The sequence below is a fragment of the Chiloscyllium plagiosum genome, unplaced genomic scaffold, assembly GCF_037043375.1.
Source record: "Chiloscyllium plagiosum isolate Xiang-an unplaced genomic scaffold, Cpla_swu_hap1 HiC_scaffold_1, whole genome shotgun sequence".
NCBI lineage: Eukaryota > Metazoa > Chordata > Chondrichthyes > Orectolobiformes > Hemiscylliidae > Chiloscyllium > Chiloscyllium plagiosum.
This window is the reverse complement of record NW_028270139.1, coordinates 74654552-74780410: the sequence shown is the minus strand read 5'-3', so window position 1 is coordinate 74780410 and position 125859 is coordinate 74654552. Positions and strand designations below refer to the sequence as shown.

Below are 125859 nucleotides of genomic sequence, written 5' to 3'. Positions count from 1 at the left end.
GAAAAATATGTGCAACAGTCCCAATAAACAAACTTAAGTCCCTTAAGTGTGTAAATTCTTTAATACAAACAAAGGTTTACAGGTCAGAGTTAGAAGGGCAGAATGAGAGAAAGCCTAGCAGCCTGTTTCCACACAGCCCACTGCTGAACGAACTGAACAAGAAGAATTCAGCTTCCAGGACTGACCACTCCCCTTTCATTATACAGGTTACTTCTAAAACATGAAATCTGTGGCCTAAAGTCTCATCTGTTACGTATAAACATAAAGGCCTCCCAATACCCTTTTCAGCTTCTCCATACCAACTCTATTAAGAAGATGTTTCCACCAGTGGGGAATCTCAAACCAGGCATATAGGGAACTTTGTCTCCTAGAAGACTGTGAATGTTTGGAATTCTCTACCCCAGAATGTTGTGGAGGCAACATCACAAAGCATTTAAAGATTGATATTTTAAATATCCCAAAGTTGATGGCTGCGCTGAGTTGGCATGAATGAAGATTTTAGGCTTGAGGCAGATCAGCAATGGTCTTATTGAATGGTAGTGCGGGGTTGAGAGGCCAAATGCCAACTCCTGCTCCTAATTCTTGTATTCTGATGAAGTGCTGCATTTTGGAAATGCAAATCAGGGTAAGATGTATATACTTCATGGTAAGGCCATGGGGAATGTTGCTGAACAAAGAGACCTTGGAGTGCAAGTTTATAGTTCCTTGAAAGTAGAGTCATAGGTAGACAGGATAGTGAAGAAGGCATTTGGTATGCATGCCTTTATTGGTCAGTGCATTGAGTAAAGGAATTGGGAGGTCATGTTGCGGTTGTACAGGACATTGGTTCAGCTACTTTTGGAATACTGTGTGCAATTCTGGTCTCCCTGCTATTGGAAGAATGTTGTGAAACTTGAAAAGCTTCAGAAAAGATTCACAGGGATGTTGCCAGGGTTGGAGGGTTTGAGCTATAGGGAGAGGTTGAATACACTGAAGCTATTTTCCCTGGAGCGTCGAAGGCTGAGGGGTGACCTTATTGAGGTTTATAAAATCATGAAGAGCATGGATAAGGTGAAGAGCCAAGGTCTTTTTCCCAGGTTGGGGATGTCCAAAGCTAGAGGCGTTAGGTTTAAGGTGTGAGGGGAAAGATTTAAAAGGAAACCTAAGGGGCAACTTTTTCACACAGAGGATGGTGCATGAATGGAATGAGCTCCCAAAGGAAGTGGTGGAGGCTGGTGCAATTACAGCATTTGAAAGGCATCTGGATGGGTATATGAATAGGATGCGTTGAAAGGGATATGGGCCAAATGCTGGCAAATGGGGCTAGATTAAGTTAGGATATCTGATTGGCTTGGATAAGTTGGACCGAAGTGTCTGTTTCCGTGCTGTACAACTCTATGACTCTAATTTCGAAGAATTTTCAGTTGGAACAATAAATAAGCATAGGGAATTAATTAAACAGGAAGTAGAAAGGTTAACAATAAAGTAAATTCCAGTAAGAAAGTAAATGGGGAACTTAAAGTCAATAATTAGCCACTGTTTTCACTTTGTGCAATAATAAATGGAGTTCATCAGTCAAACACCCTTGCTATCATTGTCCTTTGGTACTGCATGGTACAAAATGATTCTCTTAGTTAGAAGAGTAAAGGATCTGCTGTTGCAAACATTATTTCTCCCTATCTTCAGCAAGAGTGAAAGCCCTTTCATATAACTATCAAAAGTTCTATGGAATGGAAAACTGAGTAGAGGACTAGATGTGAGTTTCTTCAAAATTTATCAGAGCTATGTTATAAAACTGGAGAGCAGAATTATGAAACAATTGGATGAATGAGTTACTGATGTGCCTATGGAATACTTTGGGATTCCCTTTTATGTTGGCAATCAGTCTGCTATTTCTGTACCCATTAGCATATGGCACTAGGATTCAATATGAGGTCTTACTTGGTAATTTTCTACCAGGCTCCCTAAATGCAATTGCACAACATCCCTCTTCCATCCTAAATCATTGATACCAATATGGACTACCATGTCTGGCTGTTCACACTCCTCAGAAGAATGTCCTGCACTTACTCTATGACCTCCTTCATCCTGGCACCAGTGAAGCAACATACCATCCTAGAGTTTTTTTTGTGGCCCACAGAAACCTTTGCTTGTTCCCCTAACGAATGAAACCCCTGTTACTATTGCTCCGCCTTTCTTCTTCCTCCCCCTCTGTATAGCCAAACCATTAGAACATAGAAAAGTACAGCACAGAACAGGCCCTTTGGCCCACGATGTTGTGCCGAGATTTAATCCTAATGTAAAATATAGTAACTTAATCTACACACCTCTCAATTCACTGCTATCCATGTGCATGTCTAGCAGTCGCTTAAATGTCCCCAATGACTCTGCTTCCACCACCTCAGCTGGCAACGCATTCCATGCATTCACAACTCTCTGCGTAAAGAACCTACTCTGACATTTCCTTTATACCTTCCTCCTAACATCTTCAAACTATGACTCCTCATACCAGTCAATCCTGCCCTGGGGAAACATCTCTGGCTAATGACTCTATCTATTCCTTTCATTATTTTGTACACCTCGATCAGGTCTCCTTTCTTCCTCCTTCTTTCCAGAGAGGAAAGTCCAAGCTTATTCAACCTTTCTTCATAAGGCAAGCCCTCAAGTCCAGGCAGCATCCTGGTAAACCTTCTTTGCACCATCTCCAAAGCCTCGGTATCTTTCCTATAGTAGGGCGACCAGAACAGGACACAATATTCCAAGTGTGGTCTCACTAGGAACTTGTAGAGCTGCAGCAAAACCTCGTGACTCTTAAACTTGATCCCCCTGTTAATGAAATCCAAAACACCATATGTTTTCTTAACATCCCTATCCACTTGGGTGGCAACTTTGAGGGATCTACGTACCTGCACACCCAGATCCCTCTGTTCCTCCACACTGCCAAGAATCCTGTCTTTAATCCTATATTCAGCATTCGAGTTTGACCTTCCAAAATGCATCACTTGGCATTTATCCAGGTTGAACTCCACCTGCCAATTCTCAGCCCAGCTCTGCATCCTGTCTATGTCACGTTGCAGCCTGCAGTAGCCCTCGATACAATCAATGACACCTCCAACCTTTGTGTCATCTACAAATTTACTAACCCACCCCTCAACGTCCTCATTCAAGTCATTTATTAAAAACTACAAAGAGCAGAGGCCCAAGTACAGGGCCCTGCGAGACCCCACTCAACATTGTCCACCAGGCAGAATACTTTCCATTTACAACCACTCTCTGCCTTCTGTCAGCCAGCAAATTCTGAATCCAGATAGCCAAATCTCCCTGTATCCCATACTTCCTGACTTTATGAATGAGCCTATCATGGGGAACCCTATCAAATACCTTGCTGAAGTCCAGATACACCACATCCACTGCTCGACCGTCGTCGACCTATATTGACACCTCCTCAAATAACTCAATAAGATTAGTTAGGCATGACCTGCCCTTCATAAAGCCATGTTGACTGCCTTTAATCACACTATGCTTTGCCAAATAGTCATAAATCCTATCCCTCAGAATTCTTTCCAAAACTTTGCTGACCACAGATGTAAAACAAAAGGGTAACTAGGGAGAGAATAGGGCCCCTAAAGATCAGCAAGGCAGCCTTTGTGTGGAGCCACAGAAAATGGGGGAGATACTAAATGAATATTTTGCATCAGTATTTACTGTGGAACAGGATATGGAAGATATAGACTGTAGGGAAATAGATGGTGACATCTTGCAAAATGTCCAAATTACAGAGAGGAAGTGCTGGATGTGTTGAAATGGTTAAAGGTGGATGAATCCCCAGAACCAGATCAGGTGTACCCGAGGACTCTGTGGGAAACTAGACAAGTGATTGCTGAGCCTCTTGCTGAGATATTTGTATCATTGATAGTCACAGGTGAGGTGCCGGAAGACTGGAGGTTGGCAAACGTGCCACTGTTTAAGAAGGGCAGTAAAGACAAGCCAGGGAACTATAGACCGGTGAACCTGACCTCAGTGGAATGTACATGTATTTGGAAAGGCAAGGACTGATTAGGGATAGTCAACATGGCTTTGTGTGTGGGAAATCATATCTCACAAACTTGATTGAGTTTTTCGAGTAAAAGATCTGGATTTTAAACTCAATCTCTGTTGCTTTGGTGCCTCATTGCACATTTGTGATTTGGACATGACGTAGAGGTGGTACTGGAGCTTTCAGAGCGCTGCTCCGTCAAACTCAAAAAGCTTGTGATTTCAAATAATCCTTTTGGACTACAACCTGATGTAGTGTGACTTCTGACCTTGTGTTTTGGTGACATTAGCAACAAAGAAAAACAGATAGGATGATCAATTTTCTGGGGGGAGCCCCACATTTTACAGTATATATTGGATAAATAGCATTGATTTAGTGATGACTTCGCACTCATTCATATTATCTTCTCCGTAGGGTGAGCTGGCACGTGACTGACTATTCCGTCCACACACTGGGATTTTTCCTGTTGACTTCTGTTGTAGCAACCGTCTGATAAACAAGCTCCAGGTAAGTGCCTTATAGCAGCGACTTCAAGGGTATGTTGTCTCATCAAAATGATATTTACTAAAATGTTTACACAAACTAATATGCGGTTCATATCACTGAAACTGATTTCAGGAGCAATTTCAATTCTGAGAGTTCGTTGTATCTCAGGAACGAGTAAGCGATGCACTGTAGTAATTGCATGCACCGAGGTTGCTAATATAGTGGGTAGCAGTTTTACGATTCGTTTACGCGGAGTTTAACGATTTGTCTGACGCATGCTCCTGTTGTTCTAAGGTCAGGCTGCTGAAATATATTGAAGTGGTCACGATTCAATTGTTTTAAAATAAATTAAAAACCTGTGAATATTCAGCAAGCCAGACAACACATTGGGAATCTGGAGTCAGAGGGTTACAGTATAGAAAGTCTTTGGCCCATCAAACCACCTAAGCCCCACCCCTCCCATTTTATGTCTCAGCACCCCTCTCCCCACCATTTCTGATGAAGGGCTTATGCCTGAAAGGTCAACTTTCCTATTCCTCAGATGCTACCTGACCTGTTGTGCTTTTCCAGTGCCATACTTTTGACCCATCGCCTTGTATGCCTTGGCATCGCAAGGCATATTTTCTGCCACTATCTCCCTTACAGACAGTGAGTTACAGATTCGTGCTGCCTTCTGAGTGAAAAACCTTTTTCTCACATCCGCTCAAAACCTCCCACCCCTTATTGTTAAACCTATGCCCCCTCATCATTGATTCCTCCACCAAGGGCAAATATTTCTTCCTATTTATGCCTCTTATAAGCCTTGAGCCTTCTCCATCATTCAATGTTCTATGTTCTATAAAATACAATCATGGTTGATCTTTCAGCTCAATACCCTAATCCCATCCTTCTCCCATATCTCCTGATCCCTTTAGTCATAAGATCTGTACCTAACCCCAATTTGAAAACACGTGGTGTTTTAGCCTCAATCACTTTCTGTTGTAGTGAATTCTACATACTCACCATTCTCTGTGTGAAGAAAGTTCTCCTCTCAGTCCTTTTGGAATGTCAAACACCCCTGAATATTGAGTTCACAGTCTATGTCTCCATAATAGATAGCAAGTTATATTCATTTATTTTTATTTGTGTCATCGACTCATCTATCTTGTTACAAATGATGCTTGCATTCCGATAAAGAGCACAAAGCTTGACTTGTGACATTATTACTTATTTTGGTTCCAATTTTTCTATTCCTTCCTGTCACACTTTGCTTATTGTGCACCTCTACACCGACCTGCACACCTGCCCTCTTTTTCTTTTAAATTTTTTAAACATCCCTTCAATTGAATCCTACCTGTCTACAATCCTAGTTATATAATTTGCCATGACACTGGTTCCACAATGGTTCAAATTAAGCCTGGCCTTACATAACAATAGTTTCCTTAATATTGGTGCTAGTGCCTCAAGAATGAGATTCCATTTCTCTCATACCAATCATTGAACCATGTATTTATCTCTCAAATGTATTTACCTGGTGCCAACTTGCTAATGCTAAGTGGCTTAGGTGGTAATCCAGAGATCATTTGCTTAGTGCTTCTGCCTTTCAGTTTAGCTGTGATGCACTTATAATGCCGAAGCAGAAGATATTTTCCTCAGTCTACCTAAGTTTTGGTACCTATTTGAACCACAACATCTGGATCCTTCCCCTTCTGCTCCAAGTTCCTCTCGAACTGAGAGGAGATGTTCTGAACCTCGGCAACAGGAAGGTAACACAGCCTTCAGAATGCTGTCTTTGCTGCAGGAGAATAGTATCTATTTCCCTAATTGTACTATCTCCAATTACTACTAGATTTACCTTATTCTGCCTACTTGACTGATATTCTGGACCACAATGCTGTGGTTAATTTGCTCAACCTCCCTGCAGTCTGTGCTCTTGCCCACCCCATGAGTAAGAACCTTGAATATGGGTGCTGGCTGAGACCCCTCCAAAGTCATTTGGATTCCCATACCTGCTCATTCACAGTCACACCCTATTATTCCCTAACCACGGCTGTGGCCTGTTTCCTTAAGGAAAGAGTGTGCAGGTAGTTCTCCCCATCCTGATGTGTTACGCTTCAAATCATCAACTCTGAGCCAAAGTTCCTCAAGCAGCCAATATTTGCTTCAGATGTAGAGACAGTGGAATGCACTGGTGTCTACCAGCTCCCATACCAGCTGTCATAGAGCTGTACCACACAGAAACAGATCCTTCAGTCCAACTTGTCCATGCCGACCAGATATCCCAAATAAATCTAGCCCCATGCCAGCATTTCGCCCATATCCCTATAAACCTTTCCTATTCATATACCCATCCAGATGCCGTTTAACTGTTGTAATGGTACCAGTTTCCACAACTTCCTCTGGCAGCTCATTCCATTTATGCACCACCCTCTGCATGAAAAAGAAATGGCCCTTAAGTCCCTTTTAAATCTTTCCTTAAACTGATACTCAACTATCCTGGGAAAAGACCTTGTCTATTCACTCTTTCCATGCCCTTCATAATTTTATAAACCTTTATAAGGTCACTCCTCAGCCGCCAATGTTCCAAGGAAAATAATTTCAGCCTATTGGGCCTCTCCCTATAGCTCAAACCCTCCAACCTTGGCAACATCCTTGTAAATCTTTATTGAAACCAGATCTAAAAGTTGAAGTTCTAAATTGCAGAAAGGTTAATTTTGATGGTATTAGGCAAGAACTTTCAAACACTAATTGGGGGCAGATGTTCGCAGGTAAAGGGATGGCTGGAAAATGGGAAGCCTTCAGAAATGAGATAACGAGAATCCAGGATGAAAGGAAAGGCTGGCTGAAAGGCTGGTAGGGAATGCTGGATGACTGAAGAAATTGAGGGTTTGGTTAAGAAAAAGAAGGAAGCTTATGTCAGGTATAGACAGTAGAGATCAAGTGAATCCTTAAAAGAGTATAAAGGCAGTAGGAGCATACTGTACTTAAGACAGAAATCAGGAGGGCTAAAAGGGGACATGGGATAACTTTGGCAAATAGAGTTAAGGAGAATCCGAAGGGCTTTTACAAATACATTAAGGACAAAAGGGTAACTAGGGAGAGAATAGGGCCCCTCAAAGATCAGCAAGGCGGCCTTTGTGTGGAGCCACAGGAGGTGGGGGAGATATTAAATGAATTTTTTGCCTCAGTGTTTATTGTGGAAAAGGACATGGAAGATATAGAATGTAGGGAAATAGATGGTGACATCTTGAAAAATGTCCATATTACAGAGGAGGAAGTGCTGGATGTCTTGAAACGCATAAAAGTGGATAAATCCCCAGGACCTGATCAAGTGTAGTCTAGAACTCTGTGGGAAGCTAGAGAAGTGATAGCTGGGCCTCTTGCTGAGATATTTGTATCATCAATAGTCACAGGTGAGGTGCCAGAAGACTGGAGGTTGGCTAATGTGGTGCCACTATTTAAGAAAGGTGGTAAGTATAAGCCAGGGAACTATAAACCAGTGAGCCTGACATCAGTAGTGAGCAAGTTGTTGGAAGGAATCCTGAGGGACAGGATGTATGTGTATTTGGAAAGGCAAGGGCTGATTAGGGATAGTTAACATGGCTTTGTGCTGGAGGAATCATGTCTCACAAACTTGATTGAGTGTTTTGAAGAAGTAACGAAGAGGATTGATGATGGTAGACGGTAGATACAGGGAGAACTAGCCATTTGGATACAGAACTGGCTTGAAGGTAGAAGACACAGGATGGTGGTGGAAGGTTGCTTTTCAGACTGGAGGCCTGTGATCAGTGGAGTACCACAAGGATCGATGCTGGGTCCTCTACTTTTTCTCATTTAAACAAATGATTTGGTTGTGAGCATAAGAGGCATAGTTAGTATGTTTGCAGATGACTCCAAAATTGGAGGTGTAGTGGATAACACAGAGGTTACCTCAGATTATAACAGAATCTTGGTCAGATGAGCCAATGCGCCGAGAAGTGGCAGCTGGAGTTTAATTTAGATAAATGCGAGGTGCTGCATTTTGGGAAAACAAATCTTAACAGGATTTATACACTTAATGGTAAGGTCCCAGGGAGTGTTGCCGAGCAAAGAGACCTTGGAGTGCAGGTTCATAGTACCTTGAAAGTGGAGTTGCAGGTAGATAGGATAGTGAAGAAAGCATTTGGTATGCTTTCCTTTGTTGGTCAGTTCATTGAGTATTGGAGTTGGGAGGTCATGTTGCAGCTGCACAGGACATTGGTTAGGTCTCTTTTGGAATACTGCATGAAATTCTGGTCTCCCTGCTATAGGAAGGATGTTGTGAAACTGGAAAGGCTTCATAAAGTCATCGAATCATAGAAATGTACAGCACGGAAACAGACCATTTGGTCCAACTCATGCATGTCGACCAGATATCCCACCTCAACCTAGTCCCACCTGCCAGCACCCAGCCCATGTCTCTCCAAACCCTTCCTATTCATAGACCCATCCAGATGCCTTTTAAATGCTACAATTGTACTAGCCTCCACCACCTCCTCTGGCAAATCATTCCATATATGTACCACCCTCTGCATGAAAAAGTTGCCCCTTAGGTCTCTTTTATATCTTTCCCCTCTCACCCTAAACTATGCCCGCTAGTTCTGGACTCCCCGACCTCAAGGAAAAGACTTTGTCTATTTATCTTATACATGCCCCTCATGATTTAATAAACCTCTATGAGGTCACCCCTCACCCTCTGACGCTCCAGGGAAAACAGCCTCAGCCTATTCAACCTCTCCCTATAGCTCAAATCCTGCAAACCTGGCAACATCCTTGTAAGTCTTTTCTGAACCCTTTCAAGTTTCACAACATCTTTCCGATAAGAAGGAGACCAGAATTGCACATAATATTCCAAAAGTGGCCTAACCAATGTCCTGTACGGCTGCAACATGACTCCCCAACTCCTGTACTCACTCCACTTTCAGGGAGACATGAACCTGCACTCCAAGGTCTCTTTTGTTCAGCAACACTCCCCAGGATCTTGCCACTAAGTGTATAAATCCTGCCCTGATTTGCCTTTCCAAAATGCAGCACCTCACATTTATCTAAATTAAACTCCATCTGCCACTCCTCAGTCCATTGGTCCATCTGATCAAGATCACGTTGTTCTCTGAGGTAACCTCCTTCGCTGTCCACTACATTTCCAATTTCGGTGCCATCTGCATATTTACTAACTATACCTCCTATGTTCATATCCAAATTGTTTCTATAAATGATGAATTGTAGCTGCACATATCGCATGCTCAACCAGCTGTACTTGATTTAATTAATTACTTTGCATGTTAACCATTTAAAAAATGAATTTCTTCAGCTGCAGTAACACCTCCTGATCTAAACCACTTGGTCAATCAAATATGTCGCAGGTGTTGCTATGGCATCACACTTTGGCTCTGACACGTCGAACCAAGTTGAAAGGGTTCTCTGCCTCTGGATTTTGTCTCCTGCCATCTGTGCCCTTCTCTCACAGTCCATTCTTCCTTTTATAAAATTGCAGCCCCTGATCTCTTGTACTGTTTGTAAGGTTACTGAACCCACTCTCTTGCGCTGTTTCTGAAGCACATGGTCCTCCTATCTTCCCCCCCTCTCACTCTTTCAGGTGCTGGTGACTGAGTCTGGGTCCTCCAGACTTGCACTCGTTTAGGTGCTGGTGATTGTCTCCAGATCATCACCTTACATCAAAATAATTCTGTGACTGTGCAAAGGTTTCATTCACTCCATGTAATCTTGGGAAATAATTCAATGTATAGGATACCACAAAAGCCAAAGGCCCTGTCTGGAGGGCTGACTAAACTAAACTGTTCCAGTCCAGCTACTATCTGATCTCTACCTGCAAAGTGGAAGATTGTTGTGTGTGCTGCCCACAAACAGCTGGATGAATCCAATCTGCTAAAATCCCATCAGATCTATTGTTAATCATCAGCAAAGTGTTGGAAGGTTTCATCAGCACTCGTTCAGAATTTTACAACTGCCTTCTGAATGCTGTGGTGTCTCTGCACCACATCGACAGCAGCAGTTCAAGAAGATGACTAAACACCATCATTGCAAGGGCATTTAGGGATGAGTGATCTTGGGCTTGCCAGAGATACACTCATCCCATAAACAAATAAAATCGATTGACATTGCTAGGTAAAGGTACATTGTTTGTGAAATTGGAAAGATTTGGAATAAAGTTTCTGAGAATAGACCTGAGGTGATTGAATGATATTTCATGTGTGACAGACTAAAGAAGCTTCTTTGGCTTTACACCATCATCCTTTTGTCACTTAATTCCTCCTGCCTTATATTAGATCAGAGAGCTTTCCTTTCAATCATTTCCTTCCTCTCCCATTCCATTTTCTGCCTCTTCACTTATTTAAAATCTCTTTGCCTGTGTACCTTTTACAAATTCTGATGAAAGGTACTCAATTTGAAACATGAACTCTGCTTGATCTTCACTGATATTTCCTGACCAGTTGAGTGTTTCTAGAAGTTTTTGATTTTAACATTTTTTAATGTTTTATGTGCTCCTTTCTTTCCGTTCATCACAGATTATACCATTTCACCAATCTGGAACAATGAGCCAGCCACACATGACTGAGGAATGGACAGGGAAAAAAACAATTGAGAAATATTTATCTGGAAAGACTTTGAAAGAGGAAATTTGGATGCCTTTGGGATCTTGTTCTCTTGAGTCAGTTAGTCAAAACTATGCACAAGTCAGAGAGCAAAGTAAGTTACCACGTTAGCAGTTAAATTGCAGGATTAATGAATGCAAACTGTAAAGCTATATTTTATTCAAATTCATTGTCTGTTATTGTAGAAACCATTGCAGATAAAATGCATAAATGTGTAAAAACATTTTGCAACCAGTGACACATGAACAAAGTGCCTTCACCTTGGTTGTAAATCAATGACAACAACAGATCTGCTCGCCTCTACCTTTGTGCTTATTTAACGGAGTCATCTTGTCAAAATATTTAAATGAATTTACTAAATGGGACAGTTTTCATTTGTGACCCATAAGATAGAGGAGAAGAATTATACAATTTAGCCTATTGAGTCTGCTTCACATTCAATCATGGCTGCCTTCTCCCCAGAACCTTTGATCTCCTTACTAATTAAGAACCTGTCTACGTCTGACTTAAATATACTCAGTGCCTTGGCCTCCACAGCCCTGTGCGGCAGTAAGTTCCACAGATTCATCAGCCTCTGGCTGAAGAAATTCCTCCTATTCACAGTCTGAAAGGGTAATCTATTCACTCTGAGGATGTGCCCTTGGGTCGTAGTCTCTTCTACTAGTGAAAACATCTTCGCTACGTCCACTCTATTCAGAGTCCTTAACCGCTCTTCATATGACAAGCCATTCATCCCCAACACCACTCTTGTTAACCTCCTCTGGATCCCCTTCAATGCTAGCACATCCCCCCTTACATATGGGGCTCACAGTATTCCAGATGCGGTCTGATCACAGCCTTTTACTGCATCAGCAGTACCTCACTGCTCTTATACCTCTCAAAATGAATGCAGACATTACATTTGCCTTTCTAACTGTCAAGTGATCTGTATGTTAAACTTAAGAAACTCCTGAACTCGGACACCCAATATCCCTTTATGCGTCAGATTTCCGAAGTCTTTCCTTGTTTAGAAAATAGTCTACCCCTTTATTCTTCCTACAAATGTGCATAACCTCACATGTTCCCATATTATGATCCATCTGCCACTTTTTTGCCCACTCTCCTAGGTTGCTCAAGTCCTTGAGCATCTTCCCTGCTTTTTCAGCACGACCTGTCTTTGTGTTATCTGCAAACTTAGCAACAATGCCCTCAGTTCCTTCATCAAGATTGTTATTGTACAAGGGTAGGCAATGGCCTAGTCGTATTATCGCTGGACTTTTAATCCAGAAACCCAAGTAATGTTCTGGGGACCTGGGTTTGAATTCTGTCTCGGCAAATGGTGGAATTTGAATTCAATAAATACCAGGAATTAAGAGTCTACTGATGACCATGAATCTATTGTTGATTGTGGGGGAAACCCCATCTGGATCACTAATGTTCTTCATTGAAGGAAACTGCCATCCTTACCTGGTCTGGCTTACATTTGACTCCAGACCCACAGCAATGTAGTTGACTCTTAACTGCCTGCTGGTATGGACAATAAATGCTGGCCTGGCCAACAAGGCCCTCAACTCATGAATGAACTTAACAAAAAAAGGTGAATACTGTGGTCCCAACCCTGACCCCTGCTGAACTCCACCAGTTATCCACCTTAAGACCTTTCAGCTTCCCCAGCACCTTCTCCTTAGTGATGGTCACTACACTTTCTTCTGCCCACTGATTCTCTTAAAGTGCTGGGATGTTGTCTTCCATTGTGAAAAATGATACAAAGTACCTATTCAGTTCCTCCGCCATTTCTTTATTCCCCATTACTAACTTCTCCAGCCTCATTTTCCAGCAGTCCAATGTCCACTGTTGCCTCTTCCTTTTTCATATATCTAACAGAACTCTTGCAATCTTCTTACCTACTCTTATATTTCATCTTCTCCTGCCCCTTATTTTTTGTTAGTTATCCTCTGATGGTTTCTAAAGACTTTCCACTAATTCTCACCACATTATATGCTTTTCTTCTTGCTTTTACACCATACTTAATTTGCTTTATCAGCCATGGTTGCCTCATCCTCCCCTTAGATTGTTTCTTCTTCCATGAGATAAATTTCAGTTGTGCCTCTGGAATTATCGCAAACGCCCCTGCCATTGCAGTTCCACCATCTTCTCTGCTAGGCTTTCCTTCCAATCAACTCTGGCCAGCTCCTCCTCAAGTCTTTGTAGTTACTTTATAGTAATACTGTGACATCTAATTCAATCTTCTCCCTCTCAAAAGGCAGGGTGATTGCCGTCAAATTTTGGCAACTGCCCCTCCAGAATTGCCTCTCCCCTAGTGGACTCTACCACAAGCTGCTCCAAAGAACCATTTCGTAAACATTCCACAAATTCCTTTTCTTGGGATCTGCTACAACCTGATTTCTCCCAGTCCACCTGCACATTGAAGCCCCCCAGGATTATTGTGCCTTTCGTGCAGACCTTTTCCAACTGATAATTTTCTCTCCCACATCCTGACTAAGGGACCTACACACAACTCCCACCAGGGTCTTTTTTCCCTTTGCAGTTCTTCAACTCTAGCCAAACAGAATCTACACTTTCCACCTCTATAATCACTTGTTTCTATCAATTTAATTTTATTTCTTACTAACAAGGCAACCCTATCCCCTCTTCCCATCTGCTTGTCCTTTACTATCCTTGGATATTTAGTTCCCAGCCCTAATCCCCTTGCAGCCACATCTCTGTGATACCCACAATATCAAACTCAACAATTTTAATCTGAGTTATACTTGTTCTGTGTACTGTGTGCCTTTAAGTAGAACACCCCCAGTCCAGCGTTGACTGCCTTGCTTCTCGTAGTTGTGCCCTTCTCTGCTATGCCTGAATTTAGATCCCTGACCCTTTCAAAACTTTCTCTTCTTTTACTTGTTCTGAAAAACTTTAATAACCTTTCCTGAGCCCTCCCCGCAACCTTAACTAGTTTAAAGTCCTTGTGACGTCAATTTACCTCAATTTGTGCCATCAGTTCGTCCACCTTACTCAGAATGCTTCTTGCATTAAGATACAAAGTCTTTCAGCTTGTTGTATTATCGAGTTTCCCAACTTTTACGGTTCCTTCTTACAATATGACATTCACACATCTGTACCGTCCTTTTAATTTTGGGAAACAGGCATCACCAAACTGCAATCCTACTTTCTCCTTTACCTTTGACTTTAAAAGGTTTCGTGCAGCTGGAGTCAATCTTCACTATTTAGCTGAAATCTCTGGTTATGTGATTCTCTAGGACTCTAGTCCAAGCCTGATTCAGATGTACTCTATCCCGTCAGAATAGCTCCCATTTAATACGTGAAAACTGGTGTGACCTTACAGTGAGAGCAGGATTCGGGGGGGCAGGGAGAGATGTGGAGTACCACGGTAAGAGTTGCTCAGCAATATGTCATAATAGCAATGATTTGGAGTTGTGACTCTGAGGCAGTAATTGTGACTGTGGAGTGAACACTGTACTGGGGCAGTACTGGGATTGGTGACAAGGCTCTATTACTTGTGTATGCATAAACCTTACACCCCAGGCACAATCGGACCTTTCAAAATAACTGTCGATGATACCATTGGCCATCCCTGGACTTTAGGATGCTTTGAATTTTCAGGTAGCTGCGATTCTAGATTTATTACAACTGTTATCATCTACCTCACTTTAGAATGTAACCGTACACTTCCATTCAAGATCTGAATATGACTGCTATTTGTTTCATATTATTCAGCAAGTTTGTACATTTCAGGGACAGATTTTAATCCTGTATGCTTGGTGAGCAGTAACTTCTGAGCTCAGAATTTGACCTTTTCATGCCAAGCTGATAATAACCTACAGGACTATGCACACAGATTAGGTACCCCCAGTGCTGTTTTTCCAGATGCCCATAGTTTTTCCAGCAAGTTGTGGCAGGTGAGATGGAGAATCCTTGCGCAAGTTCAAACTCACGGTATTGTCTGCAGCAGACATTCAGTTAAAGAAATGTAAATTTAACTGTTTTCTTCTCCTGCAGATGAAAAGTTAACTGCTATTTCAAGCCCCAAGCAGCTGTTAATTGACAAGGTGCTGGCCAGGCGCAGGTTTGATCAGCTTGTAAAGGAAAAGGAACATCGAGCACGAAGCAGGTCAGATGCACACAGTAATGTTTTTTAATATTACAGCCGTCTCATTACCTTCACAGCACAAGGATACAGTGGTTAGAAACATAACATACAATTTACTTTCCCCTTGATAATTAGTACCTAAACAACACTTTTCACATATCTTAAGCCATGATACCAGACATCAGAATACCCAAATCAGTAATGCAGGCTAAGGTAATGTGAGGTGATAAAGCTCAAGAGAGGTTTTGGGGAAATTCTTTGAAATACAAAATAGATGGGAAGGCAAAGGGATTTAGGGACACAGTTCCAAAGCTCAGGGTAATAAGCGATTCTTGTTTGCTGTTCAATGTAAAAAAACCATGTTGATCAGCAGGGTATGATAGGGTTCCAGTAGATACATTGAAGGCTGCTAAGACTGATCTGCACTTGGAACGTTTTGCAACAAGTAGAATGGGACATTGTGGATGATCGAGTTTTGGATGAGTTGCTTGCTCAAACCTTCCCCTCCTTGTATTTTCTCTCTGGCTCTGATAGTTACTCACTTTCAAAAGAGGCTGCATCATATTTTATTTAGTTGTACCAAGTACTGCAATCCTGAGTGAGCTTCTCCCAGGATTCCAAGTCATATTAAAACTCTTAAATGAAGCCATTAAAGTGTGTTTGTAGTATTTAATATGACTGTCAGAGTACAGCCAGACTCACCCAGCCCAAAGAAGATTTGCTTTGGTAACTGTGTGTCAAGCATCGAGCTACATGACCAATCAACTCAGTTATGATGAGTGAGTGTTGTGTGGATGCATCACATGGCAGCTTGGATAAGCATATGGGTCTGATGTTTTGTTCTGCTATCTGATCTTTAATTAGAGCTCCCTCAGTGTCACTAATGTGTTTGAAATTCTTGGTATGGCGTTGGTGCATTATCCAAGTCTTGCATGCTTAGTGCAAAGCAAGTGACAGTTCCCAAATGCAAGATATAGAGTCTTAGAGATGTACAGCATGGAACCAGACCCTTCGGTCCAACTTGTCCATGCTGACCAGATATCCTAACTAATCTAGTCCCATTTGCCAACACTTGGCCCATATCCCTCCAAACCCTTCCTATTCATATACCCATCCAGATGCCTTTTAAATATTGCTATTGTGCTAGCCTCCACCACTTCCTCTGGCAGCTCATTCCATACACAAGTAACCCCTGTGCCCTTCAGGTCTCTTTTATATCTTTCCCCTCTCACTCTAAACTTATGCCCTCTAGTTCTGGACTCCCCCACCCCAGCGAAAAGACTTTGTCTGCTTATCCTATTCATGCCCCTCATGATTGTATAAACGTCTATAAGGTCACCCCTCAGCCTCAGATGCTCCAGGGAAAACAGCTCCAGCCTGTTCAGCCTCCCCCTATAGCTCAAATCCTCCAATCTGGCAACATCATTGTAAATCTTTTCTGAAACCTTTCAAGTTTCACAACATCCTTCTTATAGGAGGGAGACCAGAATTGCGCACAATATTCCAAAAGTGGCCTAACCAATTACCTGTACAGCCACAACATGACCTCCTAAAGTCTATACTCAATGCTGAAGGGAGGAGTGGAGAGAGGGATGACACAGAGAATTCTTTCTAGAATTGCGCAGAGTGAAAATGAGAATAAGGATTTCAAATTACTGTGCTTAGGATTTAGAGATATTGAGTCATTTTTACATAAAAGAATGTTTATGGAGGGTATGGTGCTGATGGTGGGCGATGATGTAGATATGAAGTTGGGCAATGCTTGAGTAGATTTTGGTTATAATCTGTATGTGGAATTATAACTTAGCATCAAGACCTCAACAAAGTCAGGAGGACAGATTCAATTAGTGCTCAACAGGGTGGTTTTATAATATGGACAGAAAATGCTGAAGTATTCAGCAGGTGAGGCAGCATCAGTGCAGAAAGAAAGACCATTAATGTTTCAGGTCCGTGACCTGTCATTAGAACATGAAAAAATGTAGAAATGTAATCGGGGTTTGAACAAGAAAAAGGAGAAAAGTGGAGAAAAACCAAAAGAGAGAGACTTGTGGTGGGGTAGAAGGCAAGAGAGATTAAATAACAATAGAGTTAGTGGAGTAGGGTCAAAGGGAATGGTAAATGGGACTAGTGAAGAAGCAAAAACCTTAAATGTGCGCATCCTCTACCATGACGTATGGTGACAGTATTATGTGCCATCTAGAGGATGCACTTGTAGTCACTCACTAAAGATCTTTGGACAGTACCTTTGAAATCCCCACCATAGGATGTGGCTGCAGATACAGAGGACACCACCACCTGAAAAATCCCCTCCTGACTTGGAACTATATCACTGGGTCAAAAGCCTGGACCTCCCTTCCTATCAGCATTCTGGATATACCTACACCACAAGGACAGCAGTGATTCAAGTTCCCCACTATCTTCTGTATGATTAGTATATGATAAGATAGATCGAAGAAGTTGGGACTGTTCTCCCCAGAGAGAAGAAGGCTGAGAGGAGATTTGATACAGATTTTCAAAGTCAGGAGTGGGCTGGATAGCGTAGATAAGGAGTAGCTGTTCCCTCTTATGAAACAGAAATGAATGAGAGGGCAGAGATTTAAAGTGATGTGAGCAAAGTCTTTTTTACACAACAAGTGCAGAATGCAATGCTTGGAAGTGCAGTGAAGGCAGGTTCAATTGAAGCAGTCAAGAGAGCTTTTGATGTTATTTGGACAGAAGTGGTGTACCAGAGATATGGGGAAAAGGCATGAGACTGGCACTAGGTAATAGAACTGGAGCAAGCACAATGGGCCATTCGGTCACTTCTGCAGCATAACAGTTCTGTGATTCTCCAAGGCACTTGGGGTGGGCAAGAAGGTCTGTGATGCTTATGTCCTGTGAAATAATAAAAGAAGCAAAAGATTTGAATAGACTCTCTGTGTGGAGTTTGCACTTTCTCCCCATGGCTGCATGGGTTTCCTCCAGGTACTCCGGTTTCCTCCCACAATCCAAAGATATGCAGTTTAAGCGAATTGGCCATGCTAAATTGCCCATAGTGTTCAGGGATGTGTAGGTTAGGTGCATTAGTCAGGGGGAAATGTAGAGTGATAGGATAGGGGAATGGGTCTGGGAGCAATATTCTTTGGAGGGTCGGTGTGGACTTGTTAGGCCAAATGGCCTGTTTCCACACTATAGGGAGTCTATGATTCTATGAACAGAAGTTAATGACAGAATGATGAACAACTGCTATCTAACAACAAAAAGAAAAGGAGTAAGATTAAAATATGTCATGTCAAGGGAACAAAATGGGGCTAGGGATTATAAATTGTTAAAGTCAGCCTAGGAGTGGTAAGGCTGAAAGTGCCCACCAGGAGGTGAGGTGCTGTTCCTTGAGCTAATATTGAGATTTTAATTGGGATGCTATGAATACGATAGGCCAAAGATGCGGGTCAACATGTGAGCAAGTTGGGGAATTCAAATGACAGGTTGGCAGATACTCATTGTTCTGTTTCTTACTGAGTGAAAGTATTTCACAATACAATCACACAATCTAACTTTAGTCTTTCCGCTGTCGAGCAAACCACATTGTGAGAAACGAATGCACTAAAAGAATGCCCGTAATTTGCTGTTTCACTGGAAGGAATCTTTCGAGCCTTGAATACTGAGAAAGGAGGTTTGGTGGTGGGTTGGGTGGGAATAAAGGGCAGTGTTTATATTTCATATGTTTGCAAGGAAAGGTGGTGTGGAAAGAGAGGACGAGTATGGTATTGGTTGAGGAGTGGGTCAGAGTATCATGGAGGAAGCATTTCCTTCAGGATGCTGTGGTGGGAGGGGAGATATGTTTAGTGGCGTCACTATGCTGGAGTTGGTGGAAATGCTGGAGAATGATCCATTGAATATCCCAGGACCATAGAATCATTAAGGCACAAAGGAGGCCATTCGGCCCATAGTGCCAGCACCGGTTGCATACCCTACTGCCAATCTCCTGCTTTTTTCTAATATCCCTGCACACCGTTTCTCTCTAAATAATCATCCAAAGTCCTCTTGAATAACTCAATTCACCACATCACCAGACAGTGCATTCCATACCCTAACTACTCTCAATGTGCAAAATGTTTCCTCACTTCACTTGCAGGCAAATTGCATAAAGTGGGCTGTAGATAGGGCTTTAGACTAAATAGTTATGGTTTCTGCTGCATGGAAAATTAGAAAATCAAAGGTAAAAGAGAAGGTAGAATTTCAGGTTAGTGATGGGGCCAATGTTACTAGACAATAAAAAAAAGGAAGGGACAGAATGTGTGAATATCATTTTGTACCAAGGAAATATAAAGTGTAGGGAAAATCAAAAAGAGAACAAATTTAAAGGCTTTGATCTTATCAAATGAAATGCAGCATTCAGACTAAGGTAGACAGACCGATGGCAGAAGTAGAGATAAATAATTATGATCTCCAGCAAGTTTGCAAAATACTTTTAAAAATCCATGAGAACTCTCCATAATCAACCAACATTTTTGCATGTGTTTATCTATTCTATCGCAGGTAATTGTTTCTGAAAGTTTCCCTGCCACCAAAGTTAAACCGACTGATCCAAAATTGCTGGGATTATCCTGACAACTTTTCTTGGATAAGATTGTACTATTTACAATTCTCCGTTCTTCAGTCACCTCCCCTCATTCCTGGGAAAACTGAAAGGTTATGGCCATTAGCCCTGCAATTTCAATATGGAGGATAGTGGAGTGGAATTTGAGGACAGCGAACATCATTATGGTTCTGGGTTGAGGGAAAGATGTGTAAAGTGCAGGGATTGGAACAAAAATAGTCAAAGCCTCTGTCAGGCATGACAGCAGGAAATCTACAATTGAGAAACAAGAAAGGCATGTCAGAACTGCTGTTATGAAAAGATGCATTGTTCAAATTATTATAAGATAGATGGAGAAACTGGGACAGTGATATCGAGTTCTTACAGCTACTGAGGGAGTGCAGTCAACACTAGTTTTGGGAGTCAGTGGGGCTTATTAGTTGATAGTCCATCACTAGAAATGGAGACAGAGGAGAAAAGGAAAAAGTTAGTCAATGCAAAAATGAGCAAAGGCTAAAAATTGCAAATAATAGTGATGAAACTTTCCAGTTCAGGGTTAGAGTGGAACATATCATGGTAGAATCATTGATAGTTAAGAAAAAGAGGTAATGGAGGGGACCAGAGAAGGATGGGAGCAAGGAATGTTCCACTGACCGCAGAAAAAAAGGGTATGTTGAGACACATGTGGTCCTGTGGTAGCACCTTTTATTTGGAGGAAGTGACTGGAGTTAGAGCAGAAGTTGTTCAGTGGGACAGCATGTTCAGACAGCTGGAGGAGTGTTGTGGTGGATGAACATTGGCTTGATCCTCTGTTTGGGAAGAAAATAGAGAATCCTCCAAGCGTCCTGATTGGGGCGAGGTGTGGGATCCAGATTTTGTGCCCATTGTGAAGAGGGACAGTTATGACCAGGAAACTGGAAACGTTGAAGTGATGGAAGGCTGTGGATGGAGGAGGGATGAGATTAAACAAAGAGAGAAAAATATAAAGTCAAGATAGAATACAACATCAAGTTTGTTAACAGTCTGGTTGAGCCTCAGATACTGACCATAAAGAGGAGTGAAATCAGTGGTTAGGGAGCAGAGTTTCTTACAATGGCTTCCCAGTATTTAGCTGGAGAAAATGTTTGATCATGCAATCTTGACGATGGAGGAGTTGAGAGAGACAGGGGTGAGATAGAGCTGGGTGTCAACAATACATGTGGAAACTGATGCTATGTATTCAAATAATGTCATAGAGAGGCATCCTGTAAATGAGAAATAGGAGGGTACCAACAATTGATTGTTTCAACATGCTAGAGCTAACAATGCAGGAGTAGAAAGAGAAGCCATTGCTAGTGATTCTTCGGCATTGAGTATTAGTTAGATAAGAATGTAACAGAACAATTCCATCAACAGCAAAGAGGTGATTCAGAAATAGGCCATTCAGCCCATGGAGTCTGCTCTGTCATTCACTTAAATTATGGCTGACCTGATAATCGCCAACTCCACATTCCCGTTTTTTCACCATAACCCTTGATTCTCTTGTTGATTAAAATCTGTCTGTCTCAGCTTTGAATATACTTAACAACCCAGCCATAACAACTCTCTGCAGTAAAGAACTTCACCCTCTGAGAGAAGAAATTCCTCCCCATCTCAGTCTTAAATATGTGCGGTCCTTTATTCTGAGATTATACCCTCCGGTCTAGACTTTCCCACAAGGAGAAACAATCATTCCACATCTATCCTGTAAAGTCCCCTAAGAATCTTATATAGTTCAATAAGGTCCCCTTTCTCTTTTCTGTATCCTAAAGAGTACAAATCCAATCTACTTAACCTCATCTCATGAGACAGTCCCTCCATTCTTGATATCAGTCCATTGAACCTTCTCTGGACAACCTTCAGTGCCAACATATCTTTGCTTAGATAAAGGAGCCCAAAGCTATTCACAGTATTCCAGCTATGGTTCTACTAGTGCCATATAGTTTTTCCAAAATCTTCCTACTTTTATTATCCATTCCCTTTGAAAGAAAGGCCAACGCTTACCTTCCCTATTATCGCTGAATTTGAATGTTAGCATTTTGTGATTCATGGACAAGGACTCCCAAATCCCTTTGTTCTCTAGCTTTCCACAGTCTTTCTCCATTTAAATAATATTGATCTCCTCTATTTTCCTGCCAAAGTGCAGAACTTCACATTTTGCACATTATATTCCATCTGCCCAAGTTTTTGTCCTCTCACTTAATCTCTACAGACTCGTGTTATTCTCATCATTTCTCTTGCCATCTATTTTTGTGTAATCCACAAACCTGGACATAGTACCTTCACTTTCCTCATCCAAGTCATTAATGCACAACGTAAATATTTGGGGTTCCAGCAATGATCTCTGTGGCACTCCATTGGTTATGGGTTGCCATTAATTGAGAAGAATATGGAGGGATGGGTTTTATTGATTACAATCATCTTGCATGTCATTTGTGACTTTGAAAAATGATATATTGGTACTATGGCAGAGCAGAAATCTGATTAAAGCGATTCAGATTTGGTGTTCTGGGAATGATATGTGTAGATTTGGGAGGTAACAGTCTGTTGTCATATGTTGGGATGCAACAACATGAGGAAAGGTTGGAATTAAGATGGAGTTTATAAGGATGGAGGATTTAATGGTTGTATTTTGACGAGGATGATGTGGCAGATTTAAAGGTGAGAATAACAATGCATATGAAAAGAACCACACTGGCTACCTTGGTGACCAGGAAGGCCATTGGGCAATCAGCAGTTTACTTTTAGATACTGGGTCATGGGAGCAGGGGATAGGTCTCCTGAATACCTGTATTAATTGTTACGGAAAGTCAAACTCAGGAGTCCCCAGAGGAGGAGGAAGTGGAAGAGCAGGTGACCCTGGAAGCACCAGACACTTCCAGCAAGACATCTGGCAACTCAGAGGCACATTCATCACAGTTAAATGAAGATGATATACCTTTCGCAAGTTAGAATCCAGTAAGAAGTCCATCATTTACGCTCAATCCTTTTAACCCCTTCCCCACAGAAAGCACAGTAAGAAGAAACACTATTTCCATCCCCACTTAATAACTAGTGCCACCCATTATATTCAAAAACAAATAAGGAATCCTGATGTCCTACCTCACCACCCCCCCCCCCCCCCCCCCCCCAACAATCTCTGACCTTTGGTAGTTTTCTTGAACTGCTACTGGGTACTTGAGCGTTTCTAGGAAGTGCAACCCCAATACACAGGAGAGAAGGATACCTGCTGAGATTGGAAGAAGGCAAATCACATGCCCTTAGCAGTTGTGTAGCACTGTAGCCTTAACCTAGACTATAAATAGAACTTGGTAGAGGAACAGCCTGGGGGCGAATAAGCATCAGAAATTGTTGTACAGCTTCAAGGCGATTGCAGTTGCTACATTCCTCTCATCGGAAAGTGGCCTGATCCGCTTCTTTCCACGACATTCTCCTCCTCATCACTACCAGCACTACCTCCATCTGAATGTCAGTGTGTATTTGGCTGCTGGATGATGTTTGTTGAGGTTGTGGTACATGTAATGGTGCAGTTATTGGGATATATGCAGTTGAAGCTTATTTTGGCCACTCACATCAAGTCAATAAATTTATTGTGGCACTGGAACCAGACCAGAAATTTATAGAGGTTTAAGATGACATGTTTGTTTTTGTACTGTAATAAAGGCTAAGTTGTTGAGTATTTTGGAATTGTGCCCATATACCAAGGTCTAGATTATTAATGCAGATGTTAAGTTAGCACTTATTGTTTTTACCACCTGCTAACACATTCAAATCATGATAGGTATCAAATAACATTCCAATTCCAAGCCTTCAAACAACATTTCATATGAGCCCAGCACCCAGTTAGGGTCTCCTTTCCTCTCTTTGGTTTTTGGACAATATAAAAACCTTGATTATTCACTGACATTTTCTTTTAAGGAAGTTGAAGGAAAAGCAAGAAAGCTTGAAGCAGGAATTGCATAAGCTACAGTTGCAGAAGAAGCACTTGGGTACAGGTAAAAATATTTATGAATTTAACAAGTTTAAAAGTGGGTACAACAGCATTGTGGTTATTGTATAAGGTGATGGTTTGAAGGAGTTACTATTCATGTTACATTGACTCCAGCCATTCTGATGTCTCACATTGTGGGTGAAAATAAGTTCTGCTCTTGCTTTCAGATGTAACTGTACCAGATGTAACTGTACCAGGTCCCCAGGGTCGTATTCATTATGCCTGGTGACTTGTTTTACGATCATGCAATCAACCTTCTTGTTATCTAAGCATACTGCTACTTTTGCAGATTCTGTACGGTAGCGTATCCACTACCATTAATTGTTGGGTAGGCCCAAGACAAAGACAGAGGATGATTGGTAGCAGCAAACAACCTCAAACGTTCCTTACCCAGCACCACATGCTGGCAAATACCATAAGGTGCCAGCAATGGTCATCTGGGAAAATACCTCATACCTGCAGTGGTACTGACCTTCGTCATGAGGAGAAGAAATCAAAATGACACAACAGAAAATAACACAATTGTAGCAAATTACTTTACCCTTTTAGGAACATTGCCACTTTAGCAAGATACAGTCATCAGCTGAAATACAATTGCTAACAGAAAGGGACAGCGACAAAAAGGTGAGCTCAAACCCCAAAGGCAAATTCCGTTCCGAAGCTGGTAGGAAGTGCTGAGCCAAGAGTGTGAGCTAGGAAAAGACATAAAAAGCCAGCCACACTTAGAAACTATAGAGGACTTAGTGAAGGAAACTCTGTAAGGAGCAGTTGCGTTCTGAAAGAGATAGAGTTGGGGATACCCAAGTGAAAATGGAATTACTATCGAGATCCTGTGGGCACCTGTGATCAGGAACTGAACTGGACTAAATACTGTGGCTACAAAAGCAGGTCAGAGCCCAGCAGTCTTACAGCGAATAACTCACTTCATGACCTCCCAAGCCTCCACCATGTACAGGGGTGATGGAATACTTCCCACTTGCCAGCATTGGCAGAGCTCCAGCAACACTCCAGAAGGTTGATACCATCCAAGACAAAGCAGCCTACTTGATTGTTATTACATCCACAAACACTTACCATCTTCACCAAATGCTCAGCAACAGCAGTGCCTGTGATCTGCCAGCTGCACTGCAGAAATTTACTATGGCTCTTTGGACAACACCTTCCAACCCATGAACATTACTTTATCTAAAGCAGTGGTTTTCAGCGACAAGGTGAGAAGTATGCCGCAAAATTTTCAGGAAGCAATGCTGCTTTACCTGGGTGTCGAGGCTGTGTCCGTGATTCCGGTCTCCTCTGCAGCCTTGGTGTTTATTATTGAAGGGAGTATCTGTTGACACCAGGCACCCTTATTGACTGCGCATGTGCAAGGTTCCAGAGCTGTGTAGATGTAGACTTTTACTATTAAGCATATGGTATGAAAAGTAGGTGTGCTGTGGAATTGTTTATCTTGTTGAAGTGTACCCTGATACTGAAGAGGTTATGAACCACTGATCTTGAAGGACAAGGGCAGCAGATACATGGAAAATATGAGGAACATTTGAGAACTCTGACTCTATACTTGGAGTTTAGAAGGAGGAAGGGGAATCTAATTGAAACATACAGAATACTGAATGGCCTAGACAGAGTGGATATTGGGAAGATGTTTCCATTGGAAGGAGAGATGAGGACCTGAGGGCACAGTCTGAGAGTAAAGGGAAGACCTTTTAGAACGGAGGTAAGGAGAAATGACTTTAGCCAGAGAGTGGTGAATCTGTGCAATTCATTGCCAAAGAAGGCTGTTGAGGCCAGATCAGAAAGTATATTTAAGACTGAGATAAATAGGTTCTTGGGTATCAAGGGGATCAAGGGTTACAGGGAGAAAGTGGGACAATGAGGTTGAGAAACTTATCAGCCATGATTGAATGGAGGAACAGTCTCAATGGGCTGAATGGTCTACTATCACCACCTGCAAGTGCCTTTCAATTATCTCACCATCCTGACTTGGAAATATATCGTCGTTCCTCTACTGTCACTGGGTCAAAATCCTTTAATACCCTCTTTGAGGGCATTGTGGGATTATGCACAGCACATGGACTGCAGTGGCTCATGAAGGCAGCTCACCACCATCATCTTGAGAACATTTAGGAATTGGCAGTAAATGCTAGTGCAGTCAGTGAAGACCACATCCCAGGAAAGAATTTAAATCAAGTGTTATGAAACACAATGCAAAGACCAGAAAGTAAATGGAAAGGAGTCTAACAGAAATCTCTCACCTCTCACAATGAGCATCACTGCCACTGACACTGAGGTCCACAAGGTGCAGCCACAAAGAACAGTCAAAGAGCCAGCAAAGAAATTTAGACCAGGGCTACTGAGTTGGGAAAATCTCTGAACTTATTTGGGTTGAAAGTACACAAATTTAAAGAAATCTCGCAAGAGCACACAGCAGATAAAGAAAAGTCAAGAAATGTTATTTGTAAAGGACTTACACTCAATAATTAAAATACAGTTTCATTGGGAAGATTTTATGAGAGCCAGTCAATGAACTGTATATAAAACTGTATGTAGAAGAAAAAATGTGGTGTTTAAGACTGTGAAAGTTGGTTAAATGTACAATTTATCCTCAGGACACGGGTAAAACTCTGTTGTACCTGAGGAGGTTGGCAAACTCTATAACTGGGTTGTGACCATTTTAATCTTTAACAGGGTGTTAAAACCCAGTAAATAATACAAACAGACTAGAAGATAAAATGCAAAGATTTCCAGAAGAAACAAATACTGAGAACAAGAATGAGGGGTACATGACCTCATTAACGAATCTTTAATTACTAGTGTCCTTGTATTATAGAGCAACTACTTGAGCTACAGTGAAGTGTTCCTCTGCCTAGGAAATTCAGGAAATCAAGGGTCTTCCACAATGCCGAAGAAAAGCCAGTTGGAGAGTTACAGACCGATGCGGAAGCTGCCACAAGGAGACCCAGATCGATGCCAATGAAAAGGAGTCCCAGGCCAGTCATTGGAATCCCTGCCTGCACTCACCTCATCTTCAAAGCCACCACTGAAGTCCCCAAGTGGAAGGACCCAGCCACAAGGAACAGCCGGACCCACACCATATTCTTCACCACAGCAGCCACTCAGAGCTTCCTTCCTAACCCGAAGCCACCAAAAGAAGAGGACCAGTTCCACCACAGAACACACCAGATGGCCTCCTTCTTTAACCACCATAATTTCCCTTCCCATATGGTTGAAGATGCCCTTTAATGCATCTCATCCTCATCCTGCACCTCCGCCGTCAAACCCTACCCCTCCAACTTCAACAGGGACAGAACCCCCTCTGGTCCTCACCTTCCACCCTACCAAACTCTGCATACACCGCATCATATGCCAACATTTCGGCCACCTCCAAACGGACCCCACCACCAGGGATATATTTCCCTCCTCATCCCTATCCGCTTTCCACAAAGACCATTCCCTCCTTGACTACCTGGTCAGGTCCATACCCCCCCAACAACCCACCCTCCCCTCCTGGCACCTTCCCCTGCCACTGCAGGAATTGCAAAACCTGCGCCCACACCTCCCCCCTCACCTCCATCCAAGGCCCCAAAGAATCCTTCCACATCCATCATAGTTTCACCTGCATATCCACCCATGTCATTTATTGTATCTGTTGCTCCCGATGCGGTCTCTTTTACATTGGGGAGACTGGACGCCTTCTCGCAGAGCGCTTTAGAGAACATCTCTGGGACACCTGCACCAATCAACCCCACCACCCAGTGGCCGAACATTTCAACTCCCCCTCCCACTCTGCTGAGGACATGCAGATCCTGAGTCTCCTCCACCGCCACTCCCTCACCTCCCGATGCCTGGAGGAACAACGCCTCATCTTCCGCCTTGGAACACTTCAACTCCAGGACATCAATGTAGACTTCACTAGTTTCCTTATTTCCCCATCCCCCACCTTACCCAACTTCCAACCTGCCAATTTTCAGCACCATCCTCATGACCTGCCCTACCTGCCAATTTTCCTTCCCACCTATCCACTTCACCCTCCTCTCCAACCTATCACCTTCATCCCCACCTCCATCCACTGATTGTACTCTTGGCTACCTTCTCTTCAGCCCCACCCCCTTCCATTTATCTCTCCACCCCAGAGGCTCCCTGCCTCATCCTGATGAAGGGCTTTTGCCCGAAATGTTGATTTTCCTGCTCCTCGGTTGCTGCCTGACCTGCTGTGCTTTTCCGGCACCACTCTAATCCAGACTCATCGGCTAGATGTCTGCCTAGACCACAATCTGTTATGTCGTCCTGCAGTTGTTTTAAGTTTTTCCCACAGATTCCAAGCTGCTTCATTTGGTATTATTTAAGCTTCAATATCAGAATCAACCATTAGTTATCATTCTTTGTCATTTATTTTGCTGTGATTTATCGAATACCTATTCAGTGTTATCACTTTAATGGCTTTCCATCTCTTTTGTACTTCATTTTGTTGACAGAATTTACTGTTCCCTCATGCACACATGATGACCAGAGTGCTCTGCAGTTTCGAATTCTTCAGACTAGGAACAATCTTCCCACTCTGGAAAACAGAATCCAAGAATTAAGGTCTTTCAAATATGAAGTGTTCAACCTGGTATATTCTATGCATATATTGTTGTTTTGTCTTTCTTATTTAAAATATCTTTCAGTCAGTGGGTGGGTGGGCATCTTCAGGACTCATTTTGAAGGTGAATAAGGGACTGGGGTATTTCACCTAATAATTCCTTTATTCCTTGCTAAAAGAAAATTCTCAAATTGGTGGAGTGGGTGGTTAGGTGGCCGAAAAGGTTAGGTACAGAAAAGCTTGAGGTGATGCAGTTTGTTTCGAAGAACATTGAAAAACAATATAAAATAGGTGGTTCAATTCTAAAGGGAGTGCAGAAGCAGAAGGACCTGAGTTAATGTGTCACAAATGACCTCTCACTTTTATTTTTTCTATTTCTTATCACTCTGTCAAAAGCTTTCATAATTCAAAAAGCCTCATCAATAGTAGGTTAGCCCTCAGCCTTCTATATTCAAGAGAATCAGCTACTCAATTCCAACCTAATATATTATAAACCTACACACTTCTTTATTCTTATTATTTTGGTTAATCTTCCCTAGTGCCTGGATATCCTTTATATCATATGGCTACCAAAACTCTATTCAATTTTCTAAGTGTGGTCTAATTAACTTTGATACAAGTTTCGCATAATTTTCCTAATGTTTCAATATTATAACTATTAAATAAACATTATTTTGTTTATTGCCTTCTCAACATAATGGTATCTTTCTTTATACTTTTACATTTTCTGCAAAATCAAAGGTGGCAGGAAGGACTATGTTTAAGAGACATGGAATTTCTTTTATATTTTACATTTGTACATAAATAAAATGATCATAAATAATAAAATTCAGCATAATTGTTTTTATCTAATTTGTCAGAAAGTTGATGTTATTTAAGGAATATTGTTTGAATGCCATCACTACATTTAAATGGGATTCTTAAAATTACTTGAAATTTTCCAATTTGCGGAAAATAAAATTGACATTTATTTTTAGCTTCAACATACGCACATTGAGATGCTGGTCCCACTTTTCTCATATCAGTCTATTGTACCAGTATGTGCATGGGATGCCTATTTCAATAGTTAAGTGACCTCAGAATTGTGGTGCAGTCAACTGCATTGGTTGTCAGTGGACAGAAGCTCTCTTGTCATTTTTCCAATAGCAGAAATGCAGTCTTCAGTGTCAGGGCCATATGTGCACATTCCTCATTAGATTACATACTGTACTAAATCCTCTGTCTATCTCACATTTGTAACATTGAACTTTCTTTTGCTCAGGATCTTCATTATTAATGCAGTCTTTAAGGATTTCCATTCCATTATTAAGTGGACAATTGGCTTGAGGGGTTTGTAACGAAAGAGAGGGGCAAATATATAAACAGATTGAAGTACAAGAATGCATAATTCAAATTTGAGACTTTGAGCAACTGCAAGACAATTCCTTGTTCAGGATAGGAGGCCATTCAACCCTTCAATTCTGCCTGACCAATCAATGAGATCACAGCTAAATTGATAATCCTCAACTCTACTTTCTTGTCTTTTCCCCATAACTCTTGATTCCCTTGTCGATTAAAATGCGTTAGTCTCAGCTTTGAATACTTCAAATATATGTAACAACCCAACCTCAGTAGGCCCTTGTGGTAACGAATTATACAGATTCACAACTCTTTAAGTAACAGTGTTTTGGATATATTGAAGTCTATGGATGGTGGTACTCGGGAGCTCAGCCTGGAGATTGTTGGAGCAATTGAGTCTAGAGCTAACAAATACTTTAATAGAGGCCCTACGGGAAACATTCATCCACAAATCTAATTATGGATATGTGGAAATAAGGTGTTTTCATGATGACAGTTAGAAATTGTGTTTTAAAAATAGATGCTTTAGCCATAATTTTTATTTTGAATTAATTTTGTATTTGAAAAAATATGAACTGCAACTGAAATCTCAAAAAATGTTAATATATTCATAAACTGTTGCAAATGTATTCATTACAGAAAAGAATATTTCAGAAACAGAGAGAAAATGCTAACATCATATAACAAAGATTCTATATTTCAAGGAGCAGAACCTTACCACATCAGACACATCAACATGGTTAGTATTGGAGGTTTTTAGTACTGAATGAGAGAGGAAGAATGTTCCTTTCCTCCTTGGGTATCCAACCTTCCTAATCACTGTAAAAAATCTGAAAGAATGCGGATGCTGTAAATTGGAAACAAAAACAGAAATTGCTGGAAAAGCTCAGCAGGTCTGGCAGCATCTATGGAGAGAAGTCAGAGGTAATGTTTCAGGGCCGATGATCCTCCCTCAGAAAGTTCTGAGGAAGGGTCACCAAACCTGTACTAACTTGGACTGTGTCTTGCTCAGGCTATGATCTTTTCTTCCTGACCATGCATAGGTAGACAGTGATAAGAGAACCTGCACCTCCATGGGTTTCATCCATGCAGCTGCTTTGCAGTGAGATGTTCCACTCTTCCCATTGTCTACACTCAAAACTCCACCAGCCCAAACTGTTGTCCTCCCAATTAGATATGAACTCCATTCAGCTTTTCAAAATGACCAGTTACAGTGTTAAACTGAGTAGCCTTCAATTTGCAATCTTTGACTATCCACTAGCAGTATGTGTCTTCCCTCTGAAACCCCCATTACCCTCAACCCTATCATTGAGAAGTAAACATAGAACCTCTCCCACTAAAAGAGTCATGCTATCCCCATTGAGATTTCTCCGCTGTCCCTTAAACCTCTTCCACATCATCTACAACCCTTCTGCAAGAAGTGTGGAATATCTCTACTGGATATTCAGTCTGGATTCAAAGATGATGTCTACTCAGGGTTATAGGTATCTGCCATGGGTCTTCAAGTTATGGACAATATTTGGCCTGCACGTCTTTGGGCACATGTGGCAAAATGTTCATGAGGTTATACGATCTAGAGTGCACAAGTTGTTTTCTTTTCCCTTTGCTGTTGCCTATCTGGCTCACCATCAAGCTGTTTCTACTTAGAGTGATGAAGATTAATGGATAAATTGTAACTATTCTGAGTGACTTATGGAAAGCTCCTCCTAGTAATTAGTGTCAATGCTGGCACTCTACAAGGAGAGTTTCAAAGTGTCTTTGAAGAATTTTCTTTATCCTGCCCTGAAAATTGGCTGTTTGAGAGTTAAGGAAACAATACCTCATGGGAGCGATCCTTTTCAGTCATCCAGACACTGTCCACTCCTTTGTGATTGATTTTTCAGGAGTTTTGTTTGAATGCTTGTAGAGCTGCTTCAAGAAGGACACCATTGTTCAATGGTTCTCCCAATGAGTCCAGAGAAAATGGTAGGGGCATAGCTGTTAGAATTTCTCTAGTGCTTTAATGTATAGAGATAGACAATCTAGTCTAGCATGGGCATGTGGTGATGACAAATTCTCTGCACTTGGACTTCTGCTAACTTGCAGAGGTCTTTGTTGTCAAATACTCCCTGCTCTATTTATACAAAGCTGAGCTAGCGCAGGGTTGCATCATCTTGTCAATGCTGTCTTTTGGAAAGCGCAGGCTGCTGAGGTATAGAAAATGCTCCATGTATTTCTGAGTTTCTTCTTCAGCATATTAGATTAGATTAGATTCCCTAGGAGAAAAGTGAGGACTGCAGATGCTGGAGACCAGAGTTGAAAAATGTGGTGCTGGAAAAGCACAGCAGGCCAGGCAGCATCCGAGGAGCAGGAGAATCAACGTTTCGGGCATAAGCCCTTCTTCAGGAATGATTCCTGAAGAAAGGCTTATGTCCGAAATGTTGATTCTCCTGTTCCTCGGAGGCTGCCTGGCCTGCTGTGTTTTTCCAGCACCACATTTTTCAACTCTAGATTAGATCCCCTACATGTGAAATATTCAAAAAACAGAATTAATCTCTTGTTTATAGAGTTGGTGAGTTCAGAAATGGCTTGCACATTTACTGCAGACTTAGCAATGGCACAGCAGTCATCAATATACTGTGGGGGCATGCATGTGATGGCTGGTTCGTTTAGTATGGAAGCTCCTAAGGTTAATAAGTTTTCTATCTAGGCACTAGTTAATTACTTATACCTGAGGCCAGTGGCCTTATGAGCTGAATACCCACTGTCAGATTGTAATGACAATGGTCTGGAGACTGACATTTGAGTTGGAAGTGTCTTTATTTTGATCTTCGACTCACTATAGTAGATCATCATGAAGCTAGTGCAGGATTGTAGTGAAGTTTCTTTGTTCTCCAGAGATCTGGATATCCATCTGCAGAGCCTTGTGACTGACTGAATCAAAGGCAATGAAAAGCTTCTGGTGGTCTTGACATTTTTCTTGAGTTTGCCTGGAAACAAAGACCCTGTTGTGATTCCTCTGAAGCCATACAGCATCTCTGGAAAGAAGTAGATGATTCAGAAGGATTTTCCCTCCTAAGGACAACAGGGGAAATACCTTAATTGTTTCCACAATATTATTTCTCTGCCTTCTTGAGGATAGTTACAATTATCATATTCCTGTAGTCGAAGGCAGGTGGGGCTGGGTGGAGTATGCTTCCTCCCAATCCGCACGATGACTACATGGAATCTTAATGTCTGCAAAAGCCCCAGCTTTGAGGCCCGCTGCTGGAATACCGTCAGGGCTGGAGCCATGAGACCATACCTGGAATATGATGATGAGGGTCAACCTGTGGAGGAATTCTGTACAACATAAGGCAGTGGAGGGAAAGTCACTGTATTTAAGAAATAAATAGATTTCTAGAAGCTAAACATGTCAAGGAGTTTGGGGAGAAAACAGGAATATGAGATAAAGGATCAGCCATGATCAGGTTGAATAACACAGTGGGCTAAATGGCCGACCTCTCCAGTTTTCTAAGCTCTGTGTTTCTAAATTGGCTAGTATCTTTTCAAGTACCAACACTACTGTAAGATAGGCAAAGTCCTTTGTGATCACTTAGGGTCTTGAAAGATTAGTCTATATGCAGGTTCCCTCAATTTTTCCCTTCTTTCACTATTAACAAATGAATGTGCTGAAAGTAACCCTTTGTTAGTCCATTAGAATAATAGAGATGTACAGCATGGAAACAGACTCTTCAGTCCAACTCGTCCATGCAGACCCAACACCCTAAATTAATCTAGTACCATTTGCCAGCATTTGGCCCATATCCCTCTAAACCCTTCCTATTCATATACCCTTCCAGTTGCCTTTAAAATACTGTAGTTGTACCAGCCTCCACCATTTCCTCTGGCATCTCACCACTCTCTGTGTGAAAAAGTTTCCCCTAAGGTCCCTTTTAAATCTTTACCCTCTCACCTTAAACCCAAGCCCTGGGGGAAAGACCTTGATTTATTCACCCTGTTCATACCCCTCATGATTTTATAAATCCTTTATAAGGTCACCCCTCAGCCTCCAACATACAAGGGGAAATAGCTCCAGCCTTTGTCTCAGACAGAACATCTTGCTTTGTGAATTGTCTGCTAATCACAATGCAATTTTTACCAACTTGTCTGCATTGAAATTTGCTTCTTAGAAGTTCATTATTTTGAATGATGGTCTGCAATGAATACTCTAATAAGTTAACATAAAATGTAAACTAAAAAAAGCCTAGTATCTTTAGTCTTAGAACTGGGAATTTTGTAACATCTGCATTACTTTTAAAAACTGTAATTGTGCTTCCTACTTTAGGTTCACTCAATGCTCAATGATATGATTGAGAATTTGTTGGATGACTATACCCGAAAAACTCCAGATAAAATGAACACCTTCACTGCTGAGTATCCTTTTGTCTTCTTGGTTTGTAGTTATTTATATAACATGGTCACTTAGGATTTTGCATTATTGACTACATTCTATAGGCAACATATCCACAAAAATATCATTCCCTTTTTTTTTTAACACAAAGGTGAGAGGAGAAAGTTTAAAAAACACATAAGAGGCACAGAGTGGTTGATGTGTGGAATGAACTTCCTAAGGAAGTGGTGGATGCAAGTACAATCACAGCGTTTAAAAAACATTTGGATGGATACATGAATAGGAAAAAAAGGACAGGCAGGTGGGACTAGTTTAGTTTGAGATTTTGTTCGCCATGGATTGGTTGGACTGAAGGGTCTGTTTCCATGCTTTGTGACTCTATAACTGCTCAAACTGAAAAAACACTTTGCAGATATAATTTATAATGTCTTTTGAGTAGATATTTAATTCTATTGGAGCCAGTCCAAGGTGATACTTAGCTACCAAGGGTCTATTTGTGTTCTTTTCCTTCCTTACATCGAAAACTCTCAATCTAAGAACTGTCTTTTACACAGTAAAAGTTTTCTCCTGGAGATTCTTTCTTGAGCACAAGTTAGGCAAATCTGTTAACTTCAAGTTAACTGGTCACAAATGCAGTTTTTCCAGTTCAAGTGAGTAGTTCAACCTACTTTCTTTCATGATTAACCCCAGCACCCACAGCTGCTGACCAAATCCATTATACTCTCGGCTAATCTTGGATGTAGGTTGTAAAAGATATCTTAGTTCCTCCCCCCACCCCCCAAAACACCTCCTCTGGTGATGTAAATACCTTGGGACTTGTAACTTGGTAGAAACGCTGATCATCTATCCTTGAGGCCACAACTCTCTTCTGCTTTGCATTATGGGCAGTTTAAAACATGGTTGTTTACAATCGAACATTGCCAATGCTTTTCTGGGAATTCGGAGACTCAGCCTATCCATGGTAGTACACAGGCAGTTGCTATTGCCTCCAACCATCAATACCTTGCACTCTCCTTTCAGTAAAACAATCTAAATTTTACTTAATCTTTAACAATCAAACCACCTCGACTTACCATCAGGCTGACCTCAGAAAAGGTCACTAAATCCTGCCTAAATTTAAAGACCGTGGTCCAAACCAATCTTCTCAACATAATAATTGAAACTATTATGTATATTCCTTCTATTGAGGATGGAAAGAAGTAATGCTATTGTTAGTCTATGTGTCTGGAAACAAAATATCGAAAAAAAAGGTTTCATCAAAAACTGCTACATGGCAATGGTGTGGACTTAGAACTAATTAGTTTTGTAGGCAAAGTTGCAGATCTGGATTTGAATTAAGACTGTAGTATTTTCTAAATCACCTGTTAATGTTAGGAGATGGAGTGAATTGACCATTTTTTTTTAGAATGTTGTGGGTTGTTTTAATTAGAATGTTGTTGATTCTTTCAGAATGTTAGGCTTATCTTAGCTGCTGCTGTCAGTCAAATAGTGAGCAAGCTTTCAGAACTGGTTGTTGGATATGAATCAGCTGAAACCTCCTCAGTGAAATGAAAGTTTGTAAATCTATGGGTTTTTTTCAGATTTATAATGGTAAAGCATTAACCAAACAGGAACAAATGGGACAAAATACCAACTGGAACTGCATAAATGCATTAATGTAGTTTAAAGTTGAGTTTACATAGTGTGGAGGTGCTGGTGTTGGACTAGGGTGGACAAAGTCAAAAATCACATGACACCAGATTATAGTCCAACAGGTTTATTGAAACTATAAGCTTTCAGAGTCCCCGCTCCTTCCCCAGGCAGCTAGTGAATGGGAATGCAGTGGACCCAGACTTTATAAGTAAATGATCAAAGGATCATATAACTTATGCAAATATATTGAATAAACCCAGATAGCTATTAAGTCTTTAATCAATTAGAATGGAGGTGCGGGTTTTGATTGATTAACATGTAAATCACAGAATTTCTTTCAAGTCACTGGCCCAAGATAACCTCAGGTTTTATCAGAATAAAGGCGACACTTCAGGTCAGATAATACTTTTTAGGTGTGAGGCCATGTTTCCAGTCTGTTTGTTTCTCAGCCTGGAGTCAGATTGGTTTTATTTCCAAAGTAGGAGTTGATAACGTGTGTGTGTGTGTGTGTGTGTGTGTGTGTGTGTGTGTGTGTGTGTGTGTGTGTGTGTGTGTGTGTGTGTGTGTGTGTGTGTGTGTGTGTGTGTGTGTGTGTGTGTGTGTGTGTGTGTGTGTGTACGCGCGCGCGCAGTGGAGAGACAGGGAGAGTGTATGAGGGTGCATGTGCACTTCAAAGGAAGTGTGTGTGAGTGTGAGGGAATATGTGTGTATAAGAGCATGTGTGTGTGCTTGAATAGAGAGTGTGAAGGAGTGTATGCCAGTGAGAATGAGTGCCTGTATATGAAACAGGGTCTATGTGAATGTGCGTGTGTTTGTATGAGAGTGTGTGGTATATGTGCCCATGTGTGTGTGCGTGGTTAGTGTGGTGGATTCACCTGTAGTGTGACATGAACCCAAGATTCCAGTTGAGACCCTCCTAATGGTACCAAACATGGCTATCAGCTTTGTTGCACATCCCAAAGTCCACCTGAGAGAACATTTAACCAAGGATTGGAGGCTGAATGTCCTGACTGCTGAAGTGTTCTCCCATTGGGAGGGAACCCTACTGTACGGTGATTGTTCCATGGTTTACATTCATCTGTTGTTGTAGCATCTGCATGTTTTCGCCAATATACTATGCCTCAGGGCATCCTTGCCTGCAGAGTTTGAGATAGACAATAGAGAATTTCCTGTGATCCTGAAAGATGCTGTGGAATTGCTTTTATGTGTTAGCAAGAATCTCTGATATAAAGCAGAGATTTTGGAGAGTGCTACTGCAGCCATCTGAGCAAGTACAGTATACAGCTGAGAATCTGTATGTGTAGACATAATGGATAGAATGATAGATTTTCTCCCTATGTCTCTCCTGAAGTCAACCTATTTGATACTGATAATACGTGTTAAACTGGATGATGAGGACTCTCACCATTTCACTGAACTGAACTGAACTGAATTTCCTTTTCTTGTAAAACTGCTCCTAATTTTTCCTTTGTTGCATGTGAATCCAGATGACTGATGATAGTTAAAATGGCCACAGCAGTGGCAATTGCAGGGAAGGACCTAGCAGAAGCATCCTTTGATCATTTACCTGGTGAAGACCTCAGTCCTCATTTAGCGTATTGCTCTGATCTTTCCGATCCTGTGGAACATTTAATATCTTTGCAACCTTTATCAACAGTGACAGAAATATTGCCCTTTCCTTGAAACTGGTCTGGTCAAGACAGGATCACAATGAAAGGTGGAAGTCCTGTCCCATACTTTATAGGCCAGGTTCTGGAAAACCCAGCTGATCATTTCCATTTAGTGGTGGAATTTATCCAGTGAATGCAACTCAGCTTGGCAAGATCTTTAATGTGCTTTCAGTGTAGAAATAATAAACATGTCTTTTATTCTGTTCAGGTAGGGGAATAGTTTAACCTATTTCTGAATGATAAATAGGTGGGTAGATGATAGAAATTCTTAAATCCTATCATTTTCAACACTAATTTACACTAGAAATAATGAGGAATAGTTTATATTCTGTGCTTTAAAGTCCTTATGTTTGCTTTGTAATGCTTAATTTTCAAGCTGTTTGTCACTTTTATTAGTTTTGATTTATGTGCAGTTTATAACAATAAATATAATGTTTTTGTTAAATTTCTAATTTCTGCAATTGAGATGGATAATAGAGAGACCATGTCTGCTTCCGTAGCCTTTTTATTTACTGAAGTAAACTTGTAAACAGTGTTGTACTTATTTTCCAGATATTGGGTCTGTCCTTTTCAACATTATGTTAAATGTTTGACTTATTCGGTGATGTTCCATGAACCAGAGAATGACGGCTATAAAGACAGCAGTTGGAATTATTTTAGTTTCTGTTCACCAATAAACGAGGATCCTTTCTTCATACAGGGAAAGAAAATACAATCTTAGGCACCAGAACATAAATTTCCAAGGGAAACCCCCACCTCCACTTGGCTGCGTTTTTTTTTTATTTAGTTTTGAACATTGGCCCTTTAATACAAGACAGGACTCCCATCCATCTCCAGTAAGAGGTCCAGCTTCACAGAGCTGCCAGCCAGCTGGTGGCACCATTCTCTGTGTCTCACCAGAGTCAATGACCCTGCTAGTACTGCAGGAGGCCCAGAAGGAATAGGAACCTGATGTCCTGAAACACACGTAAGTTCATGATCATACCCACGCCCAGAAACAAGAGAGCTGGAGGGCATTTGGGATAACATGGGTTGGCTGTTGGATGTGGGGAGTCAAACTCTTGGGGTGAGATCTCCAGTAGGCACAGGTGCCTGGGAAGAAGGGACTCTTCCCCCTTTGCATTGACCTGCAGTCTGTAGTGTTAAATCTGTTGGGCTACGTGTTGGGCTCAGTCCTCTCCTGCTGCCTGTTAATCAGAGCAGTTTCCATTGCCCACTGAAAGGCCACAACAAGTCCATGGTGGTAGTCCACATGACACTTCCCCTGCTATCTGTAAGATGAGGTAAGGATGAGCATTTTGGCTAACACATGTCCTCATTTCCAGCTGTTCTTGTCTGTGCGTAGCCCATAAAATTCTGTCCTTCCTTCTTGTCATTTTTAGTTCCTTCTGTTTGCTGTTTCTGTCAATATATGGATTAAATTAAAGCTTAGCTTTCCTTCATTATCCCAGAATCTTTGTAATATTTAGGATATTCCAGAAATAGGACAACAGCAGCAGCTAAAGAACAAACAATATAGAACAATAATTTTAACTTCCATTATTTATGATGCCTTTAAACAATATGAAATATCCCAAGATGATTTCTTGAACACTATGAAGCATTTGGCACTGACATGCTTAAGGAGATGTTTACTAAAAACTTAGTAAAACAGGTATATCTTGATAAGCATCATAAAGGGACGAGAGTGTTCAAGAGGAAAGGAAGTTTAAGTAGAAAATTTCAGAGTTTGTAGTCTAGGAATCTGAAAGCATGGCCTCCAGTTACGGAGTGATCAAAATCATGATGTTGAAGGGGTCAGAATTGGAATAAATCACAACATCCTGAAAGAGATGAAGCCTTGGAAACAAGGATGAGAATTTTTAAATTTCGGTGATACTTGACTGAGAGCCAGTGTAAGTCAGAGAGTGAGACTTGGTGTAAGTTAGGATATGGGCAACAGAATCCGGCTAAACTCTAATGTATGCAACAAGCAAGATGCGAGGTAAAATCTTTGTTATTTATTTGAATTTAATTAGAGATATTAATATTTTTCGCTCAACTTAATGCAAATAGCATTGATTAGTGAAAATAATTGGCTTATGAACCAACTGGGTAATACTCAAGTTCCAAGAAAATAAGTGAACAATGGATTTCTGAATTTCAAAATAATTGCAGTGACATTGGTGAAGCCAATTATAAATCTTCATAAAGGGACTTTGTTTCCAGAACATTTGCAAAATGATGCACATTACTGCGCAGTGGTTTACTTTGTAGATGGCCTGTTTTTTTTTCCTTGACATATCCATTTTAGTCAGTTTTCGTGGAAAACTTCAGATGAAGCTGACAACGTATTGAAGGAAGTAATGATGGATAGAGTTGCCAATCTTATTGTGGAGCAGTTTGTTTTGGAGGTGAGTTTAAAACCTGGAGAGCTGCAAGACATTTCTGACCTTTTAGGGTCAGGGAAAGGATCTGATTTATAAAGGGCAGATCGTGTCATTGTGCATGTTTCTCCAGTGCTGATAGACCCAGTGTAGCCAGGAAATGTGGAGAATGTCCAAAATGTGTTTCTTTGCGAGCGCTCTATGTTGCATGTTTAATCTTGGTCTCTTCCTCCTTGTTGTCATCTGCTTATGCCAATCTGGAATATAGCATGCCTTAACTCATTGGACAGAGTGGTCTGTACCATTATCCTGAATGCTAAATGTGTGAGGGAAACCAAGGCTCCTGAAACAGAGGCCATGCTACTGGCTCTGTCCACTTCATGATATTGCATTGTAACTGGAGAGCTAGGGAGGCAGAGATAACATTTTTAACAAAGTAGGGTGAAAGATATTGGTACACCTATGTCTTTTTCTGGTCGGTCCAATCAGAGTTATGATCAGAAGCCCTTGAGTAAATTTAGACATTACAAACTAATGATTGAAGTAGAATGTGAAAATATATTTATGTTTTACAATAAGTGCTATTTGTGCAGAAAAGTATTGCAACTTTTTTTATTTTAAGAAACTTAGACTTTTAGATTACAATTTGAAAAGAAAAATTCTTTAATGGGATGAGGGGATCAGTGGCTAGGCCACTGGGTAAAGGAGTCCAAAACTAGAGAACATATGTTTAAGGCAAGAGGAGAAAGATTTGAAAGGGATCTAAGGGGCAATTTTTTTCATGCAGAGGATGATGCACGTATGGAACAAGCTGCCAGAGGAGGTGGTGGAGGCTAGTACAATTACAATATTTAAACAGCATCTTGTTGGGGACATGAATCGGAAGGGTTTAGAGGGATATGTGTCAAATGCTTGCAAATGGGATGAGATTAATTTAGGATATCAGTGCAGATGGGTTGAACTGAAGTGCAGATGGGTTTCTATGCTGTATGACTCTATGACTCTATTTATGGCTGTCTTGGGTTGCCCTTGAGAAGGAATTGGTGAGCTGCCTCCTTGAATCTCTAGATACACCCTCAATTCTACTGGAGGGGAGTACCATGATATTGACCCAGTGATAGTGAAGGAATGCCGAGATATTTCCAACTCAAGATGATGAGTGGCTCGGAGAGGAACTTGTAGGTGGTGATGTTCCAATGTATCTGCTACCCTTGTCCTTCTAGATGGGTTGTGGGTTTGGAAGCTGCTGCCAAAAGATCCCAAGTGAATTTCTGAAGTGCATCTTGTAGATAGTACATACTGCTTGTGTGGGGAAAAAGTGGATGATTGTGAATGTGGTGACAATCAAGTGGGCTGCTTTGTCTTGGATGGTATCAAGCTTCTTGAGTGTTGTTGGAGCTACACCCAACAATGTTGTGTATTCCAAGACATTCCTGACATGAACTTTGCAGATACCACCCAGACTCGTGGGAGTCAAGGATTCCTAGCCTCTGATCAGAAACAAGCAGGTCAATGGTAACCGCTGGGATGTTGATAATAGGGGATCCGGTGATGGCAATGCCAATAAATGTCAAGGAGTGATGATTCAATTCTCTCTTGTTGCAGGTGGTCATTACCCTGGCATTTGTGCGCCATGAAAGTCACTTACTTTTTGATAGTTTAAATCTACATATTGTTCAGGTCTTGCTGCATTTGAACAAGGACTGTTTCAGAATCTGAAGAGCTGTGAATGGTGCTGAACATTGTGCAATCTTCAGTGAACATCCCCACTTCTGACTTTATAATGGAGGGAAGGTTATTGATGAAGCAGCTGAAGATGGTTGGACCAGGACACTACTGTGAGAAACTCCTGCAGAGGTGTTCTGGAGCTGAGGTGACTGATCTGTAGTAGACTTTGTGTAGTAGCTATATGAAGAGGTTGGACAAACTTGGATTATTTTTACTAGTAGCAGATACAATAGTAATGTTTAAGACACATTTAGATAAACACATGAACAGGCAAGAAATAGAGGGATATGGACCATGTGCAGGCAGATGGAATTGGTTAGAATGACATCATGGTTGGCCTGTCCCTGTGCTCTACAGTTATATATTCTATCTCCAACAACTACCATCTTCCTTTGTGCCAGGTATGATTCCATCCAACGGAGAGTTTTCCCCCGATTTCTATTGACTTCAGTTTTGCTCCTTGATGCCACACTTGGTCAAATGTAGTCTTCACATGTCTGTCACTGTTTACCTCCCCTCTGGAATTCAGCTCTTTTGTCCATGCAATGTCCATGTAATGAGGTCAGGAGCTGAGTGGCCCTGGTGGAACCCCGAACTGGACGTCACTCAGCAGGTTTTTGCTGAGCAGGTGCTGCCTGATAGCACTATTGATGACCCCTTCCATCACTTTAGTGATGATCAAGAGTAGACTGATGGGACAGTAATTAAATGGGTTGGATTTGTCCTCCTTTTTACTGACAGAACATACCTGGGCAATTGTCAGGTAGATACCTGTATTGTAAGTGTACTGAAAGAGGCTAGGGGAACAGCAAGTACTATTGCTGGAATGTTGTCAGGCCCATTGCCTTTGCAGTATCCAGTGCCTCCAACTGTTTCTTGATATCAAATGGAATGAATTGAGTTAGCTGAAGGCTGGTATCAGTAATGCTGGGGACTACTGGAAGAGACCGAGACAGATCATCCACATGGCACTCCTGTCTGACAGTTGCTGCAAATGCTTCAGCCTTAACCTCTATACTGATGTGCTGGGCTTTTCCATCATTGAGGATAGGGATATTTGTGGAGCCTCCTCCTTCTCCTACTCATAATCTGGTTGAGCTCTGACAACTATAATCATTTAAAATAATTTGTTGGTTTTCACCTAACCTGATCTTTCTATCAGCCTATGTGATCTTTTGAAAATAAATAATGGTATCAACTGATATCATGCTAAATAATGCAAACTATCCCAGGTTCGGTTCCTGACTCTTGTGAAATTGGAAGTCAATCAGAAATGCCTCTCAGTTACTGACTCAGTCAAATAATAAAAAAATCTAATAATTATGACTGTATTGATTTTCAGTTAATGCCAGACACTGAGCCTATAATTTTTCAAATCCAGATACACTTGTTACAAGTTCAGATCCACATAATTTCTTGTGTTCTGTTACACAAGTCACTCCTTTATGAGATTTGAGTATCTTTGTGAGAGTTGACTGATATAGCCCTATGTCAGCTTGCATGATGGTGTGAATTCAGGCTGTGACACCAGTGAACTGTACCAGATTGTTCATAACTTTTGCACATCCACCAATCTTTTCCAAGATTAATTTAACAACCTGTTGTCTGTAGATGTGTTTGCAATAGGTTAGTTGTTGAGATCAATGCCCAGCAGTTTATACGCATGTACTGGTATCTTTGCTGTTGCCACTGACTCGGTCAGGAAGTTCGGTTCTTCAGGGCTCAGTGGTAGCATATTGAGCAACTCTTGGTGATCAAAATTGAAATCTTGAACTCTGAGAACATTCTAATTATTTACTTTCCTTAGGACATGCTGTGAGTGACTTTTACTTTGAAGGAAACCTGACTGTTCAGTGTTGGGCATATAGCGAATTGGTGTTATAAAAAGCATGTTTCCAGACTATATTTGACTTGAAGCTATGAGCCTCATGAGGTTCAGAGTCATCAATACACATATACACATTACTCCATCCCATCAACTGGATATGCCAATGGGATGCAATGTATTCAGGGACTGTGATATGAGTTTAAGGTACATTAGATTAGATTCCGTACAGTGTGGAAACAGGCCCTTCGGCCCAACTAGTCCACACCGACCCTCTGAAGAGTAACCCACCCAGACCCATTCCCTATAGTTACCCCTAACTAATGCATTTAACTCTATGGGCAATTTAGCACAGCCAATTCACCCAGCCTGCACATCTTTGGACTGTGGGAGGAAACCGGAGCACCTAGAGGAAACCCACACAGACATGGGGAGAATGTGCAAACTCCACACAGACAGTTGCTCGAGGCTGGAATCGAACCCAAGGTCCCTGGTGCTGTGAGGCAGCAGTGCTAACCACTGAGACTCTTTGATACAGTTGAGATTGTCACTTTTGGAAATAGCCTGAGCATTTAACTATTTGCTTGCACTGACTAAAATCTGACTGTACAGTGATGTAACACAGTATCTAATCATCATAAACCTGGAGAAGTGAAAATGTTTGTCTTTGACAAGTGGCCTCACACATCTGCAGGCACTTTGAAAGTAGACTTAGGAAACAGTTGGTAAAATAAGCATAAATGTGAAATTCTGCAGATGTTAGAAATCTGAAATAAAAACAGAAAAGGGAAGAAACAAGAGAAGCAGAAGTAGTCTGAGAGGGATTAAACAGACAAGGGGAGGTGGGTGTGGATGTGTACAGGGAATTCCCTAAGGTGAGAGGGAGATGTCAACATCATTTTACTGTATTCCGGATTTCACCTCGGGGGATTTGCAGGCCAATGGGAAGCGGGCTTGAAATTGTTGGGTAACAGTAAGACGCAAATAGGCAATTAGTTGAAGGCAGTCTCTCAATGAATGAATAACCCCACCACCACCAAATCTGCAGCACCTCAAGTTTTAGGATTTCAAATTTCCTCACTTTGATCAGACGCCTATTTCATTTCCCGCCTCTCTGTGTGGAGTTTGCACATTCTCCCCGTGTCTGCGTGGGTTTCCTCCGGGTGCTCCGGTTTCCTCCCACAATCCAAAAATGTGCAGGTTAGGTGAATTGGCCATGCTAAGTTGCCCAATAGTGTTAGATGAAGAGGTAAATGTAGGGGAATAGGTCGGTGTGGACTTGTTGGGCCGAAGGGCCTGTTTCCACACTGTAAGTAATCTAATCTAAATACCAACCTTCACTCTTTCACTCTCCAATAGACCAGGCTATTATGGTTCCTTAATAACTGCTAATGCCTGTAGCAATTTGACTAGAAAATCACTTTGAAAAAAACAATACAGCCTTCTTGCGTTCTGCAGAGATGGGGTTACAAAAACTCTCTCCAGACCGTAGCACCTTATTCGGAAACAAATCTTTTCACTGTACTCAAACTATACAGCCTAGTTTGTCTTAAAAAAAATCATTGTATAGAACTGTTTACGAAACTTAATTCCAGTGTAACATAAGTATATAGACTCATTGTATACTTTTAAAGAGATTATTTACCTTTAATGACCTTTAAGTTTCACACTAACTGATGCAGAACATAGAAGTGTATGGCTTAACCACTAAAGCTGTTTTACTTCAAAGTGACTCAACAGTTTAAATTTGTTTGACGCCATAAAAACCCTAATAACGCAATAGACCCATGTTCATTTCGACCATAAGACCATTTTTACAAGGTGTCTTACATTGACCACAATTAAATAGAATATTATGATACATTATTTACTTGATCCTTACACGTAAGTAAACTGAAGTTAGTTGTTAAAAAATAAACTCAATCCTCCATTCATTTGACAGAAACAGGTCATTTGAAATTGATATGCTTGCTAATTCAGTGAGTGAATGTTACATTGTGTAATCTTAAAAGATTGAATCAAACATGTTTCTATAACTTTAAAAGGAGAAAACGGTATACTTTTTATCGCATGTACCCTGGCCTTTTTTTTTCCAAGTGCCTGACTATCCCTCTCTCCCTTGCATTGAAGTTCACATTTTCATAAATAAATTGGAGTCTGTGAGGTTTTTGTTTTGTTCATGGGATATGTCTGTCTCTGGCTAGGCCAGCATTTTTTGCCCACCCCTAATTATCCAGAGGCAGTTAGGAATCATAATCAATAAATATATATGTGTCCCAACACATGACTGGTGATAACTGCTTGCTTTGCTGCTCCGATTTAATAGTGACCTGTTTGGAGAAATCTCCTTGATTCTGGTTCCTTTGGATGAAAGTCTGCTAAAAGAGACTGAATTGGAGGAAAGCTCACTAAGAACAAGTTGCCAAGATGGTGTCCACATTTTTTAAAAGAAAGCCTTTCACTGATTTCAAGATGAAACCTATTTGCTCTTTTTAAAGAGTAATTGAAAGAACATCACAAAGTTGTATTTCCTGATCAAGCTGTGTTTTGGGGATAGTCAGAGGGATAAGAATTTATACTTTTATGTCACTGACTGTATGTTAACCATTTATTATATCTTGTCACTGCCATAACAAGAGGAATGTGGTGATAATCAAACGCCAATACTTCACAGGTCACACTATTAGTATAAATGTTTAAATCTAACAACTACAATGGCCATCTGTTCCTCTTTTGATGTGCTTTCACAGTCCTTTGAATAAACTGAAAAATATCTGTTCATTACAACGTAACATGTATTCTTAAAAATGAGGGCGGATCAGGGCAGAGCTTAGATACTTAATGGTAAGGTCTTAGGGAGTGTTGGCGAACAAAGAGGTCCATAGCTCCTTGAAAGTGGAGTCATAAGTAGACAGGGTGTGAAGGAGGTGTTTGGTGCACTTCCCTTTATTGATCAGTGCATTGAGTATAAGGGTTAGGAGGTCATCTTGCAACTGTACAGGGCATTGGTTAGGCCACTTTTGAAATACTGTATTCAATCTGGTCTCCCTGCAATAGAACAGATATTATTAAACTTGAGAAAAGATTTACAAGGATGTTGTGAAGTTTGGAGGATTTGAGATATAGGGAGAGGTTGAATAAACTGGGGCTACTTTCACTGGAGAGTTTATAAAATCATGAGGGGCATGGATAGAGTGAATAGTCAAGGTCTTTTCCCCAGAGTAGGGAGTGCAAAGTTACAGGTCGTAGAGTCATAGAAATGTACAGCTCGAAAACAGACCCTTCAGTCCAAATTGTCCATTCCAACCTGATATCCCAACCCGATCTGGTCCCATCTGCCAGCACCTGGCCCAAATCTCTCTAAACCCTTCCTATTCATATACCCATCCAGATGCCATTTAAATGTTGCAATTGTACCAGCCTCCCAACTTCCTCTGGCAGTTCATTCCATACACGTATTACTCTCTGCATGAAAAAGGTTCCCATTAGGTCTCTTTTATATCCTGCATTCCAAGGTCTCATTGTTCAGCAACACTCCCTAAGACCTTACCATTAAGTGTATAAGTACTGCTAAGCTTTACTTTCCCAAAATGCAGCACCTCGCATTAATCTAAATTAAACTCTATCTGCCACTCCTCAGCCCATTGGCCCATCTGATCAAGATCCCATTGTAATCTGAGGTAATCTTCTTCGCTGTCCACTACATCTCCAACTTTGGTGTCATCTGCAAACATATACCTCTTATGCTCATATCCAAATCATTTATATAAATGACAAAAAGTAATGGACCCAGCACTCCACTGGTCACGGGCCTCTGGTCTGAAAAACAACACCCCACCACCACCCTCTGTCTTCTTTGAGCCAGTTCTGTATCCAAATGGCTAGTTCTCCATGTATTCCACGTTTTGGGATAGCAAATCTTAGCAGGATTTATACACTTAATGGGTGTGTTGCTAAACAAAGAGACCTTGGAGTGGAGATTCATAGCTCCTTGAAAATAGAGTCACAGGTAGATAGGATAGTGAAGAAGGGTGTTTGGTATGCTTTTCTTTATTGGCCAGAGTATTGAGTACAGGAGTTGGGAGGTCATGTTGCGGCTATACAGGACATTGGTTAGGTCACTTTTGGAATATTGTGTGCAATCCTGGCCTCCTTCTTATCGGTAAGATGTTGTGAAACTTGAAAGGGTTCAGGAAAGATTTACAAGGATGTTGGCAGGGTTGGAGGATTTGAGCTAGAGGGTGTGGTTGAATAGGCTGGTGCTGTTTTCCCTGGAGCGTCGGAGGCTAAGGGGTGACCTTATAGAGGTTTATAAAATCATGAGGGGCATGGATAGGATAAACAGACAAGATCTTTTTCCTGGGGGTGGGGAGTCCAGAACTAGAGGGCATAGGTTTAGTGTGAGAGGGGAAAGAGAGACCTAAAAGGTAACATTTTCACTCAGAATGTATGGAATGAGCTGCCAGAGGAAGTGGTGGAGGCTAGTAAAATTGCAACATTTAAAAGGCATCTGGATGAGTATATGAATAGGAAGTGTTTGGAGGGATATGGGCCAGGTACTGGCTGGTGGGATTAGATTGGGTTGGGATATCTGGTCGGCATGGACGGGTTGAACCGAAGGGTCTGTTTCCATGCTGTACATCTCTATGACTCTACCTAACCAGTCTCCCATTGGGAACCTTGTTGAACGCCTCACTGAAGCCCAAATAGATTATGTCCATAGCGCTGCCCTCATCAATCCTCTTTGTTACTTCTTTAAAAAAACTCAATCAAGTTTGTGAGCCATGATTTCCCACACACAAAGCCATGTTGACTATCCCTACTCAGTCCTTGCCTTTCCAATACATGTAAATCTTGTCCCTCAGGATTCCCTCCAACAACTTGCCCACCACTGACATCAGGCTCACTGGTCTATAGTTCCCTGGCTTGTCCATATCACCCTTCTTAAACAGTGGCATCACGTTAACCAACCTCTAGTCTTCCAGCAGCTCATCTGTGACTATCGATGATACAAATATCTCAGCAATCACTTGACCAGCTTTCGACAGAGTTCTAGCGTACATCTAATCAGGTCCTATGAGCTGCATTAATTATGGGACATAAAGAAAGAGTGATGCATGCAATGTTGTCTTTGGTGGCAAGTTTTTATTTCAGTTGTAGAACATAATGGTAGAAAATAATATTTTCTGACCTCAGTATTGGATTATGCATGTAATGTTGCAAGTGCTGACCAAATTCCTTACTGAAGTACCAGTATTATGTTTTATTTCTTATTTACTAGGCAGAGCACATTCCTTGATAGTATCACAAAAGTGTTATTGACCAGGCAGAGATCAAGTTAATCCTAATTGGATTCTATAGTGGATTTTGAGGTGTTATTTCAAGCTGGTCCTTCCAGAATTTCAATTAAAATTGACAGAAATAATCCTTTACATTTTTTCAGTTATGGTGTAAAGCCATTTTTACAGATATTTGGTGTGGTGTACATAAGTATGCTTCAAAAGTAGTTACTATTTATTATTATTAACAGTAAATGTGACAAAATTCAAGTCACAGAGAAGGCTTTTATCACCAAACACTAATGGTGATAAAAGCCTCCTCTGTGACTTGAATTTTGATTAGTTTAGAATTGAAGTAGACTTAAAAATCTCATTTTGAGTAAAAAAAAAGATTATGCTTTAAATTACTATAATCCTTTGTAGTGGGGAAAATAACATACCATTGGTGTTCCTTTTTAAAACTTCAGTTAGTAAGTTTAGATCATGGTATTTATTGAACACAACTTGTTTGGAGTGAAAGGAGGAAAGAGAAAATCAAAAGGTATGAAATGGTCAGGAAGAGTTCTGAGGAAGGGTCATGAGACCTGAAACATTAACTCTGCTTTCTTTCTAGAGATGTTACCAGATCTGCTAAGATTCCCCAGCAACTTCTGTTTTTGTTTCAGAATTCCAGCTGTCAGTGAGGTTACAGTACCATTGATGCAGGTTGCAAAATAGTCCTGGAGCCAAGGGCGAATTTCTCCTTAGCGCAATTCCTAATAAAGAAAGCATTTCTTTTATGTTTAAAATTAAATTTACTCCGGAGTTAACTGGACAGGTGTCTTTAACCAATCCTTCAAAAAGATCTTCAACATTTCCAACTGACATGCTGGCAGCCAATTCTACTTAAAACTAGTCAAAACTCAAAATCTACATTTAAATGTATAGAAATCAGATTACAAGGCTTTTGTTTTATGAGTTTGCTTGCATTAAGTAATTCAGTCAAAATTCTGAACTAAGTCTTGTCACGGTTGCTTAAAATAAATCTTTAATATTTGTCATATTCTCCAGCAGAAAATTCAGAATTAAAGTTTGCTGAACTGAATCCAATATTTATTTAAAAGTACAAACTCCCAACACTACTCAAAGGAAAGGGTGAAACATATGGAAATATTTGACTATATAAGAAATAAAATAGCTTGTATATGCACTGTACTGTCATTTTTATTATACTGAAGGCTTGAGTTCAACTTCAGCAATTTCAATAATACTACTCAAGAAAACTGTCTCTAATTTCTCAATTAAGCTGTGTAAAAAAAAGTCTAGATGCAGAACTAGAGTTAAAAAAAAAAGGATCAAATTAGGGGACAGTGAAGAGTTTGTAGAAGAGGTCTATCAGAGGATAAAGAAGGGAGCACATTGGTGTCTGTGGAAAGAGAATTAAGGTAATTCCAAAGCACAGGCGAATGAAGTGGACAGTGCTGAGTGTACTTGAGCAATGTTGAAAACATGGAGGGTATGTTTGAAAATGGTTAAAGGAATATATTATATTCTTTTTAAAAAGTGGCCTAGGAATTACGAGCAAGTTTTACATTTCCAATATCAAATTCTGGGAAGAGATGAATTAGCATGAAAGGAAACAACATGCTTGTGTTTTATCATGTTCTTTGAATATTGTTGTATGGAAAGTATGGAGTGTAAGAACGATACTTGCTTGCTGAATGGAAGTCGATCACTTTGAATTCAAGTCAAAGAGGAGCCTGAAATTATTTTGTTTATAATGTCCAATTTTGCAGATAGCATGGAGACTGTCTGAATCCCCACATAGCAATAGGCCCACCCTCTTCCATTAAGTGACCTGAGGCTTAACTCAGCTTTGATCATGGCCACATCTCTGTGAGAGTTGGAAATCCAACTCTCAGGGCTGTGCTCCAACAATATATGGAGAAGATGTTATTAAATGTCTAGGCTGTTACACCAAAATATAATGCAATGCAAATATAAGGTGTCTGGAATTTATTCCTCCTGAATCTCCCTAAAAAGTATCTCTTCAAAACTGCTATGATGGTATCCAAAGAATGCATTGCGCATATTGCAACACATTTGTAATTCTCATTCAATAATTCATTTTCATTTAGAAAATTAGAGGTTTATTGTATAAATATATTCTTCAAAGCATGTGTCAGTCGTGCATTTGCTATTATTGGTTCATGTAAAAAAAATTCTTACCTTGAATCGGGAGAACCTTTCTAAACCTGTTTGATTTTGGATAACTTGCAACAAGATTTTTTTGATCAAAAACTAACTTAGTGTGTTAAATAGAAAATTAATTTTATCTCCAATGTGCACTGATAAAGTCCAAATACAGTATAAAAATTTAGTCACAGTATGTGGAAAGTATAAATCCTGCAGATATTTGCATACGGTTATGATATAATAATTGTTGCTACTGCTAATTAACAACACAAAGTGATATTCCAGGAAGTTGTTCTATCCCATGTGCCAACACACAAATCCAAATATGTTCCGCTCATCAGAGTAACTTGGACATGATAACTGTAGGAACAGTTTGACCTAATTGTTTTAGAACATCCTTTAAAAACTTAAATAGTCTTTTAAAAACATTAATGTTTTTATTACTGTAAAATTTCATAAATTTTCAATTATCTCATTCTGACAAATATTAATTTATTTCAGAAATATGAAAGATAGAAATTGTAACTTGTAACACAGGCACAACATGACCTAGTTTTTGATTCAATATCATCTTCCTAAAAAGACCTGAAAAAAACCACTTACAACATGCTTCTGCAATCTGATGCTGCACTAGCAACCCTCATTGTAATGCACTGCAAGGACACTATGTACTCAGGAACACACACCCAGCTCATTGACTGGACCAGCTTGGGATTGCCAAGTGGTGGAAGATTTTCCAGATGAAAGAGAAAGTGGTAGAGCATGAGCCTTGGTGGGAGGTGGGTACAATAGCAGTGATAGAGTGGGATTTTGAAAATGGTGGCTCTTATGCTGATGGAGTGGAGAAGGATGTTGACCTTCTCCCTACTGCTTTGGGCATTCCTCCACACACTGTTTTAACCCATATGGCCACCTCAGGCTAGGCTGGCATGATCTAGTGGCATAGTCACCATGGCTGGTTCTGGAAAGGATGATGTCTTGTTTGTACACCCCACCATCCAACATCACCTTCTGCATCCTGCCTACAAAACCGGGGACCAATTCTCTGCTGCTTGTCATGTCTGGGGCAAAAATCAGCAACCATGCAGGGTAGCCGCAGATGGACAGTGTTTCTCTGGGTGCCCAACCAGGTTTTACAGTTAGTACGGGTGCAAGGGAAGCGGGTGAATTCTGAGCTATCTGCTGAATGGTTAGTTGCTCAAGGAAATGGGTGTTATAAGATCGGTTGCAAATTCAATGGGAGAGATGCCAATGGGCGAGGTAAATTATTAATGGGATGGGTTTGATAAGATAGGGTGAGAAAACTTGCTAGAATGAGAAATATTCAAAAATATTCAGCATAAGACTGAGGTGCATATGACTCTTTTAGGTTCTCAAGCTGAGATTGGTCTGCATTGAGCTAGGCCTACTCCATTAAGGTTTGCTGAATAGGCTTTATGGCCTAGGTGCAGGAGCTACACATCAGGAATTTGGGTAGAAAGTATCTTTTCGTTGTCTTGCTGTCTCTATATTCCTGCTGGAAAATAGATAGTCGAGACTAGTATCAGTGCCAGTTTGTCTAAACAAAGAGTTTGAAGTATCATTGAATGTTATTTACTTAAGTTCATGTAAAATCCTTGTTTTATATTTTAGTACAGCATCAATGCATTCATTTCAATTGGTTAATAATACTCCAAAGATAATATAATTGCAACTCTGCATAGAAATAGAAAGTCATAAATAGGTAATAAAATTCCATAGAATTTGAGCACCTGAAATTACAAGATGTAGTTAAATGTGTGCCATTTTTAATAAATAGATGCTGACCTATTGAGGAATCAGTGGCCAGTGTGCATTGACCTAAAGTGTGTCTTCTAAAAACCTGAGTATTATCATATTAAGGAACTTCATATGCTGATCAGAATTCAGTGTGGGTTGGGAACATGGACTATGTTGTATTATTTGGAGGAGTGGTGTCTTCTCTTCACTTGAATCAGCAAATCTGAGCCAAAGTTTTTTTCTGACTTTTATGACAAAGCTCCTCATTTGGAATGAGAGTGAGGTTTTTTAAAAAAAAGCATTAACTATCAGAGTGAGAGTAATTCCAGTAAGATCGCATTATTGCTCCACTCTGAGAAGGGGCCCACGTGGTACTGACAAGTATCTCTGACCACGTGGATATGCCAGTTGTTTTCCCTGAAGAATATGTGTGACCCAGTTGGATTTTCAGAAGAATACTGAGGGTTCCATGATCTGGCTCACAGTTGGTTCAGTTATGCAAGTTTGCATGCTAAGATTCTAAATCTTAAACTCTACATAGCCACCAAACTGCCCTGCTTACTGGCCAGCAATGCAACTGACAGCCAATGATTTAGTTTTGCATTGTCGAAGCCAAGTGAGGGAGTATCCAGTAATTTAGAGATTAATAGTAATTTGTTTGGAAACATTACTGCTGAGATAGACAGATGTTTCTGGTACTTGAAGGGTTGAATTTGCCATTGCATTGCAAGTTGATTTTCTTCAGAAATTACCGTTAAGTAGGTATCAAGTTCACCCATTACAGCTTTTGAAAATAACATTTTGGAAATAAATTGAGCATTCAATGGCTTAATAAGCAGTGCAACATGTTCCTGTTTCCTAATAACCTGAACTGATATTTGCCAATAAGTTTATGTCATAATGATCTTTCAGTCCTTAGTGAATAAACATTTAAAAATTGGCATCACTAGGCATCCTGACATTAACAATGTAATGACATAATTCATCAAACATTGATTTAAAGCCACCCATGTGTTTAATTTCTGTTATACAGTTCTAAACTGTTTCCACATTTCATTCCTATCATTATGACCCCTGCCATCTAGCTCTCTTTGTCTATTACTGTCAAATAAAACTGCTGCAGCCGAAGTAAAATGCTAAAAGTGTTTTCAGTTATGTACTGGCAAATCAAGAAGCAAGAGCCTGAAATTCCTGAGCTGGGAAGGGTGCATTAACACTGTAAGATGGACTATTGGGCCTAAATTTGGGATTAGCATCGATGCAGATCCATTTTTTATCTTCACTCATGGGATATATGCATTTATCGTCCGTTCCTATTTGCCCTTCCGAAAGAGTGGTGAAGAGCCTTAAACCACTGCAGTCCATTTGCTGTAGGTAGACCCACAATGCTATCAGGAAAGGAGATCCAGGAGTTTGACCCAACAACAGTGATCCAAGTCAGGATGGTAAGTGGGTTAGAGGGGACCTTGCAGATGGTGGTGCTTCCATTTATCTGCTGCCCATTCTGCAGTGTAAATGGCACACATTGCTGCTACTGAACGTTGGTGGTGGAAGACGTGGGTGTTTGTGGATTTGGTGCAAATCAAGCAGGCCGCTTTGTCCTGAATAGTATCAAGTTTCTTGAGTGTTGTTGGAGCTGCACTTGTCTGGGCAAGTGGGACCTTTTCTATCACACTCCTAACTTGTGCCTTGTAGACAGTGGACTGGCTTTGGGGAGTCAGGAGGTGAGTTACTCACCAGAGTATTCCTAGCCTCTGACCTGCAAGGTGTTTCTGTGGCAGGTCCAATTGAGTTTCTGGTCAATGATACCCCCCAGGATGTTACAAACATGGGAACATAAGAGCAGGAATAGACAGTTCAGCTCATCAAGGCTGCCATGTCATTCACTTGGATCATGGCTGATCATCTTCTTAATGCCACTTTGCTGCACCATCTCCATATCGCTTTATGCTGGTCCCAGAGCAATCTATAAATTGCTGCCTCAAACACATTCAATGAGTGAGCTCCTACAGGTCTCTGAAATAAAGAATTCCAAAGATTCACCATCCTCTGAGTGAAGAAATTTCTCCTCACCTCCAACTTAAATGGCTGCCCTTTTTCCTGAGAGTAGGCCCCTGATTCTAGAGTCACCTGGTAGGCAAACATCCTATCTACCATCCACCTAATCACTATTTTTAAAATTCCAAAGATATCACCTCTCACTCTTCAAAGCTCCAGGGAATGCAGACAGTTCCTCACTCTCTCCTTGTCAATTCTGCCTCGCCCAGGGATTAATCTGATGAACCTCCATAGCATTTCCTTGATGGCAAGTGCATTTTTCCTTCGACAATGTGAACCCAAAACTGTTCAAAGTGTCTCACCTGGGCTTTTACAACAGCAGCATGGCATTTTTACTCTTTATTCAAATCTTGTTGAGCCTGATTTACCAGATGCCTTCCAAATTTCCTATTGCACCTCCATGCCAGCTTTTAATGGCTCATAAACTCAGATCCCTCTCCAAATGAATCCAATTCCAGGATTTGGAACAAACCAGGACAGACAGGGAATTAGAAATGCTGCGCTGCAGTACATTTGATCGTTTAGACCCATTCGTTTAATTTTATGTAATACCATCAGTGTCATTGCTGCTGCAATCAAACTGGAAGTTTGGTAACTTTCCCATATGTATCAGCTCTGGGTTTAACTGGGAATGTCAGTCTGATGTGGAGAGGCTGGACCATAAGTCACAGGCAAATTCCTGCAATGCTGTTAAGCTAAGACCTCGGGCATTTTAAGTCTGGGTGCAGTTTCATCTTGGAGCACAGTATGCAATTAGAAACTGGAGAGATTGATATGTAGACGGGGAGGTAATATTGAAATTTGTCAATGGCTCTGTGAGGGACCTATAGTGTTGGTTTCCAGTGTTAAGTAATTGGTGGACTGTTGGAGAGGGCATAGTGGATCCTGAGGCAATTGTTTTCAGGGGCTGGGAAGATCAATCTTAAATGTGGAGGCCTAATGGAGCACTGAGTGAAAACACTGGAGTCTAAGTCCAAATGTTAATGGTGCCCCACCTGTCTATGGCAGGTATCTAAATGCTGCTAAAAAGGAGGTAGGCATCATGTGCCTACAGTTGTGCAGGAAGCATCTAATTCTCAGAGTGGAGCCAATTTACTTCTTCCATGTAGGCATAGCTTTTCTATTTAATATTCAGGAGTATTCATAAGAAGAGTGCCTGAAACTTGAAATGAACAATGCCTGAAGGAGTAGATAGGTCCATTAAATGCTCCACATTTTTATGTCTGGAGGCCAATCTCCAGCCTCCGAAAGAAACAAGTTTACTCAAAAATCAGTTGTAGCTGGTGCTTAGCAGGAAGACATTGGAACTGCTTTTGGGATGTACTTGAAGCATCCCCATTAACTCATGGTGACTTATAAAGTAGAGAAAGTTCATCGGGAAGATAGTGACCACATTGAAAGACCTAGGTCCAGCTTTTCTTCAGGATGGATGAGTTGTACATTGTGGTGAAAGTGATTGAAGTGTTCAGAAATTGCAAATCCCATTCTGAGCGTGAGACTTCTCATTTTTACAGAGAACAGTAGGAAATGCAGTTACCTCTGGATTCCCACTTGCATAGTTTGTGGAGAGAGCTGGCCATTTAATCAAATGTGATTTTGTTGAGTGGTGTCTGAAAGCAGTACTGTGCAGATTGGATCTGGTAAGAGCAGAAACGAACCTCATGTATTTGTTGGGATACCTAGCTGCCATTTGAGGGTAGTGGGGAGATACCCTTTGGGACTCTGAGAGAGACAAGGCTGCCCTTTAGAAGAGGCCTGATGTCTGCAACTGTAGAAGGTGAATTGACATAATAGTAAAAAGACAAGGAGTGGAGAGAATGCAGGAAGGATTGGGTTACCTCTTCTGAGTTACTCTATCATCTGTGGCACCCAACTGAGATGGTACTCTTACATTGTGACTTCCCCTTTGGTCTCAAAAAGCCAAATTCCTCCATTGTTCTTCCCCACTCATCCAGTATCCTTGCTGGTTTCTTCTCTGTATTCTCCTGTATCTCAGCTGTAATTGCTGGTGAATTCTGTCATTGCTGCAGCTATTCAGCTGCTGTCCAAACTCGAGGCTGGGTTTCTTGTTCCTGAGGGGTAAAGCTCTCACACTTACCTTGTTAAGACTGTCTCCAGGGCACTGTTGCCTTTTGTAAAGCTGGTGGGCTCATGGGTGACTTTTCTATGATCTTTGAAATTAGAAATGCAAGTAGGGCATAAAGAAATAGCAATGACATTGTAAGAGGGGTAACTTGGAAGAAGTAAAAGACTATTCGGATGACAAAAGTATTTCTGATTTTTTTGTCTGGTAATAAAGCAAATGAAATAGAACTGGTAGAGAAACAAATGTAAACGATTCAACCTATTCAATGGATGATGAACCTTATTAAATGCTTCACCACAGCTCACTACTGGAGTATTCATCTCCTTACTTCGAAGACTGATTATGGTCACTTTCCCTTGTGCTGGACATGCACAGAAACTGCGGTATGGCTACGTTTAAAAACCAGATCATTAATATAATATGGAGGGCTTTTGCTTTGCACAGTCCTGAAGATACCAGAACAAGTGGTTGGTTACTATCACTTGAAATTTCTCTAAGGGCAATGTCTGCAGCAGCCTGCAGTAAAAGGTTGGACAAGTGTGCATTTGGCACTTAGCTGCTAAACTGCTTTATTCCATTCCAAGGCATCATTCTGTGGTTGATGTACTTAGATTCATCAGTTCTCACTCTACATTGGGAACTGCTCAGATGGAAGGACTGAAGTTGAGGTGGTAGGAGCAGGAACTCCCTCTTCTGACTTTTGTCTGGGATTTATATTGATCTCCTGAAGATATGCCAAGAAGTTGATGGAATGTCAGTGGAAATTCCACCCTAACTTTCTGAACAATCAGCCTTGAATGCATTTTTTCATAAATTGTTAAACTTAACCTCATGTAAAAGTAGGAAAAAATGTAATTCTTAATCCTGACATCAATCTCTTAAGTACTAAGCTATAAACTCTTTTTAGACATACTACAGCAATTTTTAATAATCTTATGAGATAAAACGGGTAAAATGTATGTCAGACATGGTGTACTGTGTATGTTGTGGAATAAGTTCAAAGAATTTATAAACAACAGGATGTTCAGATTTATAGCATTCCTCTGGCATACAGTTTAACAAATAGGATGAAATACGAATTCAACCTCATACTTGTGGTATAATCCTCTGATCATTAGAGCATCAAATAAATATGTCCTCAAAAAATTGGAAGTACTTTTCTACATAAATTTCCACCAATTACATTTGGAATCGGTGGGGGTAAAATTCAGCTCCACTGCTTCAGGCATATTCTCATGGAGTGGATGATTTGCTTACACAAGAACACATTTGAATTCAAAAATAAAAGTCACATTCCAAATCAGGACATTTGAATTCCACATTGAGAACAGACAACGGTGGGAGTATTCAGCAGATCTGGCAGCATCTGTGGAGAGCAAGCTGAAGTTTAATGTTTCAGTTCACTGGCACCCAGTTTTGAGGCGAGGAACAAAGCTGCCTTTCTCAATGAATTCTACAATTTTGAAAACAAAGGTCCCACTTTAATTCTGAAACCAATTAATTATCTCCACTTGCAGTTCATTAACAGGACAGCTCAATGCTATTGTGTACATAACAAAGGGAGAAAGAGAGAAGCAGGCAGACTTCTTGCTTTTTATATTCTGATTTTATTTTTAAACACTGAATTTCAAAAATAAACCATTGTTTCCAGAAGCAAAGAATACAAAAATAAGTAATATAATGGTGAACAAGGACACAATCTTAGTTAAGTTGTTTTTGCTGATCCCCACGATAAGAAAGTGAAGATATTAAGCAAACAGTGAAGGAGGGAATAATGTTACATTGATATAACATCCATAAACATACAGTAGCAAGTAGTTTCCATTTGTTACCCATTCTGTCACAATGGTGAAACCAAAGCATTGCCAAGAGCCACAACTATTGTATCTTGACATCTCTGAAATTGAGCTCTCAGTGGCATGATGGCTCAGTGATTAGGGTTCAATTCCACCCTCAGGTCTCTCTCTGTGTGGAGTTTACACATTCTCCCTGTGTCTGCTCGGGGGTCCTCTGGATGCTCTGATTTCCTCCCACAGTCTATAGATGTGCAGGTCAGGTGGGTTGGCCATGCTAAATTGCCCATAGTGTAAACTAGGTGGATTAGCCATGGGAAATGCAGGATTACACGATAGGGTAGGGAGTGGGATACCCTTTGAAGGGTTGGTATGCGTTGAATGGCCTACTTCCATATTATAGGGATTCTATGATTCTATCACACTATAGAATGATGTTCTAAATTTTAGTGCTTTTTTGTTCTTTTGCACTCAATGCTATTTTTTAATACGTATGTTTGCAGATTACACATGAGTTGTCCAGTGAAGTGGCTCAAGAATTTTTCATTGTAAACCAAATGAGTCGATCACTAGCATTTGATGTTATCTTTAATGCAGTCCAGGTGAGTAACAAATGAACATAGGATTCTGTGTGATATTTTACTTTTTTGCCCCATTGTAGTTTACTCTAATTTCTGTTAAACAGGCTGACTTGTACAGCAGTAGCCACCCTCCGGTAATTCAGTGGAATATCTATTCTTGTGTGCGAGCCCAGATAGTGATTATTAATAGGCTATTCAACTATGGGAGAGTCACAGTCAAGTTTCTTGTCCATCTACATACAAGTTGTAGTGATCATGAGCAGGAACCCTGGATTATTTCTTCCTCTTGTAGGAAAGGAATACTGAGAACTAGATCTATTATTTCCGCTTCAAAGTTTATTACTTTCTTTTCTTCTTCATATTCTTCTGTTGGTTAATGGAATTATTTAATGGGTAAGTTTTACAAATACATTTTCCTACCTGGAAAATATATCAGGAAATGACAGTCTTTGATATGCTTCCCCTGATATTCTTTCATTAAGTATATAACTTATCCACTGAATTTGTGCTCCTGGTAGGAAAGACCCATGCCAGAAGTTATTCATAGAATCGCTGTGTACAAAGAACAAAGAAAATTTACAGCCCAGGAGCAGACTCTTCGGCACTCTAAGCCTGAGCTGATCCAAATCCTCTGTCTAAATTTATCACCCAGTTCCTAAGGATCTGTATCCCTCTGCTCCCCACCTACTCATGCATCTGTCCAGATGCACCTTAAATGAATCTAACGTGCCTACCTCTACTACCTCTGCTGGCAACGCGTTCCAGGCACCTACCACCCTCTGTGTAAAGTTCTTTCTGCGTGTATACCCTTTAAACTTTTCACCTCTCACCTTGAATGCATGACCTCTTGTTATTGATTCCCTCACCCTGGGAAAAAGCTTATCTCTATCCACCCTGTCTATCCCCTTCATGATTTTATAGACCTCAATCAGGTCCCCCCTCAATCTTCTTTTTTCTAATGAAAACAATCCTAACCTACTCAACCTTTCTTCATAGCTAGCACCTTCCATACCATGCAACATCCTCGTAAACTCTCTCTGCACCCTCTCCAAAGCGTACATATCCTTTTGGTAAGGTGGCGACCAGATCTGTACACAGTATTCTAAATGTGGCTGAACCAAAGTCTTGTACAATTTTAACATGACTTGCCAGCTCTTATCATCTACACCCATCCGATGAAGGCAAGCATACTGTATGCAGCCTTGGCCACTCTATCCACCTGTGCAGCCACCTTCGGCATACAATGAACCTGAACTCCTAGATCTCTCTGCTCATCAACTTTTCCCAAGGCTCCTCCGTTTACAGTATAGTTCGCTCTAGAATTAGACTTCCCAAAATGCATCACCTCACATTTGCCCAGATTCAACTTCTTGATCTGCCACTTCTCCGCCCAATTCTCCAGTCTATCTATATTCTGCTGTATTCTTTGACAGTCCCCTATGCTTTCAGCTACTCCACCAATCTTCATGTCATCTGCAAACTTACTGATTAGTCCAACAGTGCCCTCCTCCAGATCATTTATGTATATCACAAACAACAGTGGTCCCAGCACTGATCCCTGAGGAACACCGCTGGTCACCTTTCTCCATTTCGAGAAACTCCCTTCAACTACTTCTCTGTCTCCTGTTGCTCAACCAGTTCTTTATCCACCTCGCTAGAACACCCTGCACACAATGTGGCTTCACTTTCTCCATTGGTTTACCATGGGGAACCTTATCAAACGTCTTACTAAAGTCCATGTATATTATATCTACAGCCCTTCCTTCATCTATCAACTTGGTCACTTCCTCAAAGAACTCTACTAAGTTGGTATGGCACGATCTCCCCTGCACAAAACCATGTTGCCTATCACTGATAAGCCCATTCTCTTCCAAATATAAATAGATTTTATCCCTCAGTATTTTCTCCAGCAACATTCCCACCACTGAAGTCAGGCTCACTGGTCTGTAGTTACCCGGAATATCCCTACTACCCGTCTTGAATAGGGGGACAACATTAGCAACGTTTCAGTCCTCCAGCACTTCACCTGTGTTTAAGGATGCTACAAAGATATCTGTCAGGGCCCCAGTTATTTCCTCTTTCACCTCCCTCAACAACCTGGGATAGATCCCATCCAGTCCTGGGGATTTGTCCACCTTAATATCCTTTAGTCTACCAAACACATTCTCCTTCCTTATGTCAATGTTATCCAGAGTAAACAAACTTCTATCTCTCATCTCAACATTTATCATGTTCCTCTCCTCAGTGAACACTGATGCAAAATAATCATTGAGAATCTCACCCATTTTCTCAGGTTCGACAAACTACTTTCCTTCCTTATCTTTTAGTGGACCAACCCTTTCTCTAGTTACCCTCTTGCTTCTTATATATGAATAAAAGACCTTGGGATTCTCCTTAATTCTGCTCACTAAAGTTATTTCATGACTCCTTTTACCCCACTTGATTCCTCATTTAAGATTGTCCTACTCTTTGATATTCCTCCAAAGCCTGTTCTTAACTGCGTGGACCTTATATACGCTTCCCTTTTCCTCTTGGCTAGTTGCACAATTTCTCCTGTCGTCCACAGTTCACGAATCTTGCCTTTCCTATCCCTTGTTTTCAAAGGGACATGCCTATCCTGCACTATCTTCAACCTATCTTTGAAAACCTCCCACATGTCTAATGTGGACTTGCCTTCAAATAGCTGCCTCAATTCACATTTCCCAGCTCCTGCTGAATTTTGATATAATTGGCCTTGGCCCAGTTTAGTACTCTTCCCTTAGGTCCACTCTCATCTTTGTCTACGAGTATACTAAAACTTACAGAATTGTGGTCACTGCCCAAATATATAGCAAGTCCTTACCTTCCCGGCAACCTCCTCATCCCAACGTCACCTCTGCTCTGTCTCCTGCTGCTCCCAGACTGGAAAAAGACATCCTTTGACTACTGTTAAGGATTAAATTTCCCATACTTTTCCCTAAACTGTTTTAAAACAAACCTGTTTAACTATTTGTGGGAAATCTGCTTTGTTGACAATTAGCAAAAGGGCGTAATTTAAAACACTACGAAAAGATCTTTTGGAAGTAATAGAAAATTTGAAAATGATAGACTCAAGGTAGGATTTTAAAAAAAATGTCATTTCTGGAGAAGTGGCTTATTCCTTGAAGAAAGCCTTGTTGGTTCAATGTGCATGGTTTATTTCTCAATAACGCAATGCTGCTTATTTTTAATTATAAAGATAGTTTTTTTTTAAACTGTTCTCGAATTGCCTTTTTTTCCTCTAGGAAGTGGGAAAAGAGAGACAAAAGCAAAGTCAGAATGAAAAACCCGCGGCTTCAGTTGATCATCTGACAACTTGGCTGTTGGAACAGCAAAACGATCGAGAGCTACACAGGTAAGTAGATGACAGTTATTGCAATAAATATTCACTTTCCACTTTATCACCTTTTAGGAATTATTAACGTACCAGATATTCCAGAAGAATGATTTATTCATGACATTTGAAGATTCTGCAGCAGTAATTTTAATTCGTATGTTTGTAATTCCTATGTAATTGATAGTCAATGTTATTATGATACATACTTAATTCATGTGTTTATAGACAATTAACCAATTCGCAAATATGTAAAATATGATTGTTTTTATTGTTTAAGACTATTAAAATAATAATAAATGATTACTAAATGTAAAACTAATGACCAGTCATTCCCTTATAACTGCTTACTCACCATGATGTTGAGGTTTCTGCAATCCATCTAATGAAACTGATATTAAATAGGTACAATGTCAGGCTCCCTACTGATATTCTGTAAAGATTATATGAACACAAAATTGTCATTATTCTAACTGCTATTGTAACAATTTATATTTTACAATTAATAAAGTCAATCAATAATTCTTATTCAAAGAAATGAATATCCTGTAAATGCCTAAATGTTTACAATTGGGGCAATCTTAATGTAAGTTGACTCAACCTACTGAAATCTCAAGCTATTACTATAAGAGGTAAGGTTGTATTTGCATTTGTAAAAAATACAAAACTTTACTCACTTAATATTTCAAAGTAATCAGAAAGTATTTGACATTGAATAAAATTATTTGTATAGGATTGACAGCACAGGAACAGGCCATCTTGCCTCTGTTAATGCCTCTGCCAAGCTTTGATCCAACCAATGTTGTCAAACTCTCTGAACATCATCTTATTTGTTTGTCCCATCTGTGTTAATCTGACTTCCTTGTAAATGTATAATCCAAACAGACCTACAACATCATCAGGTTAATTTCTAATAATGTAAATTTTTTCACATATTGAATGAAGAAGTCTCTCAAACACAAGATATTGCCAATACTAACTCCATGCCATCAATAAAGTTTAAGGACCTGATCAACCTCTTCCTGACCATACAAAGCAAGCTTCCACCTGATGAGCAGAAACATGCACTGCCCTATTGCATCACTACTCTCAAAGACTCCATTGCATTCAGTGGTGAAAATTGTCATGGTTAATGAGCAGGTGACTACTCCCTCCCAATATCCTGAATTGTGTGATACAGGCCATGTGATTCGGTGGATATATATTATGTATATAAATTATTCAATTTGGAATTTTTGATTTTGAACTAGTGGCATATGGGTTTTCTGTGTTTCTGACGGAATTTAGTAATTAACTGGTAAATGCTGCTGTAGCCTTGGTGCTTTAAAATAGTTTAGACAATGCACCTCCAAGCAGTTAGGTTTATTCAATTTTATCTTCATATTGTTTTTGTAAAACAAACTTCTGTTTTATTGTTAAAAATTAAGTTTGCAACATTGTGTGCTTTTGTTTCATTGAGAGACTATCTCATTTAAAGCAAAATACAATCTATCAAGGCAAATTTCAGTCTGGGAACTGACTTGTCCAGTAATAACATCAGGTAGGATCATAACAATAGTGACTGCAACAGTCTCTTAGCTTTCCCCCACTATTGCCCCAAATAGAGAAATTTCACATTCAACCCAGTAAGCACAGATGTTATAGTTCACATTTCCAGAGCAACCAGAAACAGAAACTGTCATGGCCAAGGATGCACCGACGATGAGTTGTTTGTTTGCTCAGTTTCATGAAGCAAGTTAGGAAACTGAAAGACCTTGGACAATTAATGTAAATAGAAATTCCTCTGAACCTCCAACTACAACCAGACCCCAGTCAAACTGAAAAGGCATCACAATTCCTTTGGGAATGACACTAGCCCAAACTGAAAAAACATGGCTTACTCCCCACAACTCAACAGAGATCTTAACTACTCCACATTCCCTCTGAGTAATAATCAGGACATCAACCTTCTCCCCTTTTGATCACCTCTTCATCTGTGAGGAAATATACCATCAAACCAAACTCACTGGCAGTTAAAGCAAAACCCTCTTAATGTTCCACTGAAGTAAGTATACTACATCACTATGTAGAAATCAGTGGCCAAGGAGATCTCTCCAAGAGGTGTGACAATCCACCCCTTGTATGGGAACATCTCAACAGAAATAATCACTGCAGTTGTCAGTTGCTCCAGGCCCTCAACATTCCAGGTTCACAAATGGAGCGCAGGAATTGGCCTGTTTCTTCTCCATATTCCCCGTAATTCAGTGGGGCCCTGACCCACCTTGTCCTTGTTGAATGAGCTTCTAAGACAAGAAACGTTCCCTTGTCAATACATTTAGTTTGTGTTCTACCCTCTTCCCCCTTTGCAGGATGAATTGACCAGCTTTATATTCCCTCATTGAGTGAGGAAGGCAAATCAGTCTCTCCATCAAAGTAGGCAGAAACCTCACAGCCTCCAAACAATGGAGGAAAGACAGAGAGCTGTACAGGTACCTGGTAGGGTCTGGTCACTTATTGTTTGAGACTATCCAGGGAAGTCACTCAGAGGATGTGTTACAGTCAGTCCACTAAACATGAAGGAGGGCTTATCAGGGGCCAGTGCTTCTGGAGGGAAACTGGGGATCTTAATTGTAGGGATTGGAGGAAGCACATTGGGAGCAGAGGAGATTACAAAATGAAACAGGGTGACTCAATGTATAAGGTGGGGAGAGATGATTGAGTGTTGAAGGGAAAGAGGTAATGCAGGAGAGGTGGGAGGGAGGACAGGGAGTTGTCAATAGCTAGCAGCACCCTGGGTTTGATGGAGAGGAGAATGCTTACTCAATGAGGCTGGGCTGAAGTGGGTAGGAAAGTGGGCAGAGGATCGAAAGAAACCCTGAGGGAGGATCTTGGGGAAGTGTAAGGCCTATGATCTTGACAGGGAGAGCTACCAGGAAGAAACTGTATACCTTTGGGGGTTAACATCGTTAACAGGCAGAGCCTGAGACTCTGTGCCTGAGTAACTTCTGTTTCTTTCCACTGTTCTGTAAACAAATACACAATGGAGATGGAAATTGCTTCCACGACACCCAGAGTAGGTGGAGCATGTGTTTCCTTCGATGAGGGAGTTGTTTTAGTTGTGAGCAATGTGAGACCCTTCAAAGGACAGCAGAATTACACAGACCCCCACCCACTGAGGCTGAAAAACTCTTACAGGTATTATACACTTTGAGAACCTTAGGCATTAGTCTGTTGTGTCAACAGTGTGGTGCTGGAAAAGCACAGCAAGTCAGGCAGCATCCAAGGAGCAGGAAAATCAATGTTTCGGGCAAAAACCCTTCATCAGGAATTAATCTGCTGTGTGCAGTCAAATCCTGGTCATAGCCCCTGACCATCTCGTACAGTAGCAGACACAAATGCCTGTGATTCACAAGCAATGCATTGGAACCTGGAAAGACTGACATTCTGACCAAAGCAGCAATCACCTTCCAAGTTTCCACAGTCCACAGGAGGTGGAGGAGCTGCTCACTTCACACCTTGTGATATAAAACATCATGAGACTCTAAGGATAGCTAGACTCTGTGTCTTCAATGTTGTAGACAGCGAGACAGGTATTCATTCATACAGCTGATGAAAAGTGAACATATTTTTACAGATGTGAGGAAGTATTTATGTTGACTCATATGCGACTTTACTTGGCCTTCATTCTTTCCCTCCCATTAGACCGTAGTGCAATCCCAGGTTCCATAGCGAGGGTGGAAGGGGTCTGCCTGACAGTGGGGCCTGGTGACCTGTGAGGTTTGATTGAATAAAGGGAGAGGTGATTGTGTCTATAAGGCCCAGCCTGGCTGTGTGTGTGTTGCCCACAGGCACCTACAATCTCCTCAGCTTGACTATGTGGGGCAGGCAGGGTGGAGCTGAGGTTTCAGCCCCCTCTGAGTGTCCTGAGAGAGACCTCTGAGGGACCTGTGTGAAATTCCTCCTCCGATTGGGTATCTCCTGGCACTGCTGTCTCTCTCCTTGTGAGGAAGGGGGCATCTGGAGTGAGTTCAAGATCCCTCCTCCCCTTATCGCCTTGCCTTTGGCGCTGAGTACCAGCGGTTGGAGCGATGAAGTGCAGCTCTAGGCATATACCAGCAGACTCAGATTGCTGGGCCTGGCTCTCCATGGCATTGCCAACCTGTCCATGGAGATGGTCAGTTGCTTGATTGCCTGAGGCAGCACAGTCCCAGTGTCAATGCTGCAGTTGCTGCAGCCACTCCCAATGACCCCTCTCCCCCGAGACAGAGCTCTGTGCTGCTTCTGTGCTGCTCCTGTGTGTCGATAAAATCACGGGACTGACAACACCACAGGACCCTCTCCTGCCTGAGGCTGAGCAGGTACCAGGTCTCTGGCAATCCTCTGTGTGCCAGTTACCCAGGGCATTTTTCCCACGGCCAGTTGCGGAAACATGGCAGTGAAGTGTCCATCGAAGGTACCCCTAACACTAATCTAACTGACATATCCACTGAGGGGACAGTGTCTGAACTGGTGGGGGCTGCAGGAGGTAGCTTTGCTGATGTGTCCTCTGAGGCCTCTGTGCTCTGCCCCGGGAGGGTATATTGTGTGGGGCCCCCCTCTTGTCCAGAAAGACCATCGATGCACAGCTACAGCAGAGAGAATGCATGGTGGACAAGGAGTAAAAGTTCAGACATGTTTCAAATACATTCACCATAATGGAAGAGGGGTACAACAATGGACAATGCTCAGTTATGGGCTGTTTTGTTCCAGAATGAGAGTTAGGGGGAGATGAAAGTGGTTGACTCAGTTGTCAGTGCTGGAGCAACTTGTGATAAAGTAGGTGTCCTAAGGGGGAGAGCAGCAGTGAAGAGGAGTTTGGTCTGGTTGTGGGAATTGGCTGAGTGAGGGTGAGTGAGAGAGGGAACGCTGAATGTGACAGTGACTGTGGAAGAGTATGAACCTTTCTGGCAAATGGGAGCAGAAGCAGAATTTGAGTCAGTGAGAGGTAGCAAGAAGAAGATGATTGTGTTTGTCTGGATGGAGCTGGGTATAGGCTGTTGACTTTCTTCCCACACTGCTGGATGTTTCTCCAGACCAAGACGCCCTCACTGACACAGTGACAGCCTCAGACCAGGCCGGCTGGGTGTGTTGTTGTGGCCTGTTCTGCCCTCTTGGCTAAAAAGGACGGTATTCCTCTGCAAACAGCTTTATAAATATGGTGGCAGTGCCAAAAATGCTGGGATATCCTGGCAGTTCTGAGTAATTCCTTCTACAGTGAGTGGGAGAATCAGGCTCGTATTGGAATGAGCAGGGCACAATAGGGGTGTGATGCAGTTAGGGATGTGTGTTTGGGACCATACCATGAAACTCAGTAAAAATGGCATGGCTGATTTCTGGTAAAAATCGGCCCCTTGTCGTGGTTTCACCTTGTTCCTGTGCTCCCATGTCACTCTATCTCATCTATTCACCTTCACATACTGAACCTTTGCTTTGTGCTCTCTGTCTCTCTCCTCCAGCTCCTTCCCAAGTTCCACAGCTCAACTCTTTGGCCATGCTCCTTGTCCTCCTCTCCCTCTTCCCCATCTTCACCCTCTATGGTCCTACTCAGCCCTCTCCCCTTCCCCTTGCCAGTTCCCTTTCCTATGAACCTCACCCCTCCCTTACTCCCCTTCCTGCCCCTTCTTCACATTTGTCGTGATAATCCTTATCGCCTCCCTCATTACTTAGTCTCCTCCTTCCTTTTCTTTGTCTCTTGACCTCTTGAGAGATTCTCGTTGTGTGTCCTGACACCACTGAAAAATTGTGCACTCACATTTTGTTGCCCGAGCCAGATAATAAAATGAGTGACCGAGCTGGAGTTATGTCACTGCAGCACCCGCACTGATACTGTGCACTGAGAACATCTCGGGGGTGTCATTAGACACCCTCTTCCGAGTATTGGTTCTCAACATGATCCCCCTTTTTCCCCAAATTGCACGCTTTCCTTGTCCCGGTCCTGTTATCCAGTGCTTCCACTCAATCCCCTATTCCTCTTCCTCCTCCCCCTAGCATCTTGCTTCATATTTTGCCCCATATTTTATGCCTGCTTAACTTAAGCACTGTACTGGGTTGTGATCTCTTGTGCTCAGTGACACCAGCAATACCTGGTCTACATAAAATCAAAACCCACAAGCCTCCTGTTGCTAATATTTCAGAATCACCTGGAGAGTTAATTGAAAATTTGTGGTTGCTTCATATGGTTTGTGGTATCTGTAGCAGTTCTCAAAAAGGAAAGGACATTGCCTCTGGCTGTTTTTGTAGATATTAAAAAAATGGGATTGACTGCCTCAGATCAATTACACAGCTTGTTCTTTTCTAATTGAATTACTGAAAAGGCCTATTGAATCCTGAACAACAAAGGTTGTCAGTTGAAAACTGCCAAAGGCACAGTGACTTTCCCATGCCACTGTGTGTCAAACAGCAGGGAGCTGAGCATTATTATAAATGTCAGTCAATCCCCAAGCTGTTAGTTTTGATCAATAATGTCCCTGGGCCTTGCTTGATATCTTTAACAACAGCGACCTTTGGTTGTATATTGCTTTTAGTATGGTAACTGTCAAAGTCACTTGGCAAAGCGTAATCAGACACAGAAGACGATTGGTCTCCAGTATGTAACTTGATCAAAGAGATGGCTTTTAATAGAGGAGAGAGAGAAGTGGAAAGGTGTAGCCTGGGAATTCCAGAGTTTTGGGGATAGATGGTCAAGTGCACCTTCAGTAATGACGAGGTGAAGACTTTTGGATGATAGGTGGCCCAAATGTAGTGGAAGGGAAAGCTCTTGCAGGGTTGTGCAGCTACCAAAGGTTACAGAGTTAGGAAAAGATGAAGTACTTTAAGAATTTCAACACAAACCGGAGGATGTTAGATGTGAGCCAGTGGAGAACTTGGCGCCAGTATAGATCAGCAAACACTAGTGAGATAGGTAGTCTCATTAACTTGATTGAGTTTTTTTGAAGAGGTGACAAAAATGATTGAAGGGAGGTTGTCTATATGGACTTCAGCAAAGTGTTTAACAAGGTTCCACATGGTCGACTGGTTAGCAAGGTAAAGTCACATGGAACCCAGAGGAGCTAAGCAATTGGATACAAAATTGGTTCGAAGGTAGGAGACAGAGGGTGGTGGTAGAGGACTGTTTTTCAAACTGGAGGCCTGCGACCAGCAGCCACAGGTTTGGTGCTGGGAACATCCCTGTAAATCTTTCCGCACCGTCATAAGTTTAACAACATCTTTCCTATAGAAAGGCGACCAGATGTGTACACAGTATTTGTAAACTTGAAAGGATTCAGGAAAGATTTACAATCATGTTGCCAGGGTTGGAGGGTTTGAGCTACAAGGAGAAGCTGAATAGGCTGGGACCTTTTTCCTGGAGCATCGGAGGCTGAGGAGTGACCTTATTAAAGTTTATAAAATCATGAGGGGGCATGGATAGGGTGAATAGCCAATGTCTTTTCCCCAGGTTGGGGGAGTCCACTGTAAGGATTAGATTATTTACAGTGTGGAAACAGGCCCTTCGGCCCAACAAGTCCACATCGACCCACCGAAGCGCAACCCACCCAGACCCATTCCCCTACATTTACCCCTTCACCTAACACTGCGGGCAATTTAGCATGGCCAATTCACCTAACCTGCACATTTTTGGAAACCGGAGCACCCGGAGGAAACCCACGCAGACACGGGGAGAATGTACAAACTCCACACAGTCAGTAGCCTGAGGTAGGAATTGAACCCGGGTGAGGCAGCAGTGCTAACCACTGTGCCACCTAAGGGCCAATTTTTTCATGCAGAGGGTGGTCCATGTATGGAATGAGCTGCCAGAGGAAGTGGTGAAGCTTGGTACAATTACAACATTTAAAAGACATCTGGACGGGTGCATGAATAAGAGGGATTTAGAAGGATATGAGCCAAATGCTAACAAATGGGACTCAATCAATTTAGGATATCTGGTTGGCCTGTACGAGTTGGACCGAACAGTCTGTTTCAGTGCTGTATGATTCTATGACTCTAACTGCAACTTGTTGTGCAATAGTATACAGGCAGCAGAGCATGAAGTATGCAAGCCTGGCCTGGAGAGCATCCGAATAGCCCGGGGGTGACATGGACTAGCATTTCAACAGCAATAGGATGAGGCAGGAACAGAGAGGGGCAATATCACAGAAGCGGAGGTGGTCTTTGTGATGGAAAGCTTTAGAATACGGGGATACAAAATCTGACTCTATTTTTATACACTATATGGTCAATTCATTAAAACATTAGTTATGAAGAAAGGTCACTGGATCCAAAACATTAACTGATTTCTCACTACAGATGCTGTCAAACTTGTTGAGTTTTTACAGGAACTTCTGTTTTTGTTTCTGATTTCAGCAACCACAGTTCTTTTGTGTTTTTTTTTAGTTAAAACATTGCCCTTGTTGAAATTCTAGCCCAATGGGAATGCAGGCATTTTTAACTCCTAGTCTGATGATTATACTTTAATTTTAAAAAAGCCATCTTCATTTTATTTACTAATTAGCGAGTTTTGAGAAGATTTGTAGCTCAGGATGAGGTTCTGAGCTGGAAGATTCATTTTCAGCCGTTTCGTTACCATACTAGGTAACAAAGAACAAAGAAAATTTACAGCCCAGGAACAAGCTCTTCAGCCCTCCAAGCCTGTCCCGATCCAAATGTACTGTCTCCACCTGTCGTTCAATTCCTAAGCATTTGTATCCCTCTGATCCCCACCTACTCATGCATCTGTCCAGATGCATCTTAAATGAATCTACCGTGCCTGCCTCTACCACCTCTGCTGGCAATGCATTCCAAACGCCCACCACCCTCCGTGTGAAGTACTTGCCGCGTGTGTACCCCTTAAATTTTCCACCTCTCACCTTGAAAGCATGATCTCTCGTTATTGAATCCTTCGCCCTGGGAAAAAGCTTATCTCTATCCACCCTGTCTATGCCCTTCATGATTTTGTAAACCTCAAACAGGTCCCCCCCTCAATCTCCTTTTTTCTAGTGAAAATCAACCTAACCTACTCAACCTCTCTTCATAGCTAGCACCTTCCATACCAGGCAACATCCTCATAAACCTTCTCTGCACCCTCTCCAAAGCGTACACATTCTTTTGGTAATGTGGCGACTAGAACTGTACACAGTATTCTAAATGCAGCCAAACCAATGTCTTGTACAATTTTAACATGACTTGCCAGCTCTTACACTCAATACCCCGTCCAATGAAGGCAAGCATACTATATGCCTTCTTGACCACTCTATCCACCTGTGCAGTAACCTTCAGGGTACAATGGACCTGCACTCCCAGATCTCTCTGCCCATCAACTTTTCCCAAGGCTCTTCCACTCATTGTATAATTCGCTCTAGAATTAGACTTGCCTAAATGCATCACCTCACATTTGTCTGGATTGAAAGCCATCTGCCACTTTTAGATTACTTACAGTGTGGAAACAGGCCTTTCGGCCCAACAAGTCCACACCGACCTACCACTCACCCAGACCCATTCCCCTACATTTACCTCTTGAGCTAACACTACGGACAATTTAGCATGGCCAATTCACCTGACCTACACATTTTTGGACTGTCGGAGGAAACCGGAGCACCCGGAGGAAACCCACGCAGACACAGGGAGAATGTGCAAACTCCACACAGTCAGTAGCCTGAGGTAGGAAATGAACCAGGGTCTCTGGCGCTGTGAGGCAGCAGTGCTAACCACTGTGCCACCATGCCGCCCAAGTCTCCAGTCTATCTATATCCTCCTGTATTCTCTGACAGTCCCTTATGCTTTCTGCTACTCCACCAATCTTTGTGTCATCTGCAAACTTGCTGATCACACCAGCAATGCCCTCTTCTAGATCATTTATGTATATCACAAACAACAGTGGTCCCAGGACTGATCTCTGTGGAACACCACTGGTCACCTTTCTCCATTTCGAGAAACTCCCTTCAACTACTACTCTCTGTCTCCTGTTGCTCAACTAGTTCTTTATCCACCTAGCTACCATGTGACTTCACTTTCTCCATTAGTCTACAATGGGGAACCTTATCAAACGTCTTACTAAAGTCCATGTATTTGACATCAACAGCCTTTTCTTCATCTAACAACTTGGTCACCTCCTCGAAGAACTCTATTAAGTTGGTAAGGCATGATCTCCCCCACACAAAACCATGTTGCCTATCACTGATAAGCTCATTCTTTTCTAAATATAAATAGACCCTATCTCTCAGTACCCTCTCCAGCAACTTCCCCACCACCGACGTCAGGCTCATTGGTCTGTAGTTACCCGGAATATCCCTACTACCCTTCTTGTACAGGGGGACAACATGAGCAACCTTTCAGTCCTCTGGCACCTCACCTGTATTTAAGGATGCCACAAAGATATCTGTCAGGGCCCCAGCTATTTCCTCTCTTGCCTCCCTCAGCAACCTGGGATAGATCCCATCCGGTCCTGGGGATTTGTCCACCTTAATAACCTCTGGCATACCCAACACATCTTCCCTACTTATGCCAACGTGATCCAGACTAATCAAACTTCTATCTCTAATCTCAAGATTCATCAGGTTCCTCTGATGCAAAGTAATCATTCAGAATCTCACCCATTCTCTCAGGTTCAGCACACAGCCTTCCTTCATTATCTTTTAGTGGACCAATCCTTTCTCTAGTTACCCACTTGCTTCTTATAGAAAAATAAAATGCTTTGGGATTTTCCTTAATTCTGTTTGCTAAAGCTATTTCATGACCCCTTTTAGCTCACTTGATTCCTTGATTAAGACTTGTCCTACTCTTCCAATATTCCTCCAGGGCCCGTTCTGTTATTAGCTGCCTAGACATTACGTACGCTTCCCTTTTCCTCTTGGCTAGTCATATAATTTCTCCTGTCATTCATGGTTCACGAATCTTGCCCTTCCTATCCTTTGCCTTCAACGGGACATGCCTATCCTGCACCACCATTAACCTATCTTTGAAAGCCTCCCACATCTCAAATGTTGACTTCCCTTCAAATAGCTGTGTCCAATCCACATTTCCCAGTTTCTGCCTAATTTTGATACAATTGGTCTTGGCCCAGTTTAGTACTGTTCCCTTAGGACCACTCTCTTCTTTATCTACGAGTATTCTAAAACTTACAGAATTTTGGTCACTGTTCCCAAAGAAATCCCCCACCGCAACTTCTACCACTTGTCCTGGCTCGTTCCCCAGTACCAGGTCCAATATGGCCCCTTCCCTCATCGGACTATTGACAGACTGCTCGAGGAAACTCTCCTGGACGCTTTGTATAAATTCTACCCCATCCAGATCTCTGACGCTAAGTGTATCCCAGTCAACGTTGGGAAAATTAAAATCTCCCATCACCACTATCCTATTGCCTCTACATCTATTCATAATCTATTTACCTATTTGTTCTTCTACCTCACGCTCACTGTTGGAAAACCTGTAATACAGCCCCAACAATGTAACTGCACTCTTCTTATTTCTCTGCTCTACCCATAATGCCTCACTACCCAAGACTGCCATAGTGTCCTACTTTAGCACAGCCGTGACATCGTCCCTGACCAGCAATGCAACTCCACCCCCTCTTTTTTTCCTTCCCTGTCCTGTCTGAAGCGCCTATATCCTGGAACATTTTGTTGCCAATTATCATGCCCTTCCTTCAACCAAGTCTCTGTGATGGCAATAGTGTCATACACCCAGGCACCAATCCAAGCCCTAAGTTCATCTGCCTTACACACTTTACTCCTTGCATTAAAGTAGATGCATTTCAGGCCATCAGTTCTTTTGTGCTCACCTGTTCTCTGCCTACTCTTCCCTTTATTAATGCTATCTTCATAATTCTTACAGTCTCCAGTCTCCACCTCGCTGCTTACTTGTTTTCCCTTCTGGTTCCCAGTCCCCTGCCACATTAGTTTAAAACCTCCCCAACAGCAGTAGCAAAAATTCCCCCAAGGACATTGGTTCCGGTCTGGTTCAGATGTAGACCGTCCATTTTGTAATAGTCCCACCTTCCCCAGAACTGGTCCCAATGTCCAACAAATCTGAACCCCTCCCTCCTACACCATCTCTCAAGCCACGTGTTCATCCTGCCTATTTTCTCATTTCTACCCTGGCTGGCACGTGGCACTGGTAGTAATCCAAGACCTTTGAGGTCCTCCCATTTAACTTCTCTCCTAGCCCCCTGAATTCTTCTTTCACGACCTCATCTCGCTTTCTACTTGTATCGTTGGTACCTATATGCACCAAGACAACTGGCTGTTCACCCTCCCCTTTTAGAATGCTCTGCAGCCGATCAGTGTCATCTCCGACCCGAGCACCTGGGAGGCAACATACCATCCGGGAGTCCCGTTTTCGGCCACAGAACCGCCTATCTACTCCCCTCACAATAGAATCCCCTATGACTATGGCCCTACGAGTCTTTTTCCCGCCCTTCTGAACAGCAGTGCCCGCCATTGTGCCATGATCTTGACAACTGCTGCACTCCCCTGGTGAGCCATCTCCCCCAACAGTATCCAAAACGATATACTTGTTCTGGAGGGAGATGACCGCAGGGGACACCTGCACTGCCTTCCTACTCTTTTTCTGCCTTTTGGTCACCCATTCACTGTCTCCCTCAGCAATCCTAACCTGTGGTGTGACCAGTTCACTAAGCATGCTATCCACGACCTCGTCAGCGTCACGGATGCTCCACAGTGAGTCCGTCCGCAGCACCAGAGCCGTCTTGCGGTCAAACAAGAGCTGCAGCTGGACACACTTCTTGCAAGTGTAAGAGTCAGGAACATTAGACACTTTCCTAAGCTCCCACATCAAGCAAGAGTCACATGCCACAGGCCTCAGATCCCCTGCCATTGTAAGCTTAGCTTTATATGAACTAACTAAAACTAAACAATGCACTTAAGTAAGTGAAACAGAAAGATAAGAAATAAAAGCCTTACCTTACAGGGTCTTTTTCTTCCAGTTAGAGGAGGGGGAGGGAGATACTACACATGTAGTATCTCGGGTTTAGCCACTGCCCAAATATAAATGAAGCCCTTACTTTCCTGGCAGCCCTCGCTTCACTCCTCCTTCTCTCCTCGCCACTCTGGCAAAATGGAGGCCCGACTCCTGAGGTAAGTACCTTTTAATGCGGGAAAATATACCCTTCCCAGCAGCCCTCGCTTCACTCCTCCTTCTCTGTTCGCTTCACTCCTCCTTCTCTCCTCGCTGCTCTTGCAAAATGGAGGCCTCCATCTTCAGTGAGCCCTCAGACAAAGCACTGCTGATGATTCCTGCTCTCTATTCCTACGTTTGGGTTTCTTTGGGTTGGTGATGCCATTTCCTGTGGTGATGCCATTTCCTATGGTGATGTCATTTTCTGTTGTCTTTTTCGGGGATGGTTAATCAGGTCCAAGTCAATGTGTTTGTTGATAGAGTTCCGGTTAGAATGCCATGCTTCTAGGAATTCTTGTGCGTGTCTCTGTTTGGCTGGTCCTAGGATGGATGTGTTGTCCCAGTCAAAGTGGTGTCTTTCCTCATCTGTATGTGAGGATAATAGAGAGGGTCATGTCATTTTGTGGCTAGTTGATGTTCATGTATCCTGGTGGCTAGTTTTCTGCCTGTTTGTCCAATTTAGTGTTTGTTACAGTCCTTGCACAGTATTTTGTAAATGACATTAGTTTTGCTTGTTGTCTGTACAGGGTCTTTCAAGTTCATTAGCTGCTGGTTTAGTGTGTTGGTGGGTTTGGGGTTTCCATGATGCCAAGGGGTCTGAGTAGTCTGGCAGTCATTTCTGAGATGTCTTTGATGTAGAGAGAATGGCTAGCGTTTCTGGACGTGTTTGTCTGCTTGTTTGGGTTTGCTGCTGAGAAATCTGTGGACCGTGTTCATTGGGTACCCGTTCTTTTTGAATACACGGTATAGGTGATTTTCCTCTGCTCTGCTTGGTTCCTCTGTGCTGCAGTGGGTGGTGGCTCATTGGAATAATGTTCTGATGCAGCTTCGTTTGTGGATGTTGGGATGATTGCTTCTCTAGTTCATTATTTGGTCCGTATGTGTTGTTTTCCTGTAGATGCTGATTTGAAATTCCCCACTGGCTGTTTGCTCTACTGTGACATCTAGGAATGGCAGTTTGTTTTCCTCCTCTTTAGTGAATTTTATGCCAATAAGGGTATTGTTGATGGCCTTGAAGGTTTCCTCTAATTTGTTTTGTTTAGTGATGACAAAGGTGTCATCCACGTAGCGGACCCAAAGTTTGGGTTGGATGGTTGGTAGAGCTATTTGTTCAAGTCTCTGCATTACTGTCTCTGCTAAGATTCTTGATATCAGAGATCCCATGGGTGTTCCATTGGTTTTTCTGTAGGTTTTGTTGTTGAAGGTAAAGTGTGTGGTAAGGCATAGGTCTATTAGCTTGACGATACTGTCCTTGCTGATGAAGTTGGTGGTGTTTGGTGTATGTGTCTTTGGGTTTTCTAATAGTGTAGTCAGTGTTTCCTTGCCCAGGTTGATGTTGATTGATGTGAACAGGGCTGTTACATCAAAGGAGACCATTATTTCAGCCTCTTCTACCTTAGTGTCTTTAATGATCTTCAGGAATTCTTGGGTGGAGTGGCATAAGTCTTCTACTAAGTGTTTTAGTCTTTGGTATAGTTCCTTGGCCAATCTGTAAGTTGGTATTCCAGGTAGCAAAACTATGGGTCTGAGGGGGGCTCCTGATTTATGAACTTTGGATAATCCGTTGAAGCGTGGTGTATTGGATCTATCTGGTTTCTTTTTTTTCTAAGTCGGTCTTATTCATTTCTCCAGATTTCTGAAGTTTTTTGAGTAGGACTGTGATTCAGTTCTCTAGTTGTGGAGTCGGGTTTATCACTACTTGTTGGTAAATGTTGGTATCTGCAAGTAGTGCGTTTGCTTTTATGTTTACTAATTGTTTACTAATGCTTATGATTTCCTGTTTAACTTTTATATTTATTATTTTTAATTCTACAGAAAAGGATTATGGGGTCACATTCTCTCTGTTCCTGCCACAGAAATACCAAGTGATGTCCATCTCCAACAAGAAAGAATCTAACCAAATCCCCAGGATATTCAACCACATTGCCACCATTGAATCTCCATTCATCAATACCCTCTGGATTATCATTAACTAAGAATTTGACTGTATCAACAACATAAATACTATGGTGTAACTCATGTTCAGTCTCTCAAAGTTCAGTCATTGTCTACAAGGCACCAGTCAGGAATTTGTTAGAGTACTTGCCTGGATGAGTGTGGTTCCAACAACACTCAAGAAGCTCCACACCATCCAGGACAAATAACGCACTCAATCTCGTCCCATCCATGACCTTAAATATTCACTCTCTCCTCCTCTAACACACATCGGTAGCTATTTGTACAAGATGCATTGCTGCAACTTGACGAGGCTCCTTTAATGGCACTTTCCAAACAACCTCTACCACCTGGAGGAATGAGGGCATTGAAACATCACACAAGATTCCCTCTAGCAGCAAACCATCCTGACTTGGAACTTTATCGTTGTTCACTCACTGTTGCTGGGCTGCGATCCTGGAATGGCCTCTCCCCACAGTTCTGTTGATGTACCTAATATGCACAGACTACTGTGTTATGAGAGGCAATTCACCACCGCCTTATCAAGCTCAGTTCAGGATGAGTAGTTGTGACCTTGTGACCAATACCTACATCCTATGAATGATTTTTAAAAGAAATATATATTGCTAAGTTGATGAAACAAAAGAGAGGAAAAGAAGACTGCAGGTTGATGATGCATGGAGATCTGATGGTGTTTGACTTAATAAACAGTGACAATAGCCAATAGTGTGTGGGATGATACAGCCAATTCAAATCTAACAAGGTTAAAATTCACACAACACCAGGTTATAGTCCAACAGGTTTAATTGGAACATGTATAATTTCAGTTACATCACACTGTAAATTTTTGCTATAAATTCTGTGTTACGATCGAGCCCTCCACAATCACCTGATGAAGGAGCGTCGCTCTGAAAGCTAGTGTGCTTCCAATTAAACCTGTTGGACTATAACCTGGTGTTGTGTGATTTTTAACTTTGTGCACCCCAATCCAACAACGGCATCTCCAAATCATCAAATCTAACAAGAACACAAAACTTTTATAATTAAAATAAAAAGATTTTCTATTAAGATATAGAATTGCAGAAAATCTCTGTCACCATCACCAATTCACATACATTGGTTGGAGATGATTTTCCCGGGGTCAGTTTGCCCCGATACAAAGGTCAAGAAGAGAATTCTGATCCTTTCCATTTTCCTGAGACTACCAGAATGTACCTTGAAAAATGCATTAGGAAGTAGAGATGGTTGCTGTTCTGTTACTTAGACAGTGGCTCTGCACAAGCTGGTGGCAGGTCTAATGCCTTCACTTCCTCAGATTCATAGGCACAAATAGGAAAGCATAAAACCCCTAAAAAGTGGGTTTTAAATAAAGGACTGAAGTTGATAGTTAGGCATGGCTGCCTTCATGCTGTTCTCCATGATCTCAGTGAGAACATCTACTAGAATCCCATCTCAGAGACATCATAATACCATAAAGCCATAAGATAATTGAGCAGAATTAGCCATTCGGTCCATTGAGTCTGTTCTGCCATTCCATCATGGCTGATATGTTTCTTAACCCTGTTCTCCTGCCTTCTCCCTGAAATCCTCTATCCCCTTACCGAGTAAGAACCTATCTATCTATTTCTGTCTTAAAGACCTTCAATTGCTTGGCCTTGGCCTGCACAGTCTCATGTTTCAAACGTCTGTGAGACGTCCCCAATTTTCTATCCAATTGAGCAAAGGATTGGCTGACCCAGCCCCCACCCAGTCCCCAAAGAAAAGGGGAGAAACATTTCATGCCTTTTGGGGTTTCTATTGATCCTTCTGCAAATACAACAGGAAATTGGAAACTCTACCATCCACTTAGTACGAACATTGTGTAAACCAGAGTCACATGCAGCTCAGAGGGGAATGTTCCGTTCACGTTCCTGAACTTGCTGGGGATTTACAGCAGTTCTGTGTCAGTCCCTTCCTGACTGGCAAGTTACTATAAATACCTGTTTGGCAATCGTAGTCCTGTGCAGCCTGATCAGAAATGTCATCACTAATTGATGATGCAATCCAGATCTCCTGTGAGTTTCCCTGACTCCTATTACAGAAGTACCAGCAAATCACTGTGCTGGTTCTTTGTGAGGTTTTTGCTGTTGTGAACTGCTTCAAATTTTGGCCTTTACTGACAAGAATTTCAATAAAATGGATGGGTGTTATGTTAGGTGTGTTGGTGGTCAGGTGGTAGTGTAAGAGTAATAGTGAAATGGCAGTGGACAGTAATCCACGTTGCTGCTTATATATTTTTTCTGCTGTTTTGAGCTCTGAGGTCAGCGCGGGATGCAAGCTTCCAGAAACTGAATCTAATGTGTCGGAACTGCTCTGGGATCAGGTTCTGAGCAGAAAGTATAAATTGTAATACCATAACATCTGATTCAAGCTTCTCTCTCTCAAACTGCTGGTGAATCCTATTATGTTATGGTCACTGTCCCCTAGGGGTTCTTTCACTGTAAGCTCCCTAATCAAGTCTGCCTCACTTAAACTAGTTAAACAACGGGTGGTGGAGTTGGAGGGTGGGGTGTGTGGGGGTGGGGATGGGGTTGAGTGATCAGGGGAGGGTAATAAACTTTCCACAACAAGTAATATGGCAGAGACTTTGAAAAGGCTCAGGAATCTAACTTCAGCACAACAGATCAAAAGAAGGGGACAGTCAATATAGGACTAAAGGTGTCATACTTAAGTGCACATAGTATACAAAACAAGGTAAATGTAGCACAGATTGAAATTGGCAGGTATCACAATATTGTGGGTATCACAGTGATGTGGCTGCAAGGGGATCAGGACTGGGAACTAAATGTCCGAGTGTACAAGTCCTATTGAAAGGACAGGCAAATGGGCAGAGGGGACAGGGTTGCCTTGTTAGTAAAAAATTGAATCAAATCTACAGCAAGAAGTGAGATATAGATGGAAGCGTAGAATCTGTGTGGGAAGAGTTGAAGAACCACGAAGGAAAATAGACCCTGATGGGAGTTGTATACCTGTACAGGCCTCCTGGCAGTAATCAGGATGTGGGGAAGAAAATAAAGCAGGAGATAGAAAAGGCGTGTAAGAAAGGAACTATTACAATAATCATGGGGGACTTCATTATGCAGGTGGACTGGGAAGATCAGGTTGGTAACGGATCTTAAGAAAAGGAATTTGTAGAATGTCTACAAGAGTTTTTTTCGAGCAGCTTATGGTACAGCTACTGTGGAAGAGGTAATTCTGGATTTAATGATGTGTAATGAGGCAGACTTGATTAGCAAGCTTAAGATAAAGGTACCCCAAGGAGGCAGTGACCATAACACAATAGAATTCACCTTGCAGTTTGAGAGGGAAATGTTTGAATCAGGTGTAATGGTATTACAATTGAGTAAAGGCAACTACGACGACATGATGGAGGAGCTAGCCAGAATTGATTGGAAGGGGAGCCTGGCAGGGAACTCAGTGGGACAGCAATGACAGGAACCTCTGGGGGTAATTCAGGAGGCACAGCAGAAATTCATCCCAAGGAAGAAGAAACATTCTAAGGGGAGGACAAGACAGCCATAGCTGACAAGGTCTGTCAGGGATGGCATAAAGGCAAAAGGAAAAGTATGCAATGTGGTGATGATTAATGGGAAGCCAGAAGATTGAAAAGCCTTTAAAACCAACAGAGGATATCTACAAAAGCAGTGTGGGAGAGAAGATGAAATATGATGGTAACCAAGTTAGTAACAAAAGAAGATGACAAAAGTTTGTTTTTAGATATATAACAGTGAAAAGTGAGTTGAGTGGAAATTGGACCTCTGGAAATTGAGGCTGTAGAAGTAGTGATGGGGAGAAAAAAATGATGGAAGAACCAAATAAGTACTTTGCCTCCGTCTTCATGGTGGAAGACACCAATAGTATATCGGAACTTCAGGAGAGTCGGGGGCAGAGATGAGTGTAGTGGCCACCACGAAGGAGAAGGTACTGGGAAAGCTGAAATGTCTGAAGGTGGATAAATCACCTGGATCTGATGGACTACACTCCAGGGCTCTGAAGGAGATAGCTGAGGAGATTGTGGAGGCATTGAATGGTCTTGCAGGGATCACTCAAGTTATGGAGAATCCCACAGGAATGGAAAATGGCTAATATCACCACTGTTTAAGAAGGGAGGGAGGCAGAAGACAGGAAATTATAGGTCAGTTAGTGTAAACTAAATCATTGGTATGATTTTCGAGTCCATTATTAGGAATGAGATTGCAGAGACTTGGAAATGCTTGATTTGATTTGATTTATTATTGTCACATGCAATGAAAAATATTGTATTGTATTGCGTGCTATCCAGACAAATCATATCTTGCAAAAGTACGTCAGGCTAATAGAACAGAATGCAGATTATAATGTTACAACTACAGTGAAGGTGCAGAGAAAGGTCAACTCTCATATATGAAAGGTCGATTCATAGTCTGATAACAGTGGGGAAGCTGTTCTTAAATCTGTTGGTATGTGTTTTCAAAATTTTGTATCTTCTGCCTGATGGAAGAGGGTGGAATGGCATGTAAACAGGGTGGGAAGTGTAGATGGTGGGTAGTGTAGATGGACTCATTGCAAGGAAGGCTGGTTTGCATGATGGACTGGACTACATACACAACCCTGTAATTTCTTGTGCCTTGGGCAGAGCTGTGGTGCATCTGGATAAAAATGCTTTCTATGGTGCGTCTATAAAAAATGGTCAGAGTCTTTGTGGATTTGCCAAATTTTCTTAGCCTTTTGAGGAAGGAGAAGCTTTCTTGACTGTAGCATTGACGTGGATGGTCAGGGATAGATTGGTGACATCTACTGCTAGGAACTTGATGCTCTCGACCACCTCCGCTCTACTTCCTCCACTCTACTTCCTGAAGTCAATGACCAGCTCCTTTGTTTGGCTGACATTGAGGGAGAGATTATTGTCTTTACACCATACCACTAAGCTGTCTATGTCTTTCTTACACACTGTCTTACCGTTGTTTCAGATCTGACCCATTATGGTGGTGTCATCGGCAAATTTGTAACTGGAGTTAGAGCTGAATTTGGCCACACAGTCATGAGTGGATAAGGAGAATAGTAATGGCTTGGTAAGATAGAGCAGAGTCAGCATGGCTTCATCAGGGGAGGTCACATCTGACAAATCTTGGAATTCTTTTGAGGAGGTAAGGAGTAAGTTGGACAAAGGGAAGCCAGTGGATTTGATCTATTTAGATTTCCAGAAGACCTTTGACTGCATAGGAGGTTACTAAATACGTGTTAGGGGCAAGGTAGTAGCATGGATGTCATTGAAACTTAGAGAATACTGAGAGGTCTGGAGAAGATGTTTTCAGAGAGATAAGGACAAAGCCTCAGAGTGCAGAGAAAACCTTTTAGAACTGAGATGAGCAATTTCTTTATCCAGGGCGTGATGCATCTGTAGAACTTATGGCTGGAGAAGGCTGGAGAGGCCACGTCATCGAGTGTCTTTAAACAGAGATAGATTCTTGAGTAGTAAGATGATCAAGTGTTACAGGCTGAAGGCAGAGGCGGCATGGTGGATCGGTGGTTAGCACTGTTGCCTCACAGTGCCAGAGACCTGGGTTCGATTCCAGCCTCAGACAGACCGTCTGTGTGGAGTTTGCACATTCTCCCTGTGTCTGCTTGGGTTTTCTCTGGGTCCTCCAGTTTCCTCACACAGTCCAAAGATGTGCAGGTCAGGTTAATTGGCCACGCTAAATTGCTCATAGTGTTAGGTACATTAGCCAGGGGAAAATGGGTGTGGGTGGCTACTCTTCGGAGGGTTGGTGTGGACTTGTTGGGCCAACGGGCCTGTTTCCATACTGTAGGGAATCTAATCTAAAGGTAAGAGAATGGGACTGACAAACATATGACCCATGATTGAATAATGGAGCAGATATGATGGGCCAAATGTCCCATTTCTGCTACTATATCTTATGGTCCTAAAGTACACCAAACAGGATGCGCAGAACCTCCTAACAACCAAAACCCCAGATTCACATTCTGGGGTCAAGAGTTCAAACCTCACTAATGGCAGATGGTAAAATTTGAATTCTTAGCAAAGAAAGTCTGAAATAGAAAGCTAACCTAACGCAACCATGTGGCTGATTTTGACTATCAGTTGATCTGTTAAATTCCCATCAGGTTCACTGATGCCCTTTAGGGAATTAAATCTGCCATCCTTAACCTGTCTGGCCTACATTTCTTCCCTCTTACTGATGTCTGGAGTCAGTCTGGGGTAATTAGGGATGGGCAATAAATGGTGGCCAATTCAGTGACGCCCACATCCAATGAATAAATGAAAACATCTCATAAGTCCACTTAGAACTAAATTAAAACTGGAATCGTCTCAGACCAAAAGCACTAAGCCAAGTAAATGGGACAGCTGTGGACATTATTGCTTATGTGTGTATCAGAACTTTGGTTTCCTGTTCAGACTGATATAAAGTAGAGAGAGAGATTCTTTTCTCTTTGTTCTGGATAAACAAGGGATTGAAAAGGTCTGAAATGAAGCTGCATTGAAGCGCTTCAAAAGCCTGACAGCTGTCAGGGCAAGGTATGCCTCTTTGCTTTATCTTTATATGGATCTTCCATTATCAGCAATGTTCATTATTGTAATGGGACTCCAACTGGCTGTAAACTGAGATGACAGCATCTAGTGGCAAACAACCAACATGTACTCTTCTCAAAGTAATTTTCTAAAAGCAGATGAATGAGATGTATTGTTATTTCTGTTTCGTCTATACAGTAGATGTACAGTCATTAATGATTGTGTAATGATAATGTGTTTGAGATGGGATCTTTCATACACTGTGTTTTGCCAAAAATGTGTCAGCAATACCATAAATCACAATATAAGATATAAGATGACCTCGTTTTCTTTTTCCATTCCAAAATCATGGTTTGTTTTGTATATTCTCACCCTATACTTGCATTAGTAGTCAGTCTCAATTTTTTGAACCCCACAAATTGATGCTTTATTTATCTGCACCTTATAATTTGTCACTTGTTATGAGCTGTGCTGCAAAATGTGTGGGAACTTAAGACACATCCACAGATGGCCGACATGGCAAACATAGATGTAGACCACTCCCATCCATGTTATCAAATCTTTGAAATATAATTGGACCCTATTTCTGCAGGACGTTTGAAGCTTCAAAGATTGACTTATTCATTGATATCTACAGTACAGTTAGAACTTCTAGCAATAGTAATAGCCTGCTAGATATGGAGAACTGTACTCAAGCTCATTTACTGTGTATTTTCATTAAACATTACAAACATGGTAGCAAGTCCTTGTCATGCTTTTTCGACCGCTCCCTCTGTCATTTTCAGAGAGTACAAAGACAAGGAAGTTATGCAAAAATCTTTATGAAATACTGGTTAGGCCTTAGTGTTTGATTCCGGTAAAGAAGATTTGAATTATAAGGACAGGTTGGATAGGCTGGGACATTTTTCACTACATTGTAAGAGGTTGAAGGGTGTAACCTTATAGAGGTTTATAAAATCATGAGGTGCATAAATAAGGTGAATATGAAAGGTCATTTTCTGAGGGTTGGGGAGTTCAAAGCTAGAGGGAATGATTTTAAAGTTGAGAGGAGGAAGATTTTAAAAAGGACCGGGTGTGTTTTGTATGTGAAATGAATTGCCAGAGGAATTGGTGGTTGCAGGTATAGTTATAACATTTAAAAGATATTTGGACAAATACATGGATATGAAAGGTTTAAATGAATATGGGCCAAACGCTAGCAAATGGGACTAGTTTAGTTTGGGAAACTTGTCAGCATGGATGACCAAAGGGTCTATTCCTCTGTTGCACAACTCTCTGACTCCCACTATTCAAGAACAGAATAAATATTTGAGTATTGTTAGAAAAAGAAATTCTGCTGAAGCTTTTTGTGCTCACCTTTCAGTTTTCTGCACACTCAGAATTATTTACCAAATGCTGTCCAATTGCTGAATCAAATCTAATGCTGGACAAAATGTTGTGTATTTTAAGTCTTGCATGCCCAGGTCGTCCATTTTAGTATTGTGCTTTGTTGGGTTTGTAGTGCATTGCATTTGTGTGTACAGAAGCTAATGTTTTAATACACTGAGGTCCTGTTTTATTTTTTTGCAGAGAGAGGGAACCTGCAAATATGCTATGACTTTTGAACTCAACAAAGTCAGTGACATTCTAGTTCATTCCTAAGAGCAATACCTTGGCTAAGCAGAATCAATCAACTTGCATGGTTTAAAATTTAAGCAAGAAGCTTGCCAGTTTACTGTCAATGTCAAAACTAGCGTATTTTCCATGGGAATGCCTGTACCAATCACAATCCTCTTTTTGACTAATCAGCAATATAAATCTCATTTTCTTTTTATTTTGATATTCTTGTTAAAATGTCTTGATGTGTGCAAGTTGAAAAGTTTCAACAAATTGTGTACTTTTTTTCAAAAATACTTGAGCGTTGTACCAATAAATAAGGATAAAAATTGCTTACCTTGTCACTGCTGGATCCATCGAAGATTAGACCTGGACTGGCAGAGCCTAGCACCAAAAGCTGCTGGTTTATGATTGGTCAGTCAGGATCTGGATTGCCAATATAAAGGTCTACGATTCACCAATAAATGCAAATGTGACCGTTCTTACAGCTGATTAGTGGGCAATGGATAATTTTCTATGTCTTTCATTGGGGCCTGTCAGGACATGCACTCTAGGCAGATATCTTAGGATCATTTCAATAAAGACATCATGTTGGACATACAGGTCAATGAGGTGACATGTCAGTCACCAACTAACATGCTCATTCCTATGCTAAAGAAATTTGGGAACATTCTGCCTTTAGATTCAGGTGTGTTTCCTGGTATCTGTTTGTTTAGTATACTGTAATGTGTTGTGTGTGAAAGTACAATGAAGGTTTGACATGTTTTGGTGAATTTTCAAGGAGCCATATTCCGTGGAGTTGCCATCCATGTATGCACTAGTGCCACGTAGCATTTAGGGAAAGGAATGTTACAACATTGTCATGCCAATACTTAAGTTGGTTTGTTCTTAAAATTCCACACAGAGTTTATGTTATAACCCTACATCAATGTTGTATTTACCCATTCTTATTTTAATTATTACACGTGAAATGTCAGCACTTTCTGTTTATGATACCAAATTTTGCAAGGGCTTTTATCATTAGCCAGTATTGTTTCTATCTTGTATTATTGCTGCTACTACAATTGCAGTGCTTATAACTCATTGAGTAATGGTTACTGGATTGCTTATGCCACATTTGAGATTTGACTGGTTTGTATCTTTCCACGGATTTTACCTTTAAACAACTGACTGTAGCTGTGCTTTCTATTACTCACTTTGTTTCTTTTCTGACACCATAGTTCAAGTGTGCGACGCAACAGTATATCCAACATGAGATCTTTATTGAAGTGAACCGAAGTGCATGTGCCTATGAGCCCCTATGAGAGACATTTGTATATCATATATTTGCATTTATATTCAAACAAGAAGTACATTTAGCCCACATGAAACTTAAGGTTTCTACAGGTGCTGAAGTGGCAGTCTGCTCAAAAACTTCAAAGCTCATTTGTAAACGATGATTAAATTGGATCCAAAATTTCTTCAGTGTCATGAAATAAAAAGGTAATTGTCAGTTGGTGTTTTAGGGACTGGAACACTGTTTGCTGAAACTTTGGCCAATAAGGCAACAGGAGACTGTCTAGTTCAGTAACTAGAAAATTCACAAGTTATGAATAATACCCATTCAAGCAGGGTGGCAACTTGCTTTATGGTTCAACTCAAGACACAGGTTCACTCAGTCAGTCAGTCTCTGCTCACGCTTTGTCTCCAATGCATTGTGGGCCTTTCATGATTAATCTCTAATTGGCTCTTAAGGTAATGGACATTGACTGATGTCACCCCTGCTAATATCCTGACTGGTTCCTTAAGTTGCCTCTTATCCATGGGGATGCCTTCTTCTTTACTATTGGCTCTATATAACTTTCAATTAAGATAAGATATTTGGCAATGTTCTTGACCTCTTGTTGGGGAAAAGGGAAGCAGGACCCAGAGATTGATATTCATGAGATCATTTCTCAAGTTCACTTAATTGCAAAGTTCTCATTAAATTATACACTTCTTGATCATTGATTATTTGTTGTTACTTGAACTCTCTGTTTTCATTTCTGCTGTGTTTGAATGCTTGGAAAGTGTTTATACCATCTTTTTCTTTCAGGCAATAGATATAAAATAAGTTATTTATAATTCCAAACCTATGCAGTTTAAAAGCAGTTGTTGTACAGGGTAATGAACATGAGTGAGGTAGTGAAATAGTTTTCTGTATGTAGTCTTAAGTAATGGAAAGCTAAAGGATTGTGCAATTACAAACTTTACAAAGTAAACTCTAATTCAATATTTACTTTTAGGCAATTAATTCATTTCTAAACAAATTGAAGCACACCAGTCTAGCAGCACAACTGTGACTATGATTTCCTGAGCAGGGCTGACAATTCAGGCATATATCAACTCTGCCTTTAAAGATCACATGTTCTTACAGTGATGAAGTAAGAATGACCTAGACAAGGCCTCTTGGCTTTGTAGCTGTAACACTAAAACATCAGTGTATTGTCTTCACTTTGTTTGCAATCCCATGATGCATTTCTTTGTCAAGTGAAGTTAAGCAGTCACATGATGTTAAGTTACCAAGATTTGCATTGGTGACTATTAAGGTGATACTAAAATATCAGATTAATCAATCTGTACACTTTGTGTGATTTTAACTAAATTAAGTCAATCGTGAAAAGTTAGTTTCCCTACTCATCTTACACTTTCACCCTTGTTTAACAAGAATCTAGTTACCTTTGTTTTAAAACTGTTTTAAAATTTTTACCACCTTTTCAGGAAGAGGGTTTCTATAACCTTCTGAGAGAAACATTTTTGCTTTGTCCCTGTTTTAAATTGGTGACCCTTGATTTTTCAAGCGACCTCAAGTTCTAAATTCTCTCATAAAACATTCCATCCATATTTACCCTGTCAAAACCTCCCAAGATTCTTTGTTTTCATAAAATCACCTCTTGCTCTTCCAAACTCCAACAGATAAAGCCCTAACATGTTCAACCATTCCTCCGAAGACTACCCACACATTGTGGAGAATAATCTAGTACAGGTAAATGCTTCAATGAATTGACATCATTCATCAAATAAGGTCACTAATACAGTACACATACTTTGGATGCAGTCTCATCAGTGTCCTGAAGCATAATCCCTCTCCTTTTGTATTTACTTCCCCTCCTGATAAATGTTAGCATTTCTTACCTTTATCCTTTCCTAATTAGCTGCTGCACCTACATTCTAACCCTGTGTGATTCATACACTAGTACAAACAGATCCAGTTCCATCTCAACTCTGTAATCTCTCACCATTCAGATACTTTGCTCTTTTCATATTTTTCCATAATTAACAACATTTTTCAGATCTTTGACAACTCGCTTAATGTATCTGTATTTTTTCGTAGCTTCCTTAGGTCATCTTCACAACTGACTTTCCAAAGTACCTTTGTGTCATTTGCAAATTTGGTAACCATTACTCCAATCCTTTCAACCAAGTTATTGACATAAATTGTAATAATTTGAGGCTGCAGCACCAATCCATGTGGCACACCACTCACTACATCTTGCTAATCAGAAAAAAAAATAATTGTTTCTTGTTATCTGTTCCCCAGGAGAAAGTGAGGACTGCAGATGCTGGAAATCAAGAGTCGAGAGGTGGCGCTGGAAAAGCACAACAGGCCAGGCAGCATCCGAGGAGCAGGAGAATCGACGTTTCGTGATGAAGGGCTTATTCTGCTGTACTTTTCCAGCATCACACTCGACTATTGTCTGTTTCCTGTCAACTTCTATCCATGTCAATATATTATCCTGTACACCATGAGTTTTTACTCTGTTTTTGCCTCTGAGGAGTTCCTGTAGGATTTGTCTTCCGATGGACTTTAGTAGAACCATTCACTGATAAATCTTGCGGAGTTGTCATGGTTTGTTTTTGTTCCTGCTTCTTTACACCATTTGGTTTGCAGAATTATATTTTGACCACACATATAAGGACATGCATCTCCTTGTCAGATTTTTGCATTTGTCTGAATTTGACATCAGTTGCCAGTGCAGTATCATAGAATAAGACTCTACTTATTGCTGCCATCAAAAATGTTTCTGCTGTTACCCCATGCCTGGAAATTAGACATAACTGTAGTCCGAGCTTGTTGGCTCAAGCTTAAAATGAGGCAGCCTTTCCTTTCACTTACCAGCAACTCACATGGTCAACCCTGTTAGACTGTACACTGTGCACAGGCCTGTCCTTCCCTGTTAAATTCAAGTGTTGGCGGGACTTCCAATGTGCTCACTGAGGTACTTCATTTGGGCTATGGTGAGCACTCCACTAAATCCACCAGGGAGTTTGTACGTTCACGATGGAACTGCTTTCGATAGGTCCTCCCATTGCATTCCCACCTGTAGGAGTCTAGCCCTATCTGACTGTGGTATGTATTTCCCTTGGTTAAGGAAAGCATAATTAATGGATGAAACTTACAAAGAAGGAGCCAAAAGAGAAACTTTCAGTACCTCTCGGCAGCTCTTCACTGACCTCTCCACAAACCTCTTTCCAATCTCAATCAATAGAGAGGAGGTGTCTCCCCACCCATTCCCAAGTACCTGATGCTTGGTCACTGTAAGCAACATAATGGGAGATCTACAGAAACCTTCCAAAATCCTATTTGCAGGGCAAATGCTGGAACAGTTTTATGTTGTTTTGTATGCTTTTTTATACTGAGTACAATGGTGGAGATGGTAACGCAGTATATACTTATTAATTTAAGTATACACTTCACATAGGTTATAGTTAGACGGTGGCACACAGTTGACCAAGGCTTGCAGAAATAAATCAGAACTTTTTACATGGTAAAACATTCTCTCCCTATGTTTATCATTAGACATTCTATGGTTGCTAAGCTACAGCACATAGACTGCTACAACACATAGACTGCAGTATTTCAAGAAGGCAGCTCACTACCATCTTCTCAAGAATACTATAGATGGCAATAAAGTGAATAAAAAAACTTGCTTCAATAAAGCTTTTACACTTGTCCTTTTATTTTCCAAGATTATTTGAAGAAAAGCTTATGAATAGGGTGTGCTAGGACCTAAAGCAAACCATCCCATCAGTATAACTAGCTGAACAATGCTAATGCTTTCTGTAAAACTACATTTGCACATCGAAATTCAGCTGCAAGTATCACAAGTCTGGGCAAAAATATCAAGTTTGTGCTTGCAGGCTTTTGGGGAAAATGTGAGGCATCCAATTAAACTATGAATTAAAATACTATGTGTGTGTGTGTTGGGTAAAGAGAGTCATGTTTGGCTGTAATGCCCCATTGATAAAATATCATGCCAACACTCATTGTCTAATCTCATGTATAAATCATAGCCTCATGCTATGGAAAGGAGAAGGCTGCTGAAAGTCATTTAACTATACTCCAACATGAGTTATTGCCTCCAGAAGAGATGACCAAAATAACAGGAGTACAGTTATTTTGAACACTGGAGCTGAGGCACAGCTGACATAACTTCCGCTAGTGCTTGCAAACAAGAGAAATTTAAAAAGCTGACAGCATCACAATTATCAGCTGGAAACTGTAAATAATGCCTTTTGAAAATCCTATTGATTTCCTTGGAATCTGCATGTAACTTTGAAGATGCGAATGAGTCAAAAATAAGAATACCTCTACCATTCTGAATCTGAGATGGTGGGTTCACCCCCTCTAGTGGCAAATATTGTCATTGTCCAGTTGGTCATAGAGTCACAGAGATGTACAGCACGGAAACAGACTCTTTGGTCCAACTCGTCCATGCCGACCAGATATCCCAAACTAATCTAGTCCCATTTGCCAGCACTTGGCCCATATCCCTCTAAACCCTTCCCATTCACATACCCATCCAGATGACTTTTAAATGTTGCAATTGTACCAGCCTCCACCATTTGCTCTGGCAGTTCATTCCATACACGCACCACTGTCTGCATAAAAATGTTGCCCCTTAGGTCCCTTTTATATCTTTCCCCTCTCACCCGAAACCAATACATTCTAGTTCTGGACTCCCCCACCCTAGGGAAAAGACTTTGTCTATTTACCCTATCCATGCCCCTCATGATTTTATAAACCTCTCTAAGGTCACCCCTCAGCCTCCGACGCTCCAGGGAAAACAGCCTCAGCCTTTTAAGCCTCTCCCTATAGCTCAAATCCTCCAACCCTGGCAACATCCTTGTAAATCTTTTCTGAACCCTTTCAAGTTTCAGAATGCCCTTCTGATAGGAAGGAGTTCAGAATTGCACACATATTCCAAAAGTGGCCTAACCAACATCCTATACAGCCATAACATGACCTCCAAACTCCTATACTCAATGCTCTGACCAATAAAGAAAAGCATACCAAACGCCTTCACTAGCTTATCTACCTGTGACTCTACTTTCAAGGAGCTATGAACCTGCACTCCAAAGTCTCTTTGTTCAGCAACACTCCCTGGGACCTTACCATTAAGTGTATAAGTCCTGTCTGATTTGCTTTCCCAAAATGCACATTTTTATTTATTGTAATTTATTTATGGTGTGCCTATAACCAACCATATCTCTCAAAAGCTTTATTTATAATGAACTGCTTTTGAAAGTCAGTGCATTTCTTGGAGTCAAAATTTTGGGACCAACTTATCAGGCATACGTTTTAATGGTGGCATTCCATGTTTAATATTATGCAGCTTTAACTGAAGCAGATGTTTGTTGTTATGTCCTGACGCGTAATTGAACCTTCACTGAACCTGTAAGAAACTGAGTGGCACTGGTGGACACCTGACAATAATGTGGTGAATGATATCCGGCCAGATTTCTCTCTGTGTCTCTCCTGGGGTCACTAGCTGTTACTGTGATCCACAGACACACAAAGCTCTCTGAAGGTCTTGTCTGAATTGCTGTTCTTCATCTGTGAGTCAATTGATGTCAACCAACTCTTCAATTATGGCAGCTGTAACAAGTGAGGCTGAGCCTGTCTTGATGGCTACTCAGGTTGACTTGCCAACAAGGGTCACAGGAAGTGCTCCAGTGTTCCTGCTTTCTCTCCCTCTCCATGGACCTGAGAATTGCAATGATGAATAGGACTATAACTGCTGAGTTCAATTACCCAGCAGCAATATCCGGATCAGGTTTTATTGTGAAGACTCCAATGATTAAGTAGCTTGCCACTATTCACTGCCTAAACGTTCACATGAAGGATTGTTTCCTTTATGCTTTAACTGGCAAGGCCAGCAATTGTCCATCCTTGACTGCACTTCAACACAGGGTATTTAACAGTCAGTTGTATGGCTGTGGGTTCAGAGTCACATGTAGGCCAGACTAGGTAAGGCTGGCAGATTTCCCTTTCTTAAAGAGCATCAGTGGACCAGATGGATTTTTGCAACAATTGATGATCATTCATTACTAATATGACCTTCATGTTCCAGATTTATTTATTGTATTTATAATCCACCAACTGCCATGATAGAATTTGAGCCTGTGACCCCTGAGCATTAATGTGGGCCTCTAACTTATTACCTCAGTGACATAGAAAAATAGGAGTAGGTCATTTGGCCCTTCAAGTCTGGGCCACCATTTAATAAGATCATGGCTGATCTGTTTGTGGTCTCAGCTCCACTTTCCTTCCTGCCTGCCCTGATATCTCTCGATTCACTTGTCTATCAAGAATCTATTGAACTCAGCCTTGAAAAAAATTAAAGGTCAGCCTCTTCTACTTTTGGGGAAGAGATTTCCATTTACTAATGACTCGGTGAGAAAATATAATTCTCCTCAGCTCTGGCTCAAAAAGGGGACAGTCCTCCAGTGTTAGTCCCTTCCACAAGAGAAAACACTCTCCTATTGTCGTCCCCATCCAGTCCTCTCAACCTTTCAATAAGATCAGTTTTCATTCTTCTAAACTCCAATGAGTAAAGGCCCAACCTTATCAATCTTTCTTCATAAGAATACCCTTTCATCTCAGAAATGAGTTGAGTGAAACTTCTACAAACTGTAGTTGGAGCAATTCTTCTAAAACAAACTCTTCTTCCATCACCTTCAACTCCCTGCCCATTTCTATGCTCAGGAATCATCTCAGACTCTTTCATCCATCTTCAAAATTCTCCTTTCACCTGGGTCCCTCCCTCTGGTCTTTTCATAGTCTGTGATCTTTTCATTGAGAATTGCCAACGTGACAGTGTGGCCATCTTAATTTCACTGCTCCCCTCACCCACTCTAATGTGACTCCCTCTAAAAAAGCTGCACTCCATTCTCTCAGGTCTGACCCTGACTTTGTTATCAAACCTGCTGATTTAAATGATGCTGTGGTTGTCTGGCATCTATCTTGCAGAGGCTGAGTGCAAACTTTGGACAGTTCCTCCCATCTTCCTCTGGATTATGACCCAACCATTGAACATTAAGCTATTATTTCCAATACTGTCACTGACCTCATCTCCTGTGGAGATATCCCCTCCATAACATCCCATCTCACTGTTTTCCAATCCAGCTTCTACCTCCTTCCCAAAATCCACAGGATTGCCCTGGCAGACCCATCATTTCAGTCTGTTCCTGCCGTACTGCACTTGATTCTGCCTATGTCATTATTTCCCTCCCTGTTCAGTCTGATCCCACTTAAGTTTCTTGCACAGAAATTCTTCTGATATTTTACATTAGTTTCACAATCTCCAGTTTCCCGGCTCAAGTCACCACCTCTTCACCAGGAATGTGCAATCCCTTGATACAGCCATTCCCTATCAGGTTGGGCTGAAGGATCACTATTTGTTTCTTGAGTAGAGGCCTGAACATTTCTTCCTTCACTTAGCTGGGCTCCTTCTCCGTTTGAACAACTTCTCCTGTAGCTCATCTGACTTTCTTCAAGTCCAAGGTGTGATCAGGATGAGTCACATGGGTCTCAGTAATGCCCGCCTCTTTGTGCTTCACCTGGAACATTCCTGTTCCAGTCCTCCTCAGTCTCCTTCTCTGATACATTAGTGATGTCATCAGTGCTGATTCCTGCTCTTCTCTGGAATTGGAAAACATAATCCATTTTGCTCTGAATTTCCATCCTTCCCTCACCTTCATGTAGTCCATTTCTGACTCTAACTCTTCCCTTCCTCCACATCTGTGTTTCTAGTTCTGGGGAGAGGCTGTCCACCAATATCCACTCCAAACCCACCGACTCCTACAGTTATCCTGGCTGCATTTCCTCACACCCTGATTCCTGCAAGGACTACATTCCATTCACCCAAAGGACTAGCCACATTACCATACATCAAGAGCATTTCCGAACTGACAGCCAGACTACTGCGACCACTAGGACTCATAACAGCACACAAACCAACAGCCATTCTCAGACGACAACTCACCAGGACGAAGGACCCAATACCCAGCATGAGCAAAACCAACGTAGTGTACAAAATCCCATGCAAGGACTGCACAAAACACTGCATAGGACAAACAGGAAGACAGCTAACGATCCGCATCCATGAACACCAACTAGCCACGAATCGATACAACCAGCTATCCTTAGTAGCCACACACGCAGATGACAAGCAACATGAATTCAACTGGGACAACACTACTATTATAGGACAAGCCAAACAGAGAACAGCCAGGGAATTCCTAGAGGCATGGCACTCATCCACAGATTCAATCAATAAGCACATCGACCTGGGCCCAATATACCGACCACTGCAACGGACAGCTGGAGCTGACAACCGGAAGCAGCAGATTCAAACCACTATAAATGCAGGAGGAAAGATCACAGAAGCGCTTCACAGGAGGCTCCCAAGCACTGAGGATGTCACCTAGACAGGGGACGAAATGTCTGCAATACAAATTCCCAGCTCGGCGAACAGAGCCACAACAAATTTCCCCACTTTTATATTCCATTGCCCTAGCAATAAGTGACATATGCCTTCCTTATTACTTGCTGTACCTACAGACTAGCTTAATGTTTCATGTAGTAGAACACCCACATCCCTTTGCCCCAGTGAGTTCTGTGATCTCTCTCCATTTAAATAATATGCTGCTTTCCTGTTCTTCCTACTAAAGGGAACAAATTCACATTTTTCCACATTAGGCTTCATCTGCCAACTTTCTACCCACCCATTTAACTGTCTGTACCCCTTTGCAGATTCCACCTCCTCTTAATAACTTGATTTTCAACTTATTCCCTGACTACACTGGCCCTTCCTATTTATTCCCCTTTCTTGAATGTGTTTCTGTATTTGAGTGCCCTGGTCCATTAGCACATTCACCCCAGCCCCTGTTTTCATCCAAACAGGCTGAGGAAACCTTTCACCTGCTGAACAATTGCAACAGCTGTGGGTCCCGCACTCCTTCCATCTGAGTCCCTTTCCTCACTTACTGTCTTGCCCTCTCGTTCCTGACTATTTGGCAAATCAGCAGACTGTATCCTAACAGTCAGGACAGTCTTCTGAAATGAAATGTCCATGTAATGTATCCCCTCCCTGACGTGTCTTCAGCTTGGATTTCAGCTCAATAATTTTAAGCCAAAGCTCTTCAAATCAGACACTTAGTGCAAACGTCCTGAGTCACACTGGCATCAAAAAGCTTCCACATTCCACAATTGCACCAAATCATCTGCTGTGTCATCTTCATTGGTTTTTAAATTAATTTTGGGTTTATCCTTATTGCCACTTAATGACCTAGTCCAAGTTAATAATAAAATAGACATTTAGCACTTTGAATAAAATATCCATTTTTCTAATTCACAGCTACTTACCATCTCCCACTAAGAGTGACAGTTCATCAGCTGGCATTCCTGTTCCCTAGTTTTCCCTCTAAATAAAGTTTATTGATTCTTAATGAGCTACAAATGGCAGATGACAGACAGTCTCCAATGGCGAGCTCAGCAGATTATCGATGGGTCCATAACTTAGGTAATGTCTTTATTACTCTGCTACATTTGCAGATGTTTATGTTACAAAGGAGGCTGACAAGTCTAGAGCATGTACTCTTCTTTCTGTGTGTCAGGGAGTCATTTAGAATAATTACAGCCATAACTCATGCAGTAACTGGGATAGTTTGAGTGGCACAGTGCTTATTTCATTTACCTCAGGGAATCAGGCAAGTAAACTTTAAACACTGCAATCAAAGATGTAGTGAACCTGCAGTACTTAGATGTGACCACTTTAATCCAGTAGGTTGAAGTCTCTGCAGCTTTATATATAACTTCTCATATCTACATTGCACGCTAAAATACTCTTATACTGCTTCACTTTTCACTTTAACTCTGTAACCCTTACTAAACATTGAGTCATAGAGTCATAGAGATGTACAGCACGGAAACAGACCCTTTGGTCCAACTCATCCATGCCGACCAGATATCCTAACCCAATCTAGTCCCACTTGCCAGCACCCAGCGCTTATCTCTCTGAACCCTTCCTATTCATATACCCATCTAAATGCCTTTTAAATGTTGCATCACTTCCTCTGGCAACCTATTCCACACATGCACCACCCTCTGTGTGAAAATGTTGCCCCTTAGATCACTTTTATATCTTTCCCCCCTCACCCTAAACCTATCCTGTCTAGTTCTTGACTCCCCCACCCCCAGGGAAAAGACCTTGTCTATTTACCCTATCCATGCCCCTCATGATTTTATAAACCTCTATAAGGTCACCCCTCAGCCTCCAATGCTCCAGGGAAAACAGCCCTAGTCTAGTCAGCCTCTCATAGAGTCATAGAGTCATAGAGATGTACAGCATGGAAACAGATCCTTCGGTCCAACCTGTCCACGCCGACCAGATATCCCAACCCTCTCCCTATAGCTCAAATCCTCCAACCCTGGCAACATCCTTGTAAATCTTTTCTGAACCCTTTCAAGTTTCACAACATCCTTCCGATAGGAAGGAAATCAGAATTGCACGCAATATTCCAACAGTGGCCTAACCAATGTCCTGTACAGCCACAACAATACCTCCCAACTCCTGTACTCAATGCTCTGACCAATAAAGGAAAGCATAGCAAACGCCTTCTTCACTATTCTATCCACCTGCGACTCTATTTTTATATGTTTGTTGTCGTTTTCATATTTTTCTTAGAAAATCAGAATGAAATAGTTATGAGAACATTTTTTAAAGGTTATCATTTGATACAACGTTTTAAGTTGGATTCTTACTGTTCCTGAGTTGGCTAAGTTAGTAAAGTGAGACTGAGTCAAAAAAACTCTCAATGTCAATCTCAGTTTCTGTTGGTATGTATGCTTTACTTGAATAATGGTCAAGTTTATGTAAAAGTTGATTCCTGACTTTTTGGTCAAAAAACAAATTATTTTCATACACCTCATGTATAGCAGAAAACTCCAAACTCTGTATTTACCAACCACTTGCCACTGAAATAAGACTCACCATGGTGCAAACTTACTTAATGAAATCAGTGCATCAATGAAGATGACTGTTTAAGTCCTCATGTCTGCACATGTACTTTGGCTCCTTTTACCTTTTGACAAAAAAATTAGTCTCACAATCACAACTTTGACACAAGTATATGTGTTCCCGATATGGTTTCGCTGAGACCAACTGTAAACCAAGGGTACGTTTCGCTGAGCATCTCAGTCGAGCCTGTAAGGGCAAACCTGATATCCCAGTCAACACTGTGCAATTTAGCGTGGTCAATTCACCTAACCTGCACGTTTTTGGATTGTGGTAGGAAACCGGAGCACCCGGAGGAAACCCACGCAGACAGGCGGAGAATGTGTAAACTCCACACAGACAGTCGCCCAAGGCTGGAATTGAACCCAGGTTCCTGACTCTGTGAGGCAACAGTGTTAACCACTGAGCCACCATGTTGCTCTCCACCTTCTGATGCTGCCTAGCTTGCTGTGCTCGTCCAGCCTCCAGCGTGTCTACATGTATATCTAGCACTAGCTGGTCTAATCTCCAGTGATAACAGCATTGCTCTAGTGTTCCTGAGTGGGAGAGAAGAATGAGGAGAACACAAGGAGATGCAGATGGTGAATAGCAGGAGTAGAAAGTTCAGCCCAGCGGGTCTTTCAATTTATGCTGGACCTTGGGTTTCAACTCTACTCTCCTACTCTCTCCCCATTTTCCATATTTCATTAAAGGCCGAAAATCATTCTAGTTCAGCTTTTAAAGATATTCACCAATGAAGCATTCACAGTCTTCTTGATAGTGAATTCCAAAGATTCACAACCTTTGAATATAGTAATTTCTCCTCATCTCAGTCCTAAATGATTGACCCCTTATCCTGAAACTGTGACCCCAAATTCTAATTTCCCCAGTTAGGGAAAAGCAACCTCTTTGTTGACTTGCAGCACCTGTAAAACAATATGCACACAAGCAATAGCAACCCTAGACAAGCGACATGTTCACTCCAGATGCTAGCTTCAGCCAAGTAACTCTCTATGACTCTAAGAGAAAAGTAGAGCCTTATTGAGTGCCGATCCTCAGTGACCTTTCAAATGTAATCATAGATGGGACACTGGGAGACTTGCAAATATCTCCAGCTCCATCCTGAAAGGACCCAGACACACAAACATTCACCTCTTCAGATCCCTTACAGACAATGCCATCCAATGATTCAGCTAATCTGTAAGTGGCGATACAAAAACAGAAATAGCAGAGGAGACTCAGTATCTGACATCAGGGGCGGCATGGTGGCACAGTGGTTAGCACTGCTACCTCACAGCGCCAGAGACCCGGATTCAATTCCCACCTCAGGCAACTGTCTGTGTGGAGTTTGCACATTCTCCCCGTGTCTGCGTGGGTTTCCTCCAGGTGCTCCGGTTTCCTCCCACAGTCTAAAGATGTGCAGGTTAGGTGAGTTGGCCGTGCTAAATTGACCATAGTGTTAGGTGAAGGGGTTAATGTAGGGGAATGGGTCTGGGTGGGTTGCTCTTCGGAGGGTCAATGTGGACTTGTTGGGCCGAAGGGCCTGTTTCCACATTGTAAGTAATCTAATCTCTGTGGTGAAAGCAGCGTTAATGTTTCTGGTCCAGTGATCCTTCTTCAGAACTGATTGTAGCTAGGGAAAGGTGGTATATATGCTGAAGGCCAAGGATGGAAGGGAAAAGAGAGTGCAATGTGAGGAGATGGAGCCCCAAAGGGGAGAAAGACAGTCAGGCAGACAAATAGATGGATATTGGTAACGTTTGTACAATGAAAGGGGAGTGGCCAGTTCTCCCAGCTCAGCTTTACTCTGGTTTGGTTTGGTTCCAGTAGGCTGATGTTGTGAAGCAGCTGGACCCAAAGAAGCAGGTCCAGACTGATCCTCCCTCTCTCTGACATCTCTCCTATAAGATGCTGCGTTTGATTTTACCTTTTATACCAAGGGGTGTTTATGGGGAGTGTTGCAAGTATTTGGAGCAACATCATTAAGTTGGGATAATCTGTTGGGTTTTTGGATAGGTTAAGTTATTCTGTATTCTGATCTCTTTAGCTTGTGGTTCATTAGGTAATCTTGTAAATAAATGTTGTTATGTTTAAAACTAAGTGGTTTGACCACCTGCATCACTCCTAGAATATCTGCTTAAAAATACTAGCAAAGTTAGGGTCTGGGCTACTTCCTTGAAATGGGTTGAGAGGGTCTGGCCTGGTCCTTAACAACCTGGAAGGTGTGTTAGGGGTCTTGGATGCTGAGGAGGGAGGAAGTAAACAGGCAGATGTTACACCTTCTGCAATTGCAGGTGAAGGTACCGTGGGGTGTTGGGAATGGAAGAGGATGGACCAGAGTCCCAGAGGGAATGATCCCTGTGGAAGGCTGACAAGGGAAGGGAGGGGAATATGTGTGTGGTGGTAGTATCCTGCTGGATGTGGCGGAAATGGCTACTTATGTAAAGTGGTAATGATCCTTTTAACTAACACTAATTAATACATGTCTAGCTCTGTGAGACTAAATAAGAGTATTCACTGGAGTATTAACTCACCATTGGTTGTCAAATCAGCATTGCATACTTCCAGTGGATATTCAGTCATTCAATGAGCCCAATTTCATATCTACCATAATCTACTAATCTGTTTAGCTAATATTGTCTCCTTTTACTTCCACGAAATTCAAATAGCATTTAATCAAAAAAGAGTTATTTACCATGAAGCCTCCATTGTACTTCTTGATCTAACTAAATCTCAATTCTAATCTCCTGCACCCACCTCTAACATTAAAAGGACATATTTTCCTGTGCTCATTGGTTCAGTAGATCCTAACTGGAAGAGAAGATGCTGCTGAGATATGGGGTAGGACTTCCTCTTAACGTAGTTTATGCCAATGCCTAGGGAGGGTGGCACATAAATATTATTGATCAACGCAATCTGTTTCATCATTGATCAGCAGATTTACAGTTTCTGCTGGTGGATTTTTCGTTTCATTGACTGCTGCCTCTAACAAAAACAATAAAAAAGATTTTGTTGTGACATAGAAGTCCTAAATTATGACACAATGTACACTGGACTCAACACAACTGATGTATGCGAGTATGATATTAAAAGATACTTAAAGTCTAATGGTTATTAAAGATTACTAATAATCATGTTGCTCACAAATTCAGTCCAGACAGAATGATGATTTATTTGGACGCCATTGCATTCCATAACAGATTGACTGGGAAGGAGCCTGACTTGAAATTATTTTGATTAAATGTATTGACAGGAATGCTCACTAAAGACCATTGGAGCAGGCTTAAAAATGTTAATTGTATCCAGATTTCAATTGCTCACATCGTCCTGCTCTACTGTCAACCAATGGACCATGTTTACACTGAAATGCACATTTGCCTTATACACAGTCCAGATCGTTTGGGAGTATGAAAATTTAATAAAACATGATAGAATTTTCCAGCTGCTTTTCATTGCCTGGATATCTACCTTGCCGAGATAGCAAGCTGGTTCCTTTTAGACAGGTCATTAATGTCACTAGCCTGCAGCATTTCAAATGGATCACATTATCCACCAACTTTGTTTTAAAAACATGTCTGTTGAATAACTTTTTGATTAGAGTAAAATATCTGTTTTGATTTGCCCTAATCAAAAAATTAACAATTTTTTTCTTCTTGTAGCTATTAAATTACATTGTAATGCGGAGTCAAAATCCTGCACCTCCTGTGAGTGCACCTTCATTATACCGACTGCAGTTGCTCAAGAAAATGTCTTACCACCACCACCTCATTGGTAATTATAGATGGACAATAATATCTAACTTTGGCAATGATGCTCATTCCAAAGGATAAAATAAAGGTTCACATATTAATAATGAATTAATTAACAGAATTTAAATAGTGGCTTAAAATGTAGTGTCATGAGTTGCCAGCTCTAAATGTGACATCTAAATGCACTTTGACACAGCTGAAGCCAGGTGGAATCTGACGAATGATGCTCTGTCTTTGTTCAGCCACAGTCTTCAGAATCAAAAGCAACACCTTCCTGTGCGGTGCCGTGCCATTTGGAGCAGCAGGATCCCATCACAACAATCTGTGGTGTCTCAGATGGTCTTGTTTGCAGACGAGGAGTGGCCCTGTACTGCACGGCATTTCTTCAAAGATAGTAAGAAGAAACCAGTTAAGTAGGGAGTCCAAGGTACCGGGATGCTGGTTTAAATACCGGTGCAGAAGTCTTCTGCTCATGGAGGCATAACAAAAGACCTGGGCCAATGTGCACAGGATTAGCAAAAGAACATTAGAAATAGGAGCAGGAGTAGGCGCTCTGGTCTGTGAAGTCTGCTCCATCATGGCTGATTTCTTTCATAGACTCAGCTCTACTTACCTGCCCAGTCACCATAACCCTTAATTCCCTTACCATTCAAAAATCTACCTGGCCTCCATAACCAAAAGCCTGCTCACACTTCCTGTCAAGACACAGTCACAAAGGATAATAATACAGATAAGACATTGGAAGCTTGATTGCACCCATTCCTAGTGTTCAGAAGAGAGTGGAAATCATTAAAATTGTGTTTTTTAAATTTTAATTTTAAATTAAATTAAATTAAATTTTAAATTTTAACTTTGAATTATAAAAATTCCCAAAATTCAAAATAAAGCTGAAAATCTAAGTGTATAGGTCAGTTCTTCTGTCGGATTTTCTTTTACTTTGACCTTTGTCTGTTCCTCTGTTGCTGTGGCACCAAGTTCTCGTTTGCCATGAACTAATAAACCATTATGTGTGGGGAACGTTTGACAAGTATTGACACATTTCCAGGGTTTCCTGACATTATTGAGACACTCCTGGGAATATTTTAGGCAATTCCAAAGCATGTAACTACTATCCAAAGGAAACATTACAATCGCTGCATATTTTCTTAATCAATATAATGTGAAGGAACATAAATAATGGGCTAATAAGTCAATAAATAGAAAAATCTCATTGCAAATATAAAAAATAGACACCTGACAATCTCAGGGCACCATGAATTCCTTCACTGACCTATTCGTGTTCCTTAACTGTTATTTGAACTAATTGATTTCTTTTTCCTGATGTAAATGATCATAAATGTTTCCACTTCAGTGTTTTTTTTTGGAGAGTTCTCTTCTCAATTCCTATTAGTAAGTAGCTAACACTTGGGCATGGTGAAAAAACAGCAAGACTTACTGCGAGACTGCTGCCAGACAATCCTTTTTCCATTCAGTAATTCCAATGATTCCACTCTGAAAATTTATCTAAGCTTTGCCATCTTCATCAGCTCCACAACATGTTACAGGTCACTGCCGGCTGTGCTCTTCTCATTCTAACCCCATCTTTGGAGGGTCGATGTGGACTTGATGGGCCAAATGGCCTACTTCCACACTGTAGGGATTCTATGATTTTATGATTAGCATTCGCACACTATCTGGAAATTGATGAGGGCCACTACATCGGACAAACTCAGTCCAAATTGATCCTTTGCACCCGTCCAAACTGTCTTTCATCAGCTCTTTTGGCATCCACAGCTCACCAGAGACAAGCTGATGAAGGCAGAGATCCAATGTGGGATGAAATGTGGCTGCTTGGCCCTATGGCTTCTGACAGGTTGAAGCACCAGTTCTCGGCCTGAAAGTAGGCCTGAATAGATCTGTAGAATATTTATTCTCCCAGACTACAGAAGAAAATATACAACGTTATGTCAGTATACAGGCTGGGGCCACTCACTTGAGTCTTCATATGTTTTGAAACTGCCAGTGTTAGACTTAATAAATGGCAGGAAATAGACATCAGCTTACAAAAGCAATCTACCTGCCAAATATTTAATGCCTTCTGATTAAGTTGTCATTCACCCTGTTATGATTTAGAGCATGAGGTTGCATTCAGTCTCAAATTTCGAACTCATTTCACAATGGAAAAGAGTCTGTTTTTACACGTGGATCTGTTTCAATGAGACTGTTACACTTTAGAATCTTGTTTAAATACAGAGGCATGTGAACACTTCCTTTCTCACGCAAACAGTATGCTAATTAGAAATGGGATATGACAAGCCAGGAATGCAAAATACTCAGATGGCCCAGTCCAGGATTTGTGTTGTTGAACTGTCACCTCGTATCCAGCAAAGTGTCCATGCAAGTGACCCAAATCATTGTTGTCAGAAGTCAAAGCCGACATTTAATTCTTGCAAGACACATTTATTTTATTTTTTACTTCTCAGAGGGGCTAAACAAATGCCTTTTTTCAATACTGTACACATTCTGTTCACAATTGCAAAGTCCCTGAACTCATTTAAAGTCTATCTTCACCTGACAGAAAAGAATGTTTTGGCCACAGGTGAGGTTCGTATCAGCAATCTGCTTCAGTGTATTGTTTGTGTTTTACCTTAATGTGAAAAATTTCAATCCAATTTTTTCTGGGCTCAAGCCTACAATAGTTAACCACCCTGCACTATCTACCACTGCAGGGCTTGGGACATGAAACTTATTTCATTGCAAACTGAAGCTAAGGTTTAAAAATAAACATAGAAATTATAGGTTAGCAGTCATTGCAACTGTATGGATAAATATTTTTGTACTGCTAACAGTGCTGAGCAATTGTGAAGAATGTATGTATTTCTCCATGCTATAATCAAAAACACTTGAAACATTGTACCTCCCCTATGGAAACTGCACAGGAAGTGAAGTTGGCCTGAGTAAGTAAAATGATATGAGAGTGGATTGTTGGTCTTAGCAAATGTGTATTCTCTGAAGAGGAAAAAGGCATGTAGAGTTGAGAAGTCACTGAAACATTTGCAATGAATGTGAATGTGAAAGGGTCCAGACCTAGTATTTTATAACGTTTATTTATTTGTTTTTTTCTGTGATGTACATGAAAGATGCTTTTTAGAATATTCAATGTGTTTCACTATAGTTGCAACAATTGTACACACGAGGTTAGGGAGGATAAACTCGTAGTGTGTGTGTGGAACCTGTCTTTGTGATCTAAAGCCCCTGTGTTGTTCTGTCTGTTCTCCAGTGGTAAACAGCACTATTCACTTATTTTGACCTCACAGAAGTCAACATCCTGCCTTTATCAACCAGGCTATAAAGTCCCAGTCTGTTTTCCTCTTTGTCTTTGCAATTTACACCTCACTATCTCAACATTGACAGAGAGGGATAATCTGATGAGGAGACAGTTCCCACCCCAATGGTTATTTTGTGAAAACAACCATGTATTTTGATATCTTTAGCATTTTATGTTTCAATTAAAGAATAATAACTTTTTAAAAAATTTGTATGTGCACATGTACTTTTGTCACACTTGACATTTTTTTCCAGGTGAAGCAGCAATTCATCTGCACTTTGCTCGCTCTAGCCTATTGTATTCGCTGCTCACAATGTGGTCCCCTCTCCACTGGGGAAACGAAGCACAGACTGGGTGACCACTTTGCAGAACACCAGAACAACATTCTGTCCACAAAAATGACCCTGAGCTTCCAGTTGCCTGCCACTTCAACACACTGCCATGTACCCTGGCTAACATCTGTGTCTCAGGCTTGCTGCAGTGCTCCAGTGAAGCTCAGCGCAAGCTGGAAGAATAGCACCTCATTTTCTGCATGAGAATGTTGCAGTCTTCTGGGCTTAAATATTGAGTTCAACAATTTTTGGGGCTTGAGCGCTCTTTCTCTTGCTTTCCCCCACACACAGGACTTTGTCATGACACAGGGTGCTTTCAGCACACACAACCGCTAATAGCCTCCTTTAGCAGCTATTCATTCTCCCAGGCTGACCTTTACCCACTCCTTTGTCTGTCCAAATGTTGTTTTCTCTCTCTGGGCTGTATCTCCACCTATCATTCACTCCTCCACCCTCCTCCCACTCTTTAGAACATAGAACATTACAGCATAGTACAGGCCCTTCAGCCCTCAATGTTGTACCGACCTGTGGAACCAATCTGAAGCCCATCTAACCTACACCATTCCATTCTCATCCATATGCCTATCCAATGACCATTTAAATGCCCTTAACGTTGGCGAGTCTACTACTGTTGCAGGCAGTGCGTTCCACGCCCTTCCTACTCTGAGTAAAGAAACTACCTCTGTCACCTGTCCTATATCTACCACCATCTTTCTTGAGCATATATACTTCCATTTCCTAGCTACAATCAGTTCTGAGGCGATGTCACTGGACCCAAAACATTAACGCTGAGACATGCTGAGATTTTCCAGCCATTTCAATTTTTGTTTCTGAATTCCAGCATTTGCATTTTTTTTAAATTATTTCTTTCTCTGTCATTTTTAGAACATTTTTATTTGTTTTCTATTGATTACTCTTTCTTTCTGCATTCTCCAGTAGCAGAGGCAGCCAGAAGGCCCCGGCATGGCAGTGGTCAGGTCAGGCCTGGAACATTGTTCAGCCTCCCTGCTGATGACAGCACTCAGAGCCAGCTGACTCTGCATTACAGCCCACCACCAGTGGAGAACAGTCAGAGAAATTCAGTCCTCTGGTATTTGGGAAAGGTTCGAGTCGAAAAGTGTGGCTGGGTTAGGGTGATTTGCGAAATGGTATCAGAGGAATTTAAGGGGCTAAGGGCAAGAAGTGTACTGAAGGGTAATGAATGGTCAGGTGAGGAAACGTAATGGTTTTCGATGTAGTGATTTGATGAGTGAATGGGTAGTGAACTGTTAAGAGTATAGGGAGTATTGTGGATTGTTAATATTTCAGGGATTCACCTCGTTCATAATAAAGCTAAGTGGTGTAGAACTGCAAAGATTTGGCTGGGGAAGCTGGTAATTGCTGAATGAGTAATTCACACTGGGGAAAAGGTATTATGAACAATTTATTTGAAGGAGAGCATACAAAGAAAGCTGGCAGCGTAGTAAGAATAACAGAAATTGCAGGAGAAATTCAGCATGTCTGGCAGAGTCTGGAAAAGAGCCACCAGATTCGGAAAGTTAATTCTACTTTCTCTGCATTCTTTGGGGGAGGCACGGTGGCTCAGTGGTTAGCACTGCTGCCTCATAGTACTAGGGACCCGAGTTCAATTCCTGCCTCGGTCTGTGTGGAGTTTACACATTCTCCCCGTGTCTGCGTGGGTTTTCTCCCACAATCCAAAGATTTGCAGGTCAGGTGAATTGGTCATTCTAAATTGTCCAGAGTGTTAGGTGCATGAGTCAGGGATAAATATAGGGTAGGGCAATGGGGCTGGGTGGGTTCCTCCTCAGATGGTCAGTGTGGACTTGTTGGGCCAAATGGCCTGTTTCCTTGCTTGTAGGTAATCTAATCTAAATCTAAAAGGATGCTACCAGAGATGCTGAGTTTTTCCAGCAATTTCTGTTTTTGTTTCTGACTCCAGCATTTACCATTTTTTAGGGTAGTGAGAAGCTTAAGTGGTTGGAGGATAGTGATTATTGAGGATGAAGCAGTTGGGGAGGCAAAAGGTAGCATGGAGAAAAATGTCAATAATACCAGCCTTGTGTAGCGAATTTAACATAGAAAAACATTGCCTGGCACGTCAGTACTATAATCAATAAATGGATACCAAGGCATGGGCCAGAAGTTGAAACTTCGGCTGAGTAATCTTTTTTGTTCATGGGATGTAAGTGTTGCTGGCAAGGCCAGAATTTATTATTTTTTTCATATAGATTTTTTATTAGAAATTTAACATATTTACAAGTTTACAAAAATAAACAAAACTCTCAAATACAAACATTGGTATACAATTTAATCAAATATACAATAGCCAAAATTTAACAAAAGAAAAAATACCAAAAAAGAAAAAAAAACAAAACTCAACTGTCTACTAATCTAACCTACAACTAACCAGAGTGTATATTTAAGTCTCTTACATGCTCGGAATGTGTTAACATCAAATGTGATAAAACCCGTAATCTTGCGGGATTCCTCTCCTAAGGGACCCCGGACCAGCCAGGTTTGTAATCTCAATTTAATAAAAAGTCCTTGTTAGGATAGCCGAAATATCTGCATTTATGTAATTCAAGAAGGGCTGCCATATTTTATAAAATAATTCGGTCTTTCGGTGCACCATATTTGTAAGGAAGCCAAGGGGAATACATTCCATAATTAGTCTGTGCCAATTTGAAAGTCCAGGGGAGCCCTCAGCCGCCCAGTTCACCAAAATATTTTTCCTTTCACAGAAAGAGAGAATAGAAAATAGTCTCTTCCCGTACATGTCCAGGGAGGGAAAGTTCGAAAAGCCCAAAAGGAGAAATACAGGGTCCACTTTAATTTCCGTTCCTAAAATTTCTGTCAGGGTACTTACTACTTTAGTCCAATATCTACGGATCTTATGACAGGTCCATAGGCAATGTACAAGAGTGCCCACCTCTATTTTACATTTGGGACACATTGGAGATGCTCCTGCCTTAAATTTTGCCAATCGAACCGGTGCTATATGGTCCCTATGAAGTATCTTCAGCTGGATAGCCTGGGTCCTGTTGCAGATAGTAATTCTTCTAGCATTTTCCCAAATATCATTCCATATTTCTATAGAGATTTCTAGTCCCAAATCCTGATCCCATGTTTTAAGCAGATTATCCATATCTCCCAATACTTCATCATGTAGTAAATGATAAATAGTACTGACGGAAGATACCCCCACTGGTCGTAGGACACTACATTCTCTATCTGATTTATAAAGATTATCTAATAATGTAGTCTTCTTCTGTATATAGTCTCGAATTTGGAAGTATCGATAGAGGTCTCCATTAGGTAATCCGAATTTCTGATGCAGTTGTTCAAAAGACATCAAGACCCCATCTTTAAATAGGTCCCCTAGACATGAGATACCCCTGGATCTCCAGAGTTTAAAAGTGCCATCTGTAAACCCCGGTTGGAATCCCCATGCTCCCACTATCGGTGCATAGGGGGATGTTTTATGTGAATTACCCTCATTTTGCTGCATTATATTCCAAGCCTTAATTGTGTTTAGTATTATAGGGTTTTTACAGTGATCTGTAATGATTTTCCTCTTGTCTGAAAATAAAAGGTTAATAAGTGGGTATTTTACTTGAGAGGCCTCGATGTCCAACCAGATTGATTGTGGATCAGACAAGACCCGATCAGCTATGTAACTTAATAGGGAACTTAACTGATATTCCCTAAAATCTGGGAAGTCCAATCCACCCCTTGCCTGTGGAAGCTGTAGCTTCTTCAGCTTAATGAGGGGCCGTCTATGATTCCAGATAAAGGAACCCAGCCAGCCGTATAATTTACGTAGAGCCATCCTCGGCAGCATCACCGGAAGCATTCTCATAGGATATAGGAGACGGGGCAGGACATTCATTTTAATTAGTGCTATTCTACCCAACCAGGAAATTGGAAGGTCTCCCCATCGCTGGAGGTCCTGCCTTATCCATTCCAGTAAATGCACAAAATTAGCCTTATACAACTGACCAAATACTGGGGTAATAAAAATGCCTAAATATAAGAAGCCCTCCAGGGACCAACGAAAGGGAAAAAGGGATCCGTCCACTAAGTGGGGTATCATAGCAAGGCCACCTATTGGCATACCCTCCGATTTTGAAAAATTAATTTTGTAGCCTGAGAATGCGCTAAATGTATTAATAACTTGGATTAGGCGAGATACGGACATCAGAGGATTACTAAGGAATAGAAGAACATCATCTGCATAAAGGGTAAGGCCAGAATTTATTAATCACTTTTGGGTCTTGACCCAATTACTGTGCTATGTAGGTCCAGGTCAGGATAGAATGGGCCAGTTTCCAGCATCCGGCCAGACCAGCTGACTGGTCAGAGGTGAAGCAGATAAAAAGGCCAGATCTTTAAGTGACTCCTCACTCTCAGTACAGCAGGAATGCCCAATCAGTCATCATTACCACTATCCCAGCCCACAGAACAGCAGGACCTATGCTGAGGGGGGAGCACCACCAGCTGATCAGAGATGGTCCTAGCTCCCTCCCTCTCCGAACCGAGCTTGAGAGGACACATCACCTTAGCCACAAAATCCAAAAGAACATTCAACTGTCTCTCTCAATCTTGCCCCTCTGATCTTGCCCATGAGAAACTCTGAAGGCATTTTCAGACACAAATAAATGTACAATGGGGAAGAAATAGCTTATGTCCAGTTTCCCTCTCCTTGTACTAAAAGGAGAAAATGTATTTCCTTCTATTCAGTAATTTTATGTTCTACTCTTTATGGATATGTTATCCAAACAGGAAAAGGTGCAATTATTTTGCACTTACTTATTCCATTGAGGCTTGAATGGTCACGTAGAGTCAAAGACGTTTGATGTAATTTATTGTGATGCGATGTTCTTGAATGGGAATGATCCAAAGGACTTGTGAAGGTAAAGGAACAGTTCTGACTATTCTGACAATACCTCCCCCAACCATTTTTCAGATTTGAAAAGGTTCAATTCTAATACCCTTGTAGTGGTCACTGAGAGGTTCTTCAAATGATAGTCATTTCAAGGCTCTATTTCTTATTTATTTGCCTTCAAATGGGTAAGTTAGTCCACTTTCACAAGTTTCATGTCCTAACGTTTCCTTTAAGCTAGAATTATGCAGACCACAGAAAGCTGCAATTAGTTGGGCTACTCTTTCTGCAGTACATTACAGATAGCATGATCTATTATAGTAGCTTCATTTTTACTATGCTCATGCATTTGTTTAATCCCTGCAGGGGAGATTAAGGCCTTCCGCTATTATTGTTAGTTGATTAATCCAGAAAACTAGGTCATGCTCTGGAGACCTAGGTTCAAACACTGCAGATGGTGGAGTTTGAATACAATGAAAAAAGATTCTAAGTAAGATTGTAATGATGACCATGAAATCGTTGACTATTTCTGAAAAGTCCACCTGGTTTGCTAATGTTCTTTAGGGAAGGAAACTGTCATCCTTACCTGGTCTGGCTTACATGTGACACCAGACCCATAACAATGTGGTTGAACATTAAGTTCAATTGACAATTAGGGATGGGTAATAAATGCTTACCTAGCCAGCGATGCCGAAATGCAGTAAATAAATACAACAAAAGTCATGTTTGTCTTCTCAGTCTTATTCTGTCTCTCTAATAATCTTATCCTTGTTTCTGCAGAAATTTGGTTCATCCCAGTAAACCTCACTCTCTTTCTCATTGCAAATTCTGCAGCCCACTTCCACATAAAGTCTCATGTCCTTTTCGTCATTTCATTTTCCTTTTTGCTGCACCATTACTTTTGAAGTATAGAGGAGTTTGCCTATTTAGTCCAAGTTTAGATGCAAATTAGGTCTTGAAAATTCTTGAAAATTGATGGGTGGTATCTTGATGAGGGGTTGGGCATCTTGCCTGCCATCTGCAGAACCACATGCCAATCAGCATTTGCTGGGGCCAATGCTGGACTTCCCATGGAATCAAACCTCCAGGGACAGAAGTTCCACCCAGCAAGAGGTGCCAACAGGCATGTGGGAGGGAGTCACAGGAAGAAAGAGGCAGGGAATTGGAAGTGAGGGCAGGGGGTGTCTTCCAATGCCATTACCCCCTCCTCCCCCACCTTACCATCTGATTTCATTTGATCAGGCACTGATTGCCTTTAATTGACAGATCTCCCTCCTCAGAGACAATAATATTCCAGCAAGGTATCATAAGACAAGCACGATTAAAGACCTGTCTGATGTTGGGTTAATCCAAACAATTGTGGACTAATGCTTTTAAGTGATCATAATTGACTACTTGAGTGCCTCAGTTATCAATAAGGTAGGAAGGTAAACCAACAGTCTGTCCCACCCAGAACTTCTATCTGTCAGAGGCAAAAAGACCTATCATACACCATGGTACACCAACACTCCACCAAAACAGTGTCCTCCCTGCCTTGAAGCTTGCCAATGCTGGTACCAGAGATGCCAGCTTCTAACACTGGTTGAATTCAATCGAAATGTTTAAAAACTATTATTATTACCAATTCCCTCAGTGCTCACTTAATCTTCTAAAAGAGATGGGGAGGACACCCATTAATATCTGCCAAGTTTCATGTCTTAAGGTTTTAACAATAAGTAAAAGCCCAAGACCTGTGGGTCTACCAACAATACATAGATGTCACCCTGAAGATGGAAGACAGTCATTCTTGTCTGTGAGGGACCACCAATGATAGATGTCAGCAGTTCAAGAATGTTCGAGAGGCTTAGCATCACCTTTTCAAGGGCAATTATAAACAGGCAAGAAATATTGGTCTTGCCGGCGAAGATCACACCCATAATTAATGTAAAACTGTTGTTCATTCTTTACTTTGAAATTGAACTTTTAATATTAAAGTTGTACTGTAATTATAACCTTCTTTAAATAAGGAGACCAAAACAGAATACTGTTCGAGATGTGGTCTCGCTAATGCAAGAGATATTGACAGATATTAATGGGTGTCCTCCCTATCTTTTTTAGAATATTAAGCAAGCACTGAGGGAATTGGCAACAGTAGTAGTTTTCAAACATTTCTGCTGAATTCTACCAGTGTTAGAGGCTCGTATCTCTGCTACCAGCGTTGCCGAGCTTTGAGGCAGGGAGGACACTGATTTGGGGGAGTGTTGGTATATCATGATGTATGATAGGTCTTTTTGCCTCTGACAAATAGAAGTTCTCGGTGGGACAGACTGTATAACTGAATCATAACATCCTTACTTTTATGCTCAATTCCTCTTGTCATAGAGGAATACATGAAAGGGGATGGCTGTGGAAACCACAGTGTGACAAACAGTGCTTTGATGATACGATTATAACCTGCAGCTGTGAATCTATAGTAAAAGATGGCATTTTGTGGTTCTGACACCCGAGTGCTCTTGACCTAATGAGAAAAGATATTTGTCTCTTACCTTTCACAAGCTTGGGCACACTGAACTATGTTATACCCAACTGTAAGCACTTTTGAAGTGTATAGCCCCTGTTGTAATGTAAATTTGAAAATTTGAACTCAGCCTGATCCCATAAACAACAATGAAGATGACCTAGTGGTATTATCACTGAAATGTCCATATATCTTGGAACACATAAAGGTGGATAAATCCCCAGGACCTAATCAGGTCCCTAGAACTCTGTGGGAAGCGAGGGAAGTGATTGCTTGGCCCCTTGCTGAGATATTTGTTTCATCGATAGTCACAGATGAGGTGCCAGAAGATTGGAGGTTGGCTAACGTGGTGCCACTGTTTCAGAAAGGTGGTAAGGTCAAGTCAGGGAACTATAGACTGTTGAATCTGATGTTGGTGGTGGGAAAGTTGTTGGAGGGAATAATGAGGGACAGGATTTACATGTGTTTGGAAAGGCAAGGACTGATTAGAGATAGTCAACATGGCTTTGGGCATGGGAAATCATGTCTCAGAAACTTGATTAAGATTTTTTGAAAAAGTAACAAAGAGGATTGATGAGGGCAGAGCAGCAAACATGATCTATATGACGTCAGTAAGGCGTTCAACAAGATTCCCCATAAGAGTCTGGTTAGCAAGGTTAGATCTCATGGAATGCAGGGAGAACCATCCATTTGGATACAGAACTGGCTCAAAGGTAGAAGACAGAGGGTGGTGGTGGAGGGTTGTTTTTCAGACTGGAGGCCTGTGACCAGTGGAGATCCACAAGGATCGGTGCTGGGTCCACGACCTTTTGTCATTTACGTGAATGATTTGGATGTGATCATAAGAGGTATAGTTAGTAAGTTTGTAGATGACACCAAAATTGGAGGTGTAGTGGACAGTGAAGAAGGTTACCTCAGATTACAACAGGATCTTGACCAGATGGGCCATTGGGCTGAGAAGTGGCAGATGGAGTTTGATTTAGATAAATGCGAGGTGCTGCATTTTGGGAAAGCAAATCTTAGCAGGACTTATACACTTAATGGTAAGGTCCTGGGGAGTGTTGCTGAACAAAGAGACCTTGGAGTGCAGGTCCTTAGCACCTTGAAAGTGGAGTCGCAGGTGGATAGGATAGTGAATAAGGTGTTTGGTATGCTTTCCTTTATTAGTCAGAGCATTGAGTATGGGACTTGGGAGGACATGTTGCAGCTGTACAGGATGTTGGTTAGACCACTTCTGGAATATTACCTGCAATTCTGGTCTCTTTCCTATCAAAAGAGTGTTGTGAAACTTGAAAGGGTTCAGAAAAGATTTACAAGGATGTTGCCTGGGTTGGAGGATTTGAGCTATAGGGAGAGTCTGAATAAGCTGGGTTTGTTTTCCCCGGAGCGTCGAAGGTTGAGGGGTGACCTTATAGAAGTTTATAAAATCATGAGGGGCTTGGATAGGATAAATAGACAAAGTCTCTTCCCTAGGGTGGGGGAGTTCAGAACTAGAAGGCATAGGTTTAGCGTGAGAGGGAAGGGATATATAAAAGGGACCGTAGGGGCAACTTTTTCATGCAGGGGATGGTACGTGTATAGAATGAGCTGCCAGAGGAAGTGTGGAGGCTGGTACAATTGCATTACTTAAAAGGCATCTGGATGTGTATATGAATAGGAAGGGTCTAGAGAGATACAGGCCAAGTGCTGGCAAATGGGACTAGATTAGGATGGGATATCTGGTTGGCATGGATAAGTTGGACCAAAGGGTCTGTTTCCGTGCTGTATATCTCTATGACTCTATGTTCATCTGGAGACCTAGGTAATGTTCTGGGGACCTGGGTTCGAATCCCACCATGGCAGATATTGCAATTTGAATTCAATAAAAATTCTTGAATTAAGAGTACAATAATAACCACAAATCCATTGTCAATTGTTGGTAAAATGCTTCTGGTTCACTAATCCCCTTCAGGGAAGGAAATTGCCAGCCTTACCTAGTCTGACCTACATATGACTCTAGACCCACAGCAATATGATTGACTTGAGATTGCTCTCTGGGCATGGCAATAAATGTTGGCCCAGCTGGTGCTGCCCTCATCCCATGAATGAATAAAAAGATGTTATAAAGGCCAGATGGAGTCATTCAGCATTGGAACAGATTCTTCTGTTCTTTTGTAATGTTGATTGAGTGATAAATACAGCCAAGTCATTAGGGAAAAAAACCTCTTCTTCAAAATATGCTGTTGGATGTTTTACAACCAGAAGGCCAGACAGGATCTTTGTTTAGTATCTAGACTATAAAGCAGTGATATTCTGCTGAGGCTGCATAAAACTGTGGTCAGACCAAATTTGGAATATTTTGAGCAGTTTTGGCCCTCGTGTCTAAGGAAAGATGTGCTGGTGTTGGAGGGGATCCAGAGGAGCTTTATAAGAATGATCCTAGGGATGAACTGCTCAACATAATATGAAGAGCGATTGAGGGTTCTGGGTCTGTAATCGATAGAGTTTAGAAGGATGGAATGGAGGATATCATTGAAACTTACTGAATACTGAGATGCCTGGATACAGTGGATGTGGAGAAGATGTTTCTGATAGTAGGAGAGACTAGGATATGAGGGCATAGCCTCAGAGTGAAGGGATGACCCTTTAGAACTGAGGTGAGGAGGGAATTCTTCAGCCAGAAGGGTGGTTAATCTGTGGGACTCATTGCTGCAGAGGGCTGGGGAAGCCAAATCATTGAGTGTATTTAAGACAGAGATAGATAGGTTCTGGATTAGTTAGGGGATCAAGGGATATGGGGAGAAGGCAGGAGAATGGGATCGAGAAACATATCAGCCATGATCGAATGGCAGAACAGACTCAATGGACCAAATGGCCGAATTTTGCTCTGATGTCTTATGCTCTTGCCTCATCCAAAAGCTGATCACTGCAGCATCACTTAGAATGGGACTTGAACACACAACTTTCCAATCAATCAGTTCAGAGATCTTATTGTACACCTCTGGAGCAGGGTGAGGCTTGAACTCAGATCTCTTGGCAAAGACATAAGGGCATTAGCACAGTTCCTAATGGATGTAGTTTTCTTTTTCTTACTTGTCTGGAACTGCTGTCACACACAACTGAATGGCTTTCTCCTGTCACCAAAACACTTCAGGTATCTTTCATCTATTAATCATCACCAGTAAATCACCCATGTTTTTCAATTGATTAATTTATATGCAAAGCCCACATTCCACCAAAGTTGAAGGAATATAGGGAGGAAGCCAAATCAAAATGGAAACTTTGGTAACTCCAACAACACTCAGGGCGGGACTCCTCAGCCTGTTGGAGATATATTAAACCTCTGGAGTAGGTGGGAGTGAACCCAGGCCTCCTGAGGCAGAGGTAGGGACACTACCACCCAGAGCTCAGCAGCACATCGCTTTCTCTTTTTTTATTATATCCAGAAGTGCTCTTACACACTACTGAAACATACAACTTCCTGTTCTTTTTCCCTTTCCCTACATCAGAAGTGCTATCATACTGAACCAAGTGTTTTCTTTCCTGTCACCAAATCACCATGTCTTTTTTTTTTGTTTTTAACTACTTGCTACCACTATTAAATGATCTGTGTGGCCAATTGAATATTAGATTAGATTAGATTACTTAGATTACTTACAGTGTGGAAACAGGCCCTTCGGCCCAACAAGTCCACACCGACCCGCTGAAGCGCAACCCACCCATACCCCTACATTTACCCCTTTAACCTAACACTATGGGCAACTTAGCATGGCCAATTCACCTGACCCGCACATCTTTGGACTGTGGGAGGAAACCGGAGCACCCGGAGGAAACCCATGCAGACACGGGGAGAATGTGCAAACTCCACACAGTCAGTCATCTGAGTCGGGAATTGAACCCAGGTCTCTGGCGCTGTGAGGCAGCAGTGCTAACCACTGTGCCACCGTGCCGCCCAACGGTACTTTAGATGCGAAACCCATTATGGGAAATGCAAATCATCAAAAGGCGAGGGAGAGAATTCAAAGCCTTTTTTTTCCCCAATCAATCTGTTCAGGGATGTTATTACACACTTCTGGAGACTTGAACCCAAGCTTCCTGGCTGAGGAATAGGGACACTACCACTGTGCCATAAGGCCAGTACCAAACTCAATAGTGCTTTTTTGATCGTGGAGTATTTCCTCTGGTGGATGTTGAGTTTCTTCAAAAAGTGACCAACTGGCTGTTCAATCCCATCCTCTTCCTGTAGGAGTAGAGCTCCAACTCCCACGTCACTAGAATCGATGGCGATTTTAAAAAGTTTTGAAAAGTTTGGTGCAGCTAAAACTGGTCTGGTGGTTAATATAGCTTTCAAATGGTCTTTGTGTTCTTCTTCAGCAAATCGGTTAACGGTGCCACTACAATGCTGAAGTTTTGAAACAAACTTCTGATAGAATCCACTGACTCCTAAGAATTGAAGCACCTCTTTCTTCGAGGTTGGTCATGGAAATTCCTTGGTGGCCTTTGTCTTTGCGTTCTTTGGGGTCAACCTTCCATGATTGATGATTATGTCTCAAGAATGTCACCTCTGCTTTCGTGAATTCAGTTTTGTTTAAGTCGATTACCAGTTTTGCTTCTCGTAGTCGTTCAAAGAGCCCTGCCAACTGTACCATGTGATCTTTCCAGGACTTATTAAAGATCACTACATCGCCCAAACAAACTGTGCAGTTTGTTAACCCAGGCACAACTCTGTTCATGAGTCTTTGGAATGTGGCATGTGAGTTCTTCATTCCAAAGGGCATCAATTTAAACTGATATAGCCCATTTGGGGTTACAAATGCAGAAATTTCTTTCACCATCTCTACCAGTAACCACGCATTAAGTCCAACTTGGTGATGTAACTAGCTTGTCTGACTCTCTCGATACAGTCCTCCAATCTAGGAATTGGATATGAGTCTGATTTTGTAATGGCGTTGACCTTCTGATAATCCACACAGAATCATTGAGTCCCATCCAGTTTGGGAACTAAGACAATCAGCAAACTCCACTCTCTCTGGCTTGGTTCGATGACGTTTTCATCGACTATGGCCTCCACCTCCATCTGGACCTGTCTGGCTTTGAAAGGATTAAGCCGATAAGGGTGTTGTTCTATTGGAGCAGTATTCCCTATGTCTACTTCATGTACAATAGCATTAGTACGCCCCATCTGATTCTTACATATGTCCTTATACTGCAGTAACAAATCTTTCAACTGCGTTCTATGCTCCTGAGACAGATAGCTTACTAACCTATCCCACTCCTCATGGATTTCTTCATTTTTTAATCTATTTTGAGGCACATCAAAATCCACATCATCTGGATTTGATTCCTCACTCCGTGGGGCAGTAACTAACACCTGTTTCTCCAGTTCTGTCTCTCCAGTATAATACGATTTCAACATGTTCACATGACATACCTGATACCGTTTTTTCTATTTGGCATCTTTACAAGATAGTTTACCTGACTCAACTTTTTCTCAGTTTTATACGGACCACTAAACCTGGCTTTGAAGGGATCTCCAATCACTGGTAACAGTACTAACACATCATTCCCTCAGGAACATAACCAAGTTTTCAGAGCTTTTATCTGCCACCTGTTTCATTCTATACTGTGTCCTCTTTCGGTGCTGTTTAGCTAACTTACCTACTCGATTTAATGTCTCCCTCACCTCTTATACATAATTTAAGTGTGAGACCTCGACCTTAGTCCTGTCAATTTTTCTTTATTAATTTCAAAGAACCTCTTACTTCATGCCTGAATATTAACTCGAAGAGAGTGAACTGAGTAGATTCATTTGGGGTATCTCTAATTGCAAACAATATGAATGGGATACCTTTATGCCAATCTTAACATGGTCTTCAAGGTCTGATGCCACCTTTCTAAAGCTCCCTGGGATTCAGGATGATACGCACTGGATTTAACATGCTGTGTACTTAAACTATCCATAACCTCCTTAAACAGCCTAGCAGTAAAATTTATTGGGCGAAGCAAGCTACCATCTCCTCTCTCACCTTTCTTGCACTGATACTCCGTAATGGAATTGCCTCCGGAAAACTAGTAGACACATCCATTATGGTTAGCAAGTACTGGTTCCCACTTTTAGTTCTCGGGAGGGGACCTACACAATCAATTATAACCTGTGTAAAAGGTTCTTCAAATGCAGGAATTGGCGACAAAGGTGGTAGTTTTATTACTGCCCGTGGTTTACCTACCATTTGGCATGTATGATACACACGGCAAAAGGTAACCACATCCTTGTGCATTCCAGGCCAATAAAAATGTTTTTGTACCTTAGCCTGAGTCTTTCGTACCCCCTAGGTGACCTCCTACAGGGAGTTCATCAGCCACCCGTAACACCTGCTGTCTGTATGCTACTGACATCACAATCTGGTGCACTTCGGCCATTTCTCCTCTGCACTAACATGCCATGGTCACTATTTTCATCTTAGGATTCTATCTTTCAGACAATAGCCCTCCGGAATATTCTCAGCCTCCTTTCTGGAGTACGCATCCACATATATATCTTTTAATGTCTTGTCTTGCTATTACAAGTTCCTTGGCTTTTCAGGACTAAACACTTCTGCTTGACCCTCTGCCTATTCAGGTTTTCCCTGCACCATTGCATCAAACAAGGTGTTCGCTAACTGAACCTCAAGTCCTTCATCATTTTCTTTACTTTTTGCTTCCTGCTGTGACTTATGATAGTAGGATCTGGTGACTACATAGTCTGGGAAAATATCAGGATATTTCTGTTTTAACTCCTCAGTTTCTTGGTCTTTCTTGGGTTTTTCCACATCAAGGAGTGTTACTCCCACCTTGGATCCTGCTATATCATTCCCAAGAACAAACTGGATTCCTGGAACTGACATTCTGTCAATCACTCCCACTGTAACTTCCACAGTTTTGAGTTGGCACTCCAACCTGATCTTACATAGAGGAACGCTAAATTTCTGTCCATCTATCTCACAAATTACCACACTCTTGGGTAACAGATCAGAAAGAGTGCATATTCACTCATCTCTAATTATCAGTAACTGGTTAGATCATGAATCAGAGGTGCTGGTGTTGGACTGGGGTGTACAAAGTAAAAAATCACACAACACCAGGTTATAGTCCAACAGGCTGGATTGGAAGCTTCCAATTAAACCTGTTGGACTATAACCTGGTGTTGTGTGATTTTTTACTTTGGTTAGATCATGTATCTCTCAAAATTATAACTTCTTGTCCTTCTCCCCCTGTTCTTTCTGAGTAAACTTTACACAGAGACAAATTCTTTGTAGAGACCAGGCACTAACTCCATATCCAGCCCCTGCCTAGGCTGTGCACTCTCCTGTAGCTCCTCGGTTCTTCTTGGGGTCACCTTTACTACCTTCACTAGTGGCACTGGCATAGCTTCTTCTACCACATCTTTTCCCACAGTGTCTTTCTTTAATGACCAGCAATGTGACTTTACGTGTCCCACTTTAACACAGTGGAAACACCTGAGGCCTTTTACCTCCTTTCCACTGTCTTGGGCTTCTTTTTTATCCCTGTGGTAATTTCTTACTAGTGCTCTCTTTGTTTCATAGTGTAGGATCTCCCCTTCTCCCAACTTTCATCCCTCATAGGATGAAATTCTGGCCGGGAACTTCTCTTATGCACCAAGATGTATTCATCTGCTAACTCTGCTGCCCTTCTCACTTCCTGAACTTTCTGTTCATCCATGTGAATTCTTACCATCTCTGGAAGTACGTTTTTAAACTCCTCCAGCAAATAATCTCTCATAGAGACTCAAAGGTCTTATCTATTCTGGATGTAGGTTTGCTCGCTGAGCTGGAAGGTTCATTTCCAGATGTTTCGTCACCCTACTAGGTAACATCTTCAGTGGGCCTCAGGCGAAGCAGTGCACATGATTCCTGCTCTCTATTTACAGGGGAACCTCGATTATCTGAATGTGATGGGCGGGCATTATTTCATTTGGATAATTGATTATTCGGTTAATCAATTAACTGCCTTTCCTCTGGGGCTCAGAGTTTTTAAAGTCTGCTCCCCTTTCAGGAGACTGCAGCAGCACACAGCACTGCCCCCAACCCCGTGCAACACTGCCCCCCACCACCAACCCCACCCCCAACCCCGTGCAACACTGCCCCCATCCCCAACCCTGTGCAACATCGCCCCCCGCCCTCAACCCTGTGCAACATCACCCCGCCCCCCAACACCGCCCCTCCCCAACCCCATGCAATATCGTCCCCCACCCCCAACAACGTCCCCAACCCCCTACACATCTGCCCCCTCTCCAGGGCAACCAGACTGTATACCAACAACAAAACTGCTGCTGCAGCTGCTGCCTCTGTGGGGTAAGTCTCCAAATAGCACACACACAAGTTTTTACTGCAACTTTTTGACAGGTTCCATCTTTGCCTTGTACAGGACAATGTTGGAGAGATTATCTGGGGAAGGGGGTTTAGGGTACACCCCTGTGTAGAACTCCAGGGCAAGTGTGGGGAGAGAGAAAGGGCAGGAGGTCAGTCATTTGGAAACGGTGCCTGTTTAATCACTGTGAACAAAAGACACGATCACTGTTGGAAACACGTCTTTGATGCAATGTTTCCATCGGGACCTCGAGATCTCCTTCGGATAATCCAATTTTCAGATAATTGGCATTTAGATAATTGAGGTTCCCCTGTATATGTTTGGGTTTCTTTGGGTTGGTGATTTTTTTTTTCTGTGGTGATGTCACTTCCTGTGGCGATGTCAGCCCGCAAACCCAACACACTAAAACAGCAGCTAATGAATTTGAAAGGCCCTGTACAGACAACAAGCAAAACTAATGTCATTTACAAAATACTGTGCAAGGACTGTAACAAACACTACATTAGACAAACAGGCAGAAAACTAGCCACCAGGATACATGAACATCAACTAGCCACAAAAGAATATGACCCTTTCTCACTAGTATCCTCACATCCAGATAAGGAAGGACACTGGGACAACACATCCAATCTAGGAGAAGCCAAACAGAGACACACACAAGAATTCCAAGAAGCATGGCATTCCAACCAGAACTCTATCAACAAACACATCGAGTTAGACCCCATCTACCATCCCCTGAGAAAAAGAAAAGAAAATGACATCACCACAGGAAGTGACATCACCAACCCAAAGAAACCCAAACATATAAATAGAGAGCAGGAATCATGTACACTGCTTCGTCTGAGGTCCACTGAAGATGTTACCTAGTAGGGTGACAAAACGTCTGGAAATGAACCTCCCAGCTCAGCAAGCAAATCTACATCCAGAATCTCAACCTGAGCTACAAATCTTCTCAAAACTCACTATGTCTTATCTGTTTTCGAAGCATGCACCCATTTATCAAAATGACTATCTTTAATTCTTTGGAACTCAACATAAGTCTGACCTGGTTCCTTCTTTGTGTTTCTGAACCTCTATATGCTTCTGGTACCAAGTCATAAACACTTAAAATAGCCTGCTTAACCTCTTCATAATCTCTTGGCACCTCATCTGACAGCGCAGCAAATACCTCACTAGCTCTGCTTACCAGTTTAGTTTGAACTAGCATTACCCATAAATCCTCAGACCACTCCATGTGCCTAGCCAACTACTCAAATGAAATAACGAAGGCTTCAACATCTTTCTCATCAAAATTTGGCAGAGTTTTGACATATTTGTATATATCACTACTTTTCTTCTCTCTCTTTTTCTGTCTCCCTTTCTTCTCTCTGTTTGCTCAGCTAAGAACATTCTCTCTCTTTTTCCTCTCTCTATTTCTCTTCTCTCTCCTTCTCTTTTTCTCTCCCTTTGTTTATCTTCTAACTCCATTTTCCTCAATTGTAATTTAAGTTTTTCTACTTCTACTGCACTTGTCTGTTTCTCTGACACACCTAGGCGTTTGAGTAACTCCCTTACAATTTCAGCTTTACTGTTGTCCTTGGTTAAACCCAAATCTAATTTATTTGATATTTCTAAAAGTATGGCCTTTTCCTTTCCTTCTAAATGTTTTTGGCAAATTTGAAAATCATCTTCAAATCCCAGAACGTCTTTAGCAATTTTAAGAGCTAGTTCTCTCACTTCTAATTTAATCAACCACAAGTCACTGAAAGTAAACAAATTGCCTCACCTATGTTTTATATAAAGATCTAGGACACTAACCTGCAAGTGTTTATATCTACTGGGCTTTTTCATACCCCAAATCTATTTAACTCTGTCTAAACCTGTACAAATAACAAATCCAAGACCCAAACTGTTCAAATCACAGAAAATCACTCCCCAACTGTTCAAATTCCAGCAACGAGACCCCAAACTGTTATGACACAGGTAAACACCACTCCCCGGCTAATTTAAACCAACAACATAGAAAAGATTTACCCCGTGCAGTAATCTGTGAAAATTCGAGATGCCAAGAACTATTTAAATGAAAAATTAACAACTTTATTTCTTGAAGTATAACAGAGTCTAATTAACTAACAACTATTTACAACTTCTTCCTCTAACCTATCTTTTAATTTCCCTTCTATAATGCTAGTCTGTTAAAACCCCCGAGTAAGATTTACCAAAAATTAAAAGTTTAAAACCAGACAGTTGTCGAATCTTCCCTTTGTATCTTCCTCTGGAGATTTTAATCTTCTTAGAGATTTCTGTTTCACAGGTCATTGATCGATAATGGTACGTTTAAGAGAGCTGTGTTTCGGGCAGTCTGTACATGTTGGTGGCTTGGCAGTTCTCCCCCAACTGTTCAATTTTTATCGGTTTTATACCCAAAGCTTCAGATCGTTTAATTGGTGTTAATGTTGTCAAAATACCAAATTCAAACTTAATTGGAATTTGACATTTTGGGGCATATTCTAAACTGATTGGCTGAATTTGAATTTTTTTTTGTCTGTAGGCAACCCAGCTAATCTAGCTATTCAACCAAATGTTATAGTTTTAATTTTCCAGTACTTTGTGTGCTTTTCTAAGTCCTTTCTAGCTTTCAACTCTCTTAAACTCCCTTACACCTTCATAACAACATGCATCTCTGGTTAATGCCTTCCTGTTTAATGCCTTCCCTTATTTTTCCACTACCGTTTGCGGACCTATAGACAACTCCCCTACCCCCCCTACCCCCCCACAATGTTTTCTGCCCTTTTGGTTTTCTTACCTCTGCCCAGATTTCATATCATGGATTTCTGAGCTAATACCCTTCCTTACTCTTACATTGATTTCCTCCTTTACTGACAATGGTACCTATCTCCTTTCCTTTTTTGTTCTTCATAAATAATGAATATCCTTGGATGCCCAATTTCCATTCTTGCTCACCCTGCAGCTGTGTCTCTGTAATCACAACAATATCAAAACAGTTTCTATCCATTTGCATTGCTAAGCCATCTCCTTCTTGTGAATGATCCGTGCATTAAGACACAAATCCTTTAGATTTGTCTTTTTAACTTTATTAGTTATCTTAGCTTTATTTTGCACAATAGCCTCATCTGTTTTTCTCCCATGTCATTTTTTGCCTCCCATTTTTGCTTTATATCTTTCTGTCTTTTATTTCTGTCTTGATTTCCCCTGCTCTACCTCCCTGCTCAGGTTTTCATCTCCTGCCTTGCAAGCTTAAACCTTCCTAAGTGCAATAGCAAACATCGCCGCCCCACCAAAGACCTAGTCCTTGCAAGATACAATTCGTCCTGTTTGTACTAGTCCCACATTCCCCAGAACTGGTCCCAATGTCCCAGAGGAATCTGAACCTCTCTCAACAACACCATTTCTCCAGCTGTATTTGCATGTGGTATATCAAGTTGTTTTTACTCTAACTACACACTCTAAACTCATATTTACCTCACTCACAGGTCTTGCAGTCTCTCTCTCTCCTAAGGTAAGCAACATAGGCCTCAAGCCTCAGCCGTGAGTTATAGCCTCCCTCTCTGAGCTGCTCCCTTACGGGTCCACAGTCTTGCAGTCTCTCTCACTCCCATAGTAAAGTTTCACATTAATCTGCTGCATTCCTTGTACTTGTGATGTCACACCTCTGTTGGTTTCAGTGTGTGTGGCCCTGCCAATCAGTGCCTCATTTTCTTTCCTATTCACCTCTCGCTCTGGATACTCTATTTCTTGGGGTAAATTGAAGCATCTCTTGTCCTCTCTGCCCCGAATTCCCATTTTGCCTAATTTTCCAGTTGCCTGCTCTGTCTCAGACTCGTTGTGGTGAAGTGTCCCTCACCCTGACCATGCTGCTTACTCTCAGAGGCACATCAATGCTGAATCTGAAGCCAGTGGCAGAGGGCTGCTTGCTATCATTTCAATAGTGAAGCAGACGGAAAGTGAGCAATGTTCACAAGAATGACCACTAAAGTACTTGCAAAGGGTGGATTGGGAATGGGGCTGTTGCTGTAAGCAGGCACTGGGTATTCTCAGAGGAAGAACGTTGACTGCACACATGTGACATATTGGTGCCACAACTCTGCAGGGTGCCTACGCCCTGGACATCCTATCCTGCAGCATTGACCATCTGCATGTATTACATTTCCCTGGCATCGTCACTGCTGGGGAACGGCATGAGACGCACAGCCCTGTGCACACAGTCAACTGAACAATGGGCAATGTTGAAGAGGGCTGTTGGAGTGAGCCAATACCATTTATACACATTGCTACCCCACTTCCACTTGCTCATTGTAAACCCCCAATCCTGTCCAGAGCAATGGCACAGGGAGCAATGACAGGTCTAGCCCTAACACAGAAACATGGACAACCACATGAACAGTGAAAAGCAAACTTTTATGATTAAAGCAGTACCATTTCCTTCCCCTCTCCCTCTCGCTGTGTTGCACTAAGGCTCCTGTTTTGGAGTAAGGGGAGCCTGCTCCATGGTGGAGACTATTGATTCTGGATGTTTGGTTGGAGATAACTGGGTCTGAATGGGCCAATCATGTGGAGGATCTTCTTGCCAGACATTCTTGGCTCTTTCTGGACTGAACTTCCAAAGTTTGGAGGAAGGGGGGGGGGGGGGTGGGTAGAGTAGAGATGGAGGGCCTAGCCAACCCCAATGTCTGGGAGAACTGCAGATGCTGGAGATCAGAGTCAAAATCAGAGTCTAAAAGCCCAGCAGGTCAGGCAGCACTGGGGGAGCAGGAGAATTGACATTTTGGGCTCATGCCCTTCATCAGGAACCCTGCTGTCTCCTGAGAGGGAGCTACTGACAGATCTGCATATGGTTCCTACTCCTGCTTCTTGTCTCCTTGTGTGGATTGGAC

At 41.5% G+C, this 125859-nt stretch overlaps 1 protein-coding gene and 1 long non-coding RNA gene across 3 annotated transcripts; one reads left to right on the top strand and one right to left on the bottom strand.

The window, feature by feature from the left end:
* The first annotated feature begins 4427 nt into the window (after positions 1-4427).
* On the top strand, positions 4428-78209 carry LOC122550368 (uncharacterized). Of its 2 annotated transcripts, XM_043691097.2 has the most exons (11): positions 4428-4522; positions 11026-11206; positions 15118-15229; positions 23703-23779; positions 28248-28356; positions 30332-30431; positions 33999-34087; positions 39660-39759; positions 58938-59036; positions 62279-62388; positions 77308-78209. In XM_043691097.2, exons 2-11 carry the CDS (start codon positions 11053-11055, stop codon positions 77387-77389), a joined length of 1032 nt encoding a protein of 343 aa, XP_043547032.1. In that variant the 5' UTR covers positions 4428-4522; positions 11026-11052; the 3' UTR covers positions 77390-78209. The 2 variants fall into 2 exon arrangements, with proteins under 2 accessions (XP_043547032.1, XP_087844224.1); XM_087988098.1 differs by lacking the exons at positions 33999-34087; positions 39660-39759.
* LOC148152144 (uncharacterized) lies at positions 28151-86054 on the bottom strand. Its single transcript, XR_015757433.1, has 3 exons — positions 85911-86054; positions 62723-62800; positions 28151-28330 (listed from the first exon to the last, which is right to left on the bottom strand). It is a non-coding gene; the product is annotated as an uncharacterized LOC148152144 (long non-coding RNA).
* Between the last annotated feature and the right edge of the window lie 39805 nt (positions 86055-125859).

Bases quoted from the DNA above. Each gene is read 5' to 3' on its own strand.
- LOC122550368 (XM_043691097.2), top strand. From the start codon at position 11,053: ATGAGCCAGCCACACATGACTGAGGAATGGACAGGGAAAAAAACAATT. The intron at 11,207-15,117 runs GTAAGTTACCAC...CTTCTCCTGCAG, and splicing joins TGCACAAGTCAGAGAGCAAA to ATGAAAAGTTAACTGCTATT. The intron at 34,088-39,659 runs GTATCCTTTTGT...TATCCATTTTAG, and splicing joins ATGAACACCTTCACTGCTGA to TCAGTTTTCGTGGAAAACTT.